The sequence below is a fragment of the Zootoca vivipara genome, chromosome W (genome assembly GCF_963506605.1).
Source record: "Zootoca vivipara chromosome W, rZooViv1.1, whole genome shotgun sequence".
In the NCBI taxonomy this organism is placed as follows: domain Eukaryota; kingdom Metazoa; phylum Chordata; class Lepidosauria; order Squamata; family Lacertidae; genus Zootoca; species Zootoca vivipara.
This window is the reverse complement of record NC_083293.1, coordinates 2,283,590-2,427,768: the sequence shown is the minus strand read 5'-3', so window position 1 is coordinate 2,427,768 and position 144,179 is coordinate 2,283,590. Positions and strand designations below refer to the sequence as shown.

General features: G+C 46.6%; 1 protein-coding gene across 1 annotated transcript; it reads left to right on the top strand.

Annotated features, from left to right (window-relative positions):
• Positions 1-28,401: 28,401 nt before the first annotated feature.
• On the top strand, positions 28,402-143,680 carry LOC132591451 (glypican-4-like). The gene is made up of 4 exons (XM_060270049.1): positions 28,402-28,839; positions 85,690-85,848; positions 126,913-127,304; positions 142,995-143,680. The coding sequence occupies exons 1-4, from the start codon at positions 28,659-28,661 to the stop codon at positions 143,190-143,192; spliced, it is 930 nt and encodes a 309-aa protein (XP_060126032.1). The 5' UTR covers positions 28,402-28,658; the 3' UTR covers positions 143,193-143,680.
• Positions 143,681-144,179: the final 499 nt, after the last annotated feature.

Below are 144,179 nucleotides of genomic sequence, written 5' to 3'. Positions count from 1 at the left end.
TCCTTCCGTAATAAATCTGTATGTTACCCAATCTGTTTTCATATTTAATTTTTTAACCGCTGTGGCTTCTTCTGGAGATGCCCACAGCGGAATTTTTGGTTCCAATACCCTCTTAAATTTTGACCATATGTTGTAGAGTGACTTTCTTACCAGATGGTTCAGAAAGCCCTTGTGTACTTTAGTCTTGTCACAGACTAAATAGGAATGCCATCCATACTGAATTCCATAGCCTTCCAGGTCTAATAACTCTGGATTTCTTAGTGTAACCCACTCTTTTATCCATGACAATCCTGCAGCTGCATGGTACAGTTCGAGTTCAGGTAAGCCGAAGGGCCCCCCCCCTCTTTTTTATCTGTCAGCAATTGATGTTTAATTCTCGGCCTTTTGCCATTCCAGATAAATTTCGCTAATTCTTTCATCCATTCAACAAAACATTTCATCCCCCCTAAAATTGGAATGGTTTGAAATAAATACATCATTTTAGGGAGGACACTCATTTTAATTGCTGATATCCTACCCCAAAAAGAGAGGTGCAATTTACTCCATGTCTCCATATTTTTTTTTTATTTCCTTCCATGCTTTTACGTAGTTGTTCTCGTACAAGTGGATACTCTTATTCGTTATCCACAAACCTAGATATTTCACTTTATTTTTTTACCTGTATACCCGTTAGTTCTTGTAATTCTATGTTTTCCTCTGCATTTAAATTTTTTGTTATCAATGTGGTTTTTTTGTAATTAACTTTCAGCCCTGCTACCTTCCCATATTTTTGAATTATCTCTAATGCCTTAGGTATATTTTCTTTCGGGTCCTGTGTGCTAATTATTAAATCATCGGCAAATGCTCGGATTTTATAAGATCTTTCTCCAATAGTTATTACTTTTATTTCCATTTCTTTTCTGATTTTTTCTAATAGAATTTCCAAGACCATAATAAATAAGAGTGGAGAAAGCAGACACCCTTGTCTTGTCCCCTTTGTTATTTGGAAACTATCTGTCAAGTTTCCGTTCACTATTAATCTTGCTTTCTGTAGATCATAAATAGCATTTACCGCTCTTTCTAACCCTCCTTCTATTCCTAATGCCTTGACTTGAGCCTTCATAAACTGCCATGATATGTTGTCAAAGGCCTTTTCGGCGTCCAGCAACAAAAAGGCCGCCTTTTTATCTGGTTTAAATTCCAGGTATTCCATTAAATCTATTATGTTTCTTGTATTGTCTGATATTTGCCTTCCTGGCAAGAATCTGGCCTGGTTATGGTGTATTATTTCTTTAAGTACCTGTTTTAATCTATCTGCAATTATTCCGGCAAAGATCTTATAATCGACATTTAGTAGTGATATAGATCTATAGTTAGGCATTACTGTAAGTCTAAATCTGCATCAGGTTTCAGTAGTAGTGTAATATATGCTTCTTTCCAAGATTCCGGCATACTTCCTTCTTGTAATATCCTATTCATTATTTCTTGCAGGTGACTTATCAATATTTCCTCCATTTTCTTGTAATATTCTAACGGCAGTCTGTCTGGACCTGGTGTTTTTTCCAGATTTTGCCTTTTTCATTATATTTCTTATTTCTTGTATTGTTATGGGGGTATTTAGTTTTTTAATTTTTTCTTTTATATTCACTGCCAATTTATTTTCATCCAAATATTTTTGCATTTCTTCCTTATTTTCTTATTTTCTCTTATATAATTCTTCATAATATTTTACAATTTTTTTCATTATTGTCTGCTGATTATCTATAATTTTTTCTCCTACTTTAATTCTGTTTATCATTTTTTCACTATTCTTTTTCTTAAGTTGTCAGGCTAAATACTTGCCTGGTTTGTTCGCAAATTCAAAATTATTTCTTTTCCAAATTTTCAATTTCCAATCCATTTCTTGTTCAATTTTTCTTTTATATTCTGATTTTAATAGCTTTATCTCATTAATTAGATTTTTATTTTTGGGATTCTTATATAAATCATTTTCTTTTCTTTTCAATTCTTCCGCTAACCTCTTTTTTTCCTTTTCCTTCTCTTTTTTCTGAATGGCATTTTGATTTATAAAGTATCCTCTAATGAGGGCCTTACTTGTGTCCCATATTGTTTTCTCATCTGTATCTTTTTTATTATTAAACACAAAGAATTCTTTTAATGTTTTTTTTTTGCACCTTCTAATATTTTTTCATCAAATAACAGAGATTCATTTAACTTCCATCTTTTTAGACCTCCTCTCCATTCCGGACTTAGCTGCAATAGGATCGGATTATGGTCTGATATTAATCTTGGGATTATTTGTATTTCTTTTATCCTGTTTACTAATTCTGTTGTTACCCATATTGCATCGATCCTACTTGCTGATTTTTTTGCTTCGGAGAAAATATGTATAGTCTCTTTCTAATTCATTTTTCAATCTCCATGCATCTTTTAAATCTAAATCCTCTACCATCTTAAAAAAGGTGGGAGGTAATTTCCCATGTTTCTTTCCTTTCCTTTCTCCTGTTCTGTCTAAATCTGGATCGTTGACTCCGTTCATATCTCCCATAATTATCATTTTTCCTTCTATATGTTCTAACAGCTTTTTTCCAGTTTTTTTTTTAAATAAAATTCCTCTTTCTGGCCATTTGGTGTGTATATTCCATTTATGTTTATAGTTTCTCCTGCATTTTTAATTTTGAGTATTACTATTCTGCCTTCTTCGTCCGTATATATTAGTTGTGGTTCCAACCGTGGCTTTACATACACTACTACCCCTCTTTTTTTACATTGTCTGCAGCTATAAATTATTGTCCTAATTTCGGGTATATCAGTATTTTTTTATGTCTGACTCGTAGTCCTGTTGTGTTTCTTTCAGATTGGAGCCTCTTTCTAGCTGTTGTTTTTCTCCTCCCAATTCTGATTTATACTTCCTGTAAAATATATCTGCGTCCTCTGGTGTTTCAAATCTCCTTTTTCTTCCCTTAAAGGTAAAGGTCAATCCTTCGGGATATTCCCATTTAAAGAAAATGGATTTGGCTTTCAGGTGTTTAGTTAAGAAGTTACAGGTAGGTAGCCGTGTTGGTCTGGATCGAAGTAAAATAAAAAAATTCCTTCAGTAGCACCTTAAAGACCAACTAAGTTTTTATTTTGGTATGAGCTTTCGTGTCTGGATCGAAGTAAAATAAAAAAATTCCTTCAGTAGCACCTTAAAGACCAACTAAGTTTTTATTTTGGTATGAGCTTTCGTGTGCATGCACACGAAAGCTCATACCAAAATAAAAACTTAGTTGGTCTTTAAGGTGCTACTGAAGGAATTTTTTTATTTTAGTTAAGAAGTGATATTTCTCTCTTTTTTTCAAAATGCGTGGTGGAACCTCTTTCAGGGCAATGATTTGTTTTCCTTCTATTTCCAATTTTTTTCCTTCTTATAGTTTGGAGAATCCTACTTTTTATTTTAGTTGCTGTAAAGGTAATTAAACAATCACCTGGCCAGTTGTTTTCCTTAGCTTTTTTAGACTTCCGGCGATACCGCGACCGGGACGGATGCACTCCGCAGAAGCTCCACGAAGGAGTGTTTGTAGAAGAGGCTTTTGGGGGTAACGCGAGGGCTGCGCGACCCCAAACAAAGCCCCAGGGGGTGACCCTGAGGTGAAGTATCCAGCGGCGTTGGAAGGGAACCTCAGCATTCTACGTCCGTGGACGAAAGAGCGGAGGAGCCCAGACGCAAGGATAGGAACGCCTCTCTACAAAAAGCCCCAGAACCCGAAACGGTGAGCAGCGGTAAAGTTTCCAACTAAACTACCCTGTATTTTTGATAAAACGTTCGGTGGACTGATAAGGGAGCACTTTAAACAACTTCAGAAACGAACGGAGAAAGAAGGGGAAAAAAGGGGGGGATAAAAAGAAAGACCTTGAGATGAAGTTATAAGAGTTATAAGAGGCTTCAGGGGATAAGAGAAAGAATTTGCTGAGATATTGTTGCCGAAATCTATCTCCAGCCCACCCCCCACACCCTCCCTATCCTGGTATTGAACTTTTAAGACAAAGAGACGGGGAAACAAAGTAACATAACAGTGCAACTCAGCGCAAAGAGCCAAAAGAGAGGGGAGGAGTGGGAGAGATAGACTTAAACAAAAAAACAACGGCAAAAAGGAGAAATAAGAAACATAACCAGAAATGCCTAAGTAAAATGAACTTTAAAAAAATTGAGGCTACGCGTACAAGGGATGCAAAGAGATTTTTAACGGGCTTTTAAAACAACAAACCCAGAAAGGACTTACGGTGACTTGGTCTTTGTTGGAGACAAGATGGAGCAGCGTGGGGAGTAAGGTGGGGACAAAAAAGAGTGAAAGGAAAGAACATAAGGACAGAGGAGAAGGGATTTGGACGCAAAGAAAGAACTCGAAGCGCAGAAGACAACGAAGAGAAAGGAACAGCGACACCAAGTGGTAAAAGCAGAAAAGACACCCTACCTTCAAGATAATAAGAAGTGTTCTCCTGATTTCTCTGTCTTGTGAGAAACCAGTAGGAGAACATTTCAATCTCCCAGGACATTCTATACAAGATCTCACAGTAGCTGTCTTATTACAAAAGAATTTCAGAAATAGACTGGAAAAAGAAGTTGCTGAACTGCAATTTATCACCAAACTTAGAACCATGGAGAAACCTGGTCTTAATAAAGACATTGGATTCTTATCTCATTATACATGATAAAGCTATTTTTAGCCATCTCACTCCTTGCTTTTTCCTGTAAGACCAGGGGTTCCCAAACTACGGCCCGGGGGCCGGATGCGGGCCAATCGCCTTCTAAATCCGGCCCACGGACAGTCCGGGAATCAGCATGTTTTTACATGAGTAGAATGTGTCCTTTTATTTAAAATGCATCTCTGGGTTATTTTGTGGGGCCTGCCTGGTATTTTTACATGAGTAGAATGTGTCCTTTTATTTAAAATGCATCTCTGGGTTATTTGTGGGGCATAGGAATTCATTCATATTAAAAAAAAAAAAGGTCCGGCCCCCCACAAGGTCTAAGGGACAGTGGACCGGCCCCCTGCTGAAAAAGTTTGCTGACCCCTGTGTAAAACAAATTGCAGTCGTTAACTCTCGTCAACAGGTTTACCACACCTATCAGCCAATCACCCATTCCCACCACCCTTCTGAGTACAGTGGTGCCTCGCTTAACAAACGCCCCGTAAGACAAAATTTTTGCTTAAAGAAAGGATTTTTCTAGCGGAGGTTGCTTCGCTAGACAAATTCGTTTTACGAAAAATTCGTCTAGCAAATCGCGGTTTCCCATAGGAATGCATTGAAATTCAATTAATGCGTTCCTATGGGCAATTATTTTTTTTAAAAAAATCAATGCATTCCTATGGGATTCGCTAGACAAATTTTTCGTTATAAGAATAGACCCGTGGAACGAATTAAATTCGTCTAGTGAGGCACCACTGTAATACCCCTCCCCACCCTCTCACTATATATAAAGGTCTGATGACTTATGTTTGAGTGTATCTGAAGAAGTGTGCATGCACACGAAAGCTCATACCTATGACAAACTTAAGTTGGTCTCTAAGGTGCTACTGGAAGGAATTTTTTTATTTAAAAAGACCCAAGGAAAAGTTAAATATTGGAGGGAGGTTATTACCCAGCAACACTGTGGCTGGCCTGCCTTGGATCAACTTGCTGTGTCAGGAGGATCATGGGCTGTGGGGTGGGTGGGGGGACAATCTGTGGCCACCCAGTAGCAGCAGGAGAAGCCTGAGAGCAGCTGCTTGGCATGGCACAATCCTCTTAACAAAATGGCACAACGCAGGATTGTTGAGAATGGCCATAATCATTCGTGCTGAATGAGCCAGCATTGTTTTCTGCAGAATCCCAGTGGAGGAGGAATGCAAGAGCATAGCTAGCAGGTGAAAATGCAGGGGGAGAAGAAAGACAGAACCTGGAGAGGACCAATACCAATACTGGAGCAAACAGCAAGGTTTATTACTGCGCAGCAGGTTCAATGCCAGACTGAACACCGTGAACAGGGCTGCAAGAACTTTTAAAAGTTCCCACCACCATCCCATAATGCACATCGAAAGCATCATACATACACACTTGTGACAGGGTAAGGGGCAAGGGGCATTAGCATAACTAAACAGGATTAACATAAGGTTGATGCATGATGTCCCAGGACATTGATAAGCCTCTCAATACCAGGTGCTGGAACATCCTCTGGAAGAGGGGCTGCAGCCTAGGGGCTCTGCTTCTCAGAGGCATCTGGTTGGCTGCTGAGCAGAGCAGAGGTACCCAGCTTGGCAAAGTTCCAATCCAGCGGGGCTTTTCTGTTTGGCGACCCAGGGCTGAATCAGCCACAAGAGCTAGGATGGAACCCCATATCCACTTTGCTTGGCTCATGGGGAGCCCATCCTGTTTCTCCTGTTTTCATTGTATTTTTAACAAGGAGAAATGTAAGGTACTACACTTGGGCAAAAAAAATGAAAGGCACAAATACAGGATGGGTGACACCTGGCTTGAGAGCAGTACATGTGAAAAGGACCTAGGAGTCTTGGTAGACCACAGACTTGACATGAGTCAGCAGTGTGATGCAGCAGCTAAAAAAGCCAATGCAATTCTGGGCTGCATCAATAGGAGTATAGCATCTAGATCTAGGGAAGTAATAGTACCACTGTATTCTGCTCTGGTCAGACCTCACCTGGAGTACTGTGTCCAGTTCTGGGCACCACAGTTCAAGAAGGATACTGACAAGCTGGAACGTGTCCAGAAGAGGGCAACCAAAATGGTCAAAGGCCTGGAAACGATGCCTTATGAGGAACGGCTTAGGGAGCTGGGTATGTTTAGCCTGGAGAAGAGAAGGTTAAGGGGTGATATGATAGCCATGTTCAAATATATGAAAGGATGTCATATGGAGGAGGGAGAAAGATTGTTTTCTGCTGCTCCAGAGAAGTGGACACGGAGCAATGGATTCAAACTTCAAGAAAGAAGATTCCACCTAAACATTAGGAAGAACTTCCTGACAGTAAGAGCTGTTCGGCAGTGGGATTTGCTACCAAGGAGTGTGGTGGAGTCTCCTTCTTTGGAGGTCTTTAAGCAGAGGCTTGACAGCCATATGTCAAGAATGCTTTGATGGTGTTTCCTGCTTGGCAGGGGGTTGGACTGGATGGCCCTTGTGGTCTCTTCCAACTCTATGATTCTATGATTCCTGGAGCCACCAACATCTCGCTTCCGCAGACCGGCTCTCTCTCGCCCTTGATTTGGTGATCTGCTCAGCTCCCAAGCAAAAGCAAAACCAAACCCCAACCACTTTGTGTTATTCAGGTTTTCTGGTAATCCTGTATCTTTCCCTCCCTCCTAGGTTGTATCAAGCCACAAGCAACAAGCTGCCTTGCATGATTCTATTCTCCCCCCCTGTCAGTACCCCCCCTTCCTCTCCCCTCCCTTTTTATCTCCTCCTCTCTTTGGAATGAAAAATGTACTACACCCTGCTGGGCCGTCTTTAAAATTCACATTGTCTCTGGGAAGAAAGGCTGGGATGGTTGTGGAGCTGAGAAAGCAGGGCTCACTCAAAGTTGGCAGGCCAAGAGTCTGAAAGGCTTTCTCTCTCTCCGAAGGGCTTTGCAGCCTTAACTTCATGAGAACTTGGAGCTCAGTCTGACCCCACACAGGAGTGTAAAGATGCCAACGAAGCAGAGAAGAGCTTTTGAGCTGGGGAAAACAATAAGCACTCCACCCACGAGTCCAGCCTTTAAACACACACACACACCACCACCCCCTCCCCCCCCAAAAAAGCCCGAGAAGCAGCAAGCCCTCAGACCCCCTGCTACAAGCTATGTTTCTCACTGAAAACTTAAGTGAATTTAATTGAATGGAGGGTGGGGGGTTAGGCATTGGGAATCTTCATAATCCAGTGATGGCAACCTTTTGAGCTTAGTGTGTTAAAATTCGCCAAAAAACCGAGCATAACTCGGGTGGTGTGTCACTTTGAGAAAAAAACCCATAATTTCGTGATATTTATAGTTTAAATAACAAAAATGTATAATTGTAATATATACTGTAACTGTATTTAATAAACCAAAAACTAATTATTTAACCAAACCAAACCAAAAACCCCTTATTTATCACAAAGTGCCCAGAGTTGTTGAGCTTTTTGGGGGGAGCTGCTGACCAAAGTTATGGAGGTTTTTTGGGCGAGTGCAAAAGTTGCTTTGCTTTTTGGGGGGATGCCCCAAAGCTGCTGTGCTTTTTTGGGGGGGGGAAGAACAGAAATAAATGACAAATAATACCTTCGCTGGAACTAACACTCAGCACCGACATAGTCTGCCAAAGCGCCAAAAAACCCAGCACAGAATGGATTAAATAAACGAATGCTGTTACACCCAATCAGTCTGCCAAAGCGTCAGAAAAAAACAGCACAGAAAGGGTTAAAAAAACCAATCTCTGGCTACCAGCAACAACAACAACAAAGGACCCCGGTTTTAACAGCGGAGACAAGCTGTGTAGGACAGACAAGCTTTAGCGGAGACAAGCTGTAGGAGGAGCGGGAAAACAAAGGGGGGGGGCAACAACAATAGCACGAATGGGCCGATGGGGCATGTGCCAGCAGTGAGGGCTCTGCGTGTCACATCTGACAGGTTCGCCATCACTGTCATAATCTGTAGATGACAGAGAAGCAAAAATATCTGACATTCTGAAAGGAGATGGCTTACAGCGGATGGCTTGAACTTCAGCCTTCCCATCAATGGGAAGTTGGGAGTTGTAGTTGTAAACATCTGTGAGACAGGAGAGTCGGGGGAGACTGGCCGAAGGGCTGCTGGCAGAGACAAATATGGAGGTGCTGTGCAGATTTGTGCCACTTCCAATATTTCTTAGAATCACAGAACTGTGGAGTTGGAAGGGACAATGAGGGTTATTGAGTTTAACAACCTGCAGTGCAGGAATTCTTTGCCCAACATGGGACTCAAACCCATTTGCTGGGGTGCCTTTCCCAGAAAGCTGCAGAGAGCAGACAGTGGTCAAATGGGTTCAGAATATGTATATGCACTGGGTGATATTCAAAGCTGTCCAGGATGGAAATTTTTCTATGCAGGGATGCCAATTTACATGGGGGGGGGGGGGATCAGGCCTAACTTGTGCCTTAACAGCCAACTGATCAGAGGCAAGCAACAGGTGGCTACGCTTGTGGCCATGCTTGTGCCCATAGTGTGAAAGGGCTTGCTTGCTGATTTCTGCAGAGTGGTCCTCTGCTATAAAGGAACAGTTAATGAGGTTTGTTTGCCAAAACAGCTATTTTGACGTATTATAAAATTAATATTTGTTCTAGTGAAGTTCTGTTTCTGCCTTGGCATTTCCCTCCGAGATGATTTAGATGTGTATTGAATTGCTTCGTGGTTTTGAGGTTTTTTTTTAAAAAAAAGAAAGATTTGTTATCATTATCTGAATTGTTGCTTGCTTGAGATTCATTGCGGGTTTTTTTCTTTAAAAGTTTTACACTACTTCAGCTGCTCTTCTGACACCAGGTACTACGCTTCATGAATATTTTACTATCAGTAAATAACACATGTTCATTGTTCAGAGTCCTTCACATGCATTGATCTCAGTAATCCTCGCAACCACTCTGTAAGGTGTAGTTATCCCAATTTTGCAGGTGGGGGACCGAGACAGAGAGAGATCTCAAAGGCCATGCAGTAAATTCAGCCCAGAGCAAAGTCCAAGCCTTCCTACGTAGGATGACTTGGGTCAGAGGTCTCCCAGTGCATGTAGACTCACAGAGGCTCCAGTTCAAAGAGGAGGAGGAGTTTGGATTTGATATCCCGCTTTATCACTACCCGAAGGAGTCTCAAGGCGGCTAACATTCTCCTTTCCCTTCCTCCCCCACAACAAACATTCTGTGAGGTGGGTGGGGCTGAGAGACTTCAGAGAAGTGTGACTAGCCCAAGGTCACCCGGCAGCTGCATGTGGAGGAGCTGAGACGCGAACCCGGTCCCCCAGATTACGAGTCTACCGCTCTTAACCACTACACCACACTGGCTCTCAAAGAAGGTGAGCTGCGTTTTATTCCTGTTGAAAACAAATGCATCACAACTCGCTTAAGACCCATTAGTATCAGTGGGGTTGCAGCATCCTTTTGCACACCACCCCAGTCTCTGAGTGGTGCAAGATTCCGGGGCTTCCAGGCACTCACCCAGGATCATGTTTCCGTTTGGAAATGAGGGACAGCAGAGCCTGTGGAGTCTTTATGATATATGGTTTATTTGCACATATATGCAACCTGAGCCTATGATGGAGGGGCTCACAGCATCCAAACCCCCAAAGGTTCTTGTTTCTCCTTTGCTGCAGCCTTGGACTCAAATTGAAATCTGTCTGGCCCTCTGCTCCAGCTCCCTGCATTTTTACACACGAAAGCTCATACCAATGACAAACTTAGTTGGTCTCTTAAGGTGCTACTGGAAGGAATTTTTTTATTTTGTTTTGACCAAGTCAGACCAACACGGCTACCTACTTGTCACATCCCAGCAGAAACACTGAAACTCTCCTTCTTCAAGGAGGTTGTAGATTATACAAGGGTTTGAAAATAAGCAGTATTAGAAGATAGGGATATTAGAATTAAGATGAAAGATATAGATTGAGTGTTTAAAAGATAAGAAATAATAATTATAATAACATGATAATATGGATGATAATTTAGAATTTATACAAAATTTAGAAATTACTAAATTGGAAATGTAAAGAAGCGCAGCAAGAGGAGGGAGAGGAAGTCATTAGATTAGAAATAAGGTTTAGAAATAAGTTTTGGTTTTTGTAATTTTTTTCTTTGTGTTCTGTTTTTGTATTTGTATTTTTTTGTATGTGTTTGTATTTTTGTATTTTTGTATGTGTGAAAAATCTTTAATAAATATTTTTTTTAAAAAAAAAAGAAACACTGAAACTCTCCTTCAAAGGCCTTTGTCTCTGTAACTAACTTTGAGTTGAGGGAGGGGGCCCTGCCATTTGCTGTCTGGCACAGAGTCAATCCCTTTGTCACCCTAATGACCCATCTTTAGCAGGCCATTAGCAGGCTGGCTCCTGGGTTGGATTTTAATATGCTAAATCCAGCATCTGACACCCAGAAATCAGAAGGGGAGTCCCAGTACCCCACAAATTCTTGGTCACACCTGCAGAGGCATTCTGAGGTATCAGCATGCTGAGCAAAACAGGCCTACTTTAGTCTGACCAAGCAGGGCTGTGGTTATGGTTATGTGTCCACCAGCTTGCCTGACTTAAAGTCTTTTAAATATGTTTTCCGTACATACATGAAAACTATCCTCTGTGTGTGTGCACATACACACAGAGTCCACAGTTCTTCATAGGAAATTGCCTTATATTGCATCAAAGCATTGGTCCACTAATTCAGTGACTAGTTCTAGTTTAGTGACTGGCAACAGCTCTAGAATCATAGAATCATAGAGTTGGAAGAGACAATCCAGTCCAACCCCCTGCCAAGCAGGAAACACCATCCTCCTCCTCCTCCTCCTGCCGCGGCTCAGCCTCACGAACGTGCAAGTCTGAGGCTTTACGCACTTCTCCTAAAACGGACACCCGCTGCCTCACGCTGCACGGGAAATGCTTTTTGCCCCTGGGTCCCTTCGCGCTCTTTTCTGGCGCTGAATCAAGGCGGCGACCCCCCCTTCCCTTTCTTCCTTCCTCTCTCTCGTTCTTTTTCTTTCCCTCTCCTTCCTTCCTTCTTTATCTCTGTCTTCTCTCCCTCTTTCTTTTTCTTTCCTTCTTTATTCCTTCTTTCCTACTCTTCTTTCTCTCACCTCTTTCCTTCCTCTCTCCCTCCTGCTCCCTCTTTTCTTTCTTCCTTACTTCCTTCCTTTCTTCCTTCTGTCCTTCCCATCTTTCTTCCTCTCCCTCATTCTTATTCTTTCTTTCCCTCTACTTCCTTCCTTATTTCTCCCTTTCCGTCTTCTCTCCCTCTTTCTTTTTCTTTCCTTCTTTATTCCCTTCCTTATTTCCTACTCTTCTTTCTCTCCCCTCTTTCCTTCCTTCCTCTCTCCCTCCCACTCCCTCTTTTCTTCCTCCCTCCCTCCCCTCCCCTCCCCTCCCTCTCCCTCTCCTCAGAAACATAGGATGCTGCTTTATACTTCTGGCCCTTAAACCCTGGAACCAGGAGAGCAGCTCCAGTGAGTCAACCTCAGCCAGTCCCTTTGGTGAAGGGTGGTGGCTCACTGGCAGAACATCTGTCCTGCATGCAGAAGGACCCCACCATCTCAAGGTACTAGTAGCTCTGCAAAGCTCCTGCATGAAACCCTAGCGAGCCTCCACCACCCAGTGCAGTTACCAAAAATCATTTTTCAATAAATTGTACAATAAATGTACATTTGAATATCTACTTGCCATTATTCTGACTATGTTTCTGCTTTCAGAGCTAGTTATTACTTACATTATTACAAAAAAGTAATAATTGAATGCAGTGACAATAATTTATGATAATAAAGAGTGGACACATAGTCCTACAGATACAACCGGCCCTTTGAGGGTGACCAAACTGCTGATGCGGCCCCCAATGAATTTGAGTTTGACACCCCTGTGTTAAGGTCATTTTGAAGTGTGATCCTGTCCTCTGGGGTATTAGCCACCGCTCCCAATTTGGTGTCGTCTGCAAACTTGATCAGGATGCCCTCAAGCCCATCATCTAAGTCATTGATGAAGATGTTGAATAAGACTGGGCCCAAGACAGAACCCTGTGGCACCCCACTAGTCACTACTCTCCAGGATGAGGAGGAGCCATTGATGAGCACCCTTTGGGTTCTCACCAACCAGTTACAAATGCACTGAATGGTAGCATTGTCTAGCCCGCATTTTACCATCTTCTTTACAAGAATATCATGGGGCACCTTGTCAAAGGCCTTGCTGAAATCAAGATAGGCAACATCCACAGCATTCCCTTCATCTATCAGACTTGTAATTCTGTCAAAAACTGAGATCAGATTAGTCTGACATGACTTATTTTTCAGAAACCCATGCTGACTTTTACTGATCACAGCGTTCCTTTCTAGGTGCTCACAGACCGTTTGCTTAATGGTCTGCTCTAGAATCTTTCCTGGTATTGATGTCAGGCTGACTGGGCGGTAATTGTTTGGGTCCTCTCTTTTCCCCCTTTTGAAAATAGGGACAACATTTGCCCTCCTCCAGTCTGCTGGGACTTCGCCTGTTCTCCAGGAATTCTGAAAGATTACTGCTGGTGGTTCGGAAATCACCTCTGCCAGTTCTTTTAATACTCTTGGATGTAGTTCATCTGGCCCTGGAGATTTGAATACATCTAAACTAGCCAAGTATTCTTGTACTACCACCTTACTTACTACCTCTCCGGGGTTTCAGACAGCGGCAACTCCCAGTCCTGCCTGGAGATGCTGGGGATTGAATCGTGAACCTCTATGGCTGCCCTACGTCTGGGCGTTACCAGAATTTCAAAGGTGCCTTCCAGGGGGAAGGCAGCAGTCCTGGAACCAAGAAAAACTCAATAACTTTTGGGGTTGTTTGGATTTTTACTTCTTGAAATATGGCCACCCTACAGATGCTCTTTCACTGAGCTATAGTCCTTCCTTTAGGAACAGAGGATACTCAGTTATATGGAGTCAGAGCATCAGTTCATTAAGCTCAGTACTGGTTTCAATTATACAACAAGCGTAACCGGCTGCTGTAATCAAACCTAATTTATAAACATATAACGCAGAATAACTTCAATCGCTAATTTATAAACGTATAACGCAGAATAACTTAAATAACACAACCATAAACGTCATATCACTCGTGATTCAATCCAACATCAGTTCAATGTATTCAGTCATATGTTGTAGTTCATATTGGGTATCCATATGACATATAAATTGGTTCAAAAGTACTTCCAAATGGATGTGTAATACTTGAGATTTTTGTTGTTTTGTTGTTCACCGTTACGCGGAATCGTTGAATCCAAGTCATTGATAAGTTAGCGGTTATTCCACAGAATGGATTGTCCAAGCGCAGTGACAAGTATAGGTGGCAGCGGAGCATCCAGGTGAAGACAAGACGTATATATGAAGGTAGCAAGGGAGTATCCGTATGCAAAAAGTATCCAAAAGCAAAAGACAAGGTTACCCAGGTTATGTGCCTTGTTTCGCCAAAGTTGGCTTCTTCAGTGAGCGAATTGCTGCATGTTAGGGAATAAAAAGACATTCTTTTTACCACCAAAAACGTCAGTAATGTTCTTATCAATGTATGTACATACCTTTCCACGATAAAGTACTAGCTGGAAAAACTCCAGGTAAGTAACGCTCCAGTTACCAGATAAGGCTCTTGTCCGGGGGTCCCCAAACTAAGGCCTGGGGGCCAGATGCGGCCCAATCGCCTTCTAAATCCAGCCCGCAGGCAGTCTGGGAATCAGCATGTTTTTACCTGAGTAGAATGTGTCCTTTTATTTAAAATGCATCTCTGGGTTATTTGTGGGGCATAGGAATTCGTTTATACAGTGGTACCTCTACTTACGAATTTAATGTGTTCCGAACACACATTTGTAAGTCGAAAAAATTTGTAAGTCGAATCCCATAGGAATGCATTGGGAGAAAACATTCGTAAGTCGAAGCAACCCTATCTAAAAATTCGTAAGTAGAAAAAATCCTATCTAATCCGCATCTAAGATGGTGGACGGAGCTCCATTTGTAAGTAGAAAAAAATCGTAAGTAGAGTTATTTGTAAATATTTTTTTTTCATAATCATTTTTATTGTTTTATCTTTGCATACATCGTCAAAAATCGGAAAGTAACATTTCAATACAAAAAGAATTAAATAAAAAATATACAAATTCCAAAATATGTCTTGTCGTGTTTTTTAACTAAACTGAGAATTGCTACAATTTATCAACTTCGTCTTGTGACTTATTTATTTCCGTTCCCTTTCCTATTTCTATAAATGTTTTTCTTCTGCTCCTCTTGTAATCGACTTCCTCCTCTCTCTCTTTCAGACTTATTCTTCCATTTGTTCAGTTTTGCGCTCCCTAAAATTATACCCGTCACAAATTGTCTTACAAATTAAACATAGGTTTTTGACTTAGGTTACTTTACAGCTGTTGCATTTTGTAATGTTAACCTACCGGCGTTTCATGTCTTACCATGCTCCTTCAAATACTCTATAAATTTTTCCCATTCCTTTTGGAACTTTTGCTCCTTTTGATCCCTTATTCTTCCCGTTAGCCTCGCCAATTGCAGATATTCTAGCATTTTTTCTCTCCAGTCCTCTATAGTTGGTATTTCAATCGTTCTCCACCTCTGGGCCAAGATAACTCTCGCGGCGGTGGTAGCATACATGAAGAGTTTATGGTCCTCTTTTTTTATATTCCTGCTCAATATCCCTAGTAACATTTCCTCCGGTCTTTTTGGGAAGGTATATCTTAATACTCTTTTCAATTCATTATATATTTGCTCCCAATAAACTTTAACCTTTTCACAAAGCCACCATTGGTGATAATAGTCTCCCTCTTTAACATTACACTTCCAACATTTTTTGTTATTGGATTTGTTAATTTTGGCTAATTTAACAGGCGTTAAATGCCATCTAAACATCATTTTCATGATGTTTTCTTTTAGAAGGGTACAGGCCGTAAATTTAATCTGATGTTTCCATAGATTTTGCCATTGATCGATGTTAATATCATGGCCCAAGTCTATTGCCCATTTAATCATACACTCTTTGGTGACTTCGTCTTTTGTGTTCCATTCCAACAGGAGGTCGTACATCTTTGTTAGTAGTTTGTCTTTACCTTCCACAATTTCCAATTGAAATTTAGATTTGTTGGTCTCGAATCCGTGATTTTTATTATCTTTTTTGAACATGTCCTGAATTTGATAATATTGGAGCCAACCTATTCCCCTCTCTTTCAATTGCTCGTATGTTTTAATCTTCCACCCCTCTTCCGATTCGACGAGGATATCCTCGTAACTTAACCAGTTCAATTCCATATTAGTTTTTTTTATAGTCAAAACTTCTGTTGGTGACAACCACCTTGGGGTTTTTCTTTCAAGTATACTTTTATTTCTGGTCCACACTTCGTACAGTGGTTTCCTAATCACATGGGATAGGAAGCCTCTGTGCGATTTGACTTTGTCTTTCCACAGATAGCTATGCCAAGTGAATCTATTGTTAAATCCTTCAAGGTCTAGGAGGTCCGGGTCTTTTAACGAGATCCACTCTTTTAGCCACACCATACAGGAGGCCTCATAGTACAATTTGAGGTCTGGCAACGCAAAGCCCCCTCTTTCCTTTTTGTCAGTTAGTATCTTAAACCTGATCCGTGGTGTTTTTCTCTGCCATATATATCTCGAGATTTCCTTCCTCCACTCCAACACCCTTTAATACTGGTATCATTTGGAACAAAAATAAGAGTCTAGGAAGTATATTCATTTTCACTGTGGCTATCCTCCCCCACAGTGAAAGATATAATTTTTTCCATGTTTCTAGGTCTTTTCTTATATCGTTCCAGGTTTTGATATAATTATCATTATATAAATTTATATTCCTTTCTGACAGCCAAATTCCAAGATACTTTACCCTCTTTACCATTTCAATCCCATATTTCTCCTGAAGCTCTTCCCTTTCCTTTTTTGTCATATTTTTAATGATCATTTTGGTCTTTTTCTTGTTCAACCTAAATCCTGCTAGAGTTCCAAATTTGTTCATTTCTTTCAGTAATTCCTCTAAACTAGTATCGGGGTCTTCCAGTGTTAAGACCAAGTTGTCGGCGAAGGCCTTCTGTTTATATTCCCTGCGACCGACTCTTATCCCCTTTATCTCTTTGTTGTTCCTAATCTTGTCCAATAGGACTTCCAGAACCAAAATAAATAACAGGGGTGATAAAGGACACCCCTGTCTTGTTCCTTTAGAGATATTTAGCTCTTCCGTTAAGTTGTTATTTATTATTAATTTGGCTCTCTGCCTTGTATAAATCGCCTCGATACATTTTCTAAATCTTTCCCCCATACCTCTTTTTTCTATTAATCTTTTCATAAATTCCCATGATATATTGTCGAACGCCTTTTCGGCGTCGACAAATATCAGCGCTGCTTTTTTGTCTATTTTCTACTCCAGCAATTCAATAATATCGATCACATTTCTGATGTTACTTCTCATTTGGCGTCCTGGAAAAAATCCGGCCTGATCCTTATGTATTATATCAGATAGAACTTTTTTAAGTCTAGTTCCCATGATGTCCGCAAATAGTTTGTAATCTAAGTTCAAAAGGGAAATAGGTCTGTAATTTTTCACGTCCAGCAGGTCTGAGTTTTCCTTTGGGATTAGGGTAATAAAGGCTTCCTCCCATGACTTTGGGATCTGTCCTCCCTCCAAGATTTGGTTCATTAATTTCGTTAATACCGGTGTAATTTGTTCTTGTAGTTCCTTATAGTATTTGGCTGAGAGCCCGTCTGGGCCTGGTGCCTTTCCCATTTTCATCTTTCTGATTCCCTCCTGTACCTCCTCTGTTGTAATTTGTGCGTTTAGTGTGTTGACCTGTTCTATATTTATTTTCCCCACTCCACAATTTTCTAAAAACCTTTCTATTTCTTCTCCTTCTTCCATCCCTTTCTGATAGAGCTCTTTATAGAAATTCTGGAATGCAATTCTTATGTCTTTTGGGTTTTTTATCACCTTGCCCTCTTTTTGGATTTGGCTTATATGGTTCTGCTTTTGCCTTTTGTTAAGCTGCCAGGCTAACAGCTTTCCACATTTATTTGCGTGTTCAAAGTTCTTTTGTTTTATCCGTCTTAATTTCCACTCTATTTCCAAGCTAACCAACGTTGAATACTCTGCTTTTAACGTATTTACTTTTTGTTTTAGTCCTTTGTCTGACGGATTTTTACCCAGCCGTTTTTCGTTCTCTGACAGATCTTTCAATATTTGCTCTATCTTCCTTTCCCTCTCCTTTTTTTAAATACTATTTTGTTTTATTAGAAAGCCCCTCATGAAAGCTTTTCCCGCGTCCAAAACCCAATTAAGTTCCGACCCCTCTTTTAAATTTAAATCTAAATATTCCTTAAATGTTTCTCGGGCCTTGTCCACAATTTTTTGGTCGAAAAATAGCCCTTCATTCATTCTCCAACGGAAGGGTGAAGGTTGCTCTTCCGACAGTTCTAAATATGTCGGATTATGATCCGAGAGGGTCCTTGGTGGAATGTCAGTTTTACTTATTTTAGGTCCCAATTCCCTTGATACCCAAATATAATCTATCCTTCCAGAGCTCTGATTGGGCTCCGAGAAGAATGTGTATTGCTTAGAGGTGGGATTTTTATACCTCCAACTGTCAATTAGGTCTAACCTTTCTACCATGTTGAAGAAGGACTTTGGTAACTTGCAGTCTTTATTAGATTTCCTCGTCCCCGATCTATCCAACATTGGATTAACCACCCCATTAAGATCTCCCAATAGGAGCATTTTTTCATCTATAAATTCTAATAATCTTTTCTCTAATTTTTTATAAAATGCTGCTTTTCTCTGGTTTGGAGCATACACTCCTACTACCAGCAGTTTTTCCCCTTGCACCATAACTATAACTGCAATTACCCTGCCCTCTTCATCTTTAAAGACCAATTCCGGTTTAAACTTCTCTTTTATGTAGAAAACCACGCCCCTTTTCTTTTCATCACTTGAGGTAGCAAATTCTAAGCCTAGTTTTTTATTCACCAGAATCCTTTCATGTTTTTTTACAATGTGAGTCTCCTGTAAGCAAATCAGATCTAATTTTTCTTTTGTTAATACATATTCAAATTTGTTTCTTTTGCTTTTGCTATTTAATCCATTCACGTTCCAAGATTTTATTTTCAATGCCATAGTTTTTATTTCTGTTAAATATATTTTATTTGTTTTTCGTGGAAATACACTATATCCAATTCTTTTATGTACGTTCCTCCTTATCTATATCAATATCTGAGTTTTCTCCTTCTCCTTCACCCATGCTTTTCTCTTCCCCCTCTTCTGGTAATTCCTCCTCTTTCTCTTCCCCTCCCACCGCTCCCTCTTCTTCACTCTTTTCCATTCCTAGGATCTGTCCATACCTTCTCCCGAATTTATCGATGTCACCTTGGTTTTTAAACGTAAATCTCATACCCTTGAAATGAAAAGTAATTCCATTCGGAATTTCCCATCTGAAACCGATATCGTTTTTTCTCAACACCTTGATAAACTCCCGGAATTTTTCTCTTTTGCGTAGTACTCTTGTGGGCACTTCTTTAAATATGATTATCTCCCTCCCGTCAATTACAAATTTGTTTGAAAAGCTTAGTTTTAGAATTTCATTTCTTATGTACATCGAATTGAAAATAACTAAACAATCCCCAGGGACCTTTTTTGTCCTTGGTTTTACCGGTTTCATCCTAATCCTAAACGCATTCATAATTGCAGCCTCAATTTCTCCTTTGTCTATGCCCATCCACTTTGCTAACTCCACCGAGAGTTTCTCCTTTATGTTCTCATCCCGTTCTTCCGGCAGGCCCCTAAACTTCAAATTCTGTTGTCTTTGCCTATATTCCATAAGGGCCATATTATCCAACATTTCTTCTTTCTCTTTTTTTAATTTGTTTATCTCCTCCCTTAAGCTTTCGGTTTCTTTTTTAACCTCTTTCACGTCTTTTTGCACCTTTTTAGCACCCTCTTTGGTGTGAAATGCCTACCGGGGCTGCAGATAAATATCCTGGAGGCAGGCTGCTTACCACGGGAGCCTGAGGCTGCGTGAGACGCGGTTGGCGGTGCTTCCCCCTCGCGTCCACCACTCAATCCCCCCCTGAGGCCACTAATTGGGGCCCCGAAAGAGGGGAGAATGGCTTAAGGACGCCGCTGGGTAGCCTATTTTTCAAGGTAACTCCCCTTGAATCTCGGGTCTGTTAAGCCCTACAGAACCCGGTAAACTCCCCAGTCTCTACCGAAGCGACCACAGCGCGGTCACTTCGCGCTCCCTTCCGTGTCCGCAGCTCACCGGAAGTCAAAATATATCTAGAGTTATTTGTAAATAGAGGTACCACTGTATATTTTTTCAAAATATAGTCCGGCCCCCCACAAGGTCTGAGGGACAGTGGACCGGCCCCCTGCTGAAAAAGTTTGCTGACCCCTGCTCTAGTCCATATAAAGGTCTGGCTGCAGACATTAACAGGTGTGATCAATCAAAGCTAACATAGAGAACTTTTAAAGGGACTTTCCAAATTATGCGTACGGTGTATGACAACAGGTTACATGCTCAATAGAATCGAAACAATTATCCTCCCATACAGAGGAATTACAGATAATAATCATAGTCCCTGCACAGAACCGATTTCGGGTGACGCTCTGCCCATGTCTGGGCACCGGAAATCAGGCAGCGCCGGCACCGGAAGTTGTCTCTTCGCATGTCCAGACATGCGTAGAAGCGACTTCTGGTGCCGCACTACTGCTGATCCTGGATTTTTCTTACCGGGAGTTGGAGGGTATGCCTTGTGGGAAACTGGCAAGCGGCACCTGAAGACAACAGCCCTCTCCCCTCCTGTGTTTTCCAGCAACTGGCATTCAGAAGCATTGGCACCTCCAATCCCTGTGGCTAGTAGCCACTGACAGCCTCCATTGTCGAATCCTCTTTAAAGCCATCCAAGTTTGTGACTATCACTGCTTCCAGTGGGTGTGAGTTCCAAAGTTTAAACATGCACTGTGTGGAGAAGGACTTTATTTTCCTTGTCCTGAGACTTTCAACATTCAGCTTCATTGGATGCCCATGAGTTCTATCTGATCCCAGAAGAAGCGCCCCATTTCATACATGCACCTGGACTCTGGCACTGAAAACAGAAGCAAGCTTTGCTTGATGAAACCTCTCTCTCCTTCTACCCCATCCTTGTCCCTTTGTCTCCTCAGCCCACCAGGATACAGAGGCCATACTGAGAAACCTGTTTATCCCAATCCTAATTGTATGACACATTCTGCAGGAAGATCAGTTTACTTTGTTAATTCCAAAATAGGGAGGAGGAGTGGCGGGGGGGACGGGGGGGACGGGGACGGGACCAAGTGTTGTTCTGGTGACATGAATACCAGATTTTTGTAGCCCTGGCACAACCTGACATAAGGTAAATACTGCTCTCAGTTTAGGTTTGCTAGTGACTGCTGCTCTCTCTCTTTCTCTCCGCTTCCTGCCAAATTGCACATAGGTCTTAATATCATCTGATAACTTGGGGCAGAAAAGACGAAAGTATCTTGTTCATTTAGGAGGTCACTGACAGGTAACAACAATGCTTGCACTGTGGCACCAGTTCAAGTCGGTCAGATGAATGGGGAGGATTTCAACTTCTGATCCAATCTGAGGCACTGTTTTGTTTTTGAAGCCTTTCACACATTTTATGTTTCACAAATAGAGTTTAAAAGCACCAGTGGACTTGGAGGACAAATGGGATATCCCCCCCTCTCACCCATTTTGTTCAGAAAATTTGAGTGTGTTATACCTGAAAAGATATCAAATGGGCACCATCAATTCCCTGTAATAATGAAAGGAAAATACCGAGAACAACCAGAGAATCTGCAGATTCACCAGCGAGGTATGTGAGTTTCTAGGATGTTTAACAGCAAGAAACATCAGAGATCAGTGCCCAGTATCTTTGAAATTCTCTGCTGCTTCATTGGGGGATGTGAGGGATAAGAGCTACCGACAGCCCCCTCCCATCCTGAACACCAGCTCCTCCCCCAGCGGGGAGGGGGAGACTTCGAGTGGTGATTCAGGAAGTGGAAACAGGAGCTTGAGTACCCTAGCGGAGCACAGGCACCGCCGGGGAAAGGAACAGGGAAGCAGGGAGACGGTGGGAAAGAGGCCGATCCCAGCCACCCCGGAATTGCGTAAGAAGCGCTGGGGGAGGAGATTCAGTATGCCAAGATTACGTTGTTGGAGGAAAACGCGCGAACCGCCATTCGGAGGTTCTGTGGGAGACTGACAACATGTACTACCATCTGTAAATAGCACTGTTTTCAGCACTGTAAATACACAGCACCAATAAAAGGATAAAATGCAGAGCTGTGTGGAGTCGTTACTCTGAAGTAGCCCACCCAGGCCACTGTGACAGGAGCCTATGAAGAGAAGCAGAATAATCAGACCTTTGTTTTACATCTTGTTTACTTTTACTTTGTTTTGTTGTTCTGGTCCAGAAATTTCTCTCGTGTTACTGCTTTTATGATTTGCATTCTTGTCTTGTTCTGAAAATAATAATATTATTTTTTAAAAAAAAATCTTTCTCACTCAGAGCTCAGTGAACAGTCTGTGAAAAATAGCAGCTGTTTCAAAGCAAAACAGGTGCAGACCTGATCAGTAAACTGTAAGATACAACGTGTAGCTACAATAAAGAAACTTTTCCAAGTCTCTGTCGCTTTGTAGAAATTTCCCGATACATAAGTCATTGTTTCAGCCATGGGCGTACCCAGGATCAAAGCTAGGGGGGGCACACCAGCCACGCCCCCCAGCCACCCGATTGGCTAGCTGGCAATGACGTGGCCAGGATCCCCCCAGGAGGCATGGTCAACGTGCACCCCCCCCCCAGAGAAAAGGGGGCCGTTTGCAAGGCAGCACATGGAGCCACCCACGCTTGCACTCCTGCCTCGCCTGCTCCTTTAATGGCAGCGGTGACTAAAAAGAGGCAGCAGCAGCAAAGCTGCCTCCGTTGAAGGAAACCTGGACCTGGACCTGGGCTAAATTCAGCCCACACTCCTTCAAGTCACAGCGAGCACAGCACAGAAAGTGCTGCCCCACAATGCTCCACGGCACTTCATGTATGCAAATGAGGTGCCGCGGAGCATTGTGGGGCAGCACTTTCTGTGCTGTGCTCGCTGTGACTGGAAGGAGTGTGGGCTGAAGTTAGCCCAGGTCCAAGTCCAGGTTTTTTTCAACGGAGGCAGCTTCGCTGCCGCTGCCGTTTCGCTTCAGCCAAGCAGGCTGAGGCGGAGCACAGCAGGCAGCGCCCCTGCCTGTCCTCTCCAGCTGCCCTGCTTCTAGGGGAGGGCAGCTGCCCCCCTGCCCCATGCTGGGTACGCCCATGGTTTCAACATCACAACGACCCTGTGAGGCAAGCCAGCTCCTCTCCCCCTGCCCAGGGTTACACAGCTGAGAAACTGGGACCAGGAATTAGTGCTTTGCCCAAGGCCTTCCCATAAGGCCATACTCAAACCGGGATAAAATGGTAATTGGTCAGCATTGATTTAATGATGCTAAGGGAGGAATGGTGCATGGTATAAATGCCAGAAGTTTAAAAATGTTACCTGTGTTCTTTGTGCCTTGCAGCAGTGAGGATGCTCAGTTGCATTAATCTTTCCCTTCATGGGCTTGCATCTCTTTCCCCCTGTAGGGTGAAAGGCTGCTGGAGAGGGAGGGTAGTTTCGATATGGAAGTTAACAAGCACCCTCCTCCCCTTCCTCCTTGAACATTCTTCTGCTCCGTGGCTGCTTTAAATTCAAATAGTCATTGGGGGAAAATATGCATGGCATTGAGCATGGCATCTAGACTGCCAAGGGAGTTGGGGACCTATCCTTCATTTCCAGAGGAAGAGTGGCAGCCAAAGCCTGCAATGGGTGTCAGTGGTTGCTCTTTTTCTCGGCTGTAAACATGTTATTTCAATGGGACTTCATATCTGTTTCCTTAAGGAAGGGTTTGGCCAGAGATGGAAGGAAGGGACTGAATAGGCAGGGCTAAAGCAGCAGTGGGGAACCTGAGGTCCTCTAGACTCTGCCATTAGCCCCAGCCAGCATGGCCAGTGAACAGGGACTGTGGGAGCTGGAGTTCAGCAATGTCATTGCTGGGAGTTGGACTAGATAACCCTCAAGGTCCCTTCCAACTCTACAGTTCTCTAATTCTAGAGCGGGCATCCCCACACTGCGGCCCTCCAGACGTTTTGGCCTACAACTCCCATGGTCCCTAGCTAACAAGACCAGTGGTCAGGGAAGATGGGAATTGTAGTCCAAAACATCTGGAGGGCCGAAGTTTGGGGGTGCCCGCTCTAGAGGGTCACATCTGGCTTACAAGAGAGAGGGAGAAACTATAGCTCCGTGGTAGGGCACCTGCTGAACATGCAGAAATAGGTAGGTAGGTAGAAGTAGGTAGGACTGGGGGAGACCGACCCACTGCCTGAAATCCTGAACAGCTGCTGCCAGCCAGTGTAGGCAATGCTTAGCTAGAAGGACAGTCTGACTCTTTAGGTGGCAGTTTCCTATGTATGGAGAGTCTCCGTCCCTTTTCCTCCTCTGACAAAGGTGTTTCAGCATATTTTTGAAGCTTTGCCCCACACAACAACTGCTCTTTTCTGGCAGCACAGAGACTCTCCTCTGGGATAATGTGCCCTCTATTAACCGGTTGGTCTCTTTACTCATGAGTTTAAGGCGGAAGAGTCAAGGAGGAGAGGAGACTTGCAAGGTCCTCCCTCTCTCCTGAGCCACTCCATTATGACATAGCCAGACACCCGAAACCTTCAAAAGTTTTGGGAAATTGATGAGTTTGGTTTGCACTTTCCAGAATGTGGCCAAGGGATGTGAGGGCAGTGCTTACTTGTTGGATGGGGGGGGGGCTGCCAGAGGTGCAGGTAAAGGTAAAAAGGTAAAGGACCCCTGGATGGTTAAGTCCAGTCGAAGGCAACTACAGTATGGGGTGCAGCGCTCATCTCAGTGCTCTGGCCGTCTCAGCAAAAGCAGCCCAGTTGGCTATGGGTACTCTGCATCTTGACTGGAGAAAGGGTGTTTGTTTATAGAAAGTGGCTTTGTTGGGTATAACATTGGAGTGGATGAAGTGAATTTTGTTTATATACAGCGGATTTACCTTCTGAATTTTATTATTATTTTCTCTCTCTAAACCTCTTTTTAATTTCATTTTCTTTATTTCACTCTTTCTCTGTTTTTATTAACTTCTCCCTCCATTCTCTTTATATTCAACATCTTTATCAATGACTTGGATGATGGGCAAGTTTGCAGATGACACCAAATTGGGAGGGGTGGCTAATACCCCAGAGGACAGGATCACACTTCAGAATGACCTTAACAGATTAGACAACTGGGCCAAAGCAAACAAGATTAATTTTAACAGGGAGAAATGTAAAGTACTACACTGGGGGGGGGGGGGGAATGAAAGGCACAAATACAGGATGGGAGACACCTGGCTTGAGAGCAGTACATGTGAAAAGGATCTAGGAGTCCTGGTAGACCACAAACTTGACATGAATCAACAGTGTGATGCAGCAGCTCAAAAAGCCAATGCTGCATCAATAGGAGTATAGAATCTAGATCGAGGGAAGTAATAGTACCACTGTATTCTGCTGTGGTCAGACCTCACCTGGAGTACTGTGTCCAGTTCTGGGCACCACAGTTCAAGAAGGATACTGACAAGCTGGAACGTGTCCAGAGGAGGGCAACCAAAATGGTCAAAGGCCTGGAAACGATGCCTTAGGGAGCTGGGTATGTTTATCCTGGAGAAGAGAAGGTTAAGGGAGTGTGGTGGAGTCTCCTTCTTTGGAGGTCTTTAAGCGGAGGCTTGACAGCCATCTGTCAGGAATGCTTTGCTGGTGTTTCCTGCTTGGCAGGGGGTTGGACTGGATGGCCCTTGTGGTCTCTTCCAACTCTATGATTCTATTTTTATTGTATTTAAACCCAAGTCTTAGTTCGGACAAAAAAAGAGGACAATATATTTGATATAAAGTTTTGCATTTTTCTCTATAAACCCTAATAAAATTTATTCAAGAGAGAAAGAGAGAGGGTGTCATTTGGGCTGCAACATTTCTTAAGACAGCCTTTCGCCTCGGAAAAATGTGTGTGTTTTGTCCCCATGCCTTGGGAAAACCCCTACTGCTTACAGTGGTACCTCGGTTTACAAACACAATTGGTTCCGGAAGTCTGTACTTAACCTGAAGCGAACTTTCCCATTGAAAGTAATGGAAAGTGTATTAATCTGTTCCAGACAGGTCCGTGGAGTACTTAAACTGAAAATACTCAAACCAAGGCGTACTTAAATCGAGGTATGACTGTAATTTTAAAAATGTAAGGAAATAAACCATAGAATCATGGGGCTGTAGCAACTTTAAAGTGAAGGAAAATGTGTTTAGGCATGACTGGAGATTTTCTTTTAATATTGCTATAGGCAAGTTTACATCTATTTCTTTTTTTTAAATGGGCATGGCCAATCATGGGAGGGGTGTGGTTAAAGACAGAGAGGTGGGGCTCCAGGAGATACTAACACCACTGGTGCTTGTGGCATGTGTGTGTGTGTGTGTGCATGTGCAAGCACAGGTGCAAAGACAACCAATTAATTTGAATTGGTTTACCTGCCAATCAGAAATCGCCACACAGAAAAAAATCTGCTTCAAAATACATTTGGGTCACTGACTTTTAACCCAGGCCTACAGGAAAATAAAGAATGTTGGGAGTACCAGGAATCCCCCCTCCCTACCTCACAGGGTTGTTGTGAGTTTTAACGGTCCTTAATTCTGAATATATTGTTGTAACCTGCTCTGGGGTGTGCTAGTGAAGGCTGGATGGTAATAGTAATGGTAATAATTTTATTTACCATACAGTAGAACCTCGGTTTATGACCACCTCGGATTACGATTTTTTGGTTTACGAACGCCACAGACCCATCTGGAACGGATTAATCCACTTTCCATTACTTTCAATGGGAAAGTTCGCTTCAGTTTATGAACGCTTCAGTTTATGAACAGACTTCCAGAACCAATTGTGTGCATAAACCGAGGTACCACTGTGTTGCATTCATAGCTGCTCCTCCTCATTCTATCCTCACAACAACCCTGTGAGGTAGGTTAGGCTGAGACACTGGCCCAAGGTCACCCAGTGAGCTTCCTGGTTGAGCAGGGGCTTGAACTCTGGTCTTCCAGGTTCTATAATGTCACTTAGCTGCAATGAAGTAAGCCTGGGTCTGATTGGTACCTGGATGGCAGCCAGCCATGGAACCACCACCTAAAGAAAATAAACAGAATTTAACCTAAACATGTTGCAGGATACATCTCTAGCTGCTGGTGGTGTCAATAAATGCTTTTTCTTATTTTCTGTCATTGTAATAAGACTTCTTGGTGTAAGGAGCGCCTACCCTACTACCTGAAAACGACCCCCCCCATTGACTTCATTCGGGCTTCTTTCTGCAAACACCTCACCAGGAAGAGGCTGTGTGAATCCAACCCTCCGCCTCTCTTCATGGTTTAGCAGTGCCCGATCCATTCTCCCCTCGCACGTCTGCTCAAAAGTAAGACCAGTTGCTTTCCACGGGACTTGCCCCAGGTGAGCAACGACAGGCTCCCCCCCCCCCGCCTCCGTCAGAGCCATTCTATGCACATGGCTTAGGAAACAAGTCCCAGGAAGGCTAACTCATGGAAGGCTAAGCCCATGGAAGATTTTTGCAGCCTACGGCGCGCCCGCAAACACCCACCCATCCACCCGTTCCTTAGGCTCTCAATTGAACCTCGCAATTCTGGGCTCGCAATTCTGGGCTCGCAATTCTGGGCTGCATCAATAGGAGTATAGCATCTAGATCAAGGGAAGTAATAGTACCACTGTATTCTGCTCTGGTCAGACCTCACCTGGAGTACGGTGTCCAGTTCTGGGCACTACAGTTCAAGAAGGATACTGACAAGCTGGAACGTGTCCAGAAGAGGGCAACCAAAATGGTCAAAGGCCTGGAAACGATGCCTTATGAGGAACGGCTTAGGGAGCTGGGTATGTTTAGCCTGGAGAAGAGAAGGTTAAGGGGTGATATGATAGCCATGTTCAAATATATGAAAGGATGCCATATGGAGGAGGGAGAAAGATTTGTTTTCTGCTGCTCCAGAGAAGCGGACACGGAGCAATGGATTCAAACTACAAGAAAGAAGATTCCACGTAAACATTAGGAAGAACTTCCTGACAGTAAGAGCTGTTCGACAGTGGAATTTGCTGCCAAGAAGTGTGGTGGAGTCTCCTTCTTTGGAGGTCTTTAAGCAGAGGCTTGACAGGCATATGTCAAGAATGCTTTGATGGTGTTTCCTGCTTGGCAGGGGGTTGGACTGGATGGCCCTTGTGGTCTCTTCCAACTCTATGATTCTATGAACTCAATGGGTCTCCCTTCTGGCGCACACGGAGGGGGAAGGGCGTGCGGCTTGCCAGGATCGTAGCGGCGGCTAAAAAAATCTGCTTTTGGAAGGGGGGGCACCCTAGGGAATGGAAGAGAGACCCGTACAATCTATCTATTTAATTTTTTAAAAAGAGCCCCTGCGAACTCTCAGCCGCTTCTCTCTTATCTTCATTATGGGTAGGGGCGGACTGTAGGGCTTAAAGGGAGGGAGGAAGATTGGCGATTGGGGCCAGCCCACCCATTCACTCTTCGCACTCCCACTCCCGCCCCCGTGCGCGCCTGCCGGGTTCCCCCGCGCGGAGTGAGGGGCGCGCGCGCTTGGAGAGGCGGAGGCGAAGGCTCCACTCCGCCCCGCCGGGCTGCTCTTGCTTTTCCTGGGGCCGCCGCTGCCTGTCCCGGCTGGTGTTTCTGCTCCCGCCGCGCCGCCGCCTCCGTCCCTCCGAGGCGCCTAAAGTTTCTTCTCCCCAGCGGAGCCGCCGGGGACTTGGCCGCGGTGGGGAGCCTCGCCGCGCGCGGCAGGGCGCCCTCGCCGTCCTCCGCCGGGCCGTGTGGCCAGCGGCGCCCTCTCCTCTCCGGAGCCCGCCGCGCGCCTTCGTCCAGCATGCTGGCCCGGCCTCCGGCCCCCGCCGCCTGGAGCCGGCCGCTCCTTTGGCTGCTTCTCGCCGCAGCTGCCGCCGCCTCGTCGCCGGCCGAGCCCCGCTCGCGAAGTTGTTCCGAAGTCAAGAAGCTCTACGTGGCCAAAGGTTTCAGCCAGAGCGAGGCGCCCAGCCACGAAATCAACGGTGAGGGGCGGCGGGGAGTTAGGGGTGGAGTAACCGTGGGGGACCGGCTTTGGGTGACTTTCTGCGGGGTGGGGGGAATGGAAGCCCCCTTTGTCGTCAGTTCGGGAGAGCTCGGGGTTGAATTTCATTAGATTCCATGACTCTTTCTCGCTCTACCAAGACTTTTCCAGGGGGGGGGGGGGGGCTCTCGCTTTTCTCTTTCTTCTCCCCGAGCTTTCAGCCGGCAACTGGTGTCCTTGGACACCCCCGGGGCTTTACTGGTCTCGCCCCCTCCCAAAAAAACAACGTCAAAAAAAGTTCTGATTTGGCAATCCATGTTGTCTGAACTGCATTGGAAAGCAGGGCCTCGTTGGGGTGGGTGCGGGAAATGGACCCCAAACTCCTCGATACCGGGCCCCATCCCCTTTGCAAACTGAGGACAAGGCTTGCGATCCCGGCGCCGTTCTGCGGCTTGGAAATTCGATTTGGAGCTCAGTCCCAGGAGCGTCTACTCGCATGTAAGCCTCCTGGGAGCTCAGTGGGACTTACTTCTAGGTAGGCGCCTGGCCAAAGAAAGAATTGGGGAATGGGGATTTGTGTGAAGGAAAAAGATTCGTCCCCCGTTCTCTCATTCTTTCTCAAGTTGTTGCTTGTGTAAGGTTGGGGGCGGCCGTGGGGGGGGGGGGGAGAACGGGGGGGGGAAATCTCCAGTGAGCTAATTGGCAAAAAGCTGTAGCCTTTTATTGCAACCCCCCCCAACACACACACAAACGCACACAATTGCAATTTAATTGTAACCTGGGTTCCTGAATTTTCCAAACACACTTCAAGAGAGTTCTGGATTGCAGAAATCTCCTTCTTTCTTTTAAACAACTTCAGTTTCGGAGCAGTTGAAAAGCGGAGGGGGTGAAGAGAGAGATTATTTGGTGAGGAAATCACCTCCCATCTCTCTGCCCCCAGCCCCCCCCCCCTTCGCGCATCTACTAAATGAATTTAGTAGGAATTTAGGAGGAATTTGCTGATGGAATTCGCAACAATTGATGCCTCCCAAACCATGTGGCTGCTGCTCTCTTCTCCACCCCCCCCCCCTTGCAGGGGGGTGGAGTTTCTAGCAAGCGAGCGGAATTTAGGATTGGTGGGAAAGAAGGTAGACTTCATTTACATTTCCTTGGCAATTGAGAAGCCTCTGCCATTGAGAAGGCCACACAGTATTCCTACCCCCCCCCCCCCAAAGTGGAAACGTGGCTGGTCACCTTGGCCATTGCCTTGACCCACGTTTCAGTCAATCGATGAAAAGAATAGCCAGGATGCTAAGCAGGATGGTGAAGAAAAACTTATGAAGAGCCTGGCCAACTCGGCTCCCACCCTGCTCTCACAGTAGCCAAGCAGATGACCCTGTGGGAAATAGCCCCCTCCCCACTAGCAGCCCCCAGCAATTGGGATTCAGAAGCAATACTGCCTCCAACAGTGGAGTGGACAATCTAACCACTGACACTAAGCCACAAATTGCCTCCTCTACCTCCCCCAGGAACTTGTCCAATCGTCTTTTAAAGCCATCCAAGTCGGTGGCCATCATAGGAGTCGACTCCTCGGGTGAGGAGTCTCCCCCCCCCCCCCGTAAAATATTTAGGTAAAGGTAAAGGGACCCCTGACCATTAGGTCCAGTCGTGACCGACTCTGGGGTTGCGCGCTCATCTCGCATTATTGGCCAAGGGAGCCGGCGTACAGCTTCCAGGTCATGTGGCCAGCATGACAAAGCCGCTTCTGGCAAACCAGAGCAGCGCACGGAAACGCCGTTTACCTTCCTGCTGTAGCGGTTCCTATTTATCTACTTGCATTTTGACGTGCTTTCGAACTGCTAGGTTGGCAGGAGCTGGGACCAAGCAACGGGAGCTCACCCCGTTGCGGGGCTTCGAACTGCCAACCTTCTGATCAGCAAGCCCTAGGCTCAGTGGTTTAACCACAGCGCCACCTGGGTCCCTGTAAAATATTTAAGCCCCCCCAATCAATAGGCATTGCCATTCAAATGATGCGTCACGTGAACAATTATGTGGGACAGGGCTTACCTGTTCCCCCAAATATTTTATTCAAGTTGGCATCCCTGGTGCCGATTGCTACATCTTGTGGGAGATGGTTCTAGAGTATAACTGTCTTGCGAAGGAGTCTTCTGACATTCGGCTTCTTTGGATGGCACCTGGTGATACTCACCCAGCCCTGCAGGCCCTGCCCCCCCCCCCCCCGGATATATTTATCTATTAAATGAAAGCAATTAACATGCCCTCTGTATTTTTGTCACATGGCGAAAGCCACATTTAGCTTGTTTGCTGCTTGCCAGATTGTGCAGCTAGGCAGTCCCCCCCCCCCCCCCATACCCCAAGCTGCCGTCACCCCCTTGAGATAGCATCACCTTAACTGGCCGATGAATTTTGGCAGACTTCTTGCCGAAATGTGAGACTCTCTGTGTAGGAAGTTCTTGGCCTTTTCTCTGGGTTTACATTTGGACCCCAATGCCCACTAGGCTTTATAAATAGGCGTCCTGACTTTTGCCTCTTGCCCTTTAGAAGAGTTATTAGCAACACTTCCTAGGGAGGAGGGGTGGGAAAGAGAGGTGTTGATTCCCTCCCCCCCCTTAAGAATCAACAGAGGCTGCATGCATTGTTCTGAACTTTTAAAGCTCATTCAAAACAAATCCTATTCCTAAAAGGAATTCTGGGCACTGTAGTTTTACCTTTCACAGTTACGTTTCCCAGCAACTTTTAACAAGTTGCAGTGCCCAGGATTCTTAGAATCATAGAATCATAGAGTTGGAAGAGACCACAAGGGCCATCCAGTCCAACCCCCTGCCAAGCAGGAAGCACCATCAAATCATTCTTGACATATGGCTGTCAAGCCTCTGCTTAAAGGCCTCCAAAGAAGGAGACTCCACCACACTCCTTGGCAGCAAATTCCACTGCCGAACAGCTCTTACTGTTTCCTAATGTTGAGGTGGAATCTTCTTTCTTGAAGTTTGAATTCATTGTTCCGTGTCCGCTTCTCTGGAGCAGCATCTTGGGGGGGGGGCAAAAATGTGTATTGAATGTGCTTTAAAGGTATATAGTGTATGCCCAGCCAGCTGTACTAAGGGATGGCCTCCTGCATAAAGGACCCTCTTTTAACTGTCCCATCAGGCCCAGGACTGTGTGTGCCAGCCTCCCTGCTCTCCAGATTACACCTCCATTCAACCTCGGGTAAAGGATGATGGGAGTTTTAGTTTACCAGTATCTGGATGACACCTGGTTGGTCTTTGCTGACTGGTGGCAGCCAATCAGCAGCTCTCCAGGATCTCTGCCACAAAGGGGTCTTCCCCAGCTGATATTCTGCTGGCCCTCTGAAGGGAGAATGAACAGGGTCAGCCTGCTATTTAGCTCTCCTGCACTGTCCAGTCTTCTTTGACTGGCAGTGACCCTCCAGGGTCTTCAGCAGGGAGGGCATCTCTCTCCTCACAGCCCAGTTCCTTTAAAGCTGAGGACTGGGTTTGAATCCCTACTTTGCCAAGCACTTTGGCACTCTGACCAACAGGGCTTTCTTGAGGTGAGTGCTCCTTGGGTCTCAGCTTTTCCAAGTTTACAATGGAGGTGGGGCTTGAATGGATCCTTCTGGATTCACAGCTCAGTCTTGCTGTGATGTTTCTCAAGACTACCTTAGAATGGGCCACATAAGCTTAGTGGAAGAGCATTTGCTTTGCATGCAGAAGGTCTCAGGTTCACGTCCCAGCATCTCCAGGTAGGATCTGCTGCTTGAAACCCTGGAGAGCTGCTACCAGTCAGTGTAGACAGTACTGTGGTAGATGAACAAATGGCTGCTGATTCAATATGAGGCACTACTGGCAAAGAAGGGTACTTTCTTTTTTCCCCAATATATTTTTTATTAAGTTTTTATATAAACACTTATAAAACATAACAAATTCACAATAAAATACTACAAAACATAAAAAACACACAACAATAAAAACAATAAACAATAAACACATATCACTTTGTATCATCCTTTAAGTCATTGTCTCTTTTACTTCCCCAAGTCCTCTCTATCTGATTTTCATTTTAGAATCACCTATAACAGTTTCTAGATCATTACTTTTAATTTTCATCGTCATATTTTTCTTAATTCATCTTTATCTCAGTCTTTTAATTATAACTCATTTTCCTGCTTTATAGCCTTCTCTTTTTTCCCTAATGCCTTAACTTCAATATCTCCCTAGATGATCAGTCCTTTAATATTCAAAAATAATTCCCTAAATACACTTTGAATTTTTTCCAATCTTCCTCCATTCTCTCATCCGCTTGGTCTCGGAGTCTTCCTGTCAATTCTGCTAATTCCATAAAGTCCAACATTTTCATTTGCCATTCTTGTAGAGAGGGCAATTCTTCTTTTTCCCAGTATTTCGCAATTAAAATCCTCGCAGCGGTGGTGGCGTACATAAACAAATTAACATCTTTTTTTGGAATTTCTTCCCCAACTATTCCAAGTAAAAAGGCCTCTGGTTTTTTCAAGAATGTGTTTTTGAATATCTTTTTCATTTCATTATAAATCATTTCCCAGAAGCCTTTTATCTTGGAGCATGTCCACCACATATGATAGAATGAGCCTACTTCCTCTTTACATTTCCAGCACTTGTTGTCACCCTTATGATACATTTTCGCTAATTTAACTGTTGTCAAATACCATCTATACAGAAGGGTACTTTCTTTTTCTAGAGTTCAGAATTGCTGTGCCCTTCCAGATGTTGCTCCAAGATAGCTCCCATCTTCTGTGGGCTTCGGAGGGCCACTGGCGTTCTTCTCCGCCACAGCCAAAACCAAGGAGGCCACTTTACGCCACCAAAATGCACACTGGGAATGTTCACGGATAGCATTTGTGCAAATCATACGGTGGCAGGTGACTTTGAACAGGCTGCTCCTGTTGTTGCTGTTGTTGTTATATTTATTTATATCCCGCCTCTTTCTCTGACAGGCGACTTACTGCTAAAATAGAAGCAGCTAAAAAGACAGGGGAAAGCAATCGTTTTTTAAATAAAAAAAAACACATTTAAACATCAATAGAATATGGATGCTTTAGCTGAGATTACTGCATTGCAGGGGGTTGGACTAGATGATCCTCAGGGATTTCTTTAAAAAAAAATATATTTATTAAAGATTTTCACACATACAAAAGTACAAAACGCACAAAACACAGAGAATACAAAAAATACAAAAAATTCAAAAAAACAAAAATTCTTACTTATAAACCTTATTTCTAGTCTATTGACTTCCTCTCCCACCTCCTGCTGCGCTTCTTTGCATTTCATATTTAGTAAGTTCTAAATCTTATATAAACTTTAAATTTGCTTCAATATTATCATTTTACTATATCTATTATATCTTATCCTTTAAACACTCAGTCTATATCTTACTTCTTAATTAAAATATCCTGATCTTCTAACAATACTTATTTTCAAACCCTTGTATTATCTACAAATTCCTTGTATCTCCCTCACTACCATTAAATCAATCTATTACATGCTTATTTTTCAAGTAAATTTTAAATTTCTTCCAATCTTCTTCCGCTGCTTCTTCACTCCGATCCCGGAGTCTCCCCGTCAACTCAGACAGTTCCATATATTCTATCACTTTCTTCTGCCATTCATCCACAGTTGGTCCTCAGGGATTTCTTACAGCTCTACAATTCTATGATTCTACACCCACCCACCCACTCACACCCAACCAACCAACCAACCACCATTACAATAAAACGTCTGGGAGCAGCCACCAAGAAGGCCCTGTCCCACTTCCCCACCAAGTAGACCTGTGAGGGTGGTGTGACGGAGAGAAGAGCCCCCCAAAAATCTTAGAACCTGGGCACGGTCATATGAGTGAATATGCTCCATCACAGGGCTGGCCAACACATCGATCGCGGTAGACCTGTAGATCCCCAGGAGGCTTGCAGTCAATCCTTGGCTCCTTGGAGCACCTGGCCCCGCCCCCATCTCCTTCCTGCATTTTATGCTGCTCCGTGGAACAAAGAGCAGAGCTTCTGCATCCAGCGCCCCCTCCCTTTCCCAAAATTTAGCCTGGGGCTGAATGGATTATAGGAGGAAATGCATCCTCACGAGATGTGACTTAATCTCCTTGCTAAGAAGCAGCAGGGGAAAGGTTTGTCTCTCTCTCCCCTGCCCCTGGTCAAAAGATGTATTTCCCTGCCCCACCACCCTCTTTTTTCCCCTTTATTTTCTTTAAAGATTGTGGATGCAAACGTCAGAAAGAGATATGATGTCTCTCTCCTTTCTTTGGGAACTTAAAAAGTGAAAATAAAGAGGGGGAGAGGGGAAAAAAACCAACCACCCGATCTTTTATGACCATCCCACACCCATGCAAACATGGAGACAGTTTGCAAAAAAAAGGGGGGGGGAGTTTATTGCCTCTCTTTGCAACTTGATCAAACTTTTTTTCTGCCCTTGTTCAAATTTTTCCCTGCCATTGGGCTCAGTTGCTGTTGCCTTTATTTAACCGAGAGAGAGAGAGAAGGGGTGTGTGAGGGTGTATGTGGGTGAAGAGCAGCCATGGAAAACAGTGGTTGCTCTCCTCCGTCCTCGGCCAAAGCCGAACATCTCCCTCCCTCACCCCAAACCCCAGTATTCCATCTGTGCAGGCAGCATCTCCCCCCTCATCCCACACCCCAGTCTTCCATCTGCGCAGGCAGCATCTCCCTCACCCCACACCCCAGTCTTCCATCTCTGCAGGCAGCATCTCCCTCCCCCCCACCCCAGTATTCCATCTGTGCAGGCAGCATCTCCCTCCCCCCACACCCCAGTCTTCCATCTCTGCAGGCAGCATCTCCCTCCCTTACCCCACACCCCAGTCTTCCATCTCTGCAGGCAGAGATGGAAGACTGGGGTGTGGGGTGAGGGAGATGCTGCCTGCACAGATGGAAGACTGGGGTGTGGGGTGAGGGGGGGAGATGCTGCCTGCAGAGATGGAATACTGGGGTGTGGGGTGAGGGAGATGCTGCCTGTACAGATGGAATACTGGGGTGTGGGGTGAGGGAGATGGTGCCTGCGCAGATGGAAGACTGGGGTGTGGGGGGAGGGAGATGCTGCCGGCAGAGATGGAAGACTGAGGTGTGGGGTGAGGGAGATGCTGCCTGCACAGATGGAAGACTGGGGTGTGGGTGAGGGGGGGAGATGCTGCCTGCAGAGATGGAATACTGGGGTGTGGGGTGAGGGAGATGCTGCCTGCACAGATGGAATACTGGGGTGTGGGGGGAGGGAGATTCTGCCTGCATGGATGGAATACTGGGGTGTGGGGTGAGGGAGATGCTGCCTGCACAGATGGAATACTGGGGTGTGGGGTGAGGGAGATGCTGCCTGCACAGATGGAATACTGGGGTGGGGGGGAGGGAGATGCTGCCTGCACAGATGGAATACTGGGGTGGGGGAGAGGGAGATGCTGCCTGCACAGATGGAATACTGGGGTGGGGGGGAGGGAGATGCTGCCTGCACAGATGGAATACTGGGGTGGGGGGGAGGGAGATGCTGCCTGCACAGATGGAAGACTGAGGTGTGGGGTGAGGGAGATGCTGCCTGCACAGATGGAAGACTGGGGTGTGGGTGAGGGGGGGGGGACATGCTGCCTGCAGAGATGGAATACTGGGGTGTGGGGTGAGGGAGATGCTGCCTGCAGAGATGGAATACTGGGGTGTGGGGTGAGGGAGATGCTGCCTGCACAGATGGAAGACTGGGGTGTGGTGTGAGGGGGGGAGATGCTGCCTGCACAGATGGAATACTGGGGTGTGGGGTGAGGGAGATGCTGCCTGCACAGATGGAAGACTGGGGTGTGGGGAGAGGGAGATGCTGCCTGCACAGATGGAATATTGGGGTGGGGGGTGAGGGAGATGCTGCCTGCACAGATGGAATACTGGGGTGTGCAGGCAGCATCTCCCCCCCTCACCCCACACCCCAGTCTTCCATCTGTGCAGGCAGCATCTCCCTCCCCCCCACCCCAGTCTTCCATCTGTGCAGGCAGCATCTCCCTCTCCCCACACCCCAGTATTCCATCTCTGCAGGCAGCATCTCCCTCCCCCCACACCCCAGTATTCCATCTGTGCAGGCAGAAACTCCCGCACCCCACACCCCAGTATTCCATCTCCGCAGGCAGCATCTCCCCCCCCTCACCCCACACCCCAGTCTTCCATCTGTGCAGGCAGCATCTCCCTCCCCCCACACCCCAGTCTTCCATCTGTGCAGGCAGCATCTCCCTCCCCCCCCACCCCAGTATTCCATCTGTGCAGGCAGCATCTCCCTCACCCCACACCCCAGTCTTCCATCTGTGCAGGCAGCATCTCCCTCACCCCACACCCCAGTCTTCCATCTGTGCAGGCAGCATCTCCCCCCTCCCCCCACACCCCAGTCTTCCATCTGTGCAGGCAGCATCTCCCCCCTCCCCCCACACCCCAGTCTTCCATCTGTGCAGGCAGCATCTCCCTCACCCCACACCCCAGTCTTCCATCTGTGCAGGCAGCATCTCCCTCACCCCACACCCCAGTCTTCCATCTGTGCAGGCAGCATCTCCCTCCCCCACACCCCAGTCTTCCATCTCTGCAGGCAGCATCTCCCTCCCCCCACACCCCAGTCTTCCATCTGTGCAGGCAGCATCTCCCTCCCCCCACACCCCAGTCTTCCATCTGGTCAAAAGATGTATTTCCCTGCCCCACCACTCTCTTTTTCCCCTTTATTTTCTTTAAAGATTGTGGATGCAAACGTCAGAAAGAGATATGATGTCTCTCTCCTTTCTTTGGGAACTTAAAAAGTGAAAAAAAAAGAGGGGGAGAGGGAAAAAAAAAACCAACCACCCGATCTTTTATGACTATCCCACACCCATGCAAACATGGAGACAGTTTGCAAAAAAAAGGGGAGGGGAGTTTATTGCCTCTCTTTGCAACTTGATCAAACTTTTTTCTGCCCTTGTTCAAATTTTTCCCTGCCATTGGGCTCAGTTGCTGTTGCCTTTATTTAACCGAGAGAGAGAGAAGGGGTGTGTGAGGGTGTATGTGGGTGAAGAGCAGCCATGGAAAACAGTGGTTGCTCTCCTCCGTCCTCGGCCAAAGCCGAACATCTCCCTCCCTCACCCCAAACCCCAGTATTCCATCTGTGCAGGCAGCATCTCCCCCCTCATCCCACACCCCAGTCTTCCATCTGTGCAGGCAGCATCTCCCTCACCCCACACCCCAGTCTTCCATCTCTGCAGGCAGCATCTCCCTCCCCCCCACCCCAGTATTCCATCTGTGCAGGCAGCATCTCCCTCCCCCCACACCCCAGTCTTCCATCTGTGCAGGCAGCATCTCCCCCCTCCCCCCAGAGCCCAGTCTTCCATCTGTGCAGGCAGCATCTCCCCCCTCCCCCCAGAGCCCAGTCTTCCATCTGTGCAGGCAGCATCTGCCTCACCCCACACCCCAGTATTCCATCTCTGCAGGCAGCATCTCCCCCCTTCCCCCACACCCCAGTATTCCATCTGTGCAGGCAGCATCTCCCTCACCCCACACCTCAGTCTTCCATCTGTGCAGGCAGCATCTTCCCCCCTCACCCCACACCCCAGTCTTCCATCTGTGCAGGCAGCATCTCCCCCCCTCCCCCCACACCCCAGTCTTCCATCTGTGCAGGCAGCATCTCCCCCCCTCCCCCCACACCCCAGGCTTCCATCCCTGCAGGCAGAATCTCCCTCCCTCACCCCACACCCCAGTCTTCCACCTGTGCAGGCAGCATCTCCCCCCCTTCACCCCACACCCCAGTCTTCCATTTGTGCAGGCAGCATCTCCCTCACCCCACACCCCAGTCTTCCATCTCTGCAGGCAGCATCTCCCTCCCCCCACACCCCAGTCTTCCATCTGTGCAGGCAGCATCTCCCTCCCCCCAAAGCCCAGTCTTCCATCTGTGCAGGCAGCATCTGCCTCACCCCACACCCCAGTATTCCATCTCTGCAGGCAGCATCTCCCCCCTTCCCCCACACCCCAGTATTCCATCTGTGCAGGCAGCATCTCCCTCACCCCACACCCCAGTCTTCCATCTCTGCAGGCAGCATCTCCCTCCCCCCACACCCCAGTCTTCCATCTGTGCAGGCAGCATCTCCCTCACCCCACACCCCAGTCTTCCATCTGTGCAGGCAGCATCTCCCTCACCCCACACCCCAGTATTCCATCTCTGCAGGCAGCATCTCCCCCCTTCCCCCACACCCCAGTATTCCATTTGTGCAGGCAGCATCTCCCTCACCCCACACCCCAGTCTTCCATCTCTGCAGGCAGCATCTCCCTCCCCCCACAGCCCAGTCTTCCATCTGTGCAGGCAGCATCTCCCTTACCCCACACCCCAGTCTTCCATCTCTGCAGGCAGCATCTCCCTCCCCCCACAGCCCAGTCTTCCATCTGTGCAGGCAGCATCTCCCTCTCCCCACACCCCAGTCTTCCATCTGTGCAGGCAGAATCTCCCCCCCTCACCCCACAGACCGGCAGCCAGTGGAGCTTTTCTGGGCAGGGAATCGTCTGCTGCCATGGTGCAGTTGGCCGAGCCATGTTCCAGTCTCCCAGTATCCAAGAGCCAAGCTTCTCCTTGCTGTTTCAAAACTGCAGAACCCCCCCCCCCCTTTGCAGCTTTCCCTTCTGAATGACCTACTGGACTGCATTCTCCCAAGGAACAAAGGACGTGCCTTTTTAGCCAGGGCCTTTGAGAGACCACCAAGGACTCCCACCCTGGTGGTGCCATTTCACACTACCCCCCACAATAACAAAATCGCATGACTGAATGACTCAAAAATGTGGAGGGTTCAAGGCATTCATTGGAGTCTAGGACACTGTCACAACACAGACAGCCCCATAGCACCTTTGCACAGCAGGAAATAGGGAGTGGGAGTAAATATTTGCTGTTGCAGGTGCCCCTCCAGGTAGCTGTGGCTTATCCCCTTTCCTTGCCATGAACAAAGACAGTTTTAGTTATTTTTGTGTGTCTTGGGGAGGTGCCACAGTTCAGAGGTAGAGCATCTTGCAGGAAGACCCACGGTTCAAACTCCACCCCCCTGCATTTCCAGGTAAGCTGGGAGGGAGGACAGCCTGAAACCCTGGAATGCCAGGCTCTGCAGACAGTACAGAATGAGATGACTCTGTGCCTTTTATTTATTTTTATTTTTTAAAATATATTTATTAAAGATTTTTCCCAAACATCAAAAACGTACACAAATACAAACCACATCAGAAAAATACAAAGCACATAGAAACCAACATACAAGAAAAGAAATACAAAATACAAAATACAAAAAATACAAAAATACAACAAAAAAGAAAAAAAATCTAACTTGTGACCCTTGTTTCTAATCTAATGACTTCCTCTTTCCACCTCCTAATGCGGTTCTTTGCATTTCATAATTAGTAAATTCTAAATCTTATATAAACTCTAAATAATACTTCAATAATTACCTTTTTGCTATATCTTTAATCTCATCTCTTTATAAACTCAATCTATTTCTTACTTCTTACTTCATTTATCCTTATCATTTTTCAATACATGTTACACACCCTTGTATTATCTACAACCTCTTTGTATCTCCCTCACTTCCATTGGCTCAATCTATTATACGCTTGTTTCTCAAATAAACTTTAAATTTCTTCCAATCTTCTTCTGCTTCCTCGCTCCGATCTCGAAGTCTCCCCGTCAACTCAGACAGTTCCATATATTCTATCAATTTCTTCTGCCATTCATCCACTGTTGGCAGTTCTTCATTTTTCCAATTCTTTGCCAACAATATTCTTGCTGCTGTTGTGGCATACAGAAAAAAAGTGGCATCCTTCTTAGGTATATCATCCCCCGTTATCCCAAGTAAGAACGCCTCTGGTCTTTTAATAAAGGTGTTTTTCAACACTTTTTTCAATTCATTGTGCCTTTTCTTTATTTCTCTTTATAATAATAACAACTTCATTCTGACTTCCCAACCCCTCTCAAGGAGCTCAATGTGACATCTGTGGTTCTCCCCCTCATTTAATCCTCACAGCGGCCCTGTAGAGTAGGCTGAGAGGCAGCGGCTGGCTCAAGGTCACCCAGTGAGTTTCGTGGACAAGTGGGGATTTGAACCCTGGCCTCCCAGCCCCTGGTTCGATGCTTTAAAGTGCTATACTGCACGGGCTCTGTCTCATTAATTCAGCAGCATGGAAGGTGACCACTGCAGGGTCAGCAGTATAGGGCAGGCATCCTATCTTTCTGTGTCTTAAAGGAAGGGCCAGAGATCAGTGATGGAGCCCAAGCTTTGTGTGACAAAGGCCTTCAAGGCCCTGGCATCACCATTTAGCAGAACCAAGTAGGTGGAGAGAGGCAAGGTGCGCAGAGCGCCAGACAGACAGTAACTGAACTAGATTCATTTATTTCCTATAATACATGAATATAAAATATAATACAGGTACATGAATATAAAAGAACATGGAAATAAATACACTAGCTGTATAGGTAGTGGCGAACAACATTAAGAATGTTCAAATAATAATCAAAGCAGGTTTCTGACCACAAATTAGCAAATAAACAAAACCTCAACCTCTCCCTAGTCTAAAAATCATTCACATCAAACCAATATCCTGCCCCCATTTAACCTCCCCACCCAGAAGTCTGGTGCCCAAGCCAGCTGTTACAAATCAGTGGTGGGTGGGTCCAGGGTCCTCCAGGAATGGTCTGCAAAGCAGGGAAATGGTAACAAAACTGCTTTGCAGTTGACCCGGCTACTCCTCCTCTTCTGCTGCTGGTGAGGTTGCAGGTCAATGTACTTAAGAAGTACGGTAGATCAGCATAGTTCAGCTATGGAACTCTGTGCCCCAAGGAAGCAGTGACTGCTACAACCTGGATGGCTTTCAGAGAGCTTTATTTTTTTATTTGAAATAATTTTTATTAATTTTAATATAAACAAAAGAAGACAAAACATAATATATATCCTCCATCCTTCTACCCTCCCTCCCCCCACAAGTCCACTTCTGCCACCAGTAGGACCCGTAGGCGTTGAGAGTCAAAGGCGGTCCCTTTTTAATGCTGGGTTTGTCCTCCCCCCATCCCCCCCCTGCCACCAGGAGGACAGGGGTGGGGGAGTACTGAGGTTCAGATTTCCCCCAGCTGATCCTTCAACACCCACATACAAACAAACAAGAAACTTACAAAAAAAATTCTATTCTTATTCTTATTCTCTTAACATTGTATTTGTGACTTCCTCGCATCTCTTCTTCCTGGACTTCTTAATTTCTTAATATAGTTATAGCGGATTTTCTATACTTAATTCCAAATCCTTAAAATATTCACTTTATCCTCCTCCTTCTTCGTGCCGCCTCCCCCGGGTCCCCTCCTGCCACAAGAGGAACCCGTGATGTGCGGCCTTCCAAAGGAGATCGATCTTTGTGTCTGGGTTTCCCTCCACCCCCTCCTCTCCCCTCGAAGCCCCCCCTGCTTTCAGAGAGCTTTAGACAATCCTCCCTGCTGTGGAGATGCTTTGGAAGAACTTGAGGCTGAGGATCCTGGGCTTGGGTGAACCATGCTGGGCCTTGGGAAACACCAGAGTTGTCTACAGAGGATGTGGCAGGTGAGGAAACAGATTCAGGGGAGGCTCCCAGTAAGCCAACCTTTCTCAGCCCTGGGTTCCCAGATGTTGCCCAGTTCCACCTGGCCTTACCATGAAGTGGCAGAACCAGTGCACACAACGTCACTGCAGAGGGCTGGCTGGCTGGCTGGCTGGCTGGCTGGCTATCAAGGCAGGGGGCAAAACTGCCTCGGAGAAGCAGAGTTTGTGATAAATCATTAAATCATGATGTTTAGCTGCTGATATATCATGATGTTGAAAACCAGATATCGTCCGCCCTAGTGGCAGGAATCATAGAATCATAGAATCATAGAATTGGAAGAGACCACAAGGGCCATCCAGTCCAACCCCCTGCCAAGCAGGAAACACCATCAAAGCATTCTTGACATATGGTTGTCAAGCCTCTGCTTAAAGACCTCCAAAGAAGGAGACTCCACCACACTCCTTGGTAGCAAATTCCACTGCCGAACAGCTCTTACTGTCAGGAAGTTCTTCCTAATGTTTAGGTGGAATCTTCTTTCTTGAAGTTTGAATCCATTGCTCCGTGTCCGCTTCTCTGGAGCAGCAGAAAACAACCTTTCTCCCTCCTCTATATGACATCCTTTTATATATTTGAACATGGCTATCATATCACCCCTTAACCTTCTCTTCTCCAGGCTAAACATACCCAGCTCCCTAAGCCGTTCCTCATAAGGCATCGTTTCCAGGCCTTTGACCCTTTTGGTTGCCCTCTTCTGGACACGTTCCAGCTTGTCAGTATCCTTCTTGAACTGTGGTGCCCAGAACTGGACACAGTACTCCCGGTGAGGACTGACCAGAGCAGAATACAGTGGTCCTATTACTTCCCTAGATCTAGATGCTATACTCCTATTGATGCAGCCCAGAATTGCATTGGCTTTTTTTAGCTGCTGCTTCACACGGCTGACTCATGTCAAGTCTGTGGTTTACCAAGGCTCCTAGGTCCTTTTCACATGTACTGCTCTCAAGCCAGGTGTCACCCATCCTGTATTTGTGCCTTTCATTTTTTTGGCCCAAGTGTAGTACTTTACATTTCTCCTTGTTAAAATTCATCTTGTTTGCTTTGGCCCAATTGTCTAATCTGTTAAGGTCATTTTGAAGTGTGATCCTGTCCTCTGGGGTATTAGCCACCGCTCCCAATTTGGTGTCGTCTGCAAACTTGCTCAGGATGCCCGCAAGCCCATCATCCAAGTCATTGATAAAGATGTTGAATAAGACTGGGCCCAAGACAGAACCCTGTGGCACCCCACTAGTCACTACTCTCCAGGATGAGGAGGAGCCATTGATGAGCACCTTTTGGGTTCGGTCAGTCAGCCAGTTACAAATCCACTGAATGGTAGCATTGTCTAGCCCACATTTTACCAGCTTCTTTACAAGAATATCATGGGGCACCTTGTCAAAGGCCTTGCTGAAATCAAGATAGGCTACATCCACAGTGTTCCCTTCATCTACCAGGCTTGTAATTCTGTCAAAAAACGAGATCAGATTAGTCTGACATGACTTATTTTTCAGAATTTTCAAAGATTATTGCCAGTGGTTCTGAAATCACCTCTGCCAGTTCTTTTAATACTCTTGGATGTAGTTCATCTGGCCCTGGAGACTTGAATACATCTAAACTAGACAAGTATTCTTGTACTACCTCCTTACTTATTCTGGGCTGTGTTTCCCCTGCTGAATGATCAGCTCCATATTCTTCAGGTCGGGCGTTGTTTTCTTTTTTGGAGAAGACAGAGGCAAAGAAGGCATTGAGGAGTTCTGCCCTTTCTCTGCCCCCTGTTTGCATTTCACCATCTTCTCCTCTAAGTGACCCCACTGTTTCCTTGTTCTTCCTTTTGTTACGGACATACCCATAGAAGCCCTTTTTGTTGCTTTTAACCTCTCTGGCGAGCCTGAGTTCAGAGAAGTGAACCTGGAACCTTCTGAATGCCAAGCAGGTTCTCTGCCACTGAGCTATGGTCCTTCCCAGCTGGCATTGCTGCCCCCCCCCTCCCGGGTATCATTTTTCTTCACCCTGATGCTGCTTCTCTCTGTTCCTTGGGATCTCCTCACCTCTCTTCCTAATAAGAACATAGGAAGGGCCCAGCTCAATCAGGCCAATGACGCGTCCAGTCCAGTATCATGTTCTCATTATGTCCAACCAAATCCATGTAAGAAAGTCACAAGCAAGACCGAGGGCAAGAGCACTCTGCCCCCACTGTGGTTTTCAGCTGTTGGTTTCTGGAAGCAGGGTACGGCCATGGATTGGCCCTGTCCAAGTTGAAAACCATCCAAGCCGGTGGACATCACTGCCTCTTGTGGGAGTGAGTTCCATAGTTCAACTGTGCACTGTGTCTAATGCTCCTTCCTGCAGTTGTCATTCAGTGGCAACACCAGTCATTGCAGCTTCGTTGCTTATTGATTTACACATTTGTGATTGCAGCCTTGGCTTCTTGCCGTTTGCTTCCAGGCCTGTTGGGCAAAACTTTGACCCTCTCTGTTCCATTGCTGGGCATCCAAATCAGTCCTCCTTTTCCAAGCTTTATCTGCATTTTGGAGATGCTTGATGGTGGTTCAGGTCAGCCAATATGAAGCTCAGGATCTTTTCTGAAAGGAAGGGAAGTGAACGCCAGAGAATGTTGTCTGGGGAATCCAGCTTTGTTTCAGAAATGCATTTGATTATCCCAGTTCCTCCGAAGTCAGGGCTGCAGCTGCGGACTAATCTTCCACTATCCTCACTGGCGTTTCTGCAGAGGTGGCGCAATCCTGGTGCAAGAGCATAAAATAAGGAGAATCCCAGTGGATCAGACCAAAATCCTATTTGCCCCGTGATTGCAATGCCCACAGTACCCAGCTAGCTCTGGGAGCTCATAAGCAGGGCATCTCTCTCTCTCTCTCTCTCTCTCTCTCTCTCTCTCTCTCTCTCTCTCTCTCTCTCTCTCTCTCTCTCCTCTCCCTCCCACTCTTGTCCCCCAGTTTATATGAAGAGCCCTGAGGGATCTAGTCCACCATCCTGTTCTTACAGTGGTCAATATTGAACAGATGCTAATTACTGCTTCATGTGTTTGCCCTTACAAGCAATATACATAGGCACTGATGAAGAATGCATTGGGAACAGGTGATTTATGCTAGTGACTCCATTTGTTTTTTTATCATCGGCATCTGATGCTGAACGCATCACCATTCACATAAATTGAATGTTCAAATCGGCCTTTTTGTGCAAGTTTTGGTTTTCTTTTGTATTGCGGGAAGCCTGCAAGCAGGAACTGAGGAAAACAGTAGCCTCCCCTGACTTGTGATTCCTTCACTGAGTGCTCAGATTCCTACTAGTAGCTGTTGATAATGTTGTCCTCCAGGAATTTGTCCATTCCTCTTTTAAAGCCATCCAAGTTGATGGCTATCGCTACATCTCCTGGGAGCAAGTTGCATGCCCTGTGCATTGAAGTGCTTCTTTCTAGGCACCTTTGTCCCGCACACTTAGAATCATAGAATCCTAGAGTTGGAAGAGACCACAAGGGCCATCCAGTCCAACCCCCTGCCAAGCAGGAAACACCATCAAAGCATTTTTGACATATGGCTGTCAAGCCTCTGCTTAAAGACCTCCAAAGAAGGAGACTCCACCACACTCCTTGGTAGCAAATTCCACTGCCGAACAGCTCTTACTGTCAGGAAGTTCTTCCTAATGTTGAGGTGGAATCTTCTTTCTTGAAGTCTGAATCCATTGCTCCGTGTAAGCATTGCTCTATTGTAAGAAGATGCCTTACACTGAATCGGGCTGTTGGTCCACTTAGCTCAGCATTGTCTACCCCAGAGCTTTCCAAATGTTCCCTGTTGGTGACACACTTTTTGGACATGCATCATTTTGCAACACAGTAACTCAGTTTTTCTAGCAAACGAGGTTAAACTAACCCCTTTCCAGCCCCAAGAGGGGCATGGGGAGTGTTCATGTGACACACCTACATACTGCAGCCAACACACTAACGTGTCACAACACAAAGTTTGGAAACCTCTGGTCTGATTTCCTGATTTCCAGCAGGGGAACATTCTCCGCACCATTTGGCAATGCTGGTGAACCTGGGACCTTCTGCCTGCCACTGAGCTGTGGCCCTTCCCCTATGGAAGCAAAGGAAACTGCCTTAGGTCAACCACTGATCCATCTAGCTCAGCAGTGTCTACACCAGGGGTCCCCAGACTACGGCCCGCGGGCCGAATGCGGCCCAATTGGCCTCCCAATCCGGCCCGCGACGACCCCCGTCGCCCGCTGCCGCCACCCGCTCTTGCGGCGCGCTGCGCGGCGGCGCACTTCCAGATCTGAAAAAACCGCCGAAAATCGTTTCTGTGCATGCATATGGGCCTCTCCCGACCCAGAAGAGGTCATTTCCGGTGCACTTCCGGGTCGGGGGAGGTGCACTTCTGGGTCGGGGCAGGCCCATACGCATGCGCAGAAACAATTTTCGGCGATTTTTCCGGCCTGGAAGCGCGCCACCGCACCAGTAAATGGGTTTGCGCATGCGCACTGGCGCGCACTCCCCCACCCTCCGGCCCACTGCGCGCGCACTCCCCCGCACTCCGGCCCGCCGCGCGAATGGCGCGGCGGGCACCGGCCCGAAGGCGGGTAAGTCTGGAGACCCCTGGTCTACACTGACTGGCAACAGCTCTCCAGGGTCCTGGGCATGGGCACATGTGCATTCCTTGAGCTGCTTTTTCAGGGGTTGAAAGGGATTGTTTCATTTTTGAAGAGAAGGGGGCAGCAAGACAATGTTGAAGTTGGTACAGTGGTACCTACCTCGCAAGACGAGGAGGTTTTCTATGGCCGCCGCTTCATCTTGCGAAGCGCGGCCATAGAATGTAGGCAGAGCAGAAGGCGGCAAAAGAAGATCAGCTGTCAGCGTACAACAGTCCCCGCACCACTGCACTTTGGCTCCGTCCCCCGCTTTCTCCCGCTCGCCTCGGCGGCGGCGCTGAAGCAGCCGATCCCGGCCCGGCCCGAGGGCAAGCGCGCTGCGGCGCTGAGGGGCCCATAGGAATGCATTAATTAAGTTTCAATGCATTCCTATGGGAAACCGCGATTCGCAAGACGAATTTTTCGTAAAACTAATTGACCCGTGGAACGAATTAAATTTGTCTTGCGAGGTACCACTGTATCTCCTCTCCCCCACAGCCCTGTCCAGATTTCCTTGAATAGGAGTGTGAGCCTCCCTCTTTGCCCTCCCAGCTGCTCATCTTTGCTTTGCTGCCTTGAAAGCTCCAAGAAGAGGGTTTTATTTGGCCGCGGCCGGGATGTTTGGTCTGGACAATCTGCAGCATTAAGCCTGCGGTTTGCCAGAGCTGCTTAGCGATGGCCCAGTGTGAGTGGGAGGACCGTTTTGCTTGGCATCCACTTCACACAGAGCCCTCTTGAAGTGCCAGAATAAGTAGTCATTACATTCCACGTCATTTACAGTCAAATTATTATCTATTGTTGAAATTGCCTCAATTGTCAGATGGCTGCCTTCAGAAATGCAGAATAAGACAATCTCCCCTCCCCACTCACCACCCAGATCATTGCGGAAGACTAAAGTCATTCCCAAAGGCAGATAGGAATCACATTTTAAAGTATGTTTGGACAATGCAAGGAACTGTGTGTGTGTGTGTGTGTGTAATACTTGCAACACTGTGTTGGCAGTTGCTTTCCTTTGAAATCCTTTTTTTTAAAAAGTGTTCCTCAAAGTGAGACAGGTCTCCCTGAGAGGTGGGCAGAGTCGACCCTCCTTCCTGATCCTCCTCTGAGGCTCCACTGTATGGAGAGGAGCATTGCTTTGTCTGTCCCGCCATTTCAGTACATTCTGAAAGCCAGACGGACAGAATTTTGGTGTTGACTTTGACCTTCTCTGGCGGCCTGTTTTTATGACATCAGACAAGAGTGTGGACTCTGAAAGGCACACTTGTGTTTCACAGTGAGGTCGGCAAAGCTGGATGGTTTCAGAGCACACAGACCTGGATTCAAAAGTCCTAAGCAGCAGCTCCAGGATTTGGAAGGCCTTTGGTGAGAAGGTGTGAGTGAGCGCCCTTAATTTGGAAGTGGCGAGTGGCACCAATTTGATCTGGAGCCTGCTGGGATGCCTAGATCAAACCAAGGGGGCTTTGGGCTGCTTGGGTCCCTTGGTCCATCCGTTTTGATCTTGTCACCCTCTGGAACCAGCTGGGGTAACTGACTGGCTTTTTAGATAGCCCAGACCCACCCCTCTAAGCTTGCTTTTTGTTCCTTGCAGGATGTTAAATAAAGAAATGTTAATTTTTGCGTGTTTGGCCTTGGTTCAGGTATGTTTGAGAGATATTCCAATGTGCACAGCAGTACGTTTTCAGGTATATTTCCTGATAGCCTTCTAAGCCAACGTCACCAGCCTGGTGCCCTCCAGATGTTCTGGCTCAGCGGGAGTTGTCGTCCAAAACATCTGGAGGCCACCAAGTTGGTGAAGGTGGTTATAAAAAGCCTGATTAGTCCAAGGACCATCTAGCTGGGCACCCTGTTCTCACAGCGGCCAACCAGGTTTCCCAGTAGGAAGACCATATGCAGGACCTGAGCGCACTCTCCACTTGTTATCCTGTGCAACTGGCATTCAGGGGCTACTGCTTCTGACAGTGGAGATGATCTGCTCTAGAATCTTTCCTGGTATTGATGTCAGGCTGACTGGGCGGTAATTGTTTGGGTCCTCTCTTTCCCCCTTTTTGAATATACAGTAGGGACAACATTTGCCCTCCTCCAGTCTGCTGGGACTTAAAAGTTGAAAGTTCTTTAGATAGCCACCCTGGCTTCTTTAGGCACCTTTCCGTCTCATTGGTATTGCCTGAAGTTGTGCTTTTAATATCTCCCTTTTAACAAACTCCCAACCATCATGAACTCCCTTCCCTTTTAGTATTTCTGTCCATGGGATTTCACCCAGCGTTTCCCTAAGTTTTCTGAAGTCGGCTTTCTTAAAGTCTAGAATTTGAGTCTTAGTATGCTTGGTTGCTCCTTTCTGCTGTATAATAAACTCCAGAAGAGCATGGTCACTCCCACCTAATGATCCTGCCACTTCTACCCCACTAACCAGGTCATCACTATTGGTTAGGATCAGGTCTAAAATGGCTGATCCTCTTGTTGCTTCTCCCACAAAGAAGTCCAGCTTCATTGCACACCCACAAGTTCTAGTGTTAATGAGATACAAAGAAAAAAGTTTCTTAATCTACTTTCTCTGTGCAGTGTCCTGCACCCACAACATTTGCTTCTTTGGTGGCACCCGTTTCATACATTGGCTGCCCTTTGTACGCATCGTTAAGTGCTGTCATTAATATGAAGATACCTTCCTGCCCTCTTCCCCCCCCCCCCATTAAAAGCTGATTGAAGTTTCTGGTCAATTTCCAAGCTGCTATAAACAGTGCAGAAAACAATTCCTGGAACTTTAAGTGTACCTAAAAGCTGATGCACTTGTGTGTTTTTAAAACTGCATGCTTAATTTCAGCCCGTAAGTAGCAATAACCCAACTTGGATCCCAACTTGCAACTCTTTTCTCTGTGGCAGTTGAATTTAGCTGAACTGTACACAAATGCTGAGACCTGCACAAAAGTAAGGGTGTGGTGCCAGTCAGAAATTGTATGGTATCTGAAGAAGTGTGCATGCACACAATGACAAACTTAGTTGGTCTCTAAGGTGCTACTGGAAGGAATTTTTTTTATTTTGTTTCGACTATGTCAGACCAACACTGCTACCTACCTGTAACTATACATTCTATATATTCCCTTGTTTCACTGTGGGCAGTAATGCCTGGAATTGTAAATGAAGGGATCATGGGGATTTACCCTGTGAGCTTCTCACTATAATGTCCCCACTGTGGAAGGACATGTGGGTCCAGAATTGGTCTCCATAGTCACTTATGGACTCATTGTTAAGATCTTAACAATTACTATTACTATTCCATATCATAATGATGGTGTGATTTTGTGTTTTGGAGCTGAGATGGGCGCCTGTCTTCTGAGCCAGTGGGGCACATTGCTAGTGGCTGGTAGTGTGTTCAGACTGCAGAGTAATGCTTTTGTAGCCTGCTGAGTCAGTAGAAAAGGCTGTGCTTTGTTTGCATGCTACATCCCTGGCTTGAGGCAAATGAATTATGTTTCTGGGTGTGCAGCCAGCTTTAACACACCTGTTACTAGCCTCTGGGCAAAATCTTTGATCCCAGCAATAATTGTATCGCTTCACTTGAGCCGTTTGTCATAGAGTTAAGGAGTTGAGGCTTGTAGAATTGCTTTGCACATTAACAGTTACTGTGTAAATGGTTAAGAACAAAAGGCACTTACCAAGGTATCTATTTCCTTCAGAGTAATGCTTGATTGATTTTTTCAAAAAAGAGACCTTTATTGGTATTCTTTGTGTCCACAGTTATAGATCCCTCGGAGGAGAAGCAAGTTTTGGACTGTGGTAATCCTGTTTTAATTTTAAGTCATTGCAAAACTCCCATTGATTTTGTCATTTTGCAGGAATTCAAGCAAATACGAATAGCCACGAATCTAGATGATACTGTGTTTGTGACTTTGTGTTTAACAAGTTTGCCTGAGCAAATGTTATCCATGAGCCTCTGATCAATGTTTACATCTGCCCTCTAGACTTCTCACAGACTTCTAATCAGTTGGAGGAAGTCAAAAAAGAGGGAAATGTTTTTTTTTTATTAAGATGCTTGAAAAATAATTTGGCAGGATTATGACTTGAAGCAAAGCAACTTTGCATTTTTGCCCCATGCAATGAATGACCTGATGCTGAATCATCCCCCCCCCCCCGCACACACATGGGGGGGAGTAGAAAGTGGGTGGAAGTCTCTCCCTTTTAAATGAATCACACACACTCCTATTGTTGATTAGGAGGCTGTTCCATAACTTCTAAGTGGATGTGCCAGAGTGCTTTGTCTTATGACAGTTGCAAATGCCTTTGACTGTCTGGAATTGGTTGGGTTAATTTCCCCCGAGTCTGGGGTGTGCGTATTCCCATAGCACAGGTGTGCGGGATTTTTGCACTTTTGGATATTGTTATGATTTACTGCCCCTTCATGGATCAATGCCTTGTCGTGGCGAAGGGGCTTGAATAACTCAGAGAAGCTATGAGCTATGCCATGCAGGGCCACCCAAGATGGACAGGTCATAGTGGAGAGTTTTGACTAAACGTGATCCACCTGGAGAAGGAACTGGCAAGCCACTCCAGTATCCCTGCCAAGAAAACTCCATGGACAAAGACAACAGGCATATAAAAGTTATGACGCTGGAAGATGAGCCCCTCAGGTCGGAAGGCGTCCAACATGCTACTGAGGAAGAGCGGAGGACAAGTACAAGTAGATTCAGAGCTGATGAAGCGGCTGGGCCAAAGCCGAAAGGACGCTCAGTTGCGGATATGCCTGGAAGCGAAAGGAAAGTCCGATGCTGTAAAGAAAAATATTGCATAGGAACCTGGAATGTAAGAACCATGAATAGAGGTAAGCTGGATGTGGTCAAAAATGAGATGACAAGAATAAATATCGACATCCTGGGCATCAGTGAACTAAAATGGAAGGGAATGGGTGAATTCAGTTTGGGTGACTATCATATCTACTACTGTGGGCAAGAATCCTGTAGAAGAAATGGAGTGGCCCTCATAGTCAACAAAAGAGTGGCAAAAGCTGTAATGGGATGCAATCTCAAAAATGACAGAATGATCTCGATACGAATCCAAGGCAGACCTTTTAACATCACAGTAATCCAAGTTTATGCACCAACTACCGGTGCTGAAGAAAGTGAAATTGACCAATTCTATGAAGACCTACAACACCTTCTAGAAATGACACCAAAGAAGGATGTTCTTCTCATTACAGGGGATTGGAATGCTAAAGTAGGGAATCAAGAGATAAAAGGAACAACTGGCAAGTTTGGCCTTGGAGTTCAAAACGAAGCAGGGCAAAGGCTAATAGAGTTCTGTCAAGAGAACAAGCTGGTCATCACAAACACTCTTTTCCAACAACACAAGAGACGACTCTACACATGGATATCACCAAATGGGCAGCATCGAAATCAGATTGATTATATTCTCTGCAGCCAAAGATGGAGAAGCTCTATACAGTCAGCAAAAACAAGACCTGGAGCTGACTGTAACTCAGATCATCAGCTTCTTATAGCAAAATTCCAGCTTAAACTGAAGAAAGTAGGAAAAACCACTGGGCCAGTAAGATACAATCTGAATCAAATCCCTTATGAATACACAGTGGAAGTGAGGAACAGGTTTAAGGATTTAGATTTGGTGGACAGAGTGCCTGAAGAACTATGGATGGAGGCTCGTAACATTATACAGGAGGCAGCAACGAAAACCATCCCAAGGAAAAGGAAATGCAAGAAGGCAAAATGGCTGTCCAACGAGGCCTTACGAATAGCGGAGGAGAGGAGGCAAGCAAAATGCAAGGGAGATAGGGAAAGATACAGGAAACTGAATGCAGATTTCCAAAAAACAGCAAGGAGAGATAAGAGGGTCTTCTTAAATGAGCAATGCAAAGAAATAGAGGAAAACAATAGAATGGGGAAAACCAGAGATCTGTTCAAGAAAATTGGAGATATGAAAGGAACATTTCGTACAAAGATTACCATAATCAAGGACAAAAGTGGTAAGGACCTAACAGAAGCAGAAGACATCAAGAAGAGGTGGCAAGAATACACAGAGGAATTATACCAGAAAGATATGGAGGTCTCGTACACCCCAGGTAGTGTGGTTGCTGACCTTGAGCCAGACATCTTGGAGAGTGAAGTCAAATGGGCCTTAGAAAGCACTGCTAATAACAAAGCCAGTGGAAGTGATGATATTCCAGCTGAACTATTTAAAATTTTAAAAGATGATGCTGTTAAGGTGCTACACCCAATATGCCAGCAAGTTTGGAAAACTCAGCAATGGCCAGAGGATTGGAGAAGATCAGTCTACATCCCAATTCCAAAGAAGGGCAGTGCCAAAGAATGCTCCAACTACCGCACAATTGCGCTCATTTCACACGCTAGCAAGGTTATGCTTAAAATTCTACAAGGCAGGCTTAGGCAGTATGTGGACCGAGAACTCCCAGAAGTGCAAGCTGGATTTCGAAAGGGCAGAGGAACCAGAGACCAAATAGCAAACATGCGCTGGATTATGGAGAAAGCTAGAGAGTTCCAGAAAAACGTCTACTTCTGCTTCATTGACTATGCAAAAGCCTTTGACTGTGTCGACCACAGCAAACTATGGCAAGTTCTTAAAGAAATGGGAGTGCCTGATCACCTCATCTGTCTCCTGAGAAATCTCTATGTGGGACAAGAAGCTACAGTTAGAACTGGATATGGAACAACTGATTGGTTCAAAATTGGGAAAGGAGTACGACAAGGTTGTATATTGTCTCCCTGCTTATTTAACTTATATGCAGAATTCATCATGCGAAAGGCTGGACTAGATGAATCCCAAGCAGGAATTAAGATTGCCGGAAGAAATATCAACAACCTCAGATATGCAGATGACACAACCTTGATGGCAGAAAGTGAGGAGGAATTAAAGAACCTTTTAATGAGGGTGAAAGAGGAGAGCGCAAAATATGGTCTGAAGCTCAACATCAAAAAAACCAAGATCATGGCCACTGGTCCCATCACCTCCTGGCAAATAGAAGGGGAAGAAATGGAGGCAGTGAGAGATTTTACTTTCTTGGGCTCCTTGATCACTGCAGATGGTGACAGCAGTCACGAAATTAAAAGACGCCTGCTTCTTGGGAGAAAAGCAATGACAAACCTAGACAGCATCTTAAAAAGCAGAGACATCACCTTGCCGACAAAGGTCCGTATAGTTAAAGCTATGGTTTTCCCAGTAGTGATGTATGGAAGTGAGAGCTGGACCATAAAGAAGGCTGATCGCCGAAGAATTGATGCTTTTGAATTATGGTGCTGGAGGAGACTCTTGAGAGTCCCATGGACTGCTAGAAGATCAAACCTATCCATTCTTAAGGAAATCAGCCCTGAGTGCTCCCTGGAAGGACAGATCGTGAAGCTGAGGCTCCAATACTTTGGCCACCTCATGAGAAGAGAAGAATCCTTGGAAAAGACCCTGATGTTGGGAAAGATTGAGGGCACTAGGAGAAGGGGACGACAGAGGACAAGATGGTTGGACAGTGTTCTCGAAGCTACGAACATGAGTTTGACCAAACTACGGGAGGCAGTGCAAGACAGGAGTGCCTGGCGTGCTATGGTCCATGGGGTCACGAAGAGTCGGACACGACTAAATGACTAAACAACAACAACAACATGATTTACTGAATTTACAGTCTGCCCTTCATCCCAAGAAAGGTGTTCAGGACAGGAAAAGGATATACAATTTAAAAACAAAGAAAAAATATTCAAAATCGAATCAAAACACTATAAGAAAGTCAAAGTTAAAAACGTCTAAAAAGCAGTTACAGTTAAAAACATTTTAAAAAGCAATTGCAACTAAAAACACACTTCTTCTATCCAGTAACCTCAAGGTTTCCAAAAATAGTATTCTTCTGCCTCCAAATGCCTGGGTGAAAAGGAATTGTTTCAAATTCCTCCTGAGAGTTACCAGTAGTAGTGATGGAGACAGGCACACCTTGTTAGGGAGGGAGGGAGGGCGTTTCACAACCAGGGAGCCACAACTCTTTCTCTCTCTCTCCCCCCCCCTCTCTGGGTCATCCAGACTTAGAAGTTATGGAACAGTAAGAGCTGTTCGGCAGTGGAATTTGCTACCAAGGAGTGTGGTGGAGTCTCCTTCCTTGGAGGTCTTTAAGCAGAGGCTTGACAGCCATATGTCAAGAATGCTTTGATGGTGTTTCCTGCTTGGCAGGGGGTTGGACTGGATGGCCCTTGTGGTCTCTTCCAACTCTATGATTCTATGATTCTATGAAACTCAAACTCAAAGAGTATAGCCATTGAAATAAATTTATCTCGGTGGGTCTTCTCTGGCCATGTTGGATGCCACCCATGACTTTTATATATAAGTTTATTTTAGAATAAGCTTATTTTACAATAAACTTTAAAAGCTAGCAGTTTCTATGAATAATAATCCAAGCATTTCTCAGTAAAAATAATATAAACTTGCAACAGTGAAATAAGAAAACACCCACAGAACAACAATAGTTAAAACTTCCGAAGGCGGCTGAATTGAAAATTCAGGAAAAAACATCATGAAACAACAAGCCAATTTGAAAGTGTGCCTGAGTTAGAATAAGAACCAATTGAGGAGGATCCTGGCATTCACTGTTAGAGTGAAAAACAACTCCAGATAAGATGCAAGGAGGGGGTCCTGCATGTATAGTAGAAGAAAGTTGAGCCAGCCTTTCCAAGGACTGTGGTTAGAGGAAGAGATAGGCGATGGGGTAACAATGTATTTCCTATATAGTCAGGCATACCTAGGTAAAGGGACCCCTGACCATTAGGTCCAGTCGTCACCGACTCTGGGGTTGCAGCGCTCATCTCGCATTATTGGCCGAGGGAGCCGGCGTACAGCCTTCAGTAAATGTGGCCAGCATGGCAAAGCCGCTTCTGGCGAACCAGAGCAGCGCACGGAAACGCCATTTACCTTCCTGCTGTTTATCTACTTGCACTTTGACGTGCTTTCGAACTGCCAGGTTGGCAGGAACAGGGACCGAGCAACGGGAGCTCACCCCGTCGCAGGGATTCGAACCGCCGACCTTCTGATTGGCAAGCCCTAGGCTCTGTGGTTTAACCCACAGCGCCACCTGCGTCCCAACCAGAGGCATACCTAGGCAAAACCAGCCTCCACCAGGGGCCTAGGCCCTGACGGGGGGCCCACCCCAGAAATCTGTCTCCAGTTAACTATGTAAGTTCATGAGTTTAGCCATGAGCTGGAAGTGGAGCAGTGGGAGAAATGACAAGGCCAGGGTGAAGGTAGATTGCTGGAGACTTCGGGGCTCATGACATTTGTGTGTGCAGCAATGCACTGCTTCTGTGCTGGTGAGATCAAATGTGGGAGAAGTTCCCTATCATTGCACCACGGCACAAAGGCGTGAACATTTTTCACTTTTCCTCCCTGCTTCACACATGCTATGGATACTTTGAGCACTTGGGTCTCGTAAAATATAGTAATTTCTAATGTAGTTATTGCAGTAATGTAATTTTTTTGGGGGGGAAGAGGGCAAGAGACCCTAGGCATACATATGTATATAGTTTGGATTCTAATGGAAAGCGCTAGCAAGACTCTCTGTTAAGCATTCCTGAACAAAGTCTGAGCAATTGGGAAGCCTTTGTGCTGAACCCCACAGGCTCCCAACAAATGTGATAATGGAATCATAGATTTGGAGAGTTGGGATCCTGAGGGTGATCTAGTCCAACTCCACTCATCCTGGATGAGTTGTACTGCTGCAACAAGAACTAAAAGAGAGGGACAGCATGCTCTGTTTATTATGACTAGTAGCCTGCAAGGATCCACTGCTCCTCCAAGAGCTTGTAATTAGCAGGCCATGGGACTGCATCAATAGCATCTAGATCAAGGGAAGTAATAGTACCACTGTATTCTGCTCTGGTCAGACCTCACCTGGAGTACTGTGTCCAGTTCTGGGCACCACAGTTCAAGAAGGATACTGACAAGCTGGAACGTGTCCAGAGGAGGGCAACCAAAATGGTCAAAGGCCTGGAAACGATGCCTTATGAGGAATGGCTTAGGGAGCTGGGTATGTTTAGCCTGGAGAAGAGAAGGTTAAGGGGCGATATGATAGCCATGTTCAAATATATCAAAGGATGTCATATGGAGGAGGGAGAAAGATTGTTTTCTGCTGCTCCAGAGAAGCGGACACGGAGCAATGGATTCAAACTTCAAGAAAGAAGATTCCGACTAAACATTAGGAAGAACTTCCTGACAGTAAGAGCTGTTCGGCAGTGGAATTTGCTGCCAAGGAGTGTGGTGGAGTCTCCTTCTTTGGAGGTCTTTAAGCAGAGGCTTGACAGGCATATGTCAAGAATGCTTCGATGGTGTTTCCTGCTTGGCAGGGGGTTGGACTGGATGACCCTTGTGGTCTCTTCCAACTCTATGATTCTATGATTCTATGACTCCTAACTCTTGTCTGCATTCCACTGGCAGACTGAGAGCTTAATTCAGATGACCTGTGGGTGCCCCTGAAGGACAGAAGCAGGAGGAAGCAACTTGAAGGGGGCGAAGAGAAGGTTAGGAGGTAGAAGAAAGGAAATGATGAGAAAGGGAGGTGAATAGGTTCCTCTCAGGAAATCACTTTAAAAGTGAAAAAAGGCATCTTTATTTTGAGAACTAACTTTCTAGAATGGTTGAAGGAATGATGGTAAACGAGAAGAATGGAGACCAGGAAGAGATATATTGTATAGACTAGAGGGAAACTGGCTAAGCCCTTTTCCTAGCAAAGAAGAGGACAAGAGGTCAAGCAGTTGCAAATGACAAAATTGCCCATGGCAAAGTTTTTCTCCATTGGGGGGGGGGGGGACCTTTCTGGTCTTGTCAGGCCAGGTCCTTTATCTCCCAACACTCTGCAGGCCAACCGACAGGCGGGTGGGATCACACACATGTCAGTGTGTCATCATGATGTCAAGCGCTTCATAACTGGGTTTTCCCATTTGCCTGTCAAAGTTGGCCCATTGCAGGGAGATAGTGACCATAGGGAATGAAAACTCTGCCCTTCAACTGTGTCTCTATACACACACCTCTTGTGGGGCAGGTGAAGAAACCAAGGTTGGCAACCACCATTTAAAAACCTCTGCGTTGATACCATTTCCATTGCCACTGTGTGTGTTTCTCCTCCTTGCATTCTGGAACAAGTGACTTGTTGTAAGAGGAAGCTACAGTCAAGCAATGTAGCTGAGTAGCGTTGGAAGCGATCCCGAGCACCATCTATTCCAACTCCCTGGTGAATTGACGGTCTGTTATGGCAACTGTAACCTAGGTTTAAGGTGCCGTTTGGCACCTGGCTTCTATATCTGAGTTTCTAACACTGGTTCCAAAGTGTCTGGTGTGAGTCTGGTCAGTAGCCCTTGCTTCTGAATGTTGCGTATTAAAGTAATAGCACAGCCAAGTATGTATTGTAATATAGAGTTCATTGTATTGTATTACAGAGTTTATTTGAATGTACAAGTTCCAGCGGGAACGTCTATCATTCGCTGGTTCAGGGTGCAGGATTTGGATCCACTGCCGGATTGGTTTCCGCTGGAGGGAATCCTTGCCATTGGTTCCCACCAAAATGTATCTTTCCCCTGCTAGTTCTCTGTTAACTACGGTATATAAGCCCCAGTTTTCCCCATTTCCTGTGTTCTGGCTCTTACCTGTTCTTTGAAGTAAAGAGATGTTGTACAGTAGTACCTCGGGTTACGAACACGATCCATTCCGGGTCGCAGTTCGTAACCCGAAAAGTTCGTAACCCGAACCGCCATTTTGCGCATGCGCAAAGTGCTATTTTTGCGCTTTGCGCATGCGCAAACCGCACGCGCAGAACGTTCATGCGTCCGAAAATACTTCTGGATTTGCGCAGTTCGTAACCCGAGGTGTTCGTAACCAGAGGTGTTCGTAACCCGAGGTACGACTGTACCAGATCCTCGCCTCCAGCTTCTTATCTGCACCGGGCTGAAATAACTGAAGACCCACTACACAACACTGAACACACACGTTTAGGCTTACATTGCAGAGATAATAATGTGCAAGGTTGCTGTTAAGGCAGACACCTTGTGGGTGAGTCTTGTGGGTGCCATTCGAGTGATGGTCCATTGTGTGTGTAATAAAAGGATAACTTTTATCCCCCTCTCATTTTCTGGCTAATGCCTTGAATTCCTTAGTTAATTTTTCAGAGTGTGCTAATATCCATACCGTTTTGTTTCCACTCTGATAATTGAAAATGTTGTAAAGATTTCCAGTTTTGAGGAATGAGTTCTTTTTAGCAGCAGGAAGGCGATTAGTGTGTTATAGCTCAAGTTAACATTACCATCTTAAAAATTCTTAGTTAACACTAAGGTTGGAGTGCGAGTATCGTTTTGGTTCATAATCAAGCTTATTTCATTAACGTTCTTCCAAAATGGGTGACAGTATTTTTTTAATGCTTTTTATCTTCATTTCATTTCTTTTTTATTTATTTCTACTACTGTTACTGCTACTACTACTAATGTTATTTAAAAAAATACCAGCCCGGCCAGTGGTCAGGGGTGATGAGTATTAGAGTCAAGGGGCCTGGAGGGCATCAGGCTGATGGAGAGGGGCTGCTGTGTGCCCCCCCCATTGCACCCACTGCTGCTACAAGACAGGCAGCCCACCCACAGATCTCTCCTCCTGCCGCTCTCTGCCCTTGCATATTTTGCATGCACATTCTTAGCGCTTCAGTGCAAAGATTGTTGAATAGTTTCAGAGCACATACTTTATTTCCATTACTAAAAGCAGGAGCTGGGCTTTGTAGAGGCCAAAGGCACTTCAGAAGCCCTGGGGATAATGAGGGAGTTGACAGACTGGAATGCAGATCTATCAGGGGGGGAAGGCCTGGCAGAATTCCTCATTCTTCTTTCAGAAATAGCTCTTTCACACTCTGGCCACTGGTTTTGCCCCCCCCCCCTTTCCAAGTGTCTGTTTCAAATACAGCATTTAATTAGAAATGGCAACACAACCTACCGTATATACTGGCGTATTAGACGGCTTTTGAACCCAGGAATTTTTTTTCAAAAGTTGGGGGCCCGTCTTATACGCCGGGTCCAAGAATCTGCAGTCACCGCATACGGTGGGGGGAGCTCAAAAACGGCCGCATCCCCACTGTATGCAGTGACCATATGAACGCAAAGAAGCGCGCTCGGGAGGGGGCTGCTCCCCGCCAGGGAGAATGGCTCCCTCATGGCTTTGTGACCTGGATCAGCGCAGAGATACAGTTTTGTGTATTTCATTGGTGTCAAGCTGCTGCCTCTTCTCTTTTTGTCAGCGCAAAGCAAAGGGATCTCTCCGTCTCTCTCTCTCTCTCCGCTCTCTCTTTCACTGCTGCTCAGCGTCTTTCGCTGGCTGTGTGAGCCTCCGATGTCTCTGCCCCTCTATCGCTATCCTCTCTATGGTTTCTTTCCCCCCCTTTTGCTCGATGTCTCTGCCTCCCTCTCCCTCTCCCTGGCTTCTATTCCCCTTTTGCTCACTGAGCCAGCCTCGTTGTCTCTCTCTCCGCTCTCTCTTTCACTGCTGCTCAGCGTCTTTCGCTGGCTGTGTGAGCCTCCGATGTCTCTGCCCCTCTATCGCTATCCTCTCTATGGTTTCTTTCCCCCCCTTTTGTTCGATGTCTCTGCCTCCCTCTCCCTCTCCCTCCTTTTGATCGATGTCTCTGCTTCTCTATCTCTCCTCTCTCTGGCTTCTTTCCCCCTCTCAATAACTAAGCAAACAAACAAACCACCATTTCCCCGGCTGCAGACTTGAGTGCTGGAGAAGACAGCCTCCCCTCCCCTCCCCGCCAAAAAAGGGCTGGAGTACATCCCAAATTCTATATTTTAACTTGAAAAGTAAGGGGTCGTCTTATACGCCCAGTCGCCTTATACGCCAGCATATACGGTAATAGGTTTCTCTTTTAAAAAAAGAAACTGTTGCGCTCTAATTCAAGGCAAGCTGATCTGATTCCCAGTTCCATATTGGGGGGGGGGGGAATAAGACCGTCATGTTCTAAAGATTAGGCTCCTGCATTGGATTCCTGTGACAATGACTCCTAAATTTCCAAACTGGATTTTAAAAATTACTTTAAAGCCAGTTGTTTGCCAGCCATTACAAAAGAATCTGTTGTGGCAGCCTGCCCCTGTCCTTGGGGAGTTTGGGGTGGGGTGGGTTGGATGCATCTGAATGGCAGTGTCTCTGGTTTCAGCCCAGTGAGGTTACCTGTGCATCATTCAGCCTGCCATCCTGTACACCTTTGCTTGGAAGTAAGCCCTTGCTTCTGAACACACACATTTAGGCTTCTATTGCAGAGATAATAATGTGCAAGATTGCTGTTAAGGCTGAAACCCATCAATTTGTGCAGCCTCTGCCAACCTTGAAAACACCTCCTCTTCCATGTCCTTGGATTCCAGCTCCCATCAGCCCCAGTCAGCCCGACCAGTAGCCAGGAATAATGGAACTGGTGTCAAAGAAAATGATTGCCAGGCTGGAGACGATAAGAATGGAGAGAGCCCAGGCATGGCAGTGGTGTGGTTTACTAGAGTGTCTGGAGTAGGTCCAGGGATGCTCAGATGTGAATCCCTCCATATCCATGAAATTTATTGGGTGACAGTGGGCCAGTCACTACTACTCAGTTTAGTCTCCCTCACAAAGTTGCTGGGAGGGTAAAAATTGGGGTGGCTAATACATGCTGGCCTGTCCCCTTTGGAGAGAAGGTGAGAGATTTGTCATGTGGTTAGATCAGCTGTTGAATCTTATGATATGGTTATAATGTACCCAAGTCTGGTTGGCTAACTCTTCATTTTAGAAGAAAAAGGCGTTTCTGTGTTTCTTTTTTTTTAATAAACGTTTTTATTAAAATTTCCAATTTAAATATCTAATCCATTTTCAAATTATACAAATTATGCAAATATCAATTAAACAATTAATCCAAATCCTCTGCCAAATTGTACAAAATTTATCAACTTCCCATGCTTCAGACTCAGAAGGCCTAGTCCTCTTATAGTCACTGCAATTCTTTTCAATATAGTCCAGATCTTATTCCATAATATATTATTATCTATCTTCTTTCTTCAAGTCACTGAGTTTATTCCAGGAAGCAAGTTTAACCAAACCATATATGATTCTGTGTGAATTTATGCCTATAATTCCCTTCTGTAAATTTAGCACTGTCTCCTCGCACGCTGGTATCTTGCCAAGTCCTTTTCACAGCCAGCAGCCACAATCTTCAAGTAATCCCATTAAATCAGATCTTTGAGCCTCTGTGATGATTTCTCCAAGCCGCTACTCGAAACAGCCTTTTCAGGGGAGGTTTTGCCAGGTCACAACCATATACACATATCTAATGTCATTATTTATGCCTGCCTCCCTCTTTGACTGTTGTTGTAGAGGCTCTATCTCCAAAATGGCGGAGGCTGTTTTTATAACTGCGTCATATCTCAGAAATTTCTTGACAAGTTCCCAACTGCTAATGAGCTTGCTTCTCTTTGATGTCCATAAATTTAGGGAATCTTTAGCCACATTCCAGGCAAGTCCCAAATTACAAACTTTGATTGTTTATATTTTTAATTCACACAATCTATATAGTTAAAAAACCATATTATCTCAATAAATTTCCAACATTCCGATCTCGCTTGCTTTGTAAATGCTGTATACGGCTCTTCTGGAGGGAATTTTGTTAAGTAAATAATAAAGCACAATAAAGCACAGTTATAGAGTTCTTCATAGCTGCCAAGTTTTCCCTTTTCTCGCGAGGAAGCCTATTCAGCATAAGGGAAAATCCCTGTAAAAAAGGGATAACTTGGCAGCTATGAGAGTTCTTGCCTCCCCCCTTCTGCTCCATCACATACCATTTCTTGCTCTGATGAAAACATTACGTTATCTTTTATTTTCTCAGTGGCTGAGCTTTGCAGAATAAATCTCCTTCCTCGTCTGAAGCATGTCCACAACTTATATCCAATTTCTCTCTTAAGTCATGGAGCCCGGTTTGCTCGTAGAATCAGCATCCAGGAGATCCGGACTCCCACAGGGGCTTTCCATCCAGTGCCCCCAGACCCTCCTTCCTTCGGAAGTCGAAGCTGGTGATGGGCATCTGCAGATGAGACTGCGTCTTCCTTTACCCCCCGGGAATATTTCAGGAGGTTGCATACTCTCATTACAGCCTCTGTAATTACCGCGTGGAAGCCAGAGAGATGTTATTGTCAGCCATCTTCTATGGCGCCCGGGCGGAAGTCCCTGGTGTTTCTGTGTTTTGACTCCTGGTTCAAAGGAAATCTTCCACAGAGCATTGTACAATGCCACAATCTGCACTCTCCAAATAACCCTTTTGCAAACAGTTCCTAGGAAAGGTTGTGTGAGGAAGATTTCCTTTGAACTCTTTGAGCCAAGTAAATGCCTTCCCTCTCTAAATTGCTAAAGTTTGTCTGCTAAGCTTCTTTGATGACTCTATAGAGAGGTGGCCAAATGGCACCAGTCCTAATCTGAAGCTCTTCTATAGCAGGGTGGACAGACCTCAGGCTTATAGGATCTACTTCATTTTTTACTAACCCTCAACACTCACCAGTCAGCACCATATGCAAAATCCTGGTTTTCAAGTAACAGTAAACCATGGTTAACTGGTTTATTAACTGTGGCTTAGCATTATAGCTGTGCCCAGCATAGCAGATTAGCTGTGGGTTGTTAACTATGGTTAAAGGTCACCCATTAACCAAGGTGTGTAGTTGTTTTGTAAACCTTAGTTAAGCTTAGCATTATGTGTGAACCTGGTCCTCCCCCATCACCACCCAAAACCGACAGAGCCGTGAGTGAAGATCAACACAAAATTCAAACCATGCTCAAGGCTTGCCTCCTTCACTGGAGCTTTTAACTGTTGGGTGATCTAAGGTTTAAGCAACCATCTGCCAGGTGCCACGGCCTTAACAGTGGTTTACTAACTGTGGCTAATGTTAACCATGGTTTAGTGTTATCCGCAAACCAGGCCAGTGGCTTGGCTGAGTAGATGTATCCTAAGAATAAAAGAAGGTGCCCACCCCAGGAATCAGTATCAGAAGCAAACTCACAAGTCCTTACACATGAAAATCGACCCCCCCCCCCGAAAAACTCTTTTTCAACAACCAAATTTAGGAAGGCTAGAAGTTGTGTGTGTTTTTGTTTAGTTATTGCTATTGTGAGAGCCTTGGGAGCCAGAAACCCCTTGCCATTTTATTGCTGACCAGCCAGAGATCCCTAAATAGAGCCTGTTCTAGCTTCTGTGCACTCCTGATCTAGGGCCAGGGTAGGTCAGGAAGAGCTGGATTCGCTGCAGCTCATTTTCATGGCTTCATTCTGCACATTCCAAGGGTCTCGCTGGAAATTTCCTTGGGTTGTTTTGCTGGCACTATTCGGTCTCTTCCTCTACTGGCTTTCTCACAAAAGTGCTTCTGTGCCAGAGATAACGGTCTTCATCCTACTGGGTGGTCCTTTGTTGCCTGCTTGGGTGGGAGTCGGCAAAGGTAAACACAGTACTGTAAGTACTTCCAGGGACTGACCTTCCAGACAGCCTCCCCAGCTCAAGACAGTGGGATAAAATGACTCTTCTGCCACGATGTTCTTCCTGAATGTCAGGGCTCCCACGGAATTTAAGGATCTTCATGAGACACAGCCAATGCCTCCAGAATGTCTGTCAGGCAGATGTGCGACGAAGGGAGTCTGGTGGCGCCAAACCTATAATAAAATAAGTTACTTTCCCTTGACCCTCTTGCCAGCTTCTCTTCAAGCCAGGGTATTCACAAAGCATTTGCCTTAGAATTACTAGCCCATGCTGAGGTTAGGACAGTGGTTCTCAAACTTTTTCCTTTGGGCCACACTTTCAGAATAAAAATGTGTTTGCGCCACAAAGACTTTTTTTATTTATAACAAAAAGAAACAACAACTAGCAAAGGCTTGATTTATAACAAAGAGCCACAACTGCTTTATAAAATGATCATGGGTTAAACAGTTTTTATGATAATTTAAGCCAGGATCTGTCCATGTCTTGGGTCCCTTTTCTGCCCTGACTGGGCTAGCAGGACAACTGAACACCTTCAGCTTAAATCCGGAAACTGTTGTTATGAAAAATGTACCCCAAAATGCGTTGCCTTTTAGGAAGGACAGACGCGGGTCGGAAGCTCCAAAATTTGCACTAAGTTCAGCTCCGCCGGGAAATGACAGAGACCACACGATGCTGTCAGGAAAAACAAACTGATCCTTTTATTACAGAAAGAAAGAACTACAGCTGTAGGGTCCCTGCCTCAAAGAATGTAGGAAGGACCCCGGGAAATGGTGAACCTCCCTCTTATACCCTCCTGTCCCCACGTGAAAATCCCTTTACTGGGAGGGAGGGGAAGGACAAGGAGGATGGGTGGTGATGGGATTAACTGGGTGCAGAGACGACTATTTCTTCATATGGTGAGATGTCAATCGCTCTCCTCCCGTTGTTGATGGGTTTCCCTTTGTTTTATCAGTGGGGCCGTTCCTGGTGATTACCGAGGGGTTGGGGTCCATCTGGCAGGTGTTTTTCCCCCAGGTCACACAAGGATGATCCCTGGGATTATGTAAAAGGTGACACTTCTGGAGGTTTGAATAAACTGTCCCAGTTAATCCATCTTCGTCCATGGGTGTCTTTTGAATCAGGGAGGCGATGGGGCAAGGTTCAGGTGGGCTGGGGTCATGCACGGGTTATGCAGCATTTCCTTTTACAGGAGACATTTCTAATACAGAGAATTCTATGCAAAAGGTAGTAGTCCTGATATAAAGGTTCTGAGACATAAAACAGCAATTCTAATACAGAGAGATCCTAGCATAATTTAAGACAAAAGGTTCTGTAGTGATAATCTAATGGAGTCTGGGGCGGAGGGGAAGGTGGAGAAGGGAAATGTGTGAGCTTATGCTAACTGTTGTGCATATGCAGATCCTTAAGCCTTCCTTCAGGCAGGGTCGCGTCCTAGCGGGAGGGGTGAGGAGACGGGGAAGATGGCATTGAACAGGATTCTGGGTATTGCAGCTGTCAAATTCTGTCACCCCTCTCTGTTCATTAATAATGGTGTCCTGCAAACCCCCCCCCCAATATAATTTTATAACACTGTGGACCCACAACTGGACATTGTGAGCACCAACCTCAACTTCAATAAACGATGGACGCGGAAGTGGAGGTTTTATCCTCTCTTTATTTCTACAAGCTACAACATATTTACAGAATTGACAGGGTGTGTGAGTGTTACAAATCTTCACTCAGCCACTCAGTCATCTTATCTTCAGACTGAGAACTCAGAGACAGACTAACTCCAAAACGCCAAAAATCCTAAAGCAGAAGAATCACTGCCCCCTTTCTCCCTTAACATCAGATCATCCGATTTTCACAGTGGGAGGGGTGAAAATGCTAACGTTTTACACTATACTATACTATACTATACTATACTATACTATACTATACTATACTATACTATACTATACTATACTATACTATACTTTGTTGTTGTTTAGTCGTTTAGTCATGTCCGACTCTTTGTGACCCCATGGACCAGAGCACGCCAGGCACTCCTGTCTTGCACTGCCTCCGTTTCTTCCCCTTCTATTTGCCAGGAGGTGATGGGACCAGTGGCCATGATCTTGGTTTTTTTGATGTTGAGCTTCAGACCATATTTTGCGCTCTCCTCTTTCACCCTCAGTAAAAGGTTCTTTAATTCCTCCTCACTTTCTGTCATCAAGGTTGTGTCATCTGCATATCTGAGGTTGTTGATATTTCTTCCGGCAATCTTAATTCCGATTTGGGATTCATCTAGTCCAGCCTTTCACATGATGAATTCTGCATACAAGTTAAATAAGCAGGGAGACAATATACAACCTTGTCGTACTCCTTTCCCAATTTTGAACCAATCAGTTGTTCCATATCCAGTTCTAACTGTAGCTTCTTGTCCCACATAGAAATTTCTCAGGAGATAGTATATACTATACTATACTATACTATACTATACTATACTATACTATACTATACTATACTATACTACGTGGGTGGCGCTGTGGTCTAAACCTCAGAGCCTAGGCTTGCCAATCAGAAAGTTGGTGGTTCGAATCCCTGTGACGGGGTGAGCTCCTGTTGCTCAGTCCCAGCTCCTGCCAACCTAGCAGTTCGAAAGCACGTCAAAGTGCAAGTAGATAAATAGGGACCGCTCCGGCGGGAAGGTAAACGGCATTTTCGTGCACTGCTCTGGTTTGCCAGAAGCGGCTTAGTCATGCTGGCCACATGACCTGGAAGCTATACGCCGGCTCACTCGGCCAGTAAAGTGAGATGAGCACTGCAACCCCAGAGTTGTCCACGACTGGACCTAACGGTCAGGGGTCCCTTGACCTTTTATACTACACTGAAATGTTGAAATGTTTCATGGCTTGTTTTTGAATCTTCCTGCTGCACTTGTCACCCTCTCCTGCCACCAGGGGCATAGGAAGGGAGGGGCGAGTTTGTTGTGCAGCCGTCTTGTTCTGGGATGAATAGCTTGGCTGCTTTGAATTGAACAGCGGAGTCCTTAGGTTGAGCCATGACTCCTAGGATACCTGCCTTCTGACTGGGCTTCCCCTTGCTTTGCCCAGCCTGAATAAACTCTGCCTTTACTTTCCCAGCAGAATCATAGAATCATAGAGTTGGAAGAGACCACGAGGGCCATCCAGTCCAACCCCCTGCCAAGCAGGAAACACCATCAAAGCATTCTTGACATATGGCTGTCAAGCCTCTGCTTAAAGACCTCCAAAGAAGGAGACCATAGCACGCCAGGCACTCCTGTCTTGCACTGCCTCCACGCGGTCCGGCCCATGGAGGGATCTCTACTGGAGTGAACCGGCTCAGGCGAGGTAAATCTTGCCGACCCCTGAGCTAGAAGGACCAAGGGTCCGACTTAGTGTAAGAAGCTTCCTGTGCACTTAAACAGAGGGGCGTGCTTCTGAGTAGATGTGCACAGGATTGCACTGTTGGGAGACGTGAGATACCACTGTGGATTTCAACTGTTAGTGTGTGTTTGGGTCCGCCGAGGAAGCTTGTCGAGTATTTTCTGCCCTCCCCTTCATTTTCATACCACTTCTGCTTTCAGACACTTTCGCCCCTGCCTTTCCCATTTTCAGCTGCTGATTATAAAGCAGTCTTTTGAGAGGTAAGTTCGCAAAGCTGGAGGGGCAGGGACAGGAACCAGAGGTCAGGAGGCCGCAGGCAGAGTCAGGTCGTAACCTTTTGAGCAGGAGACAGGCATAAGGGGTGCTGGGATTTGTCTCTCCATTAAAAAAAAAAGTGCAGTTGATTGCATGAAGGAATGTGGTAACAGGATTCAAAGGAAACATACAGAGCTAACGAGGATTAACCTTAATTATTTGCCCTGGTTCTTGGAGAAGGGGCAGGAAGTGGGTTTACATAGGAAACACAGAATTAACCCCCAGCCTGCCTCTTTTGTCGGAGTGGTGTGGAATGTGATATTTTTTAGAAACACAGCTATATTAAACAGAAAACACCCATCACTTCTGATTGTTGTTTTTTAACAACAACAACAACAACAACAACAAACACACACACCAAAAACCTGTGCTTTTGAAGCAGCAAGTTATCCTGGTGTTGCCTTAGATCGGGTTCCTTGCTAGCAACTTCTGCAGCAGAAAGACTCATTTTAATGGCTGCTCCTGGACCAGCATAGGCATCCTCCTCCGAAGCAGAGTGTCTTCCAAAAGAGCCAGTGAGATGTTGCAGGTTTGAGTGTTGAGTTTTAGCTGAAGAGATCTAGAAATAGAATAATGGTTCAGGACTGGGGATAACCAGTGGTATTCCCAATGTTTCTGGACTCCCCATCTCCCATCAGCCCCACCCAGCATGGCAAATAGTCAGAAAAGATGGGAGTTTATAGTTCAAGAGCAAGTGAAGAGCAACAGGCGTAGCTTTATCTCAATCTGGAATTGTTCAGGCTCGTCCTCATCATGCGGCTTTCCATCTTGGTGGTTGTGGTTGCTTTGATGTGCACTTGAAAACCCTCCCCTTGGTTAGGTGGCCCATGAATGGTACGCTTTGACCTTGAAACTATGAAACTTGAGCTGAGGAAGAATAAACCGAAACAGGGTTTAGTTCCACCTCAACATGAGGAAGAACTTCCTGACAGTAAGAGCTGTTCGGCAGTGGAATTTGCTACCAAGGAGTGTGGTGGAGTCTCCTTCTTTGGAGGTCTTTAAGCAGAGGCTTGACAGCCATATGTCAAGAATGCTTTGATGGTGTTTCCTGCTTGGCAGGGGGTTGGACTGGATGGCCCTTGTGGTCTCTTCCAACTCTATGATTCTATGATTCTAGGGCTTTGTCCTGGATTTCTAAAAACTGGATTGCTACTGGAATTTGTCTTATTATTCTAGAGAAAAGCAAAGAGAAGAGCTGGGTAGTTTTAATAAGCCAAGTTTGGGTGTATGTCACGATTTTGCAGGAGCAGAATGTAGTCGTGGGTGTCTTTGTGTTCCTTTTTTTAAAAAAAAAAAACCAGGAAATTTCTGGGCCTTCTGGCTCAAAAGATAAACTTGAAAGTGGTTTGTGGGTGATGTGATGATGTTTCAGACATTGGAGAGGCGGTTGAATGATACTTCTCAGTCTTTTTTTGTGTGGAGGGGGTTGCATTGGTGTCCTTGCCACTCCCATACCTATAGAAGCCAGGATTTAAAAAATAATAATAATAATAATACAAGAGAGAAGTCTTGCAAATCTTGCTGCTAGAAAAGGTAGCAAGGAAATGTAGTTTGGATTGCAAAATCTTGAGAGATGCAAATCCTGTTGTGCTGTGGAGGAGGCCCTAGGCATCTCTGGCTAAATGGGTCAGGGGCTGGGAACCTCTGGCCCAAGGGCCAGATGTAGACCCCAGAGTGTCTCTCCCTTGCCCTTGGGATTATTTCCACATCAAACCGTCTCCGCTGGCCACATCCTTCACCGACCCTGCTTTGCACTATGCCTGGAGTGTTTTGCCAAGCTAGACCTCTGATAATGGTCACACCCATACATATCATAGAATAATAGGATCATAGAACTGTAGAGTTGGAAGAGACCCTGATGGTCATCTAGTCCAACCCCCTGCAATGCAGGAATCTTTTGCCCAACGTGGACCTTGAACCCACATTCCTGAGATTAAGAATCTCATGCTTTGTTGATTGAGCTAATAGCAGTGGGTGTCCTTCTCTTGTCTTCCTTCTTTTTCTCTGTTTTTCCTTATTATTTCTGGGTATTTCTTTTGTTTTTAAGAACAAAAGCAATAATTTAAAAACAATAAGCTTCCAACAACTTTAGGAGGAATGCTGCAAACCTGAGCACCCTCCCTTGCCCGACAGCCCCGCTGAGTACAATAACAATGGTACACAGGATAGTCCTGTAGGGGTTGCATCCAGACCTTATCCCCCTTGGAATCGATGGAACTCAAAAGTTGACTCACTACCATAAGATATAGTGATGCACACCAATTTGGACTGCTTTATAAGGGTCTGAGACAAATTTATGGAGGCAAGGCTATCAGTCGCTGTTAACCGTGATGGCTGTGTCTTACCTCCATTGTTGGAGGCAGTTCCTGTGAATTACAAGCAGGGGGAGGGCTGTTGCTTGCAGGCTTCGCATTGAGGCATCTGGTTGGTCACCAGTAGAACAGGAAGCTGGGCTATGATGGGTCTTTGGCCTGAACCAGCAGACAGGCTCTTCTGATGCCCTCGTGTTCTTGGGTGGCCTGCTATGCATTGTAAGAAAACAGGACATGCATTGCACACATGAAAAGGGACATATTTGCATAACATTTGCATATCTCACCATAGCATGGAAGTAGAGGGCTGTCCTCTGTTAGCTGAATGTTGAAAGATTCAGGATAGAGAAAAAGAAAGTCCAGCACAGAGTTAAAGTACTGTATGGAACTCGTTCCTCCAGGAGGCAGTGATGGGCACCGACTTGGGTGGGTTTTTTTAAAAGAGGATTGGACAGATTCATGGAAGATGAGAATATCCTTGGCAACTAACCATTATAGCTATGGAGGCAGTATTGCTTCTGAACACCATGTGTTGGAAGCTGCAGGAGGAGAGAGGGCTCTTGTGCTCCAATCCTGCTTGTGAGCTTCCCATTGGGGCATCTGGTTGGTCACCAGGAGTACAGGATGCTGGACTAGATGGGCCACTGGCCTGATCCATCAGTCAGGCTCTTCTTTCATTCTTACAACAAGTAGAGAACTGTCTCCTATAAAGTACATGGCTGCCCCAAGTCTTGGTTGAGGACCAGACTCTATTGATATTTAAGTGTTGCATGATGACTTGATATAGCATTCTCTCTCTCTCTCTCTCTGTGTGTGTGTGTGTGTATCCATCCACTTTGATGTGGACTGGCTCCATCTAGCAGCAGCTATTTTATTTAAGTCATTCATATGGCAGCTGCATTTGCAGGACTGGACCCTGGGGTTGTAAAACAAGTATTTGTAGAGGGAAATTTGGGAATGAATGAATGGGAAGGCAAGGTCTCTCTCTCTCTCTCTCCCCCACCCCTTCCAGAACAGAATTAAGTTTCCTAATGTGCCTTTTGGCTCCTTGGCTTGTACAGAGAGGGGCATAAATCTTTCTCATTCTTTTCCTTCTTAAAAAAAAGTGTCTGGTGTTCCCTCTGCAGTAAATCCACAGGCCCTAAGCTGCCAGCAAGCAAAGTGAAAAAAATGGGGGGCGGGAGTGGAAATTGAAATCACAGTCTTTGGTTGTATAGGGTATTTTAAGTGCATGCCACAGAAATAATTAGAATTTCTTCTTGTTGTTGTTTTTGTGGTGGGGAACTTGTAGCATGGAAGGGGACTGTATATTCTTTAGACCCAGGTGACCAGCCAGCAGCTGAGGACACAGACAACAAAAGGCTTGCTGAAAATAGCCCCCCCCCCCAGCACCTGGGCACTTGTCAGGGTGCTGTGTTGCTTTCTCACGAGTAACACACTCTAAATTCTGTAATTGGTTTTTACAGAGTTTTCTTATATACATATGTACAAGACAGAGCAATAAAGAACATGACCGTCTAGTCCAGGGGTCAGCAAACTTTTTCAGCTGGGGGCCGGTCCACTGTCCCGCAGACCTTGTGGGGGGCCGGACTATATTTTGAAAAAAAATATGAATTCCTATGCCTCACAAATAACCCAGAGATGCATTTTAAATAAAAGGACACATTCTACTTATGTAAAAACATGCTGATTCCCGGACCACCCGGGCCGGATTTAGAAGGTGATTGGGCCGCATCCAGCCCCCGGGCCTTAGTTTGGGGACTCCTGGTTTAGTCAGAGTCAGAATCCAGAAGTGCCGCTTGGCGGGAACGTTTCCAACAAAGGAACTGTGGCACTCTCAGCCTGCGCTTCTGTTCCCACCGTTTGTCCCTCCTACAAACCTGGGGTGAAGGTGCAGGCATATTCCCCTCTCACCCTGAGCTGCTTAACTGCCAAGCCTGATCTCCGACGCTTTCCCCCTCCACCATACTCTGGTCCGGCACTTCTAACCTTCCCCAGTGCTCCTGTGAGCTGTCAGCGTCCCCTGCTCCCCTCTCCACTGCGAGAGCCTGAACACCACCTTCAGACTGACACTCAGAACTGACATCATCCTGGAGCTCAGGCACCATTCCGCTGGGCTCAGCACTGATTCCTGGTGTACCCCTGACAGCACTGAACCCATCTAGAGGGCCAGTTTCTTAGCTGCTTGGCAAATTTTTGCAAGGGTCTGGTTCCACATTGTAGGCCATTGTAGCATACTGGGTGAGGCTTTTGTTGTGAAAGCTGCCCAAAGAACGCCTCCCCCTCCAAATTTAACTTTTATGCTTAGAATACCTTGTGACCATCCCATAAGGCTTACGAAAAGTCTAACGGCTGGTTTTCTTACCTGCTCTAATTACAGCCAGTCCCCAATGAGCATGGCATTAGGAAGTGTGTTGCATGTCCTCACTCTTGTAAACAGCCCCTTAGCTACTTGCCTGTGGTGAGTTAAGTATTTGCTCCCAGTGACCAGAAAGAGAAGCTCTTGTAAACCAGAAGCAGGTTCGCTCCCTTTTTCTTTCAGACCCACACATGTGCCTGGAATGATTCGCGAAAGTTCATATCAGGGGTTACCAAACTTTATAAGCACGTGGGCAGAGCTGGAGTTTTGAACGAGTGCTGTGAGCACGCCCCCTCCCCAATTATGTCTCTCTTGCCCCCTTCCCATTTAGACTGAGAAAAAAGTGGACATACAGACACACACACACTTTGCTTTTCTAAGGGATCCGGGTAAAAATTGGATCCAGTAGAATTAATACGGGTCTTGAAAAAAACAATGGAGCTGAAAGATCAAGTGGAAAAGAGAGTCACACTTCTAGCTTCCTCCATCAGCTCTACCGTATGTACTTTACGTGTTTGTGTGTGTGTGTGTGTGTGTGTGTGTGTGTGTGTGTGGTGGGGAGAAGCTAACTGTTGTAGTAGTTGCAGTAGTTGTAGTTGTTGTAAGTAGTTGCAGTAGTTGTAACTGTTGCAGATGTGTTACTATTCCCTGTATTTGCATTACGGCAGGCATCTCCAAACTTCGGCCCTCCAGATGTTTTGGACTACAATTCCCATCATCCCTGACCACTGGTCCTGTTAGCTAGGGATCATGGGAGTTGTAGGCCAAAACATCTGGAGTGCCGCAGTTTGGGGATGCCTGCATTAGGGTAAAGTAACTGCCTTTTGGTTCCAGAAGGTACAGCTACTATTGGTTCATTTAAGCTGCTGTATTTGGATCCTCTGTCTTATTGGTTCCCTCCAAAAGGCAACACTGTGACTGCCTGATATTGTTCCCTCTAAAATGTATCCCTTTCTAGCTAGTCCCCCGTCCCTATAAATGTACAGTAGCTTTCTTCTCCTCAGAGCTTAGTCTTGTTTGCTTTAATAAGGAAGTGTTACTAGAGAACTGTCTCCAGCATATTATGTCAAGAGAGATGAAATCACGAACGCCACGTCACAACACTAACCATCCTCACCGTTTCATTGCCAAGGAGACAGTGAGTGAGATGGGGCTCAGAGGTTTCATGGGCAGCAAGGGAAGACGTTAAAGACACCATGTTGGTCAACCCTAATTTATACACCTGGGGCTTGTTGGAGCAGTAGAAATTGGGTCAGAAGTCCTAGATCTGAGTAGAATCCTAGAGCAGCATGCTCAGTTTAGATCTGGGAAATTGCCTTCTGAATTTGAATGATAGTTGGTGCAATGGATGTTCCACTTCGGTAGTGGGTGGTAGTGGGTGGTGAATTAAGGGACTTCTTTGTTTGGACCCTCTCTTGTACTGACTGACAGTGAAACTTCAATAGTCTGGTTAGTGGAAATATTTGCAGGCTAACAACTTATTTGCGAGGCTGCCTTATTTCTACTATAATTTAATACTACAATAATTATTTTATATTTGTTTACATCCCTTTACAAAACATATTTGATTCATTGCATACAGCACAATCGGACTGCACAAGTACAATTTACATAAAGGAAAATATGGGTCCCTACTCAAATAGACTTGAATTCTAAAAATCAAGCTATGTGAAAGGCAGGTAGGGGAGGGGCTAAGAAGGGATTGATATGAACAAACACAACTGACATGATTACTTTCCCCTTCTGTTGGACGAGATTTGGATTTGGAAATGACAATATGTTTTGTTGGCATGGAAATCAATAGTATTTAGCACCTCAAATGGCAGAATTATTCTTACTTTCAAATTTATAATTAATAGTGGTGGTTGGTAGAAGGGACTCTGCACCTGCTGGTAGCAATGGAAATGGAATGTGGTTACAGCCAGTTTGCACAAGAGCCCATGCAGGGCTGTCTTAAGCATATCCGGCGCCGTGGTGCAAAGGTCCCTCCGGCAGCCCCGTTTCCCAGAGTTGTCGACCTTTTTAAGGGGGGGAACCCCAAAGTTGTTGACCTTTTTTTAGGGAGCTAACACCATGCTTACACATTATCTCTGCTTGGGAAAAGAAAACAGGAAACATAAACAAACTTTTTTTAGTTGCTCATTTATTAACATTGCATTAAGTATACAACACCACCACATTGTTTTGCCTTTTCTTGGTTTTTGCAGACTTAAGGCAAATTATCTTATTGTGTAACACCTTGTTTTTAACAATCTTGATTCCTTTTTAAATTCAGAATACATACGTTATTCATGTAAAATAGTTTGATACAGTACATTGTATGGTATAGTTTTTCCTCACATTCTAAGGTTCTCCTAACACCTTAATCCTTAATCCAAACTCTCTTTGCAAACATATTTTAAACATATTTTAGAATTTGAAATCCATCACATCAAGTCAGCTCTCAAAAAATAATGACAAAAAATCTGAATTAATGCTCCACTGCGTGTTTGTTTGCAGGGAAGGTCACTCATGCTTATTTTAAGTTCCAAGCATGCTCACAAATCATTTAACACCAACAGGAAAAACAAAACACTGTCTATGACAATCATTTTAGTTGCTTGATGAACCAAACAGGTTTATCTCAATAACACACTCATTTACTATCAAATAGCAGCTTTAATACCAGTCAAATCATACATTTGAGAACAAAATAAACATGCTGAAAATTAATCTTTGGAAGGCTTGTAAATCTGCTACAAAAATGCTTTTGTGTCTTTAAAAAATATGTCTCTAGCAAATTTGTTTGTCATAAAGCATTGATCAATGTGGAAAATGAATCAACCCACCAAAAATTCACTTAAAGTCACTGTGTATCAAACATTTTCTCAATTGGAGCCTCGATTAGTTTGCTTTTATCTCATTTATGCTTCAAATACCAGTTTATGCTTCAAATACCAGTTAAGAGATTTAACTAATCTAATGTCCACAAAAACCTACTTTTCGAGCCTTTCTATTAGCAAAATCCTTAATAATGTCATTGGTATCTATTGGTATCTAGTGGAGTCAAATGGGCCTTAGAAAGCACTGCTAATAACAAGGCTAGTGGAAGTGATGATTGTCCAGCTGAACTATTTAAATTTTTAAAAGGTGATGCTGTTAAGGTGCTACACTCAATATGCCAGCAAGTTTGGAAAACTCAGCAATGGCCAGAGGATTGGAGAAGATCAGTCTACATCCCAATCCCAAAGAAGGGCAGTGCCAAAGAATGCTCCAACTACCGCAAAATTGTGCTCATTTCACACGCTAGCAATGTTATGCTTAGAATTCTACAAGGCAGGCTTAGGCAGTATGTGGACCGAGAACTCCCAGAAGTGCAAGCTGGATTTCGAAGGGGCAGAGGAACCAGAGACCAAATAGCAAACATGCGCTGGATTATGGAGAAAGCTAGAGAGTTCCAGAAAAACATCTACTTCTGCTTCATTAACTATGCAAAAGCCTTTGACTGTGTCGACCACAGCAAACTATGGCAAGTTCTTAAAGAAATGGGAGTGCCTGATCACCTCATCTGTCTCCTGAGAAATCTCTATGTGGGACAAGAAGCTACAGTTAGAACTGGATATGGAACAACTGATTGGTTCAAAATTGGGAAAGGAGTACGACAAGGTTGTATATTGTCTTCCTGCTTATTTAACTTATATGCAGAATTCATCATGCGAGAGGCTGGACTGGATGAATCCCAAGCCAGAGTTAAGATTGCCGGAAGAAATATCAACAACATCAGATATGCAGATGACACAACTTTGATGGCAGAAAGTGAGGAGGAATTAAAGAACCTCTTAGTGAGGGTGAAAGAGGAGAGTGCAAAATACGGTCTGAAGCTCAACATCAAAAAAGATCATGGCCACTGGTCCCATCACCTCCTGGCAAATAGAAGAGGAAGAAATTGAGGCAGTGAGAGATTTTACCTTCTTGGGCTCCGTGATCACTGCAGATAGTGTCAGCAGTCATGAAATTAAAAAGTAGACACATCACCTTGCCGACAAAGATACATATAGTTAAAGCTATGGTTTTCCCAATAGTGATGTATGGAAGTGAGAGCTGGACCATAAAGAAGGCTGATCACCGAAGAATTGATGCGTTTGAATTCTGGTGCTGGAGGAGAGTCCCATGGACTGCAAAAAGATCAGACCTATCCATTTTGAAGGAAATCAACCCTGAGTGCTCACTGGAAGGACAGATCCTGAAGCTGAGGCTCCAATACTTTGACCACCCTGATGTTGGTAAATATGGAGGGCACAAGGAGAAGGGGACGACAGAGGATGAGATGGTTGGACAGTGTTATCAAAGCTACCAACATTAAGTTGATGAAACTGCGGGAGGCAGTGGAAGACAGGAGTGCCTGGTGTGCTCTGGTTCATGGGGTCATGAAGAGTTGGACACGACTAAATGGCTAAACAACAACAACATGTATTGCTCTGCACAGCAAACGAGCCCGAGGCAGCAGCGGCTGAGCAAGGCTGGGGGCGGCTATACATATTGAAAAGACAAATGGCATTATGGAAGGAGAAAGAAAGGCGCCCTTATCATTTAATCAGAAGTTCCAGAGTTAATTCTTTGTTAAAAACGAGCCCTTAGAACAAAATGAAATGAAAAAGCAGAAGACAATCTAATAATGTTTGATGTTTGATGGATTTCTGTATTTTAGAATTTCTGTTTTGTTGGAAGCCGCCCAGAGTGGCTGGGGGAACCCGGCCAGATGGGCGGGGTATAAATAATAAATTATTATTATTATTATTATTATTATTATTATTATTATTATTATTATAAAGACCTCAATTCCAAAGCAAGACTCATTCAAGACTTAGCAGTTCTTCTAATTCAGGCTTCCTCAAACTCAGCCCTCCAGATGTTTTGAGACTATAGTTCCCATCATCCCTGACCACTGGTTCTGCTAGCTAGGGAGCATGGGAGTTGTAGGCCAAAAACATCCGGAGGGCAGAGTTTGAGGAAGCCTGTTCTAATTCATCCTCATGATTCAAATCACCACATATAAAAAAGTTAAATCAAGCACGTTTGTTGTTCTTTAAATCTACAGTGTGTGTGTGTGTGTGTGTGTGTGTGTGTATGTGTGTGTGTGTATATATATATATATATATATATATATATATATATATATATATATATATATTCCCACTGCTTGCGCGGACAGGACAGCCTTTCACTTTCACGGGACAGCTGAACCGAATTGCATCAAATTAGGACAAAGCGTACCTTGCCCATCAGGGAGAGATCTGGCATAATTTTTTTTTCCAAAAAAGCACACCTTTCATACCTAAAATAATGATTAAACACAAAAAGTGGCACACAAATTATACATCACCAGCAGAAGCTCTGAAGACTCCAGCAGCATCCAATAGAAAGGCAGATTGCACGCTGTCACCAGCAAAAGCTCTAAAGGGCGGCGCCAGATAATGATGTTATCAATCGAGCAACTGAAATCACCAAGGCGGCTATTACCAGACAACCCACAGAGTCAGTCCGGGGCCAAGGAATGGAGATACAGGGCGCATTTAAATGCTAGCCCAAGCCAAGGTTGACAGACTAGGCCTTGTCTCTACAGTCATACATCGGTTTAAGTACACCTCGGTTTGAGTATTTTCAGTTTAAGTACTCTGCAGACCCATCTGGAACGGATTAATCCACTTTCCATTACTTTCAGTGGGAAAGTTCGCTTCAGGTTAAGTATGCTTCAGGTTAAGTACGGACTTCTGGAACCAATTACACTCATACCTCAGGTTAAGTACGCTTCAGTTTAAGTACTCCGCGGACCGTCTGGAACGGATTACTCCACTTTCCATTACTTTCAATGAGAAAGTTTGCTTCAGGTTAAGTACGGACTTCCGGAACCAATTGTGTTTGTAAACCGAGGTACCACTGTACTTTAAAACCTACAAACTAGTGCTCTGCTCTACTTTACAAACTAGGCCTCGGCTCCACTTTACAGACTAGGCCTCAGCTCTACAGCCCTTTAAAATACTATCCCGAATGGAGTCCTGGGTGGGGGGTGGGGGGAGCGGCCCAAATAGGTCAAGGGCTGACGTGGGGTAGGAGGAGCCATAGGGTGGGGGGAGGGGGGGACGGGATACCTTATGGATCACTACAGGATGGGAGTAAACACCGGGATGAGACACAACCACAGGGGGGGGGACACATAGTCCAGGGGGAAACGGACACACCCTCCCCCTTTCCTGGGAAACATTGACCCTGAGCATAGCTGTCAAGTTTTCCCTTTTCTCACAAGGAAGCCTATTCAGCATACAGGAATTTCCCTTTAAAAAAGGGAGAACTTAACAGCTATGACCCTAAGTCAGGCACATCAATGCGTCATGGATCGTCACAGGGTGGGGGCAGCCACAAGGAAATTAATAAAGACACAGAGAATGAAGTTCCCAGCCAATATGTGTTTAAGTACAAAGCTGAGGTTTTCAAATATTGTGGGGGGTGGGTGTAAAGCAGTGACATCCTGAACCTAAAAAGGACCCAAAACTTGGGTCACAAAGGCTGCAGCCCTAACTGCACTTACTTGAGAGTAAGCCCTGCTGAATCAAATAGGACCTTACTGAGTAGATAGTAGGACTGCATAAAGAAATACAGTTGGGAATTAGGGCTTTCTGTTTTAGAGGAAAATGTAATATTGGAGATTAGGGAGAAAGGAATATGAATAGATTGGGGGGAGGGGCTGACAAGAGACCAAAAACCACAGGTAGGAAGACAAGGCACACTTTCTGGGGAGCAAGTCTCACACACAGTTGCTTGGGGCAAGAACTACAGAGGGACCATAGCTGGGTTGTGTGTGTTCTTTTCAGAAAAACGTACGTAGAATTGGAAGGGACCCCTGCGGATCATCTAGCCCAACCCCCTGCAATGCTTTTTAGCTTGCATTGATCTCAAAAACCTTCAGTGCCTTTTTTTAGTTGGATAGGCAATTAACAGGCTTGTTTCACAAATAAGGGAGAAGGAGGGTTGCTGGCTTGGTTTGGTTTGCCTTTGTTCTAGTTTTTAGCATGTGCTTAGTAGTTTCAGGCTGTGAGCTGCCCTGATATCTATGGGTGGAGGGCAGCAGCAGTAATGGTGATGATATTTTTCGCAGGGCTTGGAGTGAGTGGGTGATGGCCAGCTGCTGGAAATGAATGGGGTCGGTGCTAAATGGTCTGGCTTGCTTTACAAGCCCTAGGGACCTTGTTGGGGGAGGGCGGAGAAGGAGCCCATCCCCCTCAAAGAAGGAGGAGGAGGAAAGCAAAGGGAGGAGGCTTCCCCTCCCCGTAACGTTACACACAGAGTGCGATTCCAGGGAGAGAGAGAAACCTGGGCAGCAGCTGCTGCTGCTGCTGGTAAACGAAAGGGAGGACCGGGTGCATGCTACTACTCACGGCTCAGGCTCGATGTAGCTGAACAGGATGGGCAAGGAGACCTGCAAGCACCCGCTGGGGCGGCTCTCCAAACGCGCTGGGGCTGCAAACCCAGCGCCTTTCCTCCATGGTGGCGGGACTCTGCCCCGGACTCCACCTGCTCCTGAGGCAGCTCTCTCCTCGCTCCTCACACTTGGTGCGTGCTCGGCAGCTGGATGTTGAGGAACGTGGGGCAGGAAGTTTGGGAAGCGTGGCCTCTTTCCCTAGCATGGTCCTCCAGCTGCGTGGGGCGGGAAGGTGGGTAGGTGGTGGACTCTCCTGCTCCTCCCCCCCTCCCTCAGTGGGGCTCTGGGACTGGGGAGGGGAAGAAGCTCGCCAGCCCTCTCCTTGTTCAGACAGGCTCTGCTCTCCCCGGACTCCAACTCTCCTTCCCGGAGACACAGCTTGGCACCCTTCAGACCTTTGTGCCCTGGTTCCCTGCGCCACTTGCACCACCGAATAGAGACAGGTCTGAACCCATGAACAAGCTTCCTTGATGTAGGAAGCCTCTGGGTGGCATTAGCAGCTTCTCAATTCTTAGCAGCTACACCCTCCTGTGGAGAGCCCCCTCCCATCTCTCCCAGCCACTTACCCCAACACCACACCTTTGTGGTAGTGTGCTTAGAGATGTAAAATTTCTGTTTTTCCCCATTTTTTCGGGGGGAAACGAAAATTTTCGAAAAAATAACTACATTAGCACTTCTTTTTTCTTTTCCAGATTGAAAGTCATTCTGTTACTTTAGAAACATAAAATATAACTATGGACAATTTTAATGGGCATAAAATTATCACAACTAGCATATTTAAATATAGTGTATCCAAACAATCGCTGTGGTTAAACCACTGAGCCTAGGGCTTGCTGATCAGAAGGACGGCGGTTCGAATCCCTGTGACGGGGTGAGCTCCCGTTGCTCGGTCCCAGCTCCTGCCAACCTAGCAGTTCGAAAGCACGTCAAAATGCAAGTAGATAAATAGGAACCGCTACAGCGGGAAGGTAAACGGCGTTTCCATGTGCTGCTCTGGTTTGCCAGAAGCGGCTTTGTCATGCTGGCCACATGACCTGGAAGCTATACGCCGGCTCCCTCGGCCAATAATGCGAGATGAGCGCACAACCCCAGAGTCGGTCACGACTGGACCTAATGGTCAGGGGTCCCTTTACCCTTTACCTAAACAATTATTACAAACAGAATTTACTTTTAAAATAATATTTATTTGTATTTGTAACAAATGGAGCAACAATATCCTGAACTGTTTACTAGTTTATGTGGAACAAAAAACAACAGCAAAAAACTCCAGAAAACAAATTTTAAAAATCCAGAAGCAGGGCCGGCTCGTCGTAGACCCCCGGTGGCGCAGGGCACCATGGTGCCGGCCCGCCAGGAGGGCGCCGCGAGCTGCGCCCGCCCGCTGGCCGGCCGGTCAGCTGCGCGCGGCGTCCACCTGCCCACCACGCTGGGAAACGGGGCGGGAGGGCGCCGGAGAGCGCGCTGTGCCTGCCCGCCCGCCCGTCGCGCAGCAGCGCCGCGCCCACCCGCCCACCGCGCCGGGAAACGGGGCGGAAGGGCGCCGGAGAGATCCGGCGCACCATGGCGACAGGGGCGCTTAAGACGGCGCTGTCCAGAAGTAACAATTATTCATATTTCCTCTCCACAGTATTAAAATTCTCATTAAAAAAAACTGAAGAAGGAAGTGGGACTAAGTTTCAATGAATGGGCATGAAATTTAATCAGAATCATTTTCTGAGCTAAATAAAAAAATTCCTTCAGTAGCACCTTAAAGACCAACTAAGTTTATATTTTGGTATGAGCTTTCGTGTGCATGCACACTTCTTCAGATACACTAGAAACAGAAGTGTCAGACCCTATATATATACAGAGGGTGGTGGGGGTGGGTGGGAATGGGAGATGGGCTGATGGGAGTGGTAAACCTGTAGATGGGTGTTAATGGCTGCTGATGGCTGCAATTAGTCCTGGGCTGAGGTGCTAAAGAAAGCTTGATCATGCATAATGAGATAAGAATCCGATATCTCTATTCATCCCAGGTGCTTCCATGGTTTTAAGCTTGGTAATGATTTCCAATTCAGCAACTTCCCTTTCCAGTCTGTTCCTGAAATTTCTCTGTAATAAAACAGCTGCTTTGAGATCTTGTATAGAATGTCCTGGGAGATTGAAGTGTTCTCCTACTGGTTTTTCAGTCTTATGGTTCCTGATGTCAGATTTATGTCCATTTATCCTTTGGCGTAGGGTTTGGCCTGTTTGTCCAATATAGAGAGCTGAAGGGCACCGTTGGCATTTGATGGCATACACAATGTTAGAAGATGAGCAATTAAATAGTCCTGAGATGGTATGTTGGATGTTGTTGGGGCCAGTAATGATGTTGTCCGGGTGTATGTGGCAGCAAAGTTGGCATCTGGGTTTATTGCAGGCTCTGGTACCAGTGTCCATGTTAAGTCTGGTGGTTGTATTATTGTGGGTGAGGAGTTGTTTAAGATTGGGTGGCTGTCTGTAGGCAATGAAAGGTCTTCCTCCCAGAGCTTGAGAAAGGGAGCTGTCATTGTCCAGGAGAGGCTGTAGATCTCTGATGATGCGTTGTACTGTTTTAACTTGGGAGCTGTATGTGATGACTAGTGGTGTTCTGTTATATTCTTTTTTGGGTCTGTCTTGCAGCAGGTTCTCTCTAGGTATCAGTCTGGCTCTGTTGATCTGTTGTTTAACTTCATCAGGTGGATATTTTAGTTCTAAAAAGGTTTGCTGTAGATCTCTTAGGTGAGATTCTCTGTCTGTAGAGTTGGAACAGATACGGTTGTAACGTAGGGCCTGGCTGTATACGATGGATTGTTTGGTATGTTTGGGATGGTAGCTAGAAGCATGTAGATATGTTTGTCGGTCAGTTGGTTTTCTGTATAAGGTGGTGTCTATACGTCCATCCTGTATTTTTATAGTAGTGTCCAAAAAATGTATTTCTTGCATAGATTGGTTCATTGTTAGGTTGATGGTGGGGTGAAAGTCATTGAATGTCTGGTGGAAGGTTTCCAGGGTCTGTTGTCCATGTGTCCAGATAATAAAGATATCGTCAATGTATCGTAGGTACAAGAGAGGTTTGAGTGGGTAGGAGTCTAGGAAACGATGTTCTAAGTCTGCCATGAAGATGTTGGCATACTGTGGGGCCATGCGGGTGCCCATGGCTGTGCCGCTGATCTGGAGGAACAGGTCATCACCAAATTTGAAGTGGTTGTGGGTAAGGACAAAGTGGCAGAGTTTGGTAGCAAAGTCCGCTGTGGTTTTATCTGAAATGGTGTTCCTTATGGCTTGTAAACCATCATTGTGTGGGATGTTGGTGTATAGAGATTCCACATCCATAGTGGCTAGTATAGTATTGTTAGGAAGATTGTTCAAAGATTGTATTTTCCTCAGAAAATCTGTGGTGTCACGTACGTAGCTGGGAGCACTGATAGCATATGGTTTCAGAACAGAGTCCATATAGCCGGAAACACCCACTGTAATGGTGCCAATACCTGAGATGATGGGGCGTCCTGGATTTCCTGGTTTGTGTATTTTAGGTAGAAGGTAGAAAGTTCCTGGTCGGGTTCCGCTGGTGTGTTTGTGAGGATCTGTTCTTGGATGTGTAGGGGTAGCTCCTTGACAATCTTGTTCAGTTCTTTTTTGTATGCTTGTGTGGGGTCTGAGTCAATTTTCTGAGCTGTAATGATAACGATTTATAAAATATTTGAACCCCTTATCTTAAAATATTTTATTCATAATGTTAAAATAAAACATTCCATAATCTATTTTTTATTTTTCCTATTTTTCCAATTTTTTTGGGAAAAACACCAAAAAAGGCTTCAGGGGAAAAAACCGGGGGGAAACCGTTCCCCCCCCCCGAATTTTTCCAGTTTTTCCCCGGGCCTTCACATCTCTACGTGTGCTGCAAATTCTCCTGAGCTGATGAAAGAGGGGGGGGGGAACACTCTGGCTGGCTGTAGCAATTTGGGAACTGACAACTGCTACAGTCACCTGGAGCCTTCCTCTTTAGTTCCAGTGTTAAAACAAGCCCATAATATGACTGAAGCTTAAATTTTCTTTATATGCCCCCTGAAGAGGGTGACGAAGGACCTATCTTTTCTGTTTCATAAGAGCATATTAAGAGCCTACAGGATCAGGCCAGTGCCCCATGTAATCCAGCATCATATTCTCACAGTAACTTACTAAATGCCCCAAAGGGCAGCCCTCAAGCAGAACCTGAATGCAGTTTTTCCTGTGCATTTCATTAAATCTGTATTCTACACATCTACCAATTTTTCCAGTTCATGTCATGCATCTGACAAAGCTCGTTGTAAGTTGGCAGAATAAAGTTGTTAGTCCCATTTAAGATGCTCTGGGAATCCGCACTGTCCTCTCTTCCAAATACTGGACTAACAGGGTTTCCATTCTGGAAACACTTGTTAATTAGCAATGATAAGAGGGACCCTTATGCCCTTGATAAGGAGAACACAAGTCTAGTGTGAAATTGGATTAGCCCTGGGTTCTTTTTATAGCTGATTCTAAAGGAAGTCATAAACCATAAAGGAGGATGATACAAGCTGGTGGTTGAGAGAAGAGGATAATATTTTGAGTTGGAAATCCCAGAGAGTGTTTCCAGGAAGGATGGAGGTTTCAGCACCAAGGCCATGTACCAGCCCATCTGTTGGGGCAACAGCTACCTTGCCTGCAGAAGTCTGTTTCACTTGGCAGTCTTACCATGCTTACTTGAATCACCTGCTGTATCACTGAACCCAGGCTTGCAAGCCGTTTCTGCTCTTCTTTGTAATGGAGAATAACAACCACAGCATGTCTTACTCAACCTTCACCAGAAGGCCGCAGGGCAAGTTGCAGCATACAAAAATGTAATGCAGTTTTTAAAAGTGTACAACCCCCCCCCCCCAATAGGCCGGAAAACAATACTTCCACACGACATATTACAGGTAGGATACAAAAACAAGTTCTTCAGTTTTCAAAGGCCAGGAGACGGAGGTGTGTCTTCATCAGCCACCCGCCACATCCCGTAATACCATTGGCTATGCCAGCTGGCACTGATGGGAGTTGTAGTTGGAAATTTCTGGAAGGGTACCAGTTTGGCAAAGGCTGCTGCAAAGAGATGATGCCAGGCACACCTCTTGGGGGAGGGAGATCTGTGCTCTTGGAGGCATCAGCAAGGAGGTGGGAAGTGCTATGTGAACTCTGTGCTTCACAGCTGAAGTACATGCACACACACATATCCCATAAGACCTGCTATAACTGATTCCCCATGATTGTCATAGATTGTTATACTCGTGTGTAAAGCTTTTTCACCTTTGTGTTTCCAGGTGATCACTTGAAAGTCTGCCCTCAAGGCTACACATGCTGCTCTCAAGAGATGGAAGAGAAATACAGCCAGCAGAGCAAACAGGACTTCCGAAATGCTGTGGTGGAACTTAGTAATAACTTGCAAGCGACTTTCAGTTCCCGATACAAAAAGTTTGATGGTGAGTCCTAGCCCCTGGGTTGCCCTTAGCTAGCCCAGATGAGACGTGCTGCAATATATTTATGGACTTTGTTTATGCCAACCTTTGATAGCCTGGTTGGAAGTGATAGACTAGAGCATCAGTAGAAGGTCCCAGGTTCAGTCCCAAACATCTCTGAGTTGGTCTTTATGCAGCACATAGTGAAACCATGGGACTTGCTCCCACTGGAGGTAGTGATGGCATCAACCATGGCTTTGAAAGAGGATTAGACAAATTCAGGGAAGAGGAGAGGTCTATTGATGGCTACTAAATGCTTCTGAACACCAGTTACTGGAAGCCACAGGAGAGGAGAGTGCTCTTGTGCTCAAATCCTGTTGTTTTAGATTACAATTCCCATCGGCCCTCCAGATGTTTTGGCTTACAACTCCCATGATCCCTAGCTAACAGGACCAGTGGTCGGGGAAGATGGGAATTGTAGTCCAAAACATCTGGAGGGCCGAAGTTTGGGGATGCCTGGTTTACACAGACAAGGTTTTGTTGTGTTTGGTCATTATTTTTGTTTGTTTTTTCTACAACTCTCCTTTTCAAAGTTGTGCTTGAATGACTCAAAACTTTGGTACCACAAGTTCAGAGGGCTGCTTATTTTGCAAACCACTTTGATAGAAATATTTGCTGATTGCATCTCTTTAGTTACCCACAAGGTGTGTGCGTCTGTCTTTCCAATTTTATTCATGAACAGCAAACTCTGCATGCACTTGGGTTTTCTTTTTGGGTTTTCTTTTGCTGTTCCCAGATGGGCATGATTTGCAAGAGTCCACCTAAACTCTTTTTAGACCTTACTGCTTACTTGTGGCTCTAATGAACATCTTCTCAACATTGAGTCTTGTTTAACACCCTCATGCAGAATCCAGTTAGCAGGATTGGGCACAGAGTGGATGTGAAATGCAGTTGTAACTTCTCTAGCTCCATCCTTGCTTTTGCACTTGGAGGGGCCAATACATGGTGATGAGGAGTTTTACCTTCTCTGCACAGCTTCTGAATGTGCAGCTTCTGGTTGCCACAGGCTATAAGGGTCTCGCAACTCCTAAAACTTTACAGTGAACAGAAGAGAAGCTGCTTAAGATTAGGAATATTTCCCACTTTTTAAAAATGCACCTGAAGATTGTACCTTGCTTACCTGAAAGTGCAGATCTCTGGCCTACTGCACAGGGTAGAAAATACCCACGTCCAGTAACAGAAAATGCTCGATTTGTCTTATCCCCACCCCACCCCCAAGATTTACATACTGCTTGGTTGCAATTCTATTGCTTGCCAACAGAAAAGTTTCTTGGAAGAGAGGACTATTGATGGCTACTAGCCATGACGAAGAATGTTCTGCCTCCATGGTTGAAAACAGTAATGCTTCTGTTTTTTTTTTAAACAAACTTTATTTGGAATTATTTAAAATACACACACTCACAAACATACACATACACGTATAACGTTAAAGTAAAGAAAAACAAAACTAATATAATACAAAAAAGAAAATAAAGAAAAACCTTATATTCGAAAACAATCACTTAAACAAAGTAAGAATAAGACATAACAGAATCCAAATAATATTTGTAAAGTATCCAAATCATAATTATAACAAAAATTCTAACGTGAGAATCTTAATCATCAAACAGAAGATTTAAAATAGAAGCAAATAATGAATAAACAAATAATGAATAAACAAATCAAATATCTCTTCAGACAGTCATTCATACTCAACCCCCTAATTTATGGACTCTGGTCCAATTCATCTTAACCATTAAATCTGTTAAGAGAGACTTAACTACCCTCCCCATACCCTCCACCCTGGTGACTTCCAGTCATTCCTGTATGTTGATTATCTTTCTTTGTTCTGATGCATACTTAATACAATTTTCTCCTGCCCCTTAATTTCCTTGCCCTTCATATCTCTGCCTCAAGATTCGCTCATTTTACCTTATTTTTCATATATGATTCAAAAGATTCCCAATTTTTACCCGCTTTTTCCCTACCCAATCCTTTTGATATCCCATTTCGAATAGCCAAATTCTTATATCCCACTAATTTCATCCGCCAATCTTTAATATTTGGGATTTTGTCACTTTTCCAATTTTGTGCAATTAGAATTCTGGCGGCTATAGTGCTGTACATTACCAAACATCTATCTTTGGCCTTAATTTCTTCGCCTACCATGCTCAAAAGAAATATCTCCGGTTCTTTCTTAAATGATGTCTTAATTATCTTTTTTAACTCCTTATATACCTGTCACGGTGGCTGGAGAAGGCTACTTCAGAGTAACGACTCTACACAGCTCTGCATTTTATGGTTTTATTGGTGCTGAGTATTTACAGTGCTAATGGCAGTGCTATTTACAAAGACCCATCTGTTTAGCTTGAATCAGAACCTCCCAGTGGCTTTTGGCGCGTTTTGCGCCAACATAATAACTTGGGGAGACCCATCCTCTTCCCCCGACGCCTTTTGCGAAGTTCCGGATTTGGGGGGACTGGCCTGCCCCCCTTCCTTTCCCCTTCCTGTCCCACCTGGGACGATGGCTCTCTTTCCCTGCCAGAGCCTTGGAACCCACTTCCTGTTTGCCCAATTGAGCTGGAGCTTTCCTTCTTTTCAGCCTCGCTCGGGTCTGGGCTGGAACTCAGGAGGGGAGGGGCTTCGCGATATCCCTTGCCCCTCACATCCATTCCCCTCCCAGGCCCCCCTTCTCCCCTCCCTAGAGGCTGCTCGGGTGTCAGTGGTGACTGAAAACCTAGAAACTCCGTGCTGTCCGATCCGGTTGGTGTGAACACCTCCCCCCAGTCCCTCTGTCTCCCTCCTTCCTCCTGTGAAGAGGGAAATCCCAAAAAGTCCGTGGCCTCAGAACTGGTGGGGGTGAAAATCTGCTGCCAGTCCACCTCGTCCTCTGACTGAGTGGACCTCGGAACTGCCCATATCTCCTCCTCCGTGTCCTCAAACTCTGCTTCCCATCTCCATGGTGAACTGCTTTCCCCCTCCTGTGTTTCCTCCTCCTCCCATTCCCGTTCCATGTGCCAGGGCTTGGGCCTGTGTGGGAAGAGGGCGTGGAATTCTTCCACTAAGAATTCCTCCTGTATCTGAGTGGCTGGGATCCACTCATTTTGGGATGGCGGGGCGTCCTCCCATGCCATGAGGTACTCCAGGCCCCCCACCCCCTTTCGTGAATCAAGGATGGCCGTTGCTTCATTGAGTGGCTCCCTGCCTCCACCCTCCCCCCCTCCCTCGGGGGTCTGTGCGCTGTCTCGGAACCTGCTACTTTCCCTGTACGGAGACAGCAGCGATCTATGAAACACTGGGTGTACCCTCATGTCCTCTGGCAGTGCCAGCCTGAATGCCACCGGGAAAGATCTGAGGTCGCGCCCGTAGTTGGCCTTAAAGGGCGACACCCCTGTGGAGACGTGCACCGCATTGTTGTAGGCAAATTCTGCCAGTGGCAGGCGATCCACCCAGTCCGTTTGCCTCTGGCTGACGTAACATCTCAGGTACTGCTGCAGAATGGCGTTGACCCACTCCGCCTGTCCATTGGTCTGCGGGTGCCGAGCCGTCGACAAGCTGACCTCCACCTGCCTAACAGCGAAATTTTTAACTTAGACCACATTTCCATTTTCCTTTTGATCTCTTTCCAAGTTCTTTCGTAATTGTCTTGAATTAAATTTATGTTGTTTGCTGTCATGTGGATTCCTAAATATTTTATTTTTCTCTTAATTTCAATGCCAGTTATCTCTTGTAATTCTTTCTTTTCTGCTTCTTCCATATTTTTTGTTAAGATACCACTCTTGTTATAATTTATTTTAAATCCGGCTAATTTCCCAAATTCGTTAATCTTTTCCAATGTTTTAGGGATGCTTTTTAGGGGGTTTTCGGTGGTGACGATTAAATCGTCCGCATATGCCCTAACTTTATATCTTTTCGCTCCCAATCTAATCCCTTCTATTTCTTTTTCTTCTCTTATTTTCTTTAGCACAACTTCCAGAACTATAATGAATAGCAAGGGGGACAGGGGGCACCCTTGCCTTGTACCTTTATAGATTTTAACCTCTCCAGATGTTATCCCATTTATTACAATTCTTGCCCTTTGATCTTCATATATTGTCCCTATTGCTCTTCTCAGCCTTTCTCCGAGTCCTAGTTCCTCTAATACTTTCTTAAGAAATGCCCACGATACCTTGTCAAAGGCCTTTTCAGCATCAATTGTTAGTATTGCCGCTTGTTTCCCTCTATTACTCTCCAGATATTCAATAATATTAACAATATTTCTAATGTTATCCTTAATCTGTCTGCCTTTAACAAAACCGGCCTGGTTTTCATGTATGATTTCTTTTAGGACTAAATTTAGCCTATTGGCCAGGACTCCTGCGTAGATTTTATAATCATTATTTAGAAGGGATATGGGCCTATAATTTGCTGGAGATTCCAAATCACTATTCTGCTTAGGTAATAGAGTTATAATTGCGTCTCTCCAGGAATCCGGTGTCCCACCTTTTTCTAAAATCTCATTAATTAATTTTTTCAATGGTGTCATTAATATATCTTCTAATTTTTTATAATATTCTATTGGTAGGCCATCGGGCCCTGGGGACTTTCCAATTTTCATTTTTTGAATTACTTCTCTAATTTCCGACTCGTTTATACTTTCATTCATTTTCCCCATTTTTTCTTTCATAATTTTTGACAATTTGGCATTACTTATATACTCTTCTATTTCCTTTTCCTTTTCGTTTTCTTTCCTGTATAAGTCTGTATAGAAGTCCTCAAACACTTTCCTTATTTCTTTAGGTCTTTCTACCACCCTCCCCCTTATTTTTAATTTGTTAATTATCCTTTCACTTTTCCTTTTCTTTATTTGCCAGGCAAGTAACTTGCCTGGTTTGTTGGCCCATTCAAAGTGTTTGTACCTCCAGAATTGTGCTTCTTTTTCCATTTCTTGCTCAATTAGATTTTCGTACTCTAATCTTAAAATTTTAATCTCTTGTTCTATATCATTTTTTTAAACTTATATAATAATTTCTCCTTCCTTTTTATCTCCTCCATTAACTCTATTTTCTTAATTTCTTTTAATTTCCTTTCAATTTTACTTTGCTGAACGAAATACCCCCTAACCACCGCTTTTCCTGCATCCCATATTGTTTTCAATTCTACCTCCCCGTTACAGGTGAGCTCAAAATATTCCTTCATTAAATCACGTGCTCCCTGTACAACCTTTTCGTTGTGCAGTAGGAAGACATTCATCCTCCACCTTCTGCTTTTTTCTTGTTCCATTTCCTCTAAACAGAGGGTTACTGGGCTGTGGTCAGTCAAAGTCTTGGGGAGTATCTCTACTCTCCCAATTTTTGTTGTTAATTCCTTAGACATCCAAATCCCGTCTATTCTACTTGCTGTCTGGTGCATGGAGGAATAGTAGGTGAATTCTTTTTTAATCGGGTATTTATGCCGCCACGCATCGACCAAATCTAGATTTTCCACCATATTGTTAAAACTTTTGGGGAGTTTAATTTCTTTCCTTTTTCCCCTATTTACTGATTTATCTAATTCTGGCTCTTGAACCCCGTTGAAGTCTCCCATGATCAATATTTTTTTCCCCATATGTTCAAATAGTTTCTCTTCCATGACTTGGAAGAAACTACCTTTGCCCCCATTGGGCGCATATATTCCTGCAATTAGCCATTTTACTCCTTCAACTTTTATCTCCACCATTATTATTCTCCCATCTTGATCTTTCCATATCAAATTTGGTTCCCATTTTCTTTTAATGTATATTACAACTCCTCTTTTCTTTTTATCTGCGGCTGTCACAAATGCTTTCCCCAATTTTTCATTTTCCAAAATCTTTTCGTGTTTTTTATTAATATGCGTCTCCTGGAGACAAATTATATCCCAATTAGATTTTTTTAATACATGTCCCAATTTATTCCTCTTTTTTATTGTTTAGGCCATTCACATTCCATGAGATTGTTTTAAGCTTCATTTTATTAAATTCTCAATTTTCAATTTATTATCAATTTATTTGACAAAAAAGAGAGAGAGAGAAATTAATCTCTCTTATTTATAAAAAGGAAAAAAAGAAGAAAAGGGAAGAAAACTTACAGCTTCCCACTCCTTCCTTCCTTTCATTCACTAATACAACAGAAAACGGAACAAAGAAAAACACCAATACCACAACAAAAGAAGCATTTGTTTCGGGGGAGATTCTAGTATCCATTGTTCTTAGAGGTGTAAAATATTATTTCCCTTAAACCCCCTTGTGACTCCCATTGTCAGTTATTAAATATCTCAAGTCTCTTGTATCTGCCCTTCTTCTTCCTCTTCTACCTCTACCTCGTTTTCCTCTTCTTTGGCGCTAGCTCCATTTTCATCTTCCAGGCTGCTGTCTAGTTGTTCTTCTGCCGGTCTCACCCTTTCGCCACCTAACTCCTGCCAGTACTTTCTCCAGAAAATGTCCGCTTGTCCTACTGATCCAAACTTTCTCCGCCTTCCTTTGTAGAAAAAAGATAATCCCTCGGGATATTCCCATCGAAATATTATATTTTTCTTTTTTAGTGGTTTAGTTAAGAATTGGTATTTCTGTCGTTTCTGAATCAGTCTTGGCGGAATTTCCTTCAGGATCACTATCTCTACACCATTTATTTTCATCTTCTTTCTCCCTTTTTTCTGTAGGATTTTTTCCACTAGCCATCCGGCAGTGAAGGTGACCAAACAGTCTCCCGGCCAGTTGTTCTCTTTCGCTTTCTTTGAGTTCACTCTGAAGACTTTTTCCACTCTTTCTTCAATCCCGTCCTTCTCCACCTCCAACCAACGTGCTATTTCCTCCACAATTAATTTCTCGATGTCTTCGTTGTCTTTCTCCGGGATATTTCGAAACCTCAGCGTCTTCTCTCTTAATTTTAATTGCATCATCGCAAGTGCATCCAGAGCGGCCTCCTGTAATGCTCTTTGTGTCTCTAAGTCTTTCCTCATCTTTTCCATCTCCTTTCTATCCTCTTTCTTTTCTTTATTTGCTTTCTGGATGCTATTTTCTAGTGCCAAGATTTTATTTTTCATCTCTTGAATTTCTAGTTCAGTTGCTTGACTTTTAGCCTCCACTTCTTTCAGCTCATTTTTAATTTCAGTCCTTTCTTTTTTGCTTTGATCCATCTTTTCTTCCATTTTATCAACTTTTTCCTCCAAAGATTTCACCCTGTCACTCATTTCTTTTTTTATCTCCGTCAAGTCCTTTTTGACCTCTCCTATGTCACTTTTCAGGCTTAAAATGAGCTCCCTCAAGTCCATCTCTGCCTCCATTGTGGAACTCCTTCTCTGTTGTTGACTTCCTGTTCCTGCTAACTTTGGTGGCATTGTGGTTTTTTTAACTGCTATTCACTGTAATTACTCTCTCAATCCACCAGATGGAGTCTGCACCTTGGCTTACTTAGGATGGACTGTCTCTTTAAATTCCTCCTCTGACGTCGCTATTTTAATTCAGTTGAAAAAGGACTGTCTTTCCAAATTCTTCCTCTGGCGTCGCTGTTTTAAGTCACAATAGGTCTTTAACTCTCCTTTAAATCACCTCTCTTTGTCTTAACTCTCCCCCTATTTCCGGCTTCTTCTCTTAGCTTTTTTGCTCAGTAATGCTTCTGGATACCAGTTACCATAAACTGCAGGGAGGGAGAGGACTGCTCTTGTGCTGGGGTCCTGCTTGCTGGCTTCCCACAGGCATCTGGTTGGCCACTGTGAGGACAGGATCTTGGCCTCATCCAGCAGTGCTTGTCTTAGGTTCTCCTACAGCTGGCTCCAAACATTGGGTTTTTGCAGTCTCCCAAGCACCACATAGTCTGTGTTACTAAACAGATTTCTTAATTAAACACTTCCTTTTTGTGGAGTAGCGATGGTGGGGGGGGGCACAGGACATGCCAACCCTGATGTCTTCCTGGATGAGAAGCAGAAGCCATTTCTTTGCAGACAACTTTGCAGCTATGATGAATGTTGGGAGTACCTCAGAGGTAGAAAACATCTAGGAAGCATGCAGAAGGTCCCAGGCTCAGCCCCCAGCATCTCCAGGTAGGGCTGGGGGTGCCCCCTGCCTGGAATCCTAGAGAGATGTTGCCAGTATGTGCTGGTGGTATTGAGCTTGGTATGGACCCAATGGTCTGACGCATGAGGCAGCTTCACACGAGCCACAACTGCCCCCCCCCAGTCTGTATCTAGAACACAGGATCATAATGTGGCATCTAAACGATGAACGAGCAGAAGCCATGGTTTGGCATTCTGTCCAAACCAGCCCACATCTGTTTTCCTTGCCAGATTTAATGCCGCTGTAACATCCTTCCCTTATACATTGAGAGAAAGTCGGTGGTCATCATCAGCTACTGAAATTATTTCACATGAAGTTCAAATGCTGCAAAGTATATGTTTGTTAGGGCCAGCTAAGAAGCCACAAGTTGTCATCCAGAGTTTTGTTTTGTTTTTAGATCAGGATGGATGTTTAGCAAAACAGGAAGGGGAAGGGAAGGAGATGCTGGGTATGGTGGGAAAGACCCAAGGCCTTCACTGTACCAGCCTCAAAATGGAATGTAGGAGGTGTTGGGTGGGTTTAATTTGAATGAGTGTGCTAGGGACAAAGCAGATTTCAGGCAACACTCGTCGGGGCTTGTAGGAGTTGTAGCTCAAATTGACTGTGCTGGCTGGGCCTGGTGGGTCTAAAACAGTGATGGGCAGCTGTCACAGTGGCCGGAGTGGGCTACTTCAGAGTAACGACTCTACACAGCTCTGCATTTTATCTTTTTATTGGTGCTGCGTATTTACAGTGCTAAAGGCAGTACTATTTACAGAGACACATCTTATCCGCTTGAATCAGAACCTCCGAATGGCGTTTGGCGCGTTTTTCTCCAACATAACAACTTGGGGAGACCCATCCTCTTCCCCCTACGTTTTCTGCGCAATTCCGGAGTTGGGGGGACAGGTCTGCCCCCCTTGCCTCCCCCTTCCTGTCCCACCTGGGACGCTGGCTCCGCTACCCTGTCTGAGCCTCGGACCCCACTTCCTGCTTCCCCACTTGAGACGGAACTCTCCCTGCTTTCCCCTGCGCTCGGGGATGGGCTGGAACTCAGGAGGGGAGGGACTTCGCGATATCCCCTGTCCCTCACATCCACCCCCCTCCCAAGCCCCCCTTCTCCCCTCCCGAGGGGCTCCAAGGGCGTTGGTGACGACTGAAAGCCTAAAAACTCTGTGCTGTCCGAGCCGGTTGGTGTGAACACCTCTCCCCAATCCCTCGAGCTCCCTCCTTCCGCCTGAGAAGACTGAAATCCCAAGAAGTCCGTGGCGTCAGAGCTGGTGGGGGTAAAAATACGCTGCCAGTCTGCCTCTTCCTCTGACAGGGTGGACCTCGGAGACGCCCATACCTCTTCCTCTGGGTCCTCAAACTCCGCTTCCCATCTCCACGGTGAACTGCTCTCTGCAACCTGTTCCCCCTCCCCCTCTCCCTCCCTTTCCATGTGCCAGGGCTTGGGCCTGTGTGGGAAGAGGGCGTGGAATTCTTCCACCAAGAATTCCTCCTGTATCTGAGTGGCTGGGACCCATTCATTCTGGGAAGGCGGGGCATCCTCCCATGCCATGAGGTACTCCAGGCCCCCCACCCCTCTCTGAATCAAGGATGGCCGTGGCTTCATTGAGTTGCTCCCTGCCTCCCCCCTCCCCCCTCCCTCGGGGGTCTGTTCGCTGCCTCGGAGCCTGCTGCTTTCCCTGTACGGCGACAGCAGTGATCTATGAAATACTAGGTGCACCCTCATGTCCTCTGGCAGTGCCAGCCTGAAGGCAACCGGGTTGACCTGTTGCGTGACCGTGAAGGGGCCCAGCCGTCTGGGCGCCAGCTTTTTGCACCGCCCTCTGGTGGGAAGGCCCTCCGAGGACAACCAAACCTTGTCCCCCACCCTGATGACCTCCCCCTGTCGCCTGTGGCGATCTGCCCCCTTCTTGTACGCTGCCTTGGCCCTCTCCAAGTGTTCTCTGAGCTGCTGGTGCACCGTCTCCAGTTCCTCTGCCCAATCCTCTGCCTGTGGGCCCTCCTCCTCCTCCTCCCTCTCTGGGAAAGATCTGAGGTCGCGCCCGTAGTTGGCCTTAAAGGGCGACACCCCTGTGGAGACGTGCACTGCATTGTTGTAGGCAAATTCTGCCAGTGGCAGGCGATCCACCCAGTCCGTTTGTCTCTGGCTGACGTAGCATCTCAGGTACTGCTGCAAAATGGCGTTGACCCTCTCCGCCTGTCCATTGGTCTGCGGGTGCCGAGCCGTCGACAAGCTGACCTCCACCTGCAGGAGGTTCATGAGCCACCGCCAGAACCTGGAAACAAATTGGCGGCCTCAATCCGAAATAACTCTTAAAGGTAATCCATGCAGTCTGAATACGTGGTCAACAAACAGTTTGGCTGTCTCTTCTGCGGAGACCGCCCTGGCACACGGTATAAAATGGCACATTTTGAACATAAGGTCCACCACCACCAACACTGCGGTCTTGCCCCTGGATGAAGGCAGGTCTGTGATGAAGTCCATGGACACTACTTCCCATGGCCTGTGCGGTGTGTCCAATGGCTCTAGCAACCCTGCTGGTGCTGCTCTGACCACCTTTGCTCGCTGGCAGGTGTCACAGCCCCTTACATAGTCCCGAACATCCTCCCGCACCCCTGGCCACCAGAAGTGTCTCATGACTAGGTGAGTGGTTTTGTCCCTTCCAAAATGACCCGCCGTTGGGTTGTCGTGCATCTGCTTGAGGACCTTACCTCTGAGCTGGTTGGTGGGCAGGTACAGGGCTCCCTTGTAAAAAAGCAGCCCCCTGCGTTCTGCAAAGTCTTTTGCTTGCTCCCTCCCCCCTCGCAGCTCTCTGAAGATGTGGGTGGCAAACTCATCTGCTGCCGTCAGTGCTGTGAGTTCTGCCTCGCTCACCACTGCTGCTCCGCAGGACCATGCCGATGGGGGAAACACGTGTCGGGGTGCTGGTGGCAACTCCTCCTCCATGTATTCTGGCTTGCGGGAGAGGGCATCCGCCCTGACATTCTGCTCCCCCGGTATGTAGTGGATGGAGAAGTTGAAGTGCGAGAAGAACTCTGCCCACCTTATCTGCCGCTGGTTGAGCACCCTGGCTGTTCTCCAGAACTCCAGGTTCTTGTGGTCCGTGCACACCTGAATGGGGTGCTTGGCGCCCACCAGGAAGTGTCTCCAGTGTTTAAACGCAGAATGGATCGCCAGAAGCTCCTTATCAAACACCGTGTAGTTGCGCTCTGGCTGGGTCAGTTTTCTCGAGAAAAAGGCACAGGGTCTCCACTCTCTGTTGGCATCCAGTTGCAGCAGGATCGCTCCCACAGCTCTGTCTGAAGCGTCGGTCTCAACGCGTAGGGGCGCATCCTGCACCACGTGGAACAGGTTCTGGTCTGAGGCGAACACCCTCTTGAGGCTTTCGAACGCTGCTTGCGCCTCCGGTGTCCACCTGAACTTTTGCTTGCCTCTCAGGCAGTCCGTGATGGGAGCCGTAACGCGAGAGAAGTTCTTGATGAACTTCCTGTAGAAGTTGGCGAAGCCTAGTAGGCGTTGGGCATCTTTGCGGGTCCTGGGGCTGTGCCAGTCCAGGATGGCCTGAACCTTGTCCTTGTCCATCGCTAGCCCCTTGTCTGACAGCTTGTAGCCCAGGAAGTCCACCTCCTTCGTGTGAAACTTGCACTTCTCCAGCTTCACATACAGGTGGTGCTCCTTCAGGCGCTGCAACACCTCCCTGACATCCTTCACATGCTGCTCGGGGTCATTGGAGTAAATAAGGATGTCATCTAGGAAGACCAAGCAGTTCTTGAAGAGGAGGGACCCCAGTACGTGGTGCATGAAGGCCTGGAAGCATGCTGAGCCCCCTTGCAAACCGAAGGGCATCACCAGATATTCAAAAGAGCCCAGAGGCGTGAACATCGTGGTCTTCCACTCATCGCCTTCCCGGATCCTGATTAAGTTGTACGCCCCCCTCAGGTCGAGCTTGGTGAAGATCTTGCCCCTGCGTGCCGCTGTCAGCAGATCGTCCACTCTGGGCATTGGGAAAGCCACCGGTTCCGTCATGCTGTTGAGCCGTCTGAAATCCACCACCAGGCGGCGCTGTTGCGTGTCTTTCTTGTCTACCCAGAAGACCGGGCTGCCCCCTGCTGCCTTGCTTTCTCTGATGAACCCCCGCTTGAGGTTCTTGTCGATGAACGCACGCAGATCCTCCAGTTCCTGGTCTGACATGGAGTACAGCTTTGCTGGGGGTAGTGTGGCCCCTGGCACCAGGTTGATCTGACAGTCAAAGGACCTGTGGGGAGGCAGGTGGTCGGATTCCGCTTCGCTGAAGACTTCCTGCAGGTCCCAGTACGGCTTGGGTATTGCCTCACCCCCCCTTGACGTGCATGGTGGCCACCGTGGCTATTGGAGGCCCCTCCCCTGGTTGGTGCTGCATGCAATGTTCCAGACAAAAGTCTGATCCAAACGTGATGCATCTCTGGTGCCAACTGATGGAGGGGTCATGGCGCGCCAGCCAGCTCATGCCCAAGACGATGGGGGGGGGGTCTGAGATGGTGGTGACGTTGAATGCCAGTGTCTCTGAGTGCCGTCCCACCGTCATTCTCATGGGGGGGGGTCTGATGGGTGATGGCCCCTCCCAGTAACTCCCTGCCGTCAATGGTGGCGACGTGCAGGGGAAAATCCAGCTGCAGAAGTTGGATCTGGTGCTCTTCTGCAAAGTTTCTCCAAAAGAAGTTCGCTGAAGCCCCCGAGTCGATTAAAGCTAAGACTGTCAGGGGATACCCATTAGGGAGCGTTAGCGTCACTTCTAGAACCACCCCTGCTCTGGGGGGTGGGTGGGCTGGCGCTGCTCCTCGCTGTGCGGGTGGGTGGGTTGGGGCTGTTGTGTGCCGATTGCGCCTGGCTGCTGCCCCTTGTCTCCTGCAGCCAGGCTGTCTCGTTTCCCTGCTGTGGTGCTGTGTCAGTGGGGGAGGGCACAACCGTTCCCGCCTTTCCTTGCCACTCCCTGCGATGTGGGCAGTCTCTGACGAGATGCTGAGGGGAGTTGCAGAGAAAGCAGTTTCCGCCCCTTCCCTCCTTGCGTCTTGGCGCCGCCGGGGTTTGAAAAGCCCCCGCGCGCGCGCGCGCTATCAATTTGCATGGGTTCTTGGTCTGGGCTGGCCCCAGGCGTGGCTTGGGAGAGCTGTTGGGGGAGTGGCTTCTCCTGCGACCGTGGGAACCAAGCCCGCTTTGCGCGCGTTGCCTGCTTGTCGTTCCACCGGGATTCCTGTCTCACCCCCACCGCCAGAGCCGCTTTGCTAAGCTCATCCATATTATTGGGCTTTGGACCTCTCGAGAGCTCATCCTTGACATCCTCATGCAACCCCAAATAGAACGCAGCTTCCATCGGAGGCGAGTGCAGTTCCCACCCCAGTCTGTGCACCAGCATGGTGAATTTAGACCAATACTCGCGAACTGTCATTTTTCCCTGGCGTAAATTATGCAGTTCCTCTTTGGTATGGTCCATATGGCTATCAGACGCATACATTACTTTTAAAGCTTCTAGAAACAGTTTGACATTCTTCATGCAAGGATTTTTTGCCGCTATTAACTGTCTAAGCCACTCCCTGGCTGCCCCGGTAAGGTGTTCCACTATAAACGCTACTCTGTGCGCATCATCAGGGAATTCATCATGGTGCAGTTCGAGGGCATACAAGATCTCAGTCTCAAAGCCATGATACTCCCTCGGATCTCCGTTGAACTTGCTGACTAGGGTCCCCGCTCTCCTTCCTGGCAGCACTTGGAGTTGGGGCCCCCCTCCTCCCTTGTTTCTCTTGGCATCCAACTTGTTCTGGAGGTCTACCGCTACCGCCCTTAACTGCTGCTCTTTTTCCTGTAGCGCTCTCACCTGTTCAGCAAGGTTTTGCCTGTCCTCCTTGACCTTCTCCGTTTCTTGCTTAGCCGTCTTTAATTCTCCTTGTGCCTGCAACGCCAGTTGCTGCAGGTCCTGCTGGGCTTTCTCCGCTTCTGGCGAGCTCATCCCGGCAACTCCAAAGTAGCCCAAAAAAAGATCCGGAGGTTGCTGTCACAGTGGCTGGAGTGGGCTACTTCAGAGTAACGACTCTACACAGCTCTGCATTTTATCTTTTTATTGGTGCTGCGTATTTACAGTGCTAAAGGCAGTACTATTTACAGAGACACATCTTATCCGCTTGAATCAGAACCTCCGAATGGCGTTTGGCGCGTTTTTCTCCAACATAACAACTTGGGGAGACCCATCCTCTTCCCCCTACGTTTTCTGCGCAATTCCGGAGTTGGGGGGATAGGTCTGCCCCCCTTGCTTCCCCCTTCCTGTCCCACCTGGGACGCTGGCTCCGCTACCCTGTCTGAGCCTCGGACCCCACTTCCTGCTTCCCCACTTGAGACGGAACTCTCCCTGCTTTCCCCTGCGCTCGGGGATGGGCTGGAACTCAGGAGGGGAGGGACTTCGCGATATCCCCTGTCCCTCACAGCAACCTTTTGAGCTTGGTGTGTCAAAATTTGCCAAAAAACCAAGCATAACTCGAGTGGTGTGTCACTTCGAGGGAAAAAACCACAATTTCGCAATATTTATAGTTTAAATAAGAAAAATGTATAATTGTTCCCCCTTTTAAAAAAAAGGAAAAGGGGGAGGGAAAAATGGTTAAAGTTTTTTCAAAAAAAAATATTTTGAAAAAATATTTAAAAAGGGGAAATAATAAGGCAAAACCCAGAGGTCTTTCCCAGTGGGACTCTGGGCTCAGGCCTTCCTCCAACGGGTCTGCCGCTGGGGAGGTGGGCTCGAGTTGGGCCTGTGCCTCCTTGTGGCCCTCTTCAGCCCACCTCTCCCCTCACTCGGTATGCTTACGCAGCGGCGGGGCAACAGGGAAGGGCTTTCACCTTACTTGGGTGTCTCTTCTCTCTTCCTGGGATGGCGGCGAGGTGGTGGCGGTGGCAGCAGTGAGGTTGGGGTCAGGGTTATTCTCCCCCCTCCAAGGGCCCCCTCCTCTCCCTTGAGGCAGGGGCGACGGGGATGGCAATGGAGCGAGCGGACCCCTGTTCTCCTTTGCCTTGTTTTTCCTTCTTTTCTCCCTCCTTTCTGTGGGGGTGGCGGCAGCGGGGCCGTGCCGACCGCCATCTTTCCTCGCCGGAAAACCACTTCCGTGCCTTTGCCGGAGGTGGAGTTGTGGGCAGACCGAAGAGCCCATTGCGTGGGGGCTGCAGTGTCAGCGGCTAAAGTGAACCCTAAGGCGTTCGCCCAGGCAGTCAATGCCTTGCAGTCCATTTGCGGCCAGCTGGGCCCTCTCTGCAGCACGCTGGTTCCGCTAGCCGAAAGCTTGCAGGATGAGTCTCCACCTAATTCGCAGGATTGTGTGGCAGACACCCAGTTCGAAGACCTGGATGGCCCGTCCACTTCCGCGTCCCTGTTTTCTACTTCCACCTCGGGTGGGGGGGGTAGTGGCCTGGTTCAAGAGCCGCGGACCCGGTTGCAGAAGGCCCGTTCCAATACTCCCGGCCAGCAATCGGTGGCCTCGGGGTCTCAGGCGCCGGGTTCTCTCAGTGGAGCTGCCCAGTTTGTTGCAGGCCAGCAGGGGACCCAGCCCGCGGCAGCTGCAGCGCAGCAAGGGGCGCGGGCGCGTGATTCAACCACGGACGACGAAGCGGCGGGGCGCGCAGCGGGCGGAGAAACGGAGTCGCGGGACGAAGAAGACCGACGCCAGGGTGGAAAGGCGAAGAAGAAGTCGGCGAAGCGTAAGAGGAGCAGAAGGGACGACTCGGACGACGACACAGGTACGTCCTCGGATTCGGAGTGCGACATCCCAATGGAGGATTATTGGGGTGTGGGTGAAGACCAGATGGGTTTCCCTCTCTGGGTGCACAAGAGGAGGGCCAGCACCCACCGTAAATCATTTAGGGGTACGTTGGAGTGGCGGGACGGTGCGTTAATTCCCGACGAAAAATATGCCACGAATTCGGACACGGATATCCTTTTGGGCTCGCACCTGTCAGATAAGAAGAGGGAGAAAATTTTGAATGGGGACTATATTGATGTTTTCACCATCCTTCCACTGACTCAGATGATGGGAAAAGGGGAGAGGCGCAGGGATTACAGGGGTCGGCGTTATAGGACGCCTCGGGCCGACCGCACGTTTGAAAATTGGTTAGAGGGCATACACATTTGGGCGGCCGTGATCTCTGCGGCATATCCAAAGCGAGCGGTGCACCTATTTGCATACATGGCCGACGTTAGGTTGGCTCACAAGATGGCGGGGGAGACGGCAGCTTTGAACTATGATGAAGACTTCCGCAGGAATGCTTCAAAAAACCCCAAAACGCGTTGGGATCAGCGGCACCAGCACTACTGGAGTAACCATGTAGTGCCGTATGTTGATAAAAAACAAACTGACCCCCCAAAAGCCAGCAGGTTTGAACCCAAAAAAGACCCGCGGCGTAGGGTCTGTTGGGAGTTTAATAAGGGACTCTGCCAAAGGCCCAATTGCAAATATACTCACGAATGTGAGAAGTGCTTGGGTCAGCATCCGGGGGTATCCTGCTTCAAGGGGAAGCAGTCCTTTCGGGGGGCCAAGGGCAATTCTCACCAGGGCCCCAGATACCCCCCCAGTGCCTCCCACGGAGCAACCTCAGGACAGAATAGATTCTAACTGTTCTCTAGCCATGGCCTACTCCCCTGTGAAACTGAACCCCTTAAAGATGTTGCTAGCCCTATACCCTAACAGACCTGCAGCTCTGTACCTGGAGGAGGGTTTCTCTTCAGGTTTTCGCATCCCCGTTCGGATTCCGCCTTCCTCTACCGACCCACCAAATCAGAAGTCAGTTAGGGAACGTCCTGATATAGCCATCAAAAAAATAAACAAAGAACTATCGGCTGGCCGGGTCGCGGGCCCATTTTTAACTCCACCTATAGCTGACCTCCACATTTCCCCGCTAGGCATAGTTCCAAAAAAGGCCCCAGGAGAATTTAGGTTAATTCATAATCTTTCTCACCCAAAGGGTAGCTCAGTTAATGACGGTATCCCGCAAGAGCTTTGTACGGTAAAATACGCCTCCTTTGACCACGCAGTGAAGCTGGTCCGCCAGTTTGGCAAAGGGGCCTTGATGGCGAAGTGTGATATCGAATCGGCCTTCCGCCTCCTTCCTGTAAACCCCCACGACTACAAATGGTTGGGTTTTAGGTTCGGGGGCGCTTATTTCATCGACAAAGCTATGCCCATGGGATGTTCCGTCGCATGTTCGGCCTTTGAAACTTTTAGCACATTCCTGGACTGGGCCCTTCGTGCTAGGACTGGTCTGTTAGGTGTCACACATTACCTAGATGACTTCCTTTTCGTGGGTGGAGCGCACAGTGTTGACTGCGCAGGCCTCATGAAGGCCTTCGCTTCCCTTACAAGCGAACTAGGGGTGCCGCTTGCAGCTGAAAAAACCGAAGGACCTGTGTCTCGCTTGACGTATTTAGGTATCGAATTGGATACGGTAGCCCAAACCTCGCGTTTACCGGCTGATAAACTAACAGCCCTTAAGGAGTTGATTAGACAGCTTATTCCCCGCAAAAAAGTCACGTTGAGACAAATGCAATCGCTACTAGGGCACCTTAATTTCGCTTGCAGGGTAATCTCACCTGGGCGCCCCTTTTGCCTAAGGGTTGCCAGGCTCACTGTAGGACTAACCCGACCGTTTCATAGGGTTCGCTTGCCAAAAGGGGTCAAAGCGGACCTTGTGAACTGGCTGACCTTTCTAGAACAATACAATGGCGTATCTTTATGGCAGGATAGCATTTCACTATATTCAGACTTTCAGATTCATTCTGACGCGGCGGGCGCATTGGGTTTCGGGGTATATTTCAGAGGGAGATGGTGTGCTGAACCTTGGCCTCCTAGTTGGAAAAATACAGACATTACTCGGGATTTAACATTTCTAGAATTCTTTCCCATAGTGGTAGCAGTGCATCTTTGGTCGGACGACTTCAGGAACCGGAGAGTCTGCTTCAACACGGACAATCAAGCGGTAGTCAGTGTGCTTACCAAGCAATCTTCGCGGTCGGAGAGGGTGTCTGCCCTCCTACGGCATTTTGTGCTGCGCAGTCTCGAGTTAAATATGCACTTCTCAGCCAAATTCGTGCCGGGGCAAAATAATAATATCGCAGATGCTTTGTCTCGTTTCCAGATGGACCGCTTTCGCTCATTAGCACCAGATGCGCAGCAGTATCCAGAGAGGTTCCCGGAACACCTATGGAACCTTGGAAACGGGAAATCCTAAAGGGAGTATTTGCTTCCGTGGCCCCCGCCACCCTCAGCTCCTATAAACGAGCATGGGCAGAGTTTCTATCCTTCCGGCAGAAGGGTGCTGATGTGCGCCTCGAGAGCCCACCAACCCCCGAGGAGGTTATGCAATACGTGGTATACCTCAGAGGGCTGGGTCGCGCCGCCAAGACTCTTGGCATCCACACTGCAGCTATCACCTTTTTCTCGAAATCTCTTTATCTTACAGACCCGTGCGATAACTTCCATTTGCGTAGAGCAATGGAAGGCTGGCGTAGGCTGCAGCCTCCTGTTGCCGATTCCAGGCGGCCCATCACGTTCGAGATGCTTACCCAAATCCATAGGCAATTGAGAACTCTTTGTTGGTCCAAATTTGAAGCGCGGCTGTTTTCGGCAGCCTTCTCGATAGCTTACTTCGGGGCCCTTAGGGTTGGGGAAGTGGTGTGTGAGGACCACCCGGATGGTGTTACCCGGGGCATATTATTACGGGATCTATCGCTGTCCGAAGCCCAAGCTATTGTACGCGTCCGCCACTCAAAAATGGATCAGAAGGGGAAAGGCGCTAGCATTCGCCTCCCGGCGACAGGCGCCGCAGGCCCTTGTCCAGTGAAGGACACTAGGCGGTATCTTTATCTCCGACCGCCGGGTCCTGGCCCGTTACTCATTCACCATGATGGTGCTCGGCTCACTCGGCAACAATTTACCAGGGTACTTCGCAAAGCCATAGCATCTTGCGGGTACAACCCCACAGAATTTTCTGCCCATTCCTTTAGAATTGGCGCAGCCACTTCCGCTATGCACCTAGGCTTGTCAGCGGAAAGGATCCAAGAGATGGGGAGATGGAAGTCGAATGCTTACAAGCGGTACATTCGCACGTAGGTTGTCTCTGGTGGCTCATCCGGCTTTTCATCTCTACTTTTCAGGTTATCATTTCATCCGGGTTTGGATAGCGGGGCACAGTATAGTGCACTGGGCCCAGAGAAGAGCAATCGAAGTTGGTCTGGGATGCGGACTCGGCCTTCCAGGGAATGTGGAGGTTTCCTGGATATCCAGGAGGGGTATGCGGTGGAACGAGTTGCTGCCGATCATCCAGGCCCGGGCTGCCTCACTTGGCCCCCCAGATGTCTTGATTGTGCAACTCGGGGAAAACGACTTAGCCTACCGCAACGCGGTCGATTTGAGGAAACATATATTCAAAGATTTTGACATTATGAAGGAGAGTTTCCCGCGGATGACGTTATTGTGGTCCTCCCTGCTGGAAAGGCGCATTTGGCGCGATGGCCGTTGCCCTAAAGCCTTGAACAATTCCAGGAGGCTTTTGAACTCAGTCGTGGCCCGCAGAGTGTTATCCTTGAATGGCCGGGTTATACAGCATCCCACCCTGAAACGAAGTGAAGCAGCCCTCTATCGCGATGATGGCGTTCACCTTTCTCCGATCGGGAATGATGCCTGGCTACGGAACGTTATTGCTGCCATACGAGATGTCCTGAATAATGTAGATCTTAATTAGGCGAATAAGAGAGTAGGGTCACACTCCCCCGATAATATCTGAATTCATATCTTAAAACAATTTAACCAAGTGCTAAACTACTAATTAGGGTTACGCTAAAATTAACCTCTGGGTGATTATAACATGTGAGCGGATTGGCGGCGAGCCTGGGGGGGCTCGAGTGGCGGTTAGGCGTTGGAAATTTGCATAACAATAAGATGGAGGAGGGGCAGATTGCGTCATCACCTGCCCAAATTTGGAGAAGTAATTCCGTTAAAGGATTCCGGGGGCGAGGCTTGGTCCAGAGCCTGGAGTCGCCAGGGCCGTAAGGCACGCCCCGTACGGTGGCCACAGAAGGAGTTCCGGTTGATCGGCATCGCCGGGTTCCTTACTGGTGGTTAACTTCTCACGGACTTCAACACACGGGTTGGAGTCGGATTTAGTCTGATAGGTTCCAACGCCTAAGCCAATTCCGCTCAACATGCATATTTAATAAAGTTGTGGCCTGAACCACCCATTTAACCTTTAAATTCTGTGTCACGTGTCATTATTACACTGCTCGGAGGGCATTGCTACACAAAACCACTTCCGTGCCTTTGCCGGAGGTGGAGTTGTGGGCAGACCGAAGAGCCCATTGCGTGGGGGCTGCAGTGTCAGCCCCTACGCAATGGAAGTTCCCGCCTGCGTCACCCACGCCCTTGTCCAATAGGGATGAGGGGGCGGGGCCGCGGCGTTTAAACCCCGCCGCGCAGCCGGAACTCACCCTCTTTCTCACAGTTTGCCGGAGCGAACAGAAGCACCCGCCCACCCGCCCCTTAAAAAGAGAATAGGGGGCGCTGCTGCGGACCTGGTCGGTTGCCTGGTTAGTCAGTGGACCGGGTAGGACTTTTCCCATACTGGGCTAGCCATGATGGGTTTTTCGCCTACCTCGTAGCATGTCGTCACAACTTAGGTTAGGCGGTTAGGCGTTGGAAATTTGCATAACAATAAGATGGAGGAGGGGCAGATTGCGTCATCACCTGCCCAAATTTGGAGAAGTAATTCCGTTAAAGGATTCCGGGGGCGAGGCTTGGTCCAGAGCCTGGAGTCGCCAGGGCCGTAAGGCACGCCCCGTACGGTGGCCACAGAAGGAGTTCCGGTTGATCGGCATCGCCGGGTTCCTTACTGGTGGTTAACTTCTCACGGACTTCAACACACGGGTTGGAGTCGGATTTAGTCTGATAGGTTCCAACGCCTAAGCCAATTCCGCTCAACATGCATATTTAATAAAGTTGTGGCCTGAACCACCCATTTAACCTTTAAATTCTGTGTCACGTGTCATTATTACACTGCTCGGAGGGCATTGCTACACAAAACCACTTCCGTGCCTTTGCCGGAGGTGGAGTTGTGGGCAGACCGAAGAGCCCATTGCGTGGGGGCTGCAGTGTCAGCCCCTACGCAATGGAAGTTCCCGCCTGCGTCACCCACGCCCTTGTCCAATAGGGATGAGGGGGCGGGGCCGCGGCGTTTAAACCCCGCCGCGCAGCCGGAACTCACCCTCTTTCTCACAGTTTGCCGGAGCGAACAGAAGCACCCGCCCACCCGCCCCTTAAAAAGAGAATAGGGGGCGCTGCTGCGGACCTGGTCGGTTGCCTGGTTAGTCAGTGGACCGGGTAGGACTTTTCCCATACTGGGCTAGCCATGATGGGTTTTTCGCCTACCTCGTAGCATGTCGTCACAACTTAGGTTAGGCGGTTAGGCGTTGGAAATTTGCATAACAATAAGATGGAGGAGGGGCAGATTGCGTCATCACCTGCCCAAATTTGGAGAAGTAATTCCGTTAAAGGATTCCGGGGGCGAGGCTTGGTCCAGAGCCTGGAGTCGCCAGGGCCGTAAGGCACGCCCCGTACGGTGGCCACAGAAGGAGTTCCGGTTGATCGGCATCGCCGGGTTCCTTACTGGTGGTTAACTTCTCACGGACTTCAACACACGGGTTGGAGTCGGATTTAGTCTGATAGGTTCCAACGCCTAAGCCAATTCCGCTCAACATGCATATTTAATAAAGTTGTGGCCTGAACCACCCATTTAACCTTTAAATTCTGTGTCACGTGTCATTATTACACTGCTCGGAGGGCATTGCTACACAAGTCCACAAGGCCCCCAGAGATGTGTCGCCTGCGGCATTCCGCCGCTAGCCAGAAATGAGGTCTTGGCATGCGGCCGCGTGTCACCGAAAATGGCTATGCTGACACGCGTGTCATAGGTTCGCCATCACTGGTCTAAAACATCTGGAAGGGGCCCCAGGCTGGTGAAAGCTGCTGGTCAGTGTGATGTAGTGCTTAATGTGTCAGACCACTGATTCAAATGAAATTGTCACTGGGTGGTCTTCCCCCTGCCACCATCTTTCAGTCTTAGGCATCCTCGCAGGGTTGTTGTGAGGATAAATCAGGGAAATGCCATCCCAACTGGTGGGGGGGGGCAGATGGAACTACTGGCAAAGTGGCAGTGCTTAAAATCAGGTGAGGAAAGGTGGGTGGAAGGCGTTGTGGCCCTCTTAATCCTGTGCATAAAGCCATTTGTGTTGTGAATCATAGAATCATAGAGTTGGAAGAGACCACAAGGGCCATCCAGTCCAACCCCCTGCCAAGCAGGAAACACCATCAAAGCATTCTTGATATATGCCTGTCAAGCCTCTGCTTAAAGACCTCCAAAGAAGGAGACTCCATCACACTCCTTGGTAGCAAATTCCACTGCCGAACAGCTCTTACTGTCAGGAAGTTCTTCCTAATGTTTAGGTGGAATCTTCTTTCTTGAAGTTTGAATCCATTGCTCCGTGTCCGCTTCTCTGGAGCAGCAGAAAACAACCTTTCTCCCTCCTCCATATGACATCCTTTCATATATTTGAACATGGCTATCATATCACCCCTTCACCTTCTCTTCTCCAGGCTAAACATACCCAGCTCCCTAAGCCGTTCCTCATAAGGCATTGTTTCCAGGCCTTTGACCATTTTGGTTGCCCTCCTCTGGACACGTTCCAGCTTGTCAGTATCCTTCTTGAACTGTGGTGCCCAGAACTGGACACAGTACTCCAGGTGAGTTCTGACCAGAGCAGAATACAGTGGTACTATTACTTCCCTAGATCTAGATGTTATACTCCTCTTGATGCAGCCCAGAATTGCATTGGCTTTTTGAGCTGCTGCATCACACTGCTGTCAAGTTTGTGGTCTACCAAGACTCCTAGATCCTTTTCAGTCTGCAGAGTGTAGCTCCCAGGATCCTTTGGGGGAAGCCCTGACTGTTTTAAGTGGACTCACAGTGCTTTAAATGTTTGGCGTGGCCAGTGAGCGTTTACTTTTGTAAAATGCACTTGGGCTTGATCATTGCAGGCAGGGATGACCAGCTGAGCATCGTCCAGCTATTAAAGAAATCCCCACCCCCATCATCATGTTACCTTTGGCCACTGGTTGCACAGCTACATCTGGAGGGAACCAGGTTGGTCTACAGCTCTCCCTGCTGTAAGGTGTGGAGACTTTTCCAAAGGCTTCATGGAAAGCTGGTGGGGTGGGGTGGGGTGGAGGAAGAACGAGAGGTGGCATCGTAGAGGTGATCCAGGAGGCAGGATCTAAAGATACAGGATTGCAAGAGAAAAAGTGAATAATCCTTTGGGGGAGGGATCAGGAGGCCTGAGGTGGTAGACATCTTCATTGCACCATCTTCATGAACCTCAGGAGATCACCCTAGTAGCTGAAAGTAGCTGTGAGAATTTACACACCCACATACCCACACCCCTAGACAAGTATGGAAACATTTAAGAGTATTATATGTGAAACAAACAGGACAGTTCTGAGATCCGCCAGCAATGGGGAAATTCATGTTCTCTCAAGAGGCCCCTGCTTTAAAAAACAAAACCAAAAAGACATCATTTGCCAACTGAGTGTTTTTGACTACAGCTCCCATCAGGAGCTTCCACAGCATCTGACGGGAGCTGTAGCCCAAAAATAAATGCAAGACACCAGCTTGGCAAAGGCTGATGTTTAAAGGCTCTAGTCTTGTTCTTGTTGCCCCAAGTCCTTGTCATTCATGATGTGAATTCCACTGGGTATCTTTTATTTAACAACAGCAACAACAACAACAACAGGAATTCTGCCTTTTTCTTGACTCTTTAAAGGGTTACACTCCTCCCTCCATGCCCCAGGCTGCTGCCCCGATACAGGGTGGTAACATCTTAGGTTTAAGTTTCTTCACGCTGTGTGAGTGAACTCTCTTCCTGTGTGCATGAGCGCTAACACATGTTTTGCAAAGTCAAACACCTCCAAAAGCTTTTGCATTTTCTCCTTTGCCTCTTCTCTCCTTGGCTCCAGATTCTTTAAGACAGGCATCCCCAAACTGCGGCCCTCCAGATGTTTTGGCCTACAACTCCCATGATCCCTAGCTAACAGGACCAGTGGTCAGGGGTGATGGGAATTGTAGTCCAAAACATCTGGAGGGCCGAAGTTTGGGGATGCCTGCTTTAAGATTTGCGTAAACCCTCTGTGTACATGCTGCTGCAGCCCTTTCTCGGGGCTTTCTAGTGGTTGGGGAGAGGGAGGTGTATGGACCATTTAAAAGTAGTAGTAGTAGTAGTAGTAGAAGAAGAAGTGAGGTAAGTTAGAAAGTAGAATTCACGTGGACCAGCCTCCCATTGGCTCTGCTAGGAGGAGCTGATGGGATTCGGAGTTCACTGACAACCAGAGGGCAGCAGCTTGGGGGAACTTGCCATAAAACTGTTGGCTTGGTGCAGTGATTATTGGCCAGCCTTTGTGTGCACTCCATGAAAGCTCTGCTCTGCGTTTGCGGTTGTAGGCAGCAGTGCTTCTGAAGGCCAATTGCTGGAAGCCACGGGAGGTGAGAGGGCTCTTGTGCTTGGGTCCTGCTTGCAGTTTTCCCACAGACATCTGAGTGGCCCTTGTGAGAAGAGGATGCTGGACTCACTAAGTGGTGAGAGACTTCAGGAGTTCCACTGCTTTGATCCTGATCTTGATTTGGCGACCGGTGGCGGCTATTCACTACAGTTTAAAAAAGCATACAAGAGCCAACCAAATATACCATTTTCTAACTTGGTCCACATTGAGTTGTAGGTGAGGATGGAGAAATGCTGTTGGGTGACAGAGTCGGACCTTAGAATCATAAAATAATAGGGTTGGAAGAGACCCCAAGGGCCATCCAGTCCAACCCCCTGCCAAGCAGGAAACACTATCAAAGCATTCCTGACAGATGCCTGTCAAACCTCCTCTTAAAGACCTCCAAAGAAGGAGACTCCACCACACTCCTTGGCAGCAAATTCCACTGTTGAACAGCTCCTTGTGATAACCGAATAAATGATGCAGGGGGGGGGGGCCACGACACTAGGCCTCTCCCCAGGGATCACAACCCACCCCATAGATTGCACCCCTACCCATTCCGACACCGGCAGGGAGCAGGCCACCCTGACAGGAGGCCGCTCCCCAGTTATCCCCACCCCCCAAAGGTCACGCCCTTCACCATCCCTCCTGATGCACAATCCGCACCCTCTGCTGATATCCTGCCCGATCCATGATCCCCACCCTCTGCGGATATCTCACCACCGCCACGAAACAGGCTGCCCTATACCCAGAAGGCCGCTACCCCCCCCATCTCGCCGCCGCCACCACCATGAAACAGGCCACCTCATAGCCAGAAGTCTGCTACAGAGTCCGTCCGTCCCCATCTCCCCGCCGCCAGGGAACAACCACTAGGCCGCTACAAGGAGGAGGTCTCCCGGACTATCCACAACGCTGCTACACAGTCGCTCCCCGCATCTCCCAACCACCAGTGAACAACCACCAACCCTAACACAGTCGGCACCCCCGCACATCGCACCCACACCAAGGAAATCCACCATATTTCTTTATGTTTCCCCATTTCTAAATAATTCCCCTTAATTTACACCCTTCTTTATACCTCTACACAGATCAATCAACACCCTGATATCCAGCCCACCCCAGGACCCACCCCCACAGGGAGACAGACCTCATCCACTGTCCAGGTAACCTAACTCCTGACCCCCCCCAACTACACAACTCCCATCTCCTGTCATGCCAACCCCGCAACATCCCCTGCCGCCACACATAACTCTAACCGTTACAATTTCCCCAACACCCTCCACAGTGGTACCTCAGTTTAAGTACACAATTGATTCCGGAAGTCTGTACTTAACCTGAAGCGAGCTTTCCCATTGAAAGTAATGGAAAGTGGATTAATCCGTTCCAGATGGGTCCGCGGAGTACTTAAACTGAAAATACTCAAACCAAAGCGTACTTAAACCGAGGTATGACTGTATACGTCAGTGGTTCCCAACAGGTGGTCCGCGGACCCCCAGGGGTCCGCGAGCTATGCCAGAGGGGTCCGCAAGATGCTATTAGAATAAAAAATATATTAAATATATTTCGTATGATGACAGATTTTTTGTTTTGGCCGCTTCCTGCATGAGCAGAGTCTAGCGCAAAACTAGAATTAGATAGAGGCAGTAGTTCTGCTGTATGCCGTTAGGTGGCGCTTTACAGACACTACTGTTTTGCAAAGAGGCAGCGCGCGCATTCTACTAACGCTCACCTCCCCAAGATGCTTTGCGTGCGTCGGCTTCATTTGTGCGCTACTGCGCAGGTACCCTGTCTTCTTCATTCCCCTCCCTCCTCCCTGGAGTACAGTAGTGTAAACAAAGCGTTGTTTTTCGCGGAAGCTACAGTTCGCGTAGTTAAAAATGGACCGTTGGTTTAAAAGTGGTTCGTTAAAACAACAAAGGCCTACAGATGAAGAGGAAGATAATGCATTTGATGTTCAAGCAAGTAAGTCAGTGACTCTCGAACCGATCTTGTCAGTGTCCATTGAACCTAAATCGTCGGCGTCCCTTGAACCTAACCCTTCCAAGATCAGTGTTAAGCTTACTGGAAAAATTAGATTAGGAATTAGGAATTAGATTTAGGATTAGGAATTAATGGGGGTCCTTGTCACAATAGCGGCTCGATGAGGGGTCCTCGAGAAAATTTTGTTGGGAACCCCTGGTATACGTAACACACCCCTACTTTAATTTATACCTTCTTTATACCTCTTCGCAGATCTCCTCAACCCTCCCCTCCCAACCGCGACACCAGGACCACCCAAGGAAACACACCTCCCCTGGGTGGGGGGTGGGGAAAAGAGGGAATTGGGGGATTCACAGGGACAAACCAAGGGGGGAGGGAAGGAACAAAATAGCTGATGGATCGGGACAACTTGCGGACACTCACAGGGAGAGGGGGCGTGATATGTCATGGGTGGGGGGAATCACAGGGATAAGCTGGGGTGGGGGTGGGGAGAGGAGACGGGATACGTCATGGATCGGCACAGGCTGGGGGGAGTCACGGATGCACCTCCGTAAACAGAACACGTGTAAAACAGGGGGGCTCTGAGTCTCCATTTAACAGGCTGAGCCTGTTTAACAGGCTGAGCCACAGCAGGGCCAGCTAGTATATATATATATAAATGTAGGCATTGTGTGCGCGGATGTAACAGCCGTCCTCCATAACCGCTGAACTAAATTCCAACAAATTTGGCCACAACGTTCCATGCCCAACAGGGAGGGATCTGGCGTGATTCCCCCCCCAAAAAAAACCCACACCTATCATACCTAAAATAATGATCAAACGCAAAAAAATTGGCGTCCCTATCAGACGTCATCAGCAAAAGCAATGAAGACTCCAACAACCTCCAATAGAAAGGCATATCTCCGAGGGCGGGGCCAAATCATTATGTCATCAACCATCGTCCAACAACCGCCAAAACTACCATTCCACCCCCCAAAGCCCAAAGACGGACCCCGGAACCCATGACAAAGGCCTAGACACATACCCACCAGTGACCCAGAACAAAAAAGAAACATTTGTGGCCTCAAACTGCAACCGCCGCGCCTGTTTCCCTCCCCGACGGCGCCTCCTCCCTGCCTTCTTGCCCTCAGAGTCTCCCCGAAGGGCGGCTGGCGCAACCGAGGCCTAGCAAGGCTCCCGCTGCCTGAGGAGAAGCAGCCGCGAACCCACCTACCTGAGGCCGCCGCTCCGCGAGGGAGGCGGAGCAGGACTAGCTACCCAGGCCTCCTCGCCACCCTCCTCTCGCCCGCCGCGTCTTCTCCTCAGCCACCATCATGCCCACCGCGGCCGCTGCTTCTTCATCAACCTCCTCCTCATCCTCCGGGGCCTCGGCTCCATTGGGCTTCAGCATAGCAGGCTCCGGGGGTGGCGCCAGCACCGGTGGTAGAGGCAACGCTTCGGGCCTGACGGCTTCTCTGACGGCACCATGAACAGGAAGAAGAAGCCCTTCTTGGGGATGCCTGCGCCGCTGGACTAGGTGTCGGGCCTGGGCCGAGGATGAGTGGGCCAAGACCGGGCAGCGGCCCCAGGAAGTGGGGGAGCTGGCGGTGCCGGCCGAGCTTCCTCCTCAAGTGGGCCCTTTCCCTCCCCGCCCTTGCAGCATTTCTTTTCTTGGCTCTAAGGTGCCCATGTTCCGCGATGCCTAGAGCATGTATAGAGTTCTTTTTGCCGTCCGATTACAGCATTCCATGGGGTCTAGATGACCCTCAAGGGTCCCTTCCAACTCTGTGATTCTGTAATAGGAAACGGCACCCTTCCCTGAATAGTACTCTTTTTCCCCCATTTTTATAAATAGACAAGTTAGGAAAGAAAAGGAAATAATGAAAACTGCCCTGAGATCTGTGGATGAAGGCCGCTGTGCAAATTTAAGAAATAATAATAATAAACTCACCCTATGACTTTATTATTACTGTATTACTACTACTACTACTACTACTCCTCACAGGGATGAGCCGGGGGTGGGGGGAGGAGGAGGGGGCAGGATAAATCATATGACCGGACAGAGTGGAGGGAATCACAGGAAAGAACCACAGCAACGCGTGGCCGGGCCAGCTAGTTTTAAATAAAAGCACACATTCTACTCATGTAAAAACACCAGGCAGGCCCCACAAATCACCCAGAGATGCATTTTAAATAAAAGGACACATTCTACTTATGTAAAAACACACTGATTCCCGGACCATCTGCGGGCCCGATTTAGAAGACAATTGGGCCAGATCCAGACCCCGGGCCTTAGTTTGCCTACCCATGGGCTAGATGACCCTTGGGGGTCCTTCTCAACTGTACCATTCTATAATTCTACAGGGGAATTGTGACGTTCTAGGTTTTGCTGGACAACAGTTCTCTTCACCAACGACCATTGACTCTGCTGGACTTGGGAGTCCAACAAATGTTGTCGATCGTAGTCGCTGTTCACGCTTCCTGAACATTGCAGGCTATTGTTCTCCATGACCTTGTAGAATGTCAAGTAGGTTGACTTTTTGTTCTTCTAAACTAAACTTAAACATTTAGCACAGGCTGTAAATAGTTCAGGGTATCAATGGAAGCCCACCTTTAAGCTGAGGCAGAGAAAACATGGTTTGTGTTTGTCTCCCCCACCCAGAGCACCCACTGCAGCGCTGATCACGCCTTTACAATGCTGTAAAACAAGAAAAGTCATCACTTAAAGCACAACTTTTGTTTGAGAACAAGCCCAAATTCCAAGACAAACGAAAGGTGTTAATTCATTTTGCCCTTCAAACTGTCAAGATAGCAGACCAGCCTTCCTGCCCCCACCTCCATTCTGTCCCTCCCCTCAGGGTCAGAGGGTTTATTCCTGGGCCACATTGTGGCTCATTAATCAGCCAACAAACCATGAGAGGGAGAGAATTTATACCTAACCAGGAGAAACAGGTGGCGCTGTGGTTAAACCACTGAGCCTAGGGCTTGCTGATCAGAAGGTCGGCGGTTCGAATCCCAGTGACGGGGTGAGCTCCCGTTGCTTGGTCCCAGCTCCTGCCAACCTAGCAGTTCGAAAGCACGTCAAAAGGCAAGTAGATAAATAGGAACCGCTACAGCGGGAAGGTAAACGGCGTTTCCATGTGCTGCTCTGGTTTGCCAGAAGCGGCTTTGTCATGCTGGCCACATGACCTGGAAGCTATACGCCGGCTCCCTCGGACAATAATGCGAGATGAGCGCGCAACCCCAGAGTCGGTCACGACTGGACCTAATGGTCAGGGGTCCCTTTACCCTTTACCTTTAGGAGAAACAGTAGCAGTTGCCTTTCAGGAAGAACCTACCGGTATGCTGCTGTTTGCATCAGGAAGAACTTTCTGACAGCAAGAGCTGTTTGAGAGGGGGATGGAAGGTGGTGGCCTCTCCTTCCTTGGAGGTTTTTAAGCAGAGCTTGGATGGACATCTGTCCGGGATGTTTGAGCTACAATTCCTGCATTGAAGGAGGGTCCCTTCCAACTCTACAATTCTATGCTTCTAACAAGGATGCAACTTACGCCAGTCTTTCCCAACCTGGCCCCCTCCAGATGGGCGTACTATCACCGAAACACTAACATTGTCTATGCAGAAGGTTCCAGGTTCAATCCCTGGCATTTCCAGGTAGGGCTGGGAGAGACTCCTGCCTGATATGCAACCTCGTGCCCCCCCAACTCCCACCCTCCACAAGCAGCCCCACATTTGCAGACAACACTGGACCAATGGCTTGACTGTGTGTAAGGGATTGGCCACCTGGGGTTTCCAACTTGAGAGGACTACAACTCTCATCATCCTTCACTTTTAGGCTAAGCTGGCATGGATGATGTTAGTTGTATTCCATCGACATCTGAAGAACACTGTTCTGGTGAACCAATTCCACATCCTGTCTTTGTCCTTATGGTTTGCCCCTCAGTCTTCAAGGAATTAGCAGCTGTATTTTTTCTGGCATGTTTTAGTGTGGCAAAAGCCACACCTTGGAACTCCCTGCCTATTGACGTCAGCCTTCGCTCTTTTCAACACCTGCCAAATACGCATTTTGTTCAGACCAACCTATCCATATATTTTTTATTATTTACTAGCTGGCCCTGCCGTGCATTGCTGTGGCTCGGCCTGTTAAATGGAGACTCAGAGTCCCCCTTCGGACTCCCCTGACCTTCAGAGTCCCCGTGTTTTACATGTGTTCTGTTTACAGAGGTGCATCCCTGTGACTCCCCCCCCCCAGCCTGTGCCGATCCATGACGTATCCCATCCCCTGCCCCCACCCCAGCTTATCCCTGTGATTCCCCCCACCCTGTCCCAACCCATGACATATCACGTCCCCTCTCCCTGTGAGTGTCTGCAGGTTGTCCCGATCCATCAGCTATTTTGTTCCTTCCCTCCCCCCTTGGTTTGTCCCTGTGAATCCCCCAATTCCCTCTTTCCCCCACAACCCACCCAGGGGGGGGGTCTGTTTCCTTGGGTGGTCCTGGTGTTACGGTTGGGAGGGGGGGTTGAGGAGATCTGCGAAGAGGTATAAAGAAGGTATAAATTAAAGTAGGGGTGTGTTAGGTATAGAGGGTAATTGGGGAAGTTGTAATGGTTAGAGTTATGTGTGGTGGTGGGGGATGTCAGTGGAGAGTGTGGATTGTGCATCGGGAGGGATGGTGAAGGGCAAGACCTTTGGGGGGGGGATCCCTGGGGAGCGGCCTTGTGTCAGGGCGGCCTGCTCCCTGCCGGTGTTGGGATGGATAGGGGTGCAATCAATGGGGTGGGTTGTGATCCCTGGGGAGAGGTCTAGTGTCGGGGCGGATTGCTCCCTGTGAGAACATGGATTGTGGATCGGGCAGAATGGGGAAGACCGTGACCTATGGGGGGATCTCTGGGGAGTGGGGGGATCTCTGGGGTAGCTACCTCCATGGTGGGAGGGGGTCCTTGGGGAGTGGGCTACTGTTGGGGTGGCCTGGTCCCCGACAGAGGTCTGGTCTCCAGGGTGGGTTGTGTGGGTAGTGGGGGGGGGATGGAGAGTGGCCGTTATTTTGCCAGTGGGCATGATTTTGGTAGTATGTTGGATGTTGTTTGTTGGATTTCCACTGGAGGGGGCAATTTTTTGTATACAAATCCAGGTTTCTACCTGTCCTAGGTGTGTGTATGGACAATGTAAGTGGATAGAGACACTCTCACATGCGCTCCCGATGTTGTGGGCAAATTTGAGGACGATCGGGTAAGCGGTTGTGGAGAAAGGCTCGTTTGAACAAACATGCACCCTCTACATTTATATAGATAGAGATATAGATATAGATGTTTTGTTTAGTTATTTCTTAACACTGGTGCTAATAACTTGAGTTCTATCCATGATGTCAGAAATTTCTTAAGTAACCCAGGCTTCTGCTCTTTGGATTAGCAGATGGAGGTGTTTTAACAGCATCATTTTCAAAACCAGTTTTGTCTTAATCCTTTCCCAGCTATGCTTCCAAGGGTGTAACTTCTCTGGCCTTCCTATTCCTATTAAAAATTCTGCCGGGGGGGGGGGGTAGAAAAGAGAAAGAAACACAGAGGTGAAGGAGGTGAGCTTTCAGAATGATGAAGTGAATTAGAAGTTAATGCATACCACCCAGCCATTCTCTATAGTGTATATTAAATGCGCACAGGAGTGAGAGACAAACTTGTAGACAGGAAATGCCAGGCATGGGAATCAGCAGAGAAGTTTGTGCTGATACTGGACAGAGGATGTGTTGGGAGTCGGGTGTCTAAATAAAATGCTCTTTTTCCTAGGGGTCATTTTCCTCCTCCTGCACTCTGAACGTTGCTGTGCTTTCTGCTGCTCAGTCAAGCTCCAAGCCCTGAACTGTGTTAATAAAGAACACCTTTTAAAAAATGCATTTCAGTGCCCCCCCGAACCCCCACCCCATCCCGAAAATGTTCTGAATTAGACTTTGTTTGTACTGGAGCACTTTGAAGACTTAAAAAATTTGAACTCCGACATACTTCATACATTTTAACAAGGTTTAAATTCAAACCGGGCCAAAGACAGTCACTCTCTTTTTCCTGCTCCTGCTTCTAACAACTTTTTAAGTCTAAACACTGCCTCCTTTGAGGATCCCAGCACAGAGGCGTGTTTTATTAAAATTTTATTTATTGAACATGAGTCACAAGAAGGCACAGGACAGAATGCCAGATTATCCAGTGTCCTTGAGGGGGGGGGTTCTGCCGTCCTTCCCAGGGGGGGGGGGCTTTTATTTTTTAGGGATGCAGTAGTCTGTGCAACAGGGCTGCACACAAGAAGTCTGAGAATTCCCAAACTATTGACCTTCCTTCTTCACCCCACCCCTCCTTTTGAATGATATCGAATCATAAAGTAATTACATACAGGACAGATGGGAAAAGGTAACATTGCATAGAAACTCTGGGGCACGGAATCATGCTTTCTGTTACAGACATCTGTCCCACATTAGACACTTTTTAATATTATTACACGGCTGGTATTATGATGGTATCAATGTTACTTGTTGAGCTTTCTTTGGGTCTCGTATGAACTCCTCCCCAAAATAAACCCCGCTGTGCCTTCTGACCACAGAGCTGTGGCTGTGGAAATCTCGCACCTTTCATCTCATTTTTGGGATAGGGGTGGCAGTTTTGCTACGCTGCATTTTCTAGGCATGATGTGGGACACTCCCAAGAGCAATCCCTAGGTCTGGATTCCTTTAACAGTTTGAATCAGCGGGTCTGGCTTTCAGTGGATGAAGTATGCACCTATTAAAACATTTAAGGTTTTCTGTGTCCAGGAATCTATATTTGGCACTCTTGGGCATCTGCTGGCACCCTAGACAGTGCCCACCTTTGGTATCTGCCCTGGGTTCCCCTCTACCAGGTGATGGTGTTAAGGCAGGGGTTGGGAGCAAGTCAGCAATAACTCACAAGGTGTCAGTGAAGTTAACTCTGTAGTCAAAGAAACAAAACATCCCAGGCCTAGTGAGCACAGAAAATAACTTACCCCTGTGAGGGGATGCCCCTGCCTTCCTGCAGCTCTCTATGTCTCCTCCTCCCCTGGGTCCATCCCAAACAATCTGAGACTCCAATGCCCTCTTTGTCTGTGCTCTGCCCTCTTCATACCTCTGTGGATTCTGAGAGACCAGAGGGAAGGGGAGCTGGTCACAATGGGAAATTCCCTGGCTTCTTCAGCAGCCTGTCTCATATCTGCCTCTCTAGCCTCCACTTCTGCCTCTGAATCTGCTCTGCTCTCTGGCATAGCCTCTTTCTGCTTCCAATGTTGATGTTTTTATGATCGTGGTGCTATAAAGTTCATTAGTGGGTCATAAAACACTCGTGGACCCACGCTGCCAAGTTGCAATGACGCCCAGCCACGTTCCCGCTGTGCCAGTTTAAAATCCTCTTCTTGTATCTAGCAGAGTTACTGCGCAACTGGAACCAGATAGCAGTTTGCCGGTGTCTTCAAGAAAACAAGCACACTGTAGCTTCAAAGACTAACTTAAACTTTATTTACTGAAGCTTAACATAATACATCTAAACCAACTGAACTAAGCTGCATTTTAGCAGCACTCTTATCTCTTAACACTCCTCTCACCTAACTTTCTGCTCTCATGCTCCGACTCAAACTTCACACAAACAGAGAGAGAGCATTCTCTTCAGAGCATGATTTATGACTACACGGCAATTAGCAATCAGCGCACAGCTGTGGGCTAGCACCCAGAGAAATAAGAACGCCTGAGAGGGTTTTTTAACTCCTTGCTGTCCAGAATCCCAACACCCCCTCTCGTTCGCAATGTCCTGGGTGCGATTTCAACATCCACTCTATCCCATGTTCAACATTTCACAGAACTTATTGTGCTTTTCAAAAGTCAATGGCTTGGTAAACCCGTCAGCAAGGTTTTCCTGACTAGAACAATATCTGAGCCTGATTACATTTGCTCTTACACTTTCACATACATTTTTGAAGCGTATATCCAAGTGTTTTGTTTGTGCTTTAAATTGGCCTGAACCTGCCAATTTTAGGCATGCTTGATTGTCTTCCCATACTGTTACAGGCAGGAAACAATTCTCACATATCTCCCTGACCAGACATGTGTAGAATTCCAGTTCTCTACACACACCCGAAAGAGCGCTGAATTCTGCCTCAGTTGATGACAAAGCAATGAGGCTTTGACGCTTTGAACGCCAGCCAACGACTGAACCTCCGAACGTTACCACCATTCCGGAGATTGACTTCCTGTCAGAGGTATTGGCCCAATCCGCGTCAGCCCAGCACTGAAGCTGTGTATCACCCTGAGCGGGTAATTTAAGGCTGAATTCCTTGGTCTGTTGTAAATACCTAAGGACCCTTTTTATACCATTCCAGGCCACAGTAGAGGGTTTTGAAGCCTCTCGGCTCAGGAGATTGACCGCAAATGCTATGTCGGGTCTACTCCATTGGGACAGATAAAGCAGACTTCCCAAAGCAGATTGGAACACCTCCTGGTTCTCAAATTCTGGTTTTTTCTCTAACTGGATGTCTTTGAGAAAACACACTTCCATTGGTGTTCTCACACCCTTACAATCTGTCATTTTGAACTTTTGCAGTAATTGCTCTATTTTTGCCTTTTGGCTTAGTAAAAAACTGCCATCATGTTCTCTTTGGATCTGAACTCCTAGGTATATACTCACAGGACCTAGTTCTTTGAGTCTGAAGTGCTGCTTCAGCTGCCTAGCAAACTCCTGCACCTGTTTGTTTGTCTGGGCAACAAGAATAATGTCATCAACGAACACAAGAGCTAGTTCCTGCTGCGGGCCTGACCCTTTCAGGTACAGGCAGCTGTCTGCCAGACTCTTTTGAAACCCTAGCTTGTTCAGAGCTTCATGGAGACATTGGTTCCAATTTCTGGCTGATTGTTTCAAGCCATAAATGGAACGGTGCAGTCTCCATACCAGTCCCGGCCTATCGCCCTCGAATCCAGGCGGAGGTTGCATATAAATCTCCTCTTGCAGTGGGGAGTTCAAATATGCCACATCAATGTCAAAATGTGCGACCTCTGAACCTCTCTGCGCTGCAACTGTTAGGAGCAACCTCATTGTCTCACTTCTAGCTGTGGGCGCATACACCTGAGAATAATGGACCCCAGGTCGCTGGCTGAAGCCTCTGGCCACCAATCTTGCCTTATATTGTGGCTCTCCACCTGGGGTAGGTTTTAACCTGTACACCCAGCGACAGCCCACTGCCTGCTGGCCAGCCGGCAGGGTTGTGAGTGTGTAAACCCCCAGAGATTCCATGGAACCAATCTCCTTTTCCATGGCTTGTTGCCACTTGCAGAACTCTGCCTGAGGCAATTTCTGCACCTCTGCGAAGCTTTCTGGTTCACACTGTGCAAACCCTGCGTATATATTGGCCATTGAAAAACGATCAGGAGGTTTTCCTTTGGTGGTGCGCTTAGATCGTCTTGGCACCTCAACCAACTCCTCCTCTGACCCAGACGCACCTGTACCGGACTCTGCCTGTGAGTCTGACATACCAGGTGAACCACCACGTGACCTGCTTCTCTTGCCACGTCCCCCTGGACTGGCTCTGGCTGATGGTGACAAGGGAGACCTGTTGCGCTTCTGCCTGCCAGGCCTTGCCTGCGGCAAAGAGAATGGACTCCTGCGGTCTGGCTTCACCTCCCTGTCTGGGCTTGCCCCCTCTGACTTGACACTCTGAACCACATCCTTAGCAGGTTCACTGCCACCAGCTCCATCAGCATTTTTCTCTGCTGAATCTAAACCACTGATCCAGCTTCTAAGTACCTCAGGGTTTGCGTGAATTCTGGTCCAGCCACTCTGTTCGCAAAATTCAGCATTTCGGCTGATTGTCACCTTGGACCGATCACCCCCTGGGTTAATAAACCTCCAGGCCTTGGATCCTGGCTCGTATCCGCAAAAAATCATTTTTCGCGATCTTGGGCCACCCTTCCTGCGCAACGGCCTGGGGATCAATACCCATGCTTCTGCGCCAAATGTTCTGAAATAATGTACTTTAGGCTTTCTGCCGTGAAGCATAAAATACGGCGTGTTTCCTACCACTGAGTTGAACGTCCGGTTCAACGTGAACGCTGCGGCCTTTACAGCTTCTGCCCAATAGCACCTTGGTAGCCCTGAGTCAAACAGTAGAGCTTCCATTGCTTCCTGAAGCACCCTGTTTTTTCGCTCTGAAACTCCATTCTGCTGGGGAGAGTAAGGAGCTGTCATCCTATGCTTGATTCCTTTTGCCCGGAAAACCCCCTGCAAACTAGAGGCCAAGAACTCCGCACCTCTGTCTGTCTGAAACGATTTGACTCGGGTGTCAAATTCCAGCTCAATTGCAATTACCCACTCTCTTATTTCATTGGCTGCCTGACTTTTGTCTTTAAGCGTAAAAACCCAAGACATTCTAGAGAAATCGTCCGTTAGACACAAAATGTAACGGGAATTCCCCATACTAGCCACCGGCATCGGCCCACAAAGATCTGCATGAACAAGCTCAAATGCTTGCTTCGCCACTCTATCAGATTTTGGAAAACTGGCCGTGTGGACTTTAGATTTCATGCAAGCTCTACACTCCAGGAACTTAGAGCAGTCCTTCATATTGCAGCCAATGGCGCAATCCACCTGCTTGCGCACATACCGCCAGTTTGCATGTGAAAAACGTCGGTGCCATAAATGAAGGCATTTGTCATGTGCGGGAATGTTAGCGCACCTGGCTTCTGCTTTTTTAGACTTAGCACCGCCCACCTCAGCAACTTGCGCCCCCTTTGAGGCGCCACTGTCTGTTTCCAGCACGTACAGACCCTTACGGCCTTGTACCTGGACTAACTGCTCACCATCCTTGGAGATGGTACAGACCTGGTTCCCAAACTGCACCTGAAAACCAGCCTGGTCTAAAGCATAAACAGACAATAACCCACATTCCATACCATCCAGTACATATACATCAATGTCAGATTTTAAACAGGGCATAAACATAACAGCAACTTTTGTAATGTCTCTCTTTGTAGCATCAGCTAAGGTGACTGTAGTCCCAGCTGGAATTTTCCTGCAATTTTTCATCTGGTCACTAGGTGGGGCTAGGTGACTACTCGCGCCACTGTCAATTATCCAGCGTTGTTTACAGTTGGTTTTGGCCTGTCCAACAAAAGCATATGCAGCTGTCCTTTGATGTGTTCCAGCACCGCTGCCTCTGCCCCGACGCATCTGGCCTCTTCCAGGACGTGCTCTTCTCCTTATCTCCCGGTTACCATGGAGACCGGCCTTGGGGCAATTTCTCTGCAGGTGTTGCTCAGAGTTACACACATAGCACCTCTTAGCTTCAAACACATGCACAAAGTTCTCAGCTACTTCTGCACCCCCACGTCTGGATGCTGGGCAACCTCCCTTCGCAACTTTCTCTTTCTCTCTCAGCCTTTTGTTCTGATGATCCTCCAATCTGCCTGTCACATAATTTAGATCAAGCTGATCTTGAGGCATGGCTTCCAACGTGAGAGAAAGTGTCTCATAGCTGGGGTCTAAAGAACTCAACAAAATGTAGACTTTCTGCTGCTCTGTGAAGGGTATCTGTAGTTGCCTCAGTTTATTAAACAATGCCAGCATCTGGGATATATGCTGCTTTACGCAGCCCCCTGGCTCCAAACGCAAATCAAACAGCTGCCGGGTAACGTGAATCCTGGCCCCTGCTGTATCACGCTGATATACGCGTTGCAGAGCCTCCCAGATCTCATGGGCGTTCGTGGCCTGGTCTATGTGCACCATCTGGGATTCATCAATTCCCATGGTTAAATAAGCGACAGTTCTCTGGTCCTGCCTCAGCTCTGCAGCCGCAGTAGCTGGAGGTGCTTGTGCGGGTGGACCCTGTGTACGTGCCCAAAGCCCTTTAGCCACTAAAAAAACCTCCATCTTCTTAGACCAGTCCACCCAATTACTCCCCATCAGTCTTGGGAATGGCACCACGAAAGTTTCCTGAGCCTCAGCCATCTTTCCCCCTGGGGCTGGTGATACTCACACTACTGCCGCTGCACTGTTCTCTCCAGCTTCCAGCTCTCAGCACTCAGCTCCCAGCTCCGGAAAATGGCTTGCTTTCACCAGCGAGTTTCTACTGACCTGTGCCTTAACAGCATGCACAGGCAGGCCTCCAGCTGGGCTTCTCTAAGCTACCGGCTCTTGAAGACACTCCGACCTCCTGTCCTGGCAATCCATCACCTCAGGACGCGCTGCCATCAAAGCGTTGCTATCTTTCCGTGTGCTGGCATAAACAACCATAACCTGTTGATGTTTTTATGATCGTGGTGCTATAAAGTTCATTAGTGGGTCATAAAACACTCGTGGACCCACGCTGCCAAGTTGCAATGACGCCCAGCCACGTTCCCGCTGTGCCAGTTTAAAATCCTCTTCTTGTATCTAGCAGAGTTACTGCGCAACTGGAACCAGATAGCAGTTTGCCGGTGTCTTCAAGAAAACAAGCACACTGTAGCTTCAAAGACTAACTTAAACTTTATTTACTGAAGCTTAACATAATACATCTAAACCAACTGAACTAAGCTGCATTTTAGCAGCACTCTTATCTCTTAACACTCCTCTCACCTAACTTTCTGCTCTCATGCTCCGACTCAAACTTCACACAGACAGAGAGAGAGAGCATTCTCTTCAGAGCATGATTTATGACTACACGGCAATTAGCAATCAGCGCACAGCTGTGGGCTAGCACCCAGAGAAATAAGAACGCCTGAGAGGGTTTTTTAACTCCTTGCTGTCCAGAATCCCAACATCCAACACCTCCCCCCCCCCAGTCTTCTCCCTGCGGCCACTCATTGTCACCCCACCACCACTCCCCGGGTCCTGAGCCTTCTTTCCTTGGGGGTTCACCAGCTGCTGACTCCCACTACTTCTCTGCATCCAGCCAGTCCATGGCAAGTGATCAGCAAGAATCTGGGTTTAGGGTTGTGCTGAAGAATCCCCCCCTCCCCCGGTGTATTCTCCCCCAGAGAGAAGAAAATGATCAGAGGGGAGGAAATTGTGGTGCATTGAACAATAAGAACACAAGAAGAGCCCTGGTGGATCAGGCCCCAACAGTCCATCTGGTCCAGTATTCTGCAGTCATAGTGGCCTTTGGGAAACCTTCAAGAAAGACCCGAGCACCTCTGCCCTCCCAGGGTTTCCAGCAACTCTTATTCAGAAGTATTTCTGCCTCCAGCTGTGGAGGCAGAGCATCGCCATCCTGGTTAGTAGCCACCAATAGTCCCCCCCTCCTCCAAGAATTTGCCCAGTCCTCTTTTAAAGCCATCCAAGTGGGTGTCCATCACTGGCTCCTGGTGGAGGGAGTTCCATAGCTTAACTCTGCATTTCATGAAGGGCTTTCTTTTAGACTGGGTGACCTCCAAGTTCCCTTGCATATCTGAAGTTCTGTAACGGTTTGCTTTTTCCACCATCTTCCCAGTTTGGGCAGTCTCCCTCTTTCCTTTCCAATCAGGCATGTGTGTGTCCTATTGTTGCATCACTCCTGGATGATATTGGGTGCTGCAGAAATGCAATGGTAATAACTTGCAGGAGAGCATAAATCTTCTCAGAGTGGAAGGCAGCTTCTGCCTCCCCACCATGAGGGTCTGGTATTTCGTTTTTCAGAAACTTTGCTCTGTCCCACCTTTTGATTTCAGGGCTGAGGGAAGGCCACATTTGGTAGAGAACACCCATCACCTTGCTGTATCTCTGGGAGTTTGCAATACCTGAAATTGATTGGAGGGAGGATGATCAAATCCAACTCCCAGAAACATCACATGTGTACCTTTTTGCACTATTGGAGGAAGGGTATGATATGCATGCTGGCTCTGGGCAGATAGAATTCTTAACCACATTTAATGCAAACTGTGGTTTGCAAATTGTGGATGAATCATAACCTTGCTTTCAGTCAGTCTTTAACTCTAGCTGAAGTATTCAGATGTCAGATGTTCTCTTTCACATTCAGATGTGGAGGAGAAACGATGACTAAGGATGACATCTTCAGTACAGTAGCCTGTTTTGCACAGGAAGGGCCAACTTTAATTCAGAGGAGAGATGCAAAGAGCTTCTCTGTGAATAAAGCATATTAGTGGCTGATGAAGGTACCTCCCTCCACTATTGGTGGGGAATGGGAGATGGTGGGGGCATGCTTGCACCATTTTGTGGTTGTGTCTCTTTATCCGCTCTTTTTGATGCGGCAGTCATTTTGTGTCCTGAGGCCTCCACTGCAAAAGAGGCCCAAAAGAGGCTTCTGACCCTTGTCCTAAACAATCCCCCCCCTCTGCCCAGACCCTTCAAAATAAAAACGTGTGGCCCTAATTTGCAGTCCCTCCTAGATTAAAATTGAGCTTTGTTTATTACACCCAAATCTTTGGAGACACATTGGAAGCTTGTCCCCTTGTGTATAGTCAACTGGGGTTCTTTGGCTACAATTCCATGATTCTATGAACCGATTCTCTCCTTCCCTGCAGAATTCTTCAGAGAGCTTCTCGAGAATGCCGAGAAATCCTTGAACGACATGTTTGTAAGGACTTATGGCCTCCTGTACATGCAGAATTCAGAAATGTTTAAGGACCTTTTTGTGGAGCTGAAGCGCTACTACACGGGCAGCAGCGTAAACCTGGAGGAGATGCTCAATGACTTCTGGGCCCGGCTGCTGGAGCGCATGTTCCGCCTGGTCAACCCGCAGTACCACTTCTCTGACGAGTACCTGGAGTGTGTCAGCAAGTACACTGAGCAGCTCAAGCCCTTCGGGGACGTGCCCCGCAAGCTGAAGCTCCAGGTGACGCGGGCGTTCGTGGCGGCACGCACCTTTGCACAAGGCCTGGCTGTGGCGAGGGACGTGGTCGGCAAGGTGTCTGTGGTGAGTTGTTGTTGTTGTTGTTGTTAGAATTTATATACCGCCCTATATCCAAAAGTCTCAGGGTGGTTCACATTAAAAGATTACAATACGGAAAATAAAAGGAGGGTGGATACAAATCAATTGGATTTTTTAAAATTTAAATCAGATTTTTTAAATTTAAACTTGATTTTTAAAATGAAATGCTTTTGGAGGAAAAAATCTTTCTAAAGATAGTTTTCTAATTAAGTTACATTATACTCCAAAGGCTATTCATCAGGGAATAAGGATTTGTTTAAGTTTTTCATTTGTGCTAAAACTCAGTCTAAGGTGTTTTTTTATTGATTTAAATCAAATCAACCCTAAATAAAAGTTAAAAACAATAATCCAGTAATACACACACACCAAAAAAGACCCACATTTTAAAAGGGTATGGGATGTTGATCAGGTCAGCCAAAGGCCTAGTTAAAAAGGAATGTTTTATTTACTACTTGCTTTCATCCAAGGCTCTCCAAGCAACTTGCGTTAAAGAAAATATGTGTGCATGCATAATAACATTTGTCAAGGTAGATGGGCGGGGTGGAAAAAATCATATAATACATAAGCATTTCATCTAATATACAACTTATGGAAAAGCAAAAACGATACACCAGCCCTGTAAACAGTAACAAGCAACGTTAGCAACAGTCAAACAGTAAGCAAAGCAATACTCTCATCCACTGATTAGCAGATAAACGAAACCTCGGTTCCCACCCCTCCCCCAGAACAAAAACCATTCACAGCAACCAACAATTCCCCCTCCTTAACCTGCCCACCCCAAAGTCTGGCATTAGCCCAGCTGCTGCAAATCAGTGGTAAGTGAATCCAGGGTCCTCCTCCAGGGGGCGTCCAGCACCTCTCCTCTCCCTTCGGTGGGAAGCAGTAGCAAAGCAGAGCAAGGTGGCAAACGTTTTACCTGCTTTGCAGCTACCTGGCTACTGCTCCTCTCTTGCTGCTGCTGGTGGGGATGCAGGAGATAGGAATGCTTGCTGTTATTTCAGCCACCACTTTCCTAGCGTTCGTTGGTGGTGGTGGGCTCATTGTCCACAACAGAAAGTGCTCTATGGTGCATCCGGGGGGAAAGGGCTGTGGCTCAGAGGCAGAAGGAATAGCTTTGCACACTATGCACACTAAAATAAGATCTCCCTGGTTCAACCCCTAAGAGCACCTCCAGTTAAAAGGATAAGGAAGAACAGAATAAGAGACTGCTGGATCAGTCCAGTTGTCCATCTCCTCCATCATCCTGTTTTCAGTGGCTAACCGGTCCACAAGCAGGACCCAAGAGCAACACCACCCCTCTCTTTGCCTGATGCTCCCAGGAACTGCCTCTGACCATGGAAGCAGAGTAGAGCCGTTGTGGTAGTCGCTTATCTACCATGAGCTTGTCCAATCTATCCTCTTCTGAAACCATCCTAGGTGGTGGCCATTGCTGCCTCCAGTGGTAGCAGGTTCCATAAACATCTACCAACTCTGAGAAAGGGAGCAGATCATGGGAAGCACCTTTTATGCCTGAAGAAGCTCTGGAGAGGCCCTGCTAGTCAGTGCATAGAATATTGGTCCAAGAGTCCTCAACATGGTGCCTGTGTTTTGTGGCCCTGTCTGAGTCCCGTTGCTGAGCAAGCAGGGAACAGGAGTCTCTGAGGAACACTTCCTTGAGAGCAGAATCCAAATATCAAGTCAGACAGTTCAGAGGTCAGGGAATCCAGATGTACACAGAGCAAAGGGTCCAGATGGAGAGCAGAAAGCAGCAAAATAGGGCTGAGAACCACAGACATTGTTTCCAGCATCTGACTGCTGCTCAGAGCTCTGTTTAAGAAGACCAGAGCCAGCTGCTTCTTACCAGTGCCTTCTCCTCTCCGTCACTGAAGGCTGATCAGCTGCAGGTAAAGTCACTCTGCCGTCTTGCCCTTCAAGTTGCTGTTCAGCAGGTGAAGCTGACTCCTGGCCCATGACACTATGGGCATCACAGCTCCTGCTGATACCCTCCTTAGTTCTCTGACAAGGCCTCCTGCTCATCCCAGTTTTTAGTTTTACAGTGGTACCTCGGGTTACAGGCGCTTCAGGTTACAGACTCCATTAACCCAGAAATAGTACCTCGGGTTAAGAACTTGACCTCAGAATGAGAACAGAAATCGTGTGGCGGCGGCAGTGGGAGGCCCCATTAGCTAAAGTGGTACCCCAGGTTAAGAACAGTTTCAGGTTAAGAACAGACCTCCGGAACGAATTAAGTTCGTAACCAGAGGTACCACTGTATTTAAAACTGAGTTGTTTTGCTTTAGTTAAGGGGGTTGCCTTTGGAGTAGGAGAAGTGTTTGGTCAAGGTTTATTTTGGGGGGGGGGGGGTTAGGGTGTAGTGTATAGTTATAGTTAGAGTGTAGTGTATAGTTGTAGACCTGCCCAAGGCTGGACGGGGCTACAAGACTATTGCCATATTGCCAAGCAGCTTGGTGAGAAGGTGACAACTGTTGGTGCAATCATTCGCAAATGGAAGAAACACAAAATAACTGCCAACCTCCCTTGATCTGGGGCTCCATGCAAGATCTCATCTTGTGGAGTAGCAATGATCAGGAGAACGGTGATGAAGCAGCCCAGAACTACACGGGGGGAACTTGTCAATGATCTCAGGGAAGCTGGGACCATAGTCACCATGAAAACAGTTGGTAACACACCACGCCGTGAAGGACTAAGATCCTGTAGAGACCGCAAGGTCCCCTTGTTCAAGACAATGCACATCTGAATGACCCAGAGGAGAACTGGGTGAAAGTTTTGTGGTCAGATGAGACCAAAATCAAGCTCTTTGGCATCAACTCAACTCGCCATGTTTGGAGGAGGAGGAATGCTGCCTATGACCCCAAGAACACCATCCCCACCATCAAACATGGAGGGGGACATATTATGCTTTGGGGGTGTTTTTCTGCTAAGGGGACAGGACACCTTCACCGCATTGAAGGTGGACAGAACCATGTATCGTCAAATCTTGGGTGAGCACCTCCTTCGCTCAACCAGGGCATTGAAAATGGGTCGAGGATGGGTATTCCAGCATGACAATGACCCAAAACACACGGCCAAGGAAACAAAGGAGTGGCTCAAGAAATAGCACATTAAGGTCCTGGAGTGGCCTAGCCAGTCTCCAGACCTTAATCCCATCGAAAATCTGTGGAGGGAGCTGAAGGTTCGAGTAGCTACACATCAGCCTCAAAATCTTACTGACTTTGAGAGGATCTGCAAAGAGGAGTGGGACAAAATACCTCCTGAGATGTGTGCAAACCTGGTGGCCACCTACAAGAAACGTCTGACCTCTGTAATTGCCACCAAGGGATTTGCTACCAAGTACTACTGTGTTTCTCCGAAAATAAGACACCATCTTATATTTATTTTTCCTCAAAAAAACACACTATGGCTTATTTTCAGGGGATGTCTTATTTTTTTCCTCCTCCTCCTGCCGCAACCAGCATTGCTGCTGCACCTATCACTATGTCTTATTTTTGGGGTATGGCTTATATTCCTTGATTGCTTAAAAATCCTGCTACGGCTTATTTTATGGCTATGTCTTATTTTCGGAGAAACAGGGTAAGTCATCTTTTGCAAAGGAATCAAATACTTATTTCACTCATTATAATGCACATCAATCTCTGACTTTTGTCTTCTGGGTTTCTAGGTTTTTTCCTGTTGTTATTCTGTCTCTCACAGGTACAATAAACCTACCATTAAAATTATGGACTGGTCATTTCTTCATCAGAGGGCAAACAGGCAAATTTAGCAGGGGAATCAAATACGTTCCCCCCTCACTGTACACCCCTTGTATATCACGATTGTATGATATCACGTTTTTTGTGATATCCATGATACGATATCATGAAATCATATCACACAATTGTGATATCATACAGTTTTGAAATCATGATACCATGATTTCACGCTATGATACCACGGAATCATGGTTTTGTGAAACATGATATCACACAATCTTGAAATCATGGTATCTTTTCATGATGTGATTTCATGCAATCATGATATCGTGATTGTGTGATATAATATCATGAAATCATAGAATCATAGAGTTGGAAGAGACCACAAGGGCCACCCCCCTGCCAAGCAGGAAACACCATCAAAGCATTCTTGACATATGGCCGTCAAGCCTCTGCTTAAAGACCTCCAGAGAAGGAGACTCCACCACACTCCTTGGCAGCAAATTCCACTGCCGAACAGCTCTTACTGTCAGGAAGTTCTTCCTAATGTTTAGGTAGAATCGTCTTTCCTGTCATATCACACAATCATCATGATTTTATGCAATCATGATACCCAAGCAGGAGCATGACACAACCCCCACCAAAGGTACTACTCCTACTCTAACACCCTATACACCCCAGCATGCTCCATGTTATACTGGTTGCTGGCAATTGCAAGGGGCAGTGGGAGAGAGCTGCTTGCTGATTTCCCACAATGGGCTTCTGGTTGGTCACTGGGAGAACAGGATGCTGGACTGGATAGGCCATTGGCTGGCATGTCTTCTTCTGTTCTTAGGTGCTTTGCTTGTTGTTGTTTCAGGGAGGGGGAGGGGAGGGGTTTCTGAGCATTGCCAATTTTTCTTCTGTGAAGTGGGTGTTTCACAGACAACTTCTTATATTTCTGAATGTGCCCCCAGGCCCCAAAGGGTTGGGGAGCCTCTGGGCATGATGGAGAAATACTCCAAACTTTTAGTAGGCAGCTTCCAGTATAACTTTTTTTCATTAGAACATTTATTGTAATTGTGAGGGACAGAAGCTATAGACAGCCGCCTCCCATCTTAACCACAAGCTCTTCGCCAAGCGCAAGTGGGAGCGGGGAGAGGGATGTCTCTAGCCGAGCCAAGGCGCCGCTTGGGAACGGAAGGGGGAGGCAGGGAAACAGCGGGAAGAAGACCGATCCCAGCGACCCCGGAATTACGCAGGAAACGTCGTGGGCGGAGATTTAGCATCCCCAGGCTTCTTTGCTGGAGGAAAACGTGGGAATCTCCATTCGGAGGTTCTGCACCCGACTGACAACATGTACATAGCACTGTTTCAGCACTGTAAATAGACTGCACTCAATAAAAGGATAAAAATGCAGAGCTGGGAGGAGTCGTTACTCTAGAGTAGCCACCAGCGCCACTGTGACAGTAATGATACCCCTTTAGCGATGTTTGTGGTTTCTCTCTCATAATGATGCTATTGACGCCTGTGTACAAGTCAGCTTCCTACGTAAATGCAGATCAAAAGGATGCTCTTAGATTGGCTGTGGAAACTATGGATTACTATAGCAGACCATTCAGAACAAAATACAAATCTGTTGCTCTTGTGTTGCAAGAAGCACTCTTTGAAATGTTACTGTACCCATGTTTTGAGTTTTCTGTGTAGCCCTGCAATGTAAACCCTCTCAGGGCAACTTACTCAGTAGAAAACAAGCATCATAGCAAAGCAATAGCAATATAAAAGTAAAATTCAATAATTGAAAAAAGACCTGGCAGCAATAAAATCTTGAGGTTTTGTTTTTAATAATTATAATGCGGGGGGGGGGGTTAAATGTTTCCATTGACTGAACTTGAAAATATAGCAAAGGAAGAGGCAGACTAGGCTCGCTGTTGAGAGAATTCCACAAATTCCTGTAAAATGCTGAGTTTTCCCATTGTCTGATTTCCTTCCCTATCATTGTTTCCCAGCCTAAAAATCCTCTCCCTTCTGTCCCCGCACCCCCCCCCCCGAATTGCCTCAGCCCCCACGGAGATGTAACATCCAAGATGGTTAGGCAATTGGGACCCTTCCTCCTCTTCCTCCTTACGCACCAGCACCCTTTCCCTCTTATGGAGCAGCAGCCCCTTGGGATCAATCATGTTGGCAGACCCAATTCAGGTGTCATGGTGCCCACTTACCTAACTGTGTACCACGTGAATTTATTTCAGTTTTGCAGATGTACGGGAATTCTGTGTAGCCAAATTCCTTGGCCTTAATTTTCAGCCCACTCCCGAGGAACTTGAATTTCTTACCCAACACCACCTCATTTTGCATTATTATTATTATTATTATTATTATTATTATTATTATTATTATTATTATTCCAACATTCTCTGTCAAGTGTTTCTAGTGCTCATGTGCTGGTGGGTGGGTGAGTTTTAATGTTGGCCTACAGAGGAATTAAATGCAACAGCTGAACTAGTGGAAATTTGTTGTGTTGAAGACTGTGCAGCAACAAAGTCACCAGCAACCAGCTTATGCATTCTCTTGCACGGGGAAAAAACATTTTGCCAGAAGGACACATAATGCCAAGTCACTTTAGTTTAGTGCTACATTGGATACAGCTCATTATCAATCAATCAATCAATCAATCAATAACCTTTATTAGGCATGACAAATTCAGAAGCTTCAGAACAAAATTATGAGTAAAACATTCGCATTATAAACTTCATAAAATAAAATACATATTAATTGAATTAATATTTTAGAGCAATATATCAATTTTCAATTAGCATCCCCTGGTCCTCTCCACAGTGGCCCAATCTCTCTGCGTAAACCGAGCACAAAAACTCAGCCACCACTAAAGTAACTCCATCATTATTATCTGACAATAACCCCTGAATAGTTGGCATTGCTGCGATCGATGCATCCACCTGCAAAGCATCCAGCAATCGTCTTCTCGCATTAATACCGTAATTACAGGAAAAGAAAATGTGGTCCAATGTATGGTTCATTCTTCCCGCATTTACATAAACGTTCGGCTTTTGGGAGAGCTAGATATCTTCCTTCTGTTTCCATAGAGGGGAACACGTTGAATCTAGCCAACATGAAGAGCCTGCACCCTTCCTGATTCTTCAAGTTTGCCATATATCCCCCTTTAAAGTCTCTACACATGTCATTATCATTACAGTTATTTGCACTTTTTAATTTATAAAAGTATTTATATATTGCAATTCATAAAAAATATATAAAAGCGGCTCTTCTTATTTTCACAAACAGAAAGTAGTGTATCCAATAGGAACTTTCATCATGTAAAAGTGATCTGCAGCGGGGCTTCCTTTTCCTGTGCCTTTGATAATTATAACGAAATCTAATCTGAGCTTTGTTCGAGCAGAACCTACCCACTACTCCTCCAAATGTTACTTTGCCCTTTGGAGGACAGGGCTCTGGGGGTTTTCCCCCCAAGCAGAATTATTCTTGTTCCTGCCCTTCGGATGATTGGGGCTATAAATTTCACTTACCGGTAATTATAGGACATAGCCGGTGGGTGCCAAGGGGGTAAATCTGAGCAGAGCCCTTTCAAGTGCAGGTGAAATGGGACTTCCGGTCTGTCGCGGCGGAGAGAAGGACGCAGGGACTTCGCGCGCCGAAGTCCCTGGCTTCGCGGAGGGGGGGGAAGTCCGCAGAGCGAGCGGACTCCCCGTAAAAGCACCAGGTAGAGAGTCCCGGTGACTCACGCGCCCAGCGGCTGCTCCGTTTTGCGGATCCCCCGCTGCCCGAGAGCTCAGTAGAGCGATCGAGAGCCGGCGGGGAGGAACCGCGGGAGCCATTTTGGGCTTAATCTTACCTCCGAGAAGTGAAGCTCTGAGTCCTGACCCGGCAAGCGGCGGATTCTTCCGAACAAAGTTAAAGGTTTCCATAAAGTAAGTGGAATTTTGATTACGGACTCTAAATTTAACAATTGGAAAAATAGGAGAGACTTTAAAGTAACGGAAGTCGGTCTCTTCCTAATGGAAAACTGGGAGGCGCTTTAAAAAAATCTTAAGCCGAACGACGAAAAGCATTTGGAATTGTGGACCCGAAAGAAAGAAAGACTTTTTCGAACCCTCTCAACTCCCGAGTCCGGCACCCCTTGAAGTACAGCATTAAAAAGGGGGAGAGTGCTTTGACAGCTGTCAAAAGCTGTCAAACTGTCAAAAGACCGGGTGGATTTATTGCACTGTTGTGATCAGTAAAAATTGACTGAAAATGTGTTAGAACTATTTAACATTGGAATTAAGAATGGATTTGTGATTGAATCAAAAGACAAAGGAAAAGAGCAGCCAAAATGGAGTCGATCGTCTAAGGAAGGAATTTTCCAGCACCCTTTGTTCTCCACCTCCTGTTTGTCTGCGGTTAGGAAAAGTATGAAAACAAAGTACTCTCGAGCCTTCCAGGAGGCTGTGCTAAACTATCTACAAACTTGGGAGGACATTTATAAGGAACGGCAACATCCCAATTTACCAGCAGCTGAGGTTGAAGTCCAAGTCCAGGACTTAGAGGAAAATTTGAATTTGGAGACTGTGGAGATTGAGACTGGTTGCCAGGAGAAACAATTTGATGAAAATTTTAAAGAGGACTTGGACTATAAAAAATATGCTTGGGATGAAGCAAAGCATGGACTTCAAAAGGAAGAAAAACAAGCAGAGCAAGAAAATGAGAAGCAAAGGAACTTGAGGTTTAATGGACTTGAAGATCCTGGAGGGGTTGGAATGTGGGGTGATGTCAGTGAGGAATGGGAAAGACAGGGGCAGAGGGGGACAAGGGCCTGGAGACGGACATGGGAAAGAATGGGTGTGGGATGAAAATTTTAGTTAAAAGTTTTAGTTTTAGTTTTTGAAAGGCGGTTTTCGAAATTTTGGCCTGTTAACGGAAATGCTGATCCAATTGGGGGAAAAGACTTAGGGAGAGGAGATGGAGTGTAAAAATGAAAGAAAATAAGCTGGGTTTTCTGGAGGGAGACATAAGAACGGCTTAGGAAAGTATTTAAGTTAATGTAAATTTTTGTAAGTTAAGTTAGGTTTTTAGGCAGAAAGCTGCCTACTCTCCTCTCCTTACTCTGAGCTACTCAGTGGCAGGGAGTGCTCGGAGGGGTGAGGAGGGGATATAATGGAACCTTGGAAATGCTGTGCCCTACAGGTTCCTCTTGTGGCAGGAGGGGGCCTGTGGGAGGGCAGCATGGAAAAGGAGGAGGATTGAGTTAATATTATAAGAAAAGGATTTTAAACTGAAATAGAAAATCCGCCATAAGCTTTTAGATTTTGTTTAGGGAAAACCAGGAGGAAGACTATCGAGGAAGTCACAATTATAAGATTAAGATAATAAGAATTGGGGAGTTAAAATTCTCCCCTACTATTGTTATGTGTATATTTGTTTAACTATGTTTATGAAAGAGCTGGGGGAAACCAATCCTCAGAGCTCCTCCATTCCTGTCCCTTCAGTGGCAGGGGGGGGAAGAGGGGGGAGGAGGGAGGGGGGAGGTCAAACCCAGCTCACAATGGACCCCCTTTGATTCTCAAAGCGCACGGGTTTCACTGGTGGCAGAGGTGGACCAGTGGGTGGAGGGAAAACGAAGGGGCAGTGTTGTATTGTATGTTTGTGTAGTTGTGTAGTTTGTCTAGTTTTGTTTGAAAATTAATAAAAATTATTATAAAAAAAAATCAAGTGCAGGTGAAATGTATTAATTTGCAATATGATTTCTCTCTCTTCCTTCCACCCTGGGCTGCTATTTTCAACCAGTGTGAATGCCTTTGCGGAGGTTTTTTTTAAAGTATGGGAACTTTCTCTTTCAAATGTTCTCTCCCTCACCCTCCCTCATTCCCCCCCCCCACCGGAAACTGTGACAGAGAGGGCAGGGGAATTGGGCTATTATTGAACCCTTGACAGACATTAAAATCAACAGGTTTAAATTGCTGCCAAGCATGGACATTTCCTGCCTAAGCCTCAAGGGCACTTAAAAAAAAAGTACGGTATGTTTGGTGGGGGCAGGAATATGTAAGCCAGATCCCTCAGTGACTCAAGGTGGAGGGGAACTTGATATTTTGCAATTCATAGACTTCAGAAATATCCTCATAATGAACAACACATGGCTAAATTATATGTCATTTAAAATTGGGGCTAAGCTGAAAAGCGTTTAGGAAGAGGGGCAGAATGTGACATTTCTGTGAGCCGTTTCTGGCAGCATCAGATTCCCCTCTTGAGTCTTGACAGTTCATTTCTGATGCTCCAAAAGAGACCAGAATTCTTCACTTATGCAGGACTTGTTGCCTTCAGTTGACAATACAGCCATGTTGCCAAATCCAATTGGCTACCTACCAACATTGTCCTGATACATAGCTTGACACCTGTTAAAATTTCAAGCAACGCTTTTAAAAAATAGCATGTCTAACTAAAGAAAAAAGTGTGTGCGCGTGTGTGTGAAATGAATGTGCTTGAGTCTACTCAGAGCAAGACTAATACTGGATGTCACACAGTTATGTTTTAGACACAATGTTGTTGTTCAAAAAAAAGATAAGCTAATATGTGACAAATTTAAACAAATTGCTTTCTAAAGCCTGGCCAATGGTTCCAGAAGTAGCAAACCTCTACATCAGGGGTCAGCAACGTTTTTCAGCCATGGGCCGGTCCACCGTCCCTCAGACATGTGGGGGGCCGGACTTTTTTTGGGGGGATGAACGAATTCCTATGCCCCACAAATAACCCAGAGATCCAGTTTAAATAGAAGGACACATTCTACTCATGTAAAAACACGCTAATTCCCAGACCATCTGCGGGTCGGATTGAGAGGGCGATTGGGCCACATCTGGCCCAGGGGCCTTAGGTTGCCTACCCCTGCTCTACATGGAAGAGGAATATAATATAGTGGTACCTCGGTTTACAAACACTTCAGGTTACAAACGCTTCAGGTTACAAACTCCGCTAACCCAGAAATAGTACCTCAGGTTAAGAACTTTGCTTCAGGATGAGAACAAAAATTGTGCACCGACGGTGCAGCAGCAGCAGGAGGCCCCAAGCCTCAGGTTAAGAACGGTTTCAGGTTAAGAATGGACCTCCATGATGAATTAAGTTCTTAACCCGAGGTTAAGAAAAAAAGAAAACAATGCCCGACCTGAAGAACATGGAGCAGATCATTCAGCAGGGGAAACACAGCCCCAAACAAGTAAGGAGGTAGTACAAGAATACTTGGCTAGTTTAGATGTACTCAAGTCTCCAGGGCCAGATGAACTACATCCAAGAGTATTAAAAGAACTGGCAGAGGTGATTTCAGAACCACTGGCAATAATCTTTGAAAATTCCTGGCGAAGTTCCAGCAGACTGGAGGAGGGCAAATGTTGTCCCTATTTTCAAAAAGGGGAAAAGAGAGGACCCAAACAATTACTGCCCAGTCAGCCTGACATCAATACCAGGAAAGATTCTAGAGCAGATCATTAAGCAAACGGTCTGTGAGCACCTAGAAAGAAATGCTGTGATCACTAAAAGTCAGCATGGGTTTCTGAAAAATAGGTCATGTCAGACTAATCTGATCTCATTTTTTGACAGAATTACAAGCCTGGTAGATGAAGGGAACGCTGTGGATGTAGCCTATCTTGATTTCAGCAAGGCCTTTGACAAGGTGCCCCATGATATTCTTGTAAAGAAGCTGGTAAAATGTGGCCTAGACAATGCTACTACCATCCAGTATATTTGTAACTGGCTGACTGACCGAACCCAAAGGGTGCTCATCAATGGCTCCTCCTCATCCTGGAGAGTAGTGACTAGTAGGGTGCCACAGGGTTCTGTCTTGGGCCCAGGCTTATTCAACATCCTTATCAATGACTTGGATGATGGGCTTGAGGGCATCCTGATCAAGTTTGCAGATGACACCAAATTGGGAGGGGTGGCTAATACCCCACAGGACAGGATCACACTTCAAAATGACCTTAACAGATTAGACAACTGGGCCAAAGCAAACAAGATGAATTTTAACAAGGAGAAATGTAAAGTACTACACTTGGGCAAAAAAAAATTAAAGGCACAAATACAGGATGGGAGACACCTGGCTTGAGAGCAGTACATGTGAGAAGGATCTAGGAGTCTTGGTAGACCACAAACTTGACATGAGTCAACAGTGTGATGCAGCAGCTAAAAAAGCCAATGCAATTCTGGGCTGCATCAATAGGAGTATAGCATCTAGATCAAGGGAAGTAATAGTACCACTGTATTCTGCTCTGGTCAGACCTCACTTGAAGTACTGTGTCCAGTTCTGGGCACCACAGTTCAAGAAGGATACTGACAAGCTGGAACGTGTCCGGAAGAGGGCAACCAAAATGGTCAAAGGCCTGGAAACGATGCCTTATGAGGAACGGCTTAGGGAGCTGGGTATGTTTAGCCTGGAGAAGAGAAGGTTAAGGGGGGATATGATACCGTAGCCATGTTCAAATATATAAAAGGATGCCATATAGAGGAGGGAGAAAGGTTGTTTTCTGCTGCTCCAGCGAAGCGGACACAGAGCAATGGATTCAAACTACAAGAAAGAAGATTCCACCTGAACATTAGGAAGAACTTCCTGACAGTAAGAGCTGTTCAGCAGTGGAATTTGCTACCAAGGAGTGTGGTGGAGTCTCCTTTGGAGGTCTTTAAGCAGAGGCTTGACGGGGGTTGGACTGAATGGCCCTTGTGGTCTCTTCCAATTCTATGATTCTACCACTGTAGTTTCTTTTCCTTTTTTTGTATTTGTTTTTGCTTCTGTCTGCCCCACCCGCTGCCGCTGCTACTGCCGCCCAAGCCTCACTTGCTTCTTGATCCTCTTAACTGGAGATATTGGGGATTTAACTTTGGGACCCTCTGCATGTAGAACATGTGTCCTTATCGCTGACCTATGACCTCTCCTTCCCTGCTTATTGTATGGGCAAAGCTGTGTGTGCAAAGTTGTCCTCTGTTCCTTAATAACGGTGAGGGAGACCATTCCAAACAATGGGAGCAGTCACATTCTCTCCCCTCCTTGGGTTTTTACTTAAAACCAAGTTTCCAGCCACATGAGGCAAAGCCAGGCAGTGTGGACTCTTTTAAGCCAGGTGCAATAAGATTTCCAATTCCAATCCAAGGTGTCGGCCAACCAGACTTGTTTCCTAGTCACCAGACTCCTCAGTTAAGGGCTCTTAATTGTTGTGTGAGATGCAGCAGGGAGACAGAGAAGTGTCTTGTTATTGACATGAAGAAATCTCCAAGGGGTGGATTACTCTTCTGGCATGCAGAGCTACGGAAATCTGGAGACTTAGAGAACTGTTTGTTCCGACCTTAAACTTGCTAACATGCAGCTCCGACATCTAAGTCTTGAAACCCTAAACTGTAGCACAGTTTTCCTTTCCAGCTAAACACAGTCCCAAAGCCTTTCTGGAGGATAGATCACTGAAACACTTGTGTGTGTGTGTGTCTTTCTCAGGCCCTTGAAACTCTTCCCAGGCCACATCTCTCAACAACCAGGCTCCGCACACCCTCCTTCCGTGTCTTTGCCTGACTTGAATTTTTCTTGCAAAACACTTAGCGGTTCTATCACAATCAGGTGTGTCAGGAAAAAAACGTTCCTTTTCAACCAGGCCTTTGGTTGATTTGATTGACATCCTATGCCAGGCATGTCAAACCTGCGGCCCTCCATATGTTTTGGACTACAATTCCCATCTTCCCCAACCACTGGTCCCGCTAGCTAGGGATCATGGGAGCTGTAGGCCAAAACATCTGGAGGGCCGCAGGTTTGACATGCCTGTCCTATGCCCTTTTAAAATGTGTTCTTTGGGAGGGTAGGGGGTTATTGGGTTGTTACTGCTTTTATTTTGATTATGTATTTTGTGGTTTGATATTTTGATTCTATTCTGTGAACCACCCTGAGACCTCCGGGTATAGGGCAGTATATAAATTCAAATAATAATAATAATAATAATAATAATATGTACAGTTTGTTATATAAACAACAAAGTAAGGAAATCGTCTCTGATCACGCTTCTTGCTTTACCTTGGTGGAGGATAGAGAGGGGTGTGTGAGTATGTGTGGAAACCGCCCTAATGTACAAAGGCAAAAAAAATAAACTATCAGGGTGCATTCAGACAGTGTTTTATTCCATTTTCTTCTCATTTCCTCACCTGATGATTTCCATGTTTTATGAAATCTTCCACATAACGTAAAAACCTGTTCAGCAAATCTAATAGAAGTGTAGTGCTCATTTCCCGTGTTCTTTCCAGAGGAAAAAATCCACCCTTAGCCCTGTTAACTCGGAAAATTGCAGGAGCTTTGTGTTGTGATTTTGCAAGATGAAATTTGGGGGTGGTATCCCAGCATGCAGTTCTTGTTCGCCATTTAAATTTAGCATGGCCTGGTGGTATGTTGGTCAAAAAGCCCCAGCTCTGTAATGGAATTAAAGAACCTTTTAATGAGGGTGAAAGAGGAAAGCGCAAAATATGGTCTGAAGCTCAACATCAAAAAAACCAAGATCATGGCTACTGGTCCCATCACCTCCTGGCAAATAGAAGGGGAAGAAATGGAGGCAGTGAGAGATTTTACTTTCTTGGGCTCCTTGATCACTGCAGATGGTGACAGCAGTCACGAAATTAAAAGACACCTGCTTCTTGGGAGAAAAGCAATGACAAACCTAGACAGCATCTTAAAAAGCAGAGACATCACCTTGCCTACAAAGGTCCGTATAGTTAAAGCTATGGTTTTCCCAGTAGTGATGTATGGAAGTGAGAGCTGGACCATAAAGAAGGCTTTTGAATCGGATTTGATGCTTTTGAATTATGGTGCTGGAGGAGACTCTTGAGAGTCCCATGGACTGCAAGAAGATCAAACCTATCGATTCTTAAGGAAATCAGCCCTGAGTGCTCACTGGAAGGACAGATCATGAAGCTGAGGCTCCAATACTTTGGCCACCTCATGAGAAGAGAAGAATCCTTGGAAAAGACCTTGATGTTGGGAAAGATGGAGGGCACTAGGAGAAGGGGACGACAGAGGACGAGATGGTTGGACAGTGTTCTCGAAGCTACGAACATGAGTTTGACCAAACTGCGGGAGGCAGTAGAAGACAGGAGTGGCTGGCGTGCTTTGGTCCATGGGGTCACGAAGAGTCGGACACAACTAAACGACTAAACAACAACAACAAATGCCATGTAAATTGAATATTGGAAGTGGGGAAAGAAGCATTACCACCAGGAAAACTTAATGAAATAAACCCCATGTCTGAATGCAGCCTCAGATCTCCTCCCTGCAAAATTTCACAACAAAGAGGGTTCTTGGAACCTGCTGACGGCGCTCTAGTCTGTCACTCTAGGGATTATTGGCAAGCATCCAGGTCTTGTAGAGCTTCCTTGGGCTCCCTACTGCATGCACCCGGTTCTAGGCTACAGTTGGTTTGGTGAAATTCCCAGGGGGTCCCAGAGGAATTACAGTGGTACCTCTAGTTACGAACTTAATTCATTCCAGAGGTCTGTTCTTAACCTGAGGTGGGCTTTGCTAATGGGGCCTCTTGTTGCCGCTGCGCCGCCGGCACACAATTTCCGTTCTCATCCCGGGGCAAAGTTCTCCACTCGAGGTAACTCTTCCAGGCTAGCAGAGTTTGTAACCTGAAGCGTTTGTAACTTGAGGTACTACTGTACTCCTTCCTTCACAATCCTTTCTCCAGCCTCTGCACACCTTCCCTCCTCCAGCTGATTTTCTTCAAGGGGTGGGGGAGACTAGTGTGTGGCTCCATCCATGGGCTGGTAAAGGAGCAGCTGGTCCTGCTCTTGCTTTCCTTGTCCCACCCTGTCCCTTTTTCCTTTTGTGCTGTGTCTATTAGATAGTGAGCCTGCTGTATCTTTTGGTATCAGTGCTTAGAAAATAGTAGGCACTTTATAAATGTTAAAGGCAATAATAATAGTTCTGTCTGTGGTTCTCCTCCTGGCCCCTCTGCCTATGCTTTTATTTTTGTTCTCTGCAAAGGTCACCCCCTCACCTCAGGGGGTCCAAGCCTTGCTGAAGATGATGTACTGTCCGTACTGCCAAGGCCTCGTTGCTGTCAAGCCGTGTTACAACTACTGTTTTAATGTCATGAGGGGCTGCCTTGCCAACCAAGGCGAGCTGGACACGGAGTGGAATAACTTCATCGGTGAGTGGCTCTTGTTTGTTCGGTTTATTTAAACCAGGCAATGGAGAATTAGCAAAATGAAACAAACCCCCGTGTGATTTGTTCCAATTTAATTAATTATTTAGAAAAGTGTATATAGACTGCTTAATAAAAACATGGCTGGCATAAATTTGCCTAAGAATAGGGATCCCAGAGGGGACCCAGGTGGCGCTGTGGTTAAATCACTGAGCCTAGGGCTTGCTGATCAGAAGGTCGGCGGTTCGAATCCCCGTGACGGGGTGAGCTCCCGTTGCTTGGTCCCAGCTCCTGCCAACCTAGCAGTTCGAAAGCACATCAAAATGCAAGTAGATAAATAGGAACCGCTACAGCGGGAAGGTAAACGGCGTTTCCATGCGCTGCTCTGGTTTGCCAGAAGCAGCTTTGTCATGCTGGCCACATGACCTGGAAGCTATACGCCGGCTCCCTCGGCCAATAATGCGAGATGAGCGCGCAACCCCAGAGTCGGTCACGACTGGACCTAATGGTCAGGGGTCCCTTTACCTTTTTTAGGGATCCCAGAAAGGTTGTCAGCTAGGGCAGACAACAGGGGCTGCAGCGGAGGACTCCCAAGGAGATGGGAGAGGAGAGGAGGCTGAGGGAGCACTCCACAAGGGAGGGTGTTTCGAAAAGGGGTGAGGCCTCTGCAGGCAATGGGGGGACATAACTGGGCTCCTTAGGTTCAGAGCATGTTTTCTCCACTAGGTACGAAAACCTCTGTATTAGTGGATCCCCCCTTTAATTATGTTATATTATATTATTTTCTCTCGGTTTCCGCCATTCCCTTACCTTTTAAGAGCCATGTTCTAGAAAGTGCGATATAGCACCTGGCTGAATTTTCTGACAGCATTTTACTGAACAGCTCTAAGCACTGTACCCAAAACAATATAAAGTCATGATACACAATACTTATAAGGCCAATGTCCAACAAGACGAAGGTTCCTTACCCCCTCCTTAGGCCTTTTGAATATTTTCAGTTCCATTGGGATGCAACTGAAATTTTC

Coding starts and splice junctions, on each gene's coding strand:
- LOC132591451 (XM_060270049.1), top strand. CDS start 28,659: ATGCTGGCCCGGCCTCCGGCCCCCGCCGCCTGGAGCCGGCCGCTCCTT. Junction 85,849..126,912: donor CCGATACAAAAAGTTTGATG/GTGAGTCCTAGC, acceptor CCTTCCCTGCAG/AATTCTTCAGAGAGCTTCTC. Junction 127,305..142,994: donor TGGTCGGCAAGGTGTCTGTG/GTGAGTTGTTGT, acceptor TTCTCTGCAAAG/GTCACCCCCTCACCTCAGGG.